The sequence below is a fragment of the Macaca fascicularis genome, chromosome X (assembly GCF_037993035.2).
Source record: "Macaca fascicularis isolate 582-1 chromosome X, T2T-MFA8v1.1".
Taxonomy (NCBI): Eukaryota; Metazoa; Chordata; class Mammalia; order Primates; family Cercopithecidae; genus Macaca; species Macaca fascicularis.
In genome coordinates this window covers 79,547,734-79,655,177 of record NC_088395.1, presented here as the reverse complement: position 1 = coordinate 79,655,177, position 107,444 = coordinate 79,547,734, and the positions used below count along the sequence as shown (strand labels likewise).

The following is a 107,444-nucleotide window of genomic DNA, read 5'->3' as shown; positions in this document are numbered from 1 at the left end:
AGACTGTTTCCAGTTGCCCAGAGGGTCATAAGTGGCAATGTCTGTAGGATCAAGCAGATCATGTAAATGAGTAGAGCAGGCCCGATGGGCTCTGGCCAAACTGACAGTGTGTGCTCTACGTAAGCGGGCAGCTGCTACTTGGCTCTAGGCAATTGTTGCCATGCAGGGATAGCGACTCATGGTGGCCAAATTGGCTGGGTTTTCAAGAGAAGATGGAATTCTAGATTTCTATATAAAATCACTCAACTTGTAAGCATTGGCTCGGGTTTCTTCTTTAAGCCCTATATCTGGGCCAAACCAAACTTCCATGAAGGACAGTTTTGCCCAATGGAAATGCCGGTTTTATTCTAGACCAATGTGAATTTTACAGTGGAGGAAACTGAGGCCACTCAGGACAAGAAGAATCAAACAGGGGAAATGAATTAGACTCAGACCCTATTTTTGAAGGACCCATGAAATATGAGGAAGCACCACTACCTTTTATTTATTTTGTGCTCACCGCACTAAGCACATACAGCCTCACGGCAACTTTGCAAGTTAAGCATTATTATTGCCATTTTGCCGATGAGGAAACACACTCAAAGAATGACAGTGACTTGCAAAAGTGGTTTGGGGGAAATTTTTAGCCAAAGATCAGCGAACTCTCCCTTGTCTTTACCAGGCCCTGAATCAGCTAATAGTTCGATTTTTTAATAAAGCATTGAATAAAAGGCTCAAAACTCAAAGCAACAAACATCAGTCAGAGGGTTTTTCCAAAATAGTCCCTTTATTTCTTACTCAAGGTAACAATATGTAGTAATCGATCAGCTCTTTATTACCTGCAGTGGTTTCCCAGTCCTCTGCTGATATTCTAAACGAATGAAGACCTGGAGACCCCCACCAGGCAGAAAGAAAGCTCAACTGGACATGCCTCGATATGGGCCCTTTTCCTTGCTATCAGCTCCCTCCTTTCTTCCCTCCCAGTACTTTACCCAAGACAATTGATTCGGATGACATCCAGTTACAACTTGTCCTTTCTTTTTTGAGACCCCGAGAAGTCAGGATTCTTATATTCTTGATCTGATGGCAGAGAAACAAACGTGCAAAGTCACTCAGACTTGGAGCAAGACTAGACTGAAGTCCATCTCATACCTTCCTTCCTTCCTTCCCTGATTTGTTACTCGAACAAATGATCCCCAAGCCCCTCCTTTCGTAGTGATGGATGAACAAGTCCACATATTTCTGGAGGAATGAAGCGGTGGTACCTGGAAGAGGACTAAGATCCTGCTATGAAATTGTGTCCTAGGCACACCACAGTCCCACAGTTGACTTGGGTAAAAGAGGAGGCATATTTTGGTTAAAGGATGTGGCATGAGAAGAGGGAGGAAAAACAGAAATAAAGTGATGGGCATCAGGGGAAGGAGTGAGGCCCTTTTCCCTGTGCCCTTTTATTTTCCTGATGCCCCCCCTCCGCCCATACACACACAGACTTTTTCAAAAGTCTCATGACGGTGTATTTTTGGCATCTAAGGACATCTTTGTGAATGTTAAATATCAAACCTTTTTCATGTTCTTCCCTTTGCTGTGTACTACCCCAGTTCATAGATTTAAAACATCACTGTATAGAGCACTGTGAGTTATGTCTTGACTCGTGTATGTCACGTAACAGCATTGGTTAGATCTGAGCATACCCATCACATCAGAGCTTCTGTAGAGTGGATCAATTTCAAACATTAGTGTGCAGGTACAGGTTTAGCAACTGGCTCTCAGGGGGAAGGAAGGTTGGGGGAAATGCCCTGGGTTGTTGCACTTGCTGAATGCAAGATATCAAAGTGATATCAGTGAATGCAGAGTTGGGAAGAGATATATTTTTACCATTCGGATACCATAAAGGTAAATAACCATGAGAACACAGATAACAGTACAAAGTAGAAAAATAATTAGGGATTGATTTTTTTTTAGCATATATTATGTTTGTTTTCAATATAATTGATCTGATTGTTAGTTTATATAATGTAGTTTTTAATAATGGCTGTATTTAACAACTGGCTCACGAAATTCTTGAAAATCTTATGGTTGGCTCTGATGTTCCGGTAAGAGCCAGCTCCAGCACTCTGCCACTTTCAACCCTTGCCCAGAAAGACGGCTTTTCCAAAGTAGGTTCCACTAACACTGCAGGGCCATAAAGGGCTGCTACTGCTGGTTTCTGGCCAAGAACAGCCTAAAATGTGTGGGAAAGTGCTATTTTTAAAGTTAAAAATGGAAAGATCTGGGACAGATATTGAGCGGAATTCCCATTTATGTGGGGATGTGCATTCTTGGAGGGGGCCAAAGTCGGGTAGAGGTGAGTGGTAGGGATCTCAGAATTAGCAAAACCCATCCATACAGGGTTATATTCAACAGATTTCTCTTTTCTATTTTGTCAACAGATTTCTTAAAGGCTAAAGAAACGGGGGCAACTGGTATTGCCTGGCCATTGGATCTGTATCTCTCTCTCTCTCTTTAGAGAGACTGACGTTCACTACACTCCCTCCTCCTGCTTAGATAAATGCTGCATAAGCTATTAACACATAAACTTCTCCACCTTGCCTTTTTAAAAAACTTAAAAACATATCCTTGAGGCCACTTGATCGCCAAGCTGAGAACAGTGTTATTTCAGTGAATGGATGTACTGACCACACTATTATGCATCTTGTGAAGCATTTAAAGTCACACATATAAGAAAAGTTTCTATAAATGCCACTTGTTCCCCATGTTGAGAACTGTGTTATTTCAGTGAGTAGATGCGGTAGCTACAATGTAATGCATGTACTGAAGTGGTTAAAGACACATGAATAAACAAAGTTACTAAAAGTGAAAAAGGAGAAATCCTTGAGGCCGGCGTGGTGGCTCACGCCTGTAATCCCAACATTTTGGGAGGCCGAGGCAGGTGGATCACTTGAGGTCAGGAGTTTGAGACCAGTCTGGCCAACATGGTTTAACACCCTGTCTCTACCAAAAATACAAAAATTAGTCAGGCGTGGTAGTGGGCGCCTGTAATCCCAGCTACTCAGGAGGCTGAGGCAGGAGAATTGCTCGAACCTGGGAGGCGGAGGCCGCAGCGAGCTAAGATCGCATCACTGCTCTCCAGCCTGGGCAACAGAGCGAGACTCCACCTCAGAAAATAAAGAAATCCTTGGGATCACTCCACAATCCTCCCTGGAGACATCCCTCACTCCTCTCAACAGCTAGAGGGTACCCCATTGTGTGGACCTACCATGGTGTGGTCAACTGGTCTTCTATTGATGGACACTCTGGTTGTTTCTATTCTTGCTATTATTTTATTTTATTTTTTCTTTTAGTAGAAACGGGGCTTCACCATGTTAGCCAGGCTGGTCTCAAACTCCTGACCTCAGGTGATCCACCCGCCTCGGCCTCCCAAAGTGCTGGGATTACAGGCGTGAGCCACCGCACCTGGCTCTTGCTATTATTTTAAATATGGCTGCAATGGATAGGCTCCTGACATAATCTTTAGCAATTTTTATATCACTACGTCTTTGGGATTGATCCCTAGATGTACCATTGCTGCTTAAAAGGTGAAAACACAGGGTGTCTTGCTCATTACTGTCAAATACCTCTTCAAGAAGGATGGACCGTTTGCCTTTTCCCCATCAATATCGGAGAGAGAAAGTTTTCCCAGCATCTCACCAGTAGTATTGCCAGATTTTTGAATTCGCCCATCTGATAGGAGATAAATGACATATTAGTGCATATGTTAACTTGCATTTCCCTTCATATGTGCAAGGTCGCACATCTTTTCCATATGGTTAAGAGAAATTCCTGTTTTCTTTATTCTTATGGACTTTTAGTTTACAGTTTTGGCCCAGTTAGTATAGGGGCCTTGGCATTTTCTTCTTTCCAAGAAAAGTTCTTTGTATCTTAGGGATATATTAGGACATTTACCTTTTCTTCTGATATAAGTCGTAAATCATTTATCCTGTTTGTCATGAATCGTTTTACCTCATTGATAGTGTTTTGTTTCATTGTTTGCCATGCAAAAGCAGTTTATGTTTCCTTAATAAACTTTATCAACATTTTGCCTTATACCTTTTGGGTTTTTAGACATAGCTAGGAAAGATTTCCCACTCTAAACGTAGAGAAGATTGTCTCCTGTCACACTGTAAACTCCGGTCCACTTGAAATGTATCGTAGTGTATGGTGTGAGGAAGAGATCCCATTTTTCCAATACCACTGGTTAAAAAGTTGCCCCATGGGAGTGATATCAGCATGACAGCAGTCAAGAAAGCTACAGGCCCTCCTTCCCTGATAGAGACATTAGGTTAACAACATTATATAAATCTAAGTACCTCTGTGAGAATTGTAGAGATCACTGGACAAGCTACGGCACATTGGCCCTTGTAAAACCAAGAAGGGATTCCAGTGACAAGGGTAGGAAAAATCCCAGCATTCAGCATACCCCTTGTGCCCCTCCCTCTACATGGTGTAGTGTGGAACACTAGGAAAAAAATAAAATCATGAATTCTGGGCCCCTCCCTTGGGATAAAAACAAGAGAGTGGACCGTGCATACAACGTTCTGGCTTGTTTGGGGGCTATTTGAGGGACTACTTTCTGTCTTGCCTGACTTGGGAGGCTGAAGCAACCCAAGATAGATTCTGGAAGCTCCTGAAAACGAAAGTGCACAGCAGGTAAGAGCTGCAGTTGTGTAGGTAGACGCCAGGGGCAACAAGACATTACAAAAGGTTTGAGAGGTCCTAGAACCTCCAGCCAATTGGCGAAGGTCTTCCTGTGCACAAAGCTGGTATGCAAAGACTGGGAGAGGTGATTGTTTCTTCAAATGCCCAAATCCCAACAAAAGATTTCAAGACATACAAATCAACTGGTGATGGCCCAGTCACTGGAGCAAAACAACACTCCAGGAGCCAGCCCTAAAGAAATGTGGACCTAAGAGCTGCCTTGTTGCAGGAAGTCAGGGACCCCGAACGGAGGGACCGGCTGAAGCCGCGGCAGAAGAACATAAATTGTGAAGATTTCATGGACATGTATTAGTTCCCCAAATTAATACTTTTGTAATTTCTTACACCTGTCTTTACTGTAATCTCTGAACATAAACTGTGAAGATTTCATGGACACTTATCACTTCCCCAATGAATATCCTTGTGATTTCCTATGCCTGTCTTTACTTTAATCTCTGAATCTCGTCATCTTCTTTGTAAATTGAGGAAGATGAATGTCGCCTCAGGACCCTGTGCTATTGTGTCAACTGCACAAATTGTTTGTAGAGCATGTGTGTTTGAATATGAAATCTGGGCATCTTAAAAAAAAGAGGCCGGGCGCGGTGGCTCAAGCCTGTAATCCCAGCACTTTGGGAGGCCGAGATGGGCGGATCACGAGGTCAGGAGATCGAGACCATCCTGGCTAACACGGTGAAACCCCGTCTCTACTAAAAAATACAAAAAACTAGCCAGGCGCGGTGGCCGGCGCCTGTAGTCCCAGCTACTCAGGAGGCTGAGGCAGGAGAATGGCGTGAACCCGGGAGGCGGAGCTTGCAGTGAGCTGAGATCCGGCCACTGCACTCCAGCCTGGGCGGCAGAGCGAGACTCCGTCTCAAAAAAAAAAAAACAAAAAACAAAAAAAAAAGAACAGGATAACGGCAATATTCAGGGAACAAGAGAGGTAACTTTGAACTGGCCACCAGTGAGCCGGACGGAACAGAGCTATATTCCTCCTCTTTCATAAGCAAATAGGAGAAATATTGCTGAATTCTTTTTCTCAGCAAGGAACATCCCTGAGAAAGAGAATGTGCCCTGAAGGTAGGCTTATAGATGGCCCCTTTTTAAGGCATCCCGTCTTTTATGGTCGAAGCCGAAGGGACGAAATAAGCCCTGGTCTCCGATAGTGCTCCCAGCCTTATTAGGATGAAAAAATTCCCACCTAATAAATTTTGGTCAGACAGGTTATCTGCTCTCAAACCCTGTTTCCTGATAAGATGTTATCAATGACAATGCGCGTCCGAAACTTCATTAGCAATTTTAATTTCACCTCATCCGGTGGTCCTGTGATCTCGCCCTGCCTCCATTTGCTTTGTGATATTTTATTACCTTGTGAAGTATGTGATGTCTGTGACCCACATCTTATTCGTGCACTCCCTCCCCTTTTGAAAATCGCTAATAAAAACTTGCTGGTTTTATGTTGCTGGGGAACATCACGGATCCTGCCAACATGTGATGTCTCCCCCGGACACCCAGCTTTAAATTTCTCTCTCTTGTGCTCTTTCCCTTTATTTCTCAACCCAGCCGAGACACTTAGGAAATAGAAAAAAACCCATATTAAACATTGGGAGCAGGTTCTCCCGATACTGCCTGACAAAGAATTTAAAGTAATTGTCATGAAGATGTTCAATGAGCTAAAATAGAACACAGAGAGACAACTAAATGAAACTGGGAAAATGAAGCATGAACAAAATGAGAATATTGACAAAGAAATTAACACTATAACAAAGAACCACGCAGATTCTAGAGATGAAAACATAATACAATAATTTAACTGCAAAATTCACTGGAGGTATTCAACAGACCACTTGATAAGGCAGAAGAATTATCAAGCTTGGAGGCAGGTCATTTGAAATCATCATGTCAGATGAGCAAAAGAATAAAAGAATGAAGAAAAGTGAAGATAGACTAGGGGACTTATGCGACACCATCAAGCAAACTAGTATATGCATTATGGTAATCTCAGTAGGAGAAGAGAGAAAGAGAGAGAGCTCATTCAAAGAAGTCATGGCTGAAAACTTCTTAAATCTGTGGGGAAAAAAAAAAAATTGACACACAGATCCAAGCAGCTCAAAAAAATCCCACCAAGGTTAAATCCAAAGAGAACCACACATTATACGCAAACTGCCTAAAGACAGATAAAGAGAGAATCTCAACAGCAGTAGGAGACATTTGGTCACATACAAGGCTACTTTCATAGTATTATAAATGGATTTCTGCGAAGAAACTTTGCAGACCAGAAGCAAGTAGGATGATATAATCAAAGTGTTGACATTAAAAAAAGATAAGAAGAAAGAAAGAAAGAAGCAAGCAAGGAAAAACAGGAAGGAAGGAAATGAGAAAGAAGAGAAGAGAAGAGAACAGAACAGAACAGAACAGAAAACAAAAGAAAAGGAAAGGAAAGGAAAGGAAAGGAAAGGGAAGGAAAGGAAAGGAAAGGAAAGGAAAGGAAAGGAAAGGAAAGGAAAGGAAAGGAAACGGAAGGAAAGGAAAGGAAAGGGAAGGAAAGGAAAGGAAAGGAAAGGAAAGGGAAGGAAAGGAAAGGAAAGGAAAGGAAAGGAAAGGAAAGGGAAGGAAAGGAAAGGAAAGGAAAGGGAAGGAAAGGAAAGGAAAGGAAAGGAAAGGAAAGGAAAGGGAAGGAAAGGAAAGGAAAGGGAAGGAAAGGAAAGGAAAGGAAAGGAAATTGCTGACTCAGCTGTGTGGATGCACGACATTGGATTCTCCTTAGGCTCTGTAAGTCGTGGCAGGCTTCATCAGTGCAATGTTCACAGGGTAATTCTTAAACTTTATAGAGGGTAGCAGGTATATCAGTTCTTTTTGATGCGAAAACATTCATGTTTCTGACTTTGAATTGACAGCTTTCAGGGGAAGCATAATGGTTAGCGTTGTCACTATCAAAACTCTAAAAAGAAAAACTGAGATCTTTTTAATCTTGGTTACAGCATTCACGGCATGAAACTTACTGCTACTCCATATGGGTGTCTTTGTTTGGTGGGTTTTTTTTTTCTTCTTCTTCTTCTTCTTCTTCTTCTTCTTCTTCTTCTTCTTCTTCTTCTTCTTCCTCTTTTTTCGCTTCTGAGGCTGAATATATATGTCTGGCTGAAGATTTGATGTAGTTCCGCCTTAAGCTGTGTGTCCTGTTAACAATAGGTACTGTACTGGGCTCCATGTGTCATTGGGGGTAGGACCTATATTTTAATACTGTTCCTAACATTTCATTTTACTAGCGAGAAATCTTTGATTTCATTTTATTTTTTGTAATTCTAGACACTAGATTATAGTTTAGCCATAACCGACGTTTTTAAAAAAGGGCTATATTTTCTTGCACAGTTGTTCAAAAAAGAGACAAGTTTCAGTCCTCAATGCTGTCTTTTGTTTTACAGGTACAAGTTTTCTAGCTCAGACAACTATGAAAAACTGTAGACTATTCGCGAGGTATTAACTCACAGACCCGCTGGGGGCAGGGGCTGTTTTCTAAGTTGTAGGCAGAGGGGGATTGGGATGGTACAGTATGCACAAACAGGTACTGAGCTGACAGACTGGAATTTTCTGTACTAAAATGTTACTTTGTATCAAAAGTTAAACAGACTTTAGTACAACAAATAAAGGTCGATTTCTGTAAAGAATAAAAGAAAGAAAACTGTCAACCCAGAACACTGACTCTGGCAAAACAGTTCTTTAAAAGTGAAGGAGAAATTATGACATTCCCAGATAAACCAAAGCTGAGGGAGTCATTACCGCTAGACATGCTCTGTAGGAGATGCTAAAGGGAGTCCTTCAAGTTAAAAGGAAAGGGCCATAGATGGCAACATAAAGCCTTACGAAAATAGGAATCTCTCCAGCCAAGGTAAATACATAGAAACATATAGTAACCTATAACATTGAAATTTTGGTGCAAGGAATTTAAATGACAAAAAAACATAAACCATAGCTATAAATCTATGTGAATGGGTATAAAATACACAAAGATGTAATTTGTGACTCAACAACATAAATGGGGATAGGGTGGGTATGGAGCTGTTGGACTGTTCAGCGGTGCAGCCTGGGGTTGGGGAGGGGTGCGGCAAGCACTCCCTTAGCCACCCCGGCTTGTGTCTCTACCTTAGTCCCCTGTCTCTGAGCCCAGCTCAGCACTAGGAGTTGCACAGGTAGTGCAGTCCTTGTGTCCTAGACTGCCTTTCAAGTTTAACCTAGGACCCTTTGTCCTGTGGTGGCAAGGCTTGCTGAGAAACTCAAGTTCTGACCGCTGGGATGGGCAATTCTCCTCTGGCTAGGGCTGGTCCAAATGCTGCCTCCATGCACCAGCACTGGCGGAGCCCAGCAAGGCTTTGCTCTCCGCTATGACAGGGTAGCACTGAGTTCAGTGTGAAGTCCCCCAGTCTCTGGCTCTCCCTCCCTCAAGTGTATAGGCTCTCCATCCCGGAACACCGATCCTGGCAAAACAGTTATTTAAAAGTGAAGGAGAACATGGCCTCTGCTGGGAGGGGTGGCATCTGCGAATCATGACCCTCTCTCTAACTCTCTTCAATGCCTCTTTCAGCTGTATAAAGTTAAAACCAGGCATTGTGATTGCTCACCTGATTTTTGGTTGTTGTGATCGTGCTTTTCTGTGTGCAGATAGTTGTTAAAATCTGGTGTTCCTGCAGGAAGTGTTGAGAGGGGAGGACGTCTGGGGCAGAGGGACGCGGGGGGGAGGGGGGGACGGGGGCAGGGCAGCGAACGGTGTAAGCTTCTATTCCGCCATCTTGCTCTACCCTGTGTAGCTTATTTGTGTCCCTCCTTTTCTCTCCTACTGCCTTACTTTGGTTCATTGATACTTTTCTAGTGATATGCTTTGAATCCCTTCTCATTTTCTTTGTGTATACTCTATAGATACGTTCTTTGCCATTACCACAGCAATTACATGAAACGTATTAAATTCATAGCATTCCATTTTACACAAATAACAATGAACTTAAATGGCATAGAAAAACTCTACCACTTTACAGCTCCATACCCACCCTATCCCCATTTATGTTGTTGAGTCACAAATTACATCTTTGTGTATTTTATACCCATTCACATAGATTTATAGCTATGGTTTATGTTTTTTTGTCATTTAAATTCCTTGCACCAAAATTTCAATGTTATAGGTTACTATATGTTTCTATGTATTTACCTTGGCTGGAGAGATTCCTATTTTCGTAAGGCTTTATGTTGCCATCTATGGCCCTTTCCTTTTAACTTGAAGGACTCCCTTTAGCATCTCCTACAGAGCATGTCTAGCGGTAATGACTCCCTCAGCTTTGGTTTATCTGGGAATGTCATAATTTCTCCTTCACTTTTAAAGAACTGTTTTGCCAGAGTCAGTGTTCTGGGTTGACAGTTTTCTTTCTTTTATTCTTTACAGAAATCGACCTTTATTTGTTGTACTAAAGTCTGTTTAACTTTTGATACAAAGTAACATTTTAGTACAGAAAATTCCAGTCTGTCAGCTCAGTACCTGTTTGTGCATACTGTACCATCCCAATCCCCCTCTGCCTACAACTTAGAAAACAGCCCCTGCCCCCAGTGGGTCTGTGAGTTAATACCTCGCGAATAGTCTACAGTTTTTCATAGTTGTCTGAGCTAGAAAACTTGTACCTGTAAAACAAAAGACAGCATTGAGGACTGAAACTTGTCTCTTTTTTGAACAACTGTGCAAGAAAATATAGCCCTTTTTAAAAAACGTCGGTTATGGCTAAACTATAATCTAGTGTCTAGAATTACAAAAAATAAAATGAAATCAAAGATTTCTCGCTAGTAAAATGAAATGTTAGGAACAGTATTAAAATATAGGTCCTACCCCCAATGACACATGGAGCCCAGTACAGTACCTATTGTTAACAGGACACACAGCTTAAGGCGGAACTACATCAAATCTTCAGCCAGACATACATATTCAGCCTCAGAAGCGAAAAAAGAAGAAGAAGAAGAAGAAGAAGAAGAAGAAGAAAACCCACCAAACAAAGACACCCATATGGAGTAGCAGTAAGTTTCATGCCGTGAATGCTGTAACCAAGATTAAAAAGATCTCAGTTTTTCTTTTTAGAGTTTTGATAGTGACAACGCTAACCATTATGCTTCCCCTGAAAGCTGTCAATTCAAAGTCAGAAACATGAATGTTTTCGCATCAAAAAGAACTGATATACCTGCTACCCTCTATAAAGTTTAAGAATTACCCTGTGAACATTGCACTGATGAAGCCTGCCACGACTTACAGAGCCTAAGGAGAATCCAATGTCGTGCATCCACACAGCTGAGTCAGCAATTTCCTTTCCTTTCCTTTCCTTTCCTTTCCTTTCCTTCCCTTTCCTTTCCTTTCCTTTCCTTTCCTTTTCTTTTGTTTTCTGTTCTGTTCTGTTCTGTTCTCTTCTCTTCTCTTCTTTCTCATTTCCTTCCTTCCTGTTTTTCCTTGCTTGCTTCTTTCTTTCTTTCTTCTTATCTTTTTTTAATGTCAACACTTTGATTATATCATCCTACTTGCTTCTGGTCTGCAAAGTTTCTTCGCAGAAATCCATTTATAATACTATGAAAGTAGCCTTGTATGTGACCAAATGTCTCCTACTGCTGTTGAGATTCTCTCTTTATCTGTCTTTAGGCAGTTTGCGTATAATGTGTGGTTCTCTTTGGATTTAACCTTGGTGGGATTTTTTTGAGCTGCTTGGATCTGTGTGTCAATTTTTTTTTTTTCCCCACAGATTTAAGAAGTTTTCAGCCATGACTTCTTTGAATGAGCTCTCTCTCTTTCTCTCTTCTCCTACTGAGATTACCATAATGCATATACTAGTTTGCTTGATGGTGTCGCATAAGTCCCCTAGTCTATCTTCACTTTTCTTCATTCTTTTATTCTTTTGCTCATCTGACATGATGATTTCAAATGACCTGCCTCCAAGCTTGATAATTCTTCTGCCTTATCAAGTGGTCTGTTGAATACCTCCAGTGAATTTTGCAGTTAAATTATTGTATTATGTTTTCATCTCTAGAATCTGCGTGGTTCTTTGTTATAGTGTTAATTTCTTTGTCAATATTCTCATTTTGTTCATGCTTCATTTTCCCAGTTTCATTTAGTTGTCTCTCTGTGTTCTATTTTAGCTCATTGAACATCTTCATGACAATTACTTTAAATTCTTTGTCAGGCAGTATCGGGAGAACCTGCTCCCAATGTTTAATATGGGTTTTTTTCTATTTCCTAAGTGTCTCGGCTGGGTTGAGAAATAAAGGGAAAGAGCACAAGAGAGAGAAATTTAAAGCTGGGTGTCCGGGGGAGACATCACATGTTGGCAGGATCCGTGATGTTCCCCAGCAACATAAAACCAGCAAGTTTTTATTAGCGATTTTCAAAAGGGGAGGGAGTGCACGAATAAGATGTGGGTCACAGACATCACATACTTCACAAGGTAATAAAATATCACAAAGCAAATGGAGGCAGGGCGAGATCACAGGACCACCGGATGAGGTGAAATTAAAATTGCTAATGAAGTTTCGGACGCGCATTGTCATTGATAACATCTTATCAGGAAACAGGGTTTGAGAGCAGATAACCTGTCTGACCAAAATTTATTAGGTGGGAATTTTTTCATCCTAATAAGGCTGGGAGCACTATCGGAGACCAGGGCTTATTTCGTCCCTTCGGCTTCGACCATAAAAGACGGGATGCCTTAAAAAGGGGCCATCTATAAGCCTACCTTCAGGGCACATTCTCTTTCTCAGGGATGTTCCTTGCTGAGAAAAAGAATTCAGCAATATTTCTCCTATTTGCTTATGAAAGAGGAGGAATATAGCTCTGTTCCGTCCGGCTCACTGGTGGCCAGTTCAAAGTTACCTCTCTTGTTCCCTGAATATTGCCGTTATCCTGTTCTTTGTTTTTTGTTTTTTGTTTTTTTTTTTTGAGACGGAGTCTCGCTCTGCCGCCCAGGCTGGAGTGCAGTGGCCGGATCTCAGCTCACTGCAAGCTCCGCCTCCCGGGTTCACGCCATTCTCCTGCCTCAGCCTCCTGAGTAGCTGGGACTACAGGCGCCGGCCACCGCGCCTGGCTAGTTTTTTGTATTTTTTAGTAGAGACGGGGTTTCACCGTGTTAGCCAGGATGGTCTCGATCTCCTGACCTCGTGATCCGCCCATCTCGGCCTCCCAAAGTGCTGGGATTACAGGCTTGAGCCACCGCGCCCGGCCTCTTTTTTTTAAGATGCCCAGATTTCATATTCAAACACACATGCTCTACAAACAATTTGTGCAGTTGACACAATAGCACAGGGTCCTGAGGCGACATTCATCTTCCTCAATTTACAAAGAAGATGACGAGATTCAGAGATTAAAGTAAAGACAGGCATAGGAAATCACAAGGATATTCATTGGGGAAGTGATAAGTGTCCATGAAATCTTCACAGTTTATGTTCAGAGATTACAGTAAAGACAGGTGTAAGAAATTACAAAAGTATTAATTTGGGGAACTAATACATGTCCATGAAATCTTCACAATTTATGTTCTTCTGCCGCGGCTTCAGCCGGTCCCTCCGTTCGGGGTCCCTGACTTCCTGCAACAAGGCAGCTCTTAGGTCCACATTTCTTTAGGGCTGGCTCCTGGAGTGTTGTTTTGCTCCAGTGACTGGGCCATCACCAGTTGATTTGTATGTCTTGAAATCTTTTGTTGGGATTTGGGCATTTGAAGAAACAATCACCTCTCCCAGTCTTTGCATACCAGCTTTGTGCACAGGAAGACCTTCGCCAATTGGCTGGAGGTTCTAGGACCTCTCAAACCTTTTGTAATGTCTTGTTGCCCCTGGCGTCTACCTACACAACTGCAGCTCTTACCTGCTGTGCACTTTCGTTTTCAGGAGCTTCCAGAATCTATCTTGGGTTGCTTCAGCCTCCCAAGTCAGGCAAGACAGAAAGTAGTCCCTCAAATAGCCCCCAAACAAGCCAGAACGTTGTATGCACGGTCCACTCTCTTGTTTTTATCCCAAGGGAGGGGCCCAGAATTCATGATTTTATTTTTTTCCTAGTGTTCCACACTACACCATGTAGAGGGAGGGGCACAAGGGGTATGCTGAATGCTGGGATTTTTCCTACCCTTGTCACTGGAATCCCTTCTTGGTTTTACAAGGGCCAATGTGCCGTAGCTTGTCCAGTGATCTCTACAATTCTCACAGAGGTACTTAGATTTATATAATGTTGTTAACCTAATGTCTCTATCAGGGAAGGAGGGCCTGTAGCTTTCTTGACTGCTGTCATGCTGATATCACTCCCATGGGGCAACTTTTTAACCAGTGGTATTGGAAAAATGGGATCTCTTCCTCACACCATACACTACGATACATTTCAAGTGGACCGGAGTTTACAGTGTGACAGGAGACAATCTTCTCTACGTTTAGAGTGGGAAATCTTTCCTAGCTATGTCTAAAAACCCAAAAGGTATAAGGCAAAATGTTGATAAAGTTTATTAAGGAAACATAAACTGCTTTTGCATGGCAAACAATGAAACAAAACACTATCAATGAGGTAAAACGATTCATGACAAACAGGATAAATGATTTACGACTTATATCAGAAGAAAAGGTAAATGTCCTAATATATCCCTAAGATACAAAGAACTTTTCTTGGAAAGAAGAAAATGCCAAGGCCCCTATACTAACTGGGCCAAAACTGTAAACTAAAAGTCCATAAGAATAAAGAAAACAGGAATTTCTCTTAACCATATGGAAAAGATGTGCGACCTTGCACATATGAAGGGAAATGCAAGTTAACATATGCACTAATATGTCATTTATCTCCTATCAGATGGGCGAATTCAAAAATCTGGCAATACTACTGGTGAGATGCTGGGAAAACTTTCTCTCTCCGATATTGATGGGGAAAAGGCAAACGGTCCATCCTTCTTGAAGAGGTATTTGACAGTAATGAGCAAGACACCCTGTGTTTTCACCTTTTAAGCAGCAATGGTACATCTAGGGATCAATCCCAAAGACGTAGTGATATAAAAATTGCTAAAGATTATGTCAGGAGCCTATCCATTGCAGCCATATTTAAAATAATAGCAAGAGCCAGGTGCGGTGGCTCACGCCTGTAATCCCAGCACTTTGGGAGGCCGAGGCGGGTGGATCACCTGAGGTCAGGAGTTTGAGACCAGCCTGGCTAACATGGTGAAGCCCCGTTTCTACTAAAAGAAAAAATAAAATAAAATAATAGCAAGAATAGAAACAACCAGAGTGTCCATCAATAGAAGACCAGTTGACCACACCATGGTAGGTCCACACAATGGGGTACCCTCTAGCTGTTGAGAGGAGTGAGGGATGTCTCCAGGGAGGATTGTGGAGTGATCCCAAGGATTTCTTTATTTTCTGAGGTGGAGTCTCGCTCTGTTGCCCAGGCTGGAGAGCAGTGATGCGATCTTAGCTCGCTGCGGCCTCCGCCTCCCAGGTTCGAGCAATTCTCCTGCCTCAGCCTCCTGAGTAGCTGGGATTACAGGCGCCCACTACCACGCCTGACTAATTTTTGTATTTTTGGTAGAGACAGGGTGTTAAACCATGTTGGCCAGACTGGTCTCAAACTCCTGACCTCAAGTGATCCACCTGCCTCGGCCTCCCAAAATGTTGGGATTACAGGCGTGAGCCACCACGCCGGCCTCAAGGATTTCTCCTTTTTCACTTTTAGTAACTTTGTTTATTCATGTGTCTTTAACCACTTCAGTACATGCATTACATTGTAGCTACCGCATCTACTCACTGAAATAACACAGTTCTCAACATGGGGAACAAGTGGCATTTATAGAAACTTTTCTTATATGTGTGACTTTAAATGCTTCACAAGATGCATAATAGTGTGGTCAGTACATCCATTCACTGAAATAACACTGTTCTCAGCTTGGCGATCAAGTGGCCTCAAGGATATGTTTTTAAGTTTTTTAAAAAGGCAAGGTGGAGAAGTTTATGTGTTAATAGCTTATGCAGCATTTATCTAAGCAGGAGGAGGGAGTGTAGTGAACGTCAGTCTCTCTAAAGAGAGAGAGAGAGATACAGATCCAATGGCCAGGCAATACCAGTTGCCCCCGTTTCTTTAGCCTTTAAGAAATCTGTTGACAAAATAGAAAAGAGAAATCTGTTGAATATAACCCTGTATGGATGGGTTTTGCTAATTCTGAGATCCCTACCACTCACCTCTACCCGACTTTGGCCCCCTCCAAGAATGCACATCCCCACATAAATGGGAATTCCGCTCAATATCTGTCCCAGATCTTTCCATTTTTAACTTTAAAAATAGCACTTTCCCACACATTTTAGGCTGTTCTTGGCCAGAAACCAGCAGTAGCAGCCCTTTATGGCCCTGCAGTGTTAGTGGAACCTACTTTGGAAAAGCCGTCTTTCTGGGCAAGGGTTGAAAGTGGCAGAGTGCTGGAGCTGGCTCTTACCGGAACATCAGAGCCAACCATAAGATTTTCAAGAATTTCGTGAGCCAGTTGTTAAATACAGCCATTATTAAAAACTACATTATATAAACTAACAATCAGATCAATTATATTGAAAACAAACATAATATATGCTAAAAAAAAATCAATCCCTAATTATTTTTCTACTTTGTACTGTTATCTGTGTTCTCATGGTTATTTACCTTTATGGTATCCGAATGGTAAAAATATATCTCTTCCCAACTCTGCATTCACTGATATCACTTTGATATCTTGCATTCAGCAAGTGCAACAACCCAGGGCATTTCCCCCAACCTTCCTTCCCCCTGAGAGCCAGTTGCTAAACCTGTACCTGCACACTAATGTTTGAAATTGATCCACTCTACAGAAGCTCTGATGTGATGGGTATGCTCAGATCTAACCAATGCTGTTACGTGACATACACGAGTCAAGACATAACTCACAGTGCTCTATACAGTGATGTTTTAAATCTATGAACTGGGGTAGTACACAGCAAAGGGAAGAACATGAAAAAGGTTTGATATTTAACATTCACAAAGATGTCCTTAGATGCCAAAAATACACCGTCATGAGACTTTTGAAAAAGTCTGTGTGTGTATGGGCGGAGGGGGGGCATCAGGAAAATAAAAGGGCACAGGGAAAAGGGCCTCACTCCTTCCCCTGATGCCCATCACTTTATTTCTGTTTTTCCTCCCTCTTCTCATGCCACATCCTTTAACCAAAATATGCCTCCTCTTTTACCCAAGTCAACTGTGGGACTGTGGTGTGCCTAGGACACAATTTCATAGCAGGATCTTAGTCCTCTTCCAGGTACCACCGCTTCATTCCTCCAGAAATATGTGGACTTGTTCATCCATCACTACGAAAGGAGGGGCTTGGGGATCATTTGTTCGAGTAACAAATCAGGGAAGGAAGGAAGGAAGGTATGAGATGGACTTCAGTCTAGTCTTGCTCCAAGTCTGAGTGACTTTGCACGTTTGTTTCTCTGCCATCAGATCAAGAATATAAGAATCCTGACTTCTCGGGGTCTCAAAAAAGAAAGGACAAGTTGTAACTGGATGTCATCCGAATCAATTGTCTTGGGTAAAGTACTGGGAGGGAAGAAAGGAGGGAGCTGATAGCAAGGAAAAGGGCCCATATCGAGGCATGTCCAGTTGAGCTTTCTTTCTGCCTGGTGGGGGTCTCCAGGTCTTCATTCGTTTAGAATATCAGCAGAGGACTGGGAAACCACTGCAGGTAATAAAGAGCTGATCGATTACTACATATTGTTACCTTGAGTAAGAAATAAAGGGACTATTTTGGAAAAACCCTCTGACTGATGTTTGTTGCTTTGAGTTTTGAGCCTTTTATTCAATGCTTTATTAAAAAATCGAACTATTAGCTGATTCAGGGCCTGGTAAAGACAAGGGAGAGTTCGCTGATCTTTGGCTAAAAATTTCCCCCAAACCACTTTTGCAAGTCACTGTCATTCTTTGAGTGTGTTTCCTCATCGGCAAAATGGCAATAATAATGCTTAACTTGCAAAGTTGCCGTGAGGCTGTATGTGCTTAGTGCGGTGAGCACAAAATAAATAAAAGGTAGTGGTGCTTCCTCATATTTCATGGGTCCTTCAAAAATAGGGTCTGAGTCTAATTCATTTCCCCTGTTTGATTCTTCTTGTCCTGAGTGGCCTCAGTTTCCTCCACTGTAAAATTCACATTGGTCTAGAATAAAACCGGCATTTCCATTGGGCAAAACTGTCCTTCATGGAAGTTTGGTTTGGCCCAGATATAGGGCTTAAAGAAGAAACCCGAGCCAATGCTTACAAGTTGAGTGATTTTATATAGAAATCTAGAATTCCATCTTCTCTTGAAAACCCAGCCAATTTGGCCACCATGAGTCGCTATCCCTGCATGGCAACAATTGCCTAGAGCCAAGTAGCAGCTGCCCGCTTACGTAGAGCACACACTGTCAGTTTGGCCAGAGCCCATCGGGCCTGCTCTACTCATTTACATGATCTGCTTGATCCTACAGACATTGCCACTTATGACCCTCTGGGCAACTGGAAACAGTCTATGCCAGGCAGAGGGTAGGTACTTAATTGCTCAATGAATAAATACCTTACTCTTTTTCCTCTACCATTTTCTTATCTAGCCATGTTAGGAAATCTCAGTTATCGGATAAGGTGATTCTCACTTGGAAACATGAATTGAACAAATCGGTTAGAGTCGGGATAGTCTGGGTTATACTGTGGTAACAAACAACCCGTATATCACAGTGCCTTATAACAACAAGGGTTTATTATTTGTTCACGTACATAAACCTAGACACAAAGTGAAAACATCTTCATGTTTCCACAAGCATGGGTACGCACATGAGTGCACAGGTATGTCAGCAATCACAAGACGAATAAAAACTCTGGCATATGAACCCACACAGAATCCCACTGAGAGACTGATCAACTTAGATTGCACAATCCTGTCTTTACGAAACAGAAAAAGGCCCCGGCATCCAAAAGAGTGAGGGACAGAGGTACAAGAATATCCACCTTCAGTCAAGGAATTGCCCCATATAATAAAAAGCTTATAAAACACCTGAAGGCTTAAAAAAAAAAAAAAAAAAAAAAAGATGTTAAGCGTTTTGGACATTAACCATTTTGCACATTCAGAAACTGGATACTAAATAGGCAGTGCTCTGTTGAGGCCTCCTCCCCTGGGTTCCTAGCTCAAGAGGGAGATGCATCCCAGATGTCCAATAGGCAGCGAGATGGAGCTGGCTGGCCTGGGGCGGAGAGAGGGGCTGGGAGGCTGGAATCCTTTATCTCCAGCAGGAGCTGTGGACAGAAAGGAAGGGTCCAGAGCCAGGTCACATCCACATCCCCTTCCAGATCTACTCGTTTTATGTGTCCCGCCCAACCAAAGATTTGTCACCTGGCCTGTTGCATAGACCTCTTCCTCTCTGATTTCCCCATCTCCCATCTCGCCTCCCCCAATCCTTCCATCAAAGCCACCACAAGTCTTTTTGTCAAGCTCGGGGTCTGTGAAATTCTTCTCCCTAGCTCAGAAAACGTTCCCTGGCTCCTCACTACCCACAGTTGCTGGTCCAGCCTCCTAAGCCTGACCTGTCAGACCTCTGTGATTGGTACCCTCTCCAGCCTCATCCCTTTCTGTTCCAGCAGTCCCTCCAGGGGTGTTTCTTCACTGACACACCATGCTCCATTCACCATTTTGATCTGGGAATGCCTAGCCTTCCCTCCCAGCCTCCCCAGTTGTTTATCCCCCTCGGAGCTCCTCCAGCCCCTCTTCTCTGGGCACATCGTTAAAATTTGACCACAAAACACAGCTTGCCAGGGCATCCAGGCTCCACTTCTAGACTGGATGCTCTCGGAAGGCAGAGACCAGACCTCCTTCCAGACCAAGCCCTTTATCACCTCTGTATGTCCTCCCCAGACCACAGTAGGCCACAGGGGGCTGAGCATAGACCCTGGGCTGAAAGTCTGAAAGTCAAGAGGGCCGGTTCTTCCACTTGATATGCTGCATGCATATCAGAGAGGGCAAGTCCCTGCCACTCTCAGGGCCTGAACTTCCTTCTTTCTTGACATCAGGGCACTGAACGCTTGCTGTTGCGCACAAAGCGCGATAAACCGAAGATTCAGTAAACAGCGCTCAACTACCATCTCGGGAGTCATACTGAGGAGCTTGGGTGCCTGGCCCCAAGGAGATTCAACTTACTGACTCTGATTTTTCAGCTAGAACCTGCTTACCACAACGACCCCCATTCCCCAGCTATTCCCACCCTGTGTTCTCCTTTCAGGGAGCAGGCTACCTGGTGGGTTGCAAGGCTGGTGCAGGGAGATGGAGTCAGGAGGGGCCTGGGCAGAGTTTCTCAGAGTCAGCAGAGCCTCAGCGGCCTCCAGTTTCCGCTGCCACTCTGAGTGGGCAGAAACCAAAGCCTGGTCAGAGACTTTGGGGACCTGCAAAGGAAAGTGCGTGAGAGAGTAGGCACTGGGAAACTACACCTCTTCCCAATACGACAAGTGCCCCTTCAGCCCCGTGTTCCCTCAACCTCCTCCCCCACCCCCACCAAGGCCTTCTGCTCTTCCCATCCACTAAACTCCATCCCTCCCAGGGTTCTGGACCCCACTGCTTTCCCAGGACCTGTGGCTGCAGTAGAAGAGGGTCAAGGGTGGCACAGGGCTGGAGGATCAGAGTTGAGCATCTAGAAACAAGGAAAGGAGAGGCCAGGGGATTAAATCCACTGGTGGACACATACTATCAGTAGACAGAAAGAGGGGCAGGATTTTGCAATATCTGGATGTGTGAATCCCAATGCCTGCTGGACCATTAGTCATTGCGGCTGGGGCAAGTCCCTTCTCCTGCTTGGCCAGGTTTCTTTTCCATACCTCTTTTTCCTGACAGGGACGCTTATTCCTACCAGCTCTTTCCTTCCCAGGGCAATGGTGAAAATCATGGGAAATTACAGGTGTCCGTGTTTTAATTTGCAAAGCACTTGGAGAGATGTGATTACCGTCCCTGTTCAGGGACTGGTTCTCACTTCCATATTGCCCAGTCCCCATGGGTCTTGAAGGACAAGCATGGCTCGTCTCCAGGAAGCTTTCTCTAATGGCCTCTGGACTTTGCCCTGGGCCTCTGTGGCCCTCACCAGCGTGGACCCCACCTTTCAGCAGGACCTTCTATCCCATCCACCTGTTTCATGTGGAATAACAACCCCCATTTGTTGAAGCCCTATTATGTGGCAGGCCTTGTGCCAGTTCTCTTTTCAATGCTATGGGTATAGAATATTGTCCTCAGTATATCCATAGGGAAATGGAGGTTCAGACACATAAAGTCACTTGTCCAAAGTCTCACAAATAGAAAATAGCAAAGCTAGGAGAGCCCTGTCCTCGCCCGTTAGTATTACATGCTGCCTTGTCCTCCTCCTTCTTCTCCTCCTCCTTCTCTTCCTCCTCCTCCTCCTCCTCCTCTTACTCCTCCCCCCCTCCACTTCCTCCTCCTCCTCCTCCTCCCGCTCTTCCCCTTCCATCTCCCATGGCATCAAGCACAAGGTTAGGCACACAAGACACAACCTGCTCCATGGTCCTCACTCTACTCACATGCTGGGCAGGGCAGGGGGCCTGTGGGGATCTCCAGAAGGAGAAACCAGTTGCTGCTCCAAGGTCACTGGAGTACGAGGCAGAGACAAAGATTCTGGGGCCTGGCCAAGCAGCAGAGCCCCTTGGGAGCTCCCCTGCAGGGGCAGAGAGCACAGGTTGCAGTCAGGTACCAGGCCGGCCATGGAGAGAGGAGGTGTGGACATCTTTTGGGATGAGGATAGGAGCCTAGAATGTCAGAGCTCTGAAGACCTTGAAGACCAGCCAGTCTTACCTTTCATTTTGCAACTGGGGAAATTGAGGCCCAGGGAGGAGAAGTGATTTTTCCCAAGGTCACATGGTGAGCTGGTGATAGGATTGGAGATGAAACCCATATCCTTGGGACACAGTGAAAGATGTCTGGACAGTGGCTGGGTGGGAGCCTGCCCGACTGGTCACCGACTCTCCTTACCTCCTCGGAGGCTGTGAAGATGTGGGTCTCGGGCTGCAGCATGTTGTTCTCCCTCCCAGCTGTGAAAGACCAGGAACAGCTTTGATGAGTCTTTCCCCCAACCCCACCCCACTTCACCCCACATCCAGTCTCAGGTCTCATCTCACCAAGGAGCTCTTCAGTTCCCTTGTCCCCCAGCTCTCTCCTTCCTGCAAACACTCGGTAGATAACATTGATGACATTTTGCACCTGGGCAAACTAAGGTCCGGGGAGCAACTTGCCCCAGGTCACACTGCAATTCTGTGACAGGACTGGTGACAGAACTACTCATGCTTCCTCCACCCAAACTCTGGCTCCCTCCCTGGCCAGAAACACTCACTGAGGACTCCTGCTCTGATGGTCAAATTCCTGACACGGATGGGAGCTTTGGGAGGGGCAGCCATACTCCTTATTGGTCCTTGAGCCAGGTGTCTCTTTGGCCGTGCCCGCTGCTCCCTCTTCAAGGCACTCACAGCAGGCAAGACCCTGAGGTGTTCTCTGAAGTAAAGGATTGCGGGGCTAAGGTTAGTCCCATTTAGAGAAGGTCTGGGCCCTCCCCATCTCAGACACCATACTCGTGAGAAGAGGGCACAATTGTGACACTCGCAGGCCTGGAAGAGGCAGAAATGCTTGTGGCCGCTGATTTGGGCAGTAATACCATGGTCGTGGCAGCGGTCACAGCAACCTATAGCTCTTCTGGGGCCAAGCTGAGTCCCCCATGGGGCTCCAGTCTCACGCTGTGCATTCAGGGTCAGAGGGGCAGCAGGGTGCAGCAGGTATTTATTTGGGATCCATGCTTCTAGGGTCAGGAGTGGAGGTCAGAATGGCCACATGATCCCCTACCCCCAGCGTACTTCCTCTGCCCTTGGAAAACCCTATCTGAGGTGGCTGAATGCTCCTTCTCCATCCTTCTCACCGCTGGAATCAGATTGCCTTCCCTCCCCTTCTTCTCCCACGGTTTTCACCAGCCTTCACTGCGACCTCCTTGCTCATGTTGCCTCCTTCACAGAAGCCCCAGTCACACATAGCCCCTTCCCGAGAAACTCTTGGCAAGGATCCCATACCCATTCAATGCAGTCATTATTCTCCTTGCTTACCATCACTTCACCACAGACCCCACTTTCAGGCATGTACATGCACTCCCGTGCCCTCTTCCACCATTACTACACCCCCTTCTTGTGTATCATCCTGCACTCTGCCAAACCCAGGTATTATTCCTGGCATCCACTTCAACAATTCTCTTCCGAACCTCCTGCATTCATTCACTCCCCACACAGGATTTTGTGCCCCCAGCACTCAATTCCATTGTCAGTCTCTTCTATGCCCTATATTCAATTTTCCCCTCACATTTCGTGCTGATTCATGCTGATTTTTTTTCTTGTACCCCACCTTACACTTAATTATTCCCTTGCTCCCCCTTTGAACTGATTTCCCTCTTGTATCCCATGAAATCGTATTGTTCTCCTGGATCCCTGGCCCTCTTTCAATTATTAATTTCATTCATCCCTTCATGCATCCCCTTGATTCTTCTTTTTTTTTTTTTTTTCTTTTTTCTTTTGAGACGGAGTTTCGCTCTTGTTACCCAGGCTGGAGTGCAATGGCGTGATCTCGGCTCACTGCAACCTCTGCCTCCCGGGTTCAAGTGATCCTCCTGCCTCATCCTCCCGAGTAGCTGGGATTACAGGTGCCTGCCACCACGCCTGGCTAATTTTTTGTAATTTTTAATAGAGACGGGGTTTCACCATGTTGGCCAGGCTGATCCACCCGCCTCGGCCTCCCAAGGTGCTGGGATTACAGGCATGAGCCACCGGGCCCGGCCGATTCTCTTGATTCTTCATTCAGCAGGTACCTGTTGAGCCTCCTATGAAGTGTCAGGTTCTGATCTAGCCAATAGGAAACTCCTCAGTGCAGTAGTGTTTCTCTTGGACTGACACACCTTTTCTGCTTTCATGCAAACCCACACATTCCCTCCACAGTCTCCCCCAACTCTTCCATATTCCTCTCCACACTTCAACAATTTTTCTGGAGCACACCATCTCCCCCCACCCCCACCCCACCCCACACCACACACACAGTCCCACCACCCTGGAGTGCACCACTTCCTCAGGAAGCCCAATCATCCACTCCCTCCCGGACCTCTGAATCAAAAGTAGTCCCATGAGCCCTGCCTCACTGGCCAAAGGCCGGGGCTCAGGGGGCTGGAGCAAGGGGTCCTCCCAAAAGGGATTCCGGGACAGCTGAGGGCGCGATGGGACATCAGGAGCAGATGGGAGTTCCCTGCTGAGGTAGCAGAGAGGGGAAGGTAGCAGAGTTGGGAATCTGGCTCAGGAGGGTGGGAGGAAATAAGAGGCGTGGAGAACGAGGGCCTAATTCTCATGTCAACCTGTGGTTGCCCCAGCCTCCAGCAAGTCAGAACCAGTCAGAGGGTCTGAGGGAAGATCCAGCTTCTGCTTCCCTTCCCGCCCTTGCCACAAAGGCCAGTGAGCTCTTGCGCTGCCTTCAACCTCCCGCCGCTGTGGCTGGCGACCAATGAACCTCGAGATCTCTTGAGGCTCACGTTCTGAGGTCACGCCCCCTTCACCTCCATGTAGCTTCTCCTGCTCCCTGTACTAGGTCAGTCAAGAAATCCTGAAGTGATCGTTGAGCTTTATACTCCCCAAGGCTTGTTTCCCAGATTGGTCTCCCTTTGGGTGTGAAATATTTTGTGTGCATGCATTTTTAACTCACGTACTTGGTATTTTGTAATTTACCTTTTAAAAATTCAGCATGTGATTAAAGATCGATCCATATTTCTGTGCCGCGGATTCCCAATCAGTGGTGACTTTGCAACCCCCAGGGAACGATGCTTGGAAACACTTTCGTCCGTATTTGTCTCTGTTTATGAACTCCCTGTAATGTTCCACAGATAAATGTGTCTATTCCTGTGCCACTACTAAATTGTCCTAAATTTTCTCACTTCATGATACATCTTGACATCGGCTAGGGCAAGTTCCTGCATGGTATTCATCATCTCCAAACACGTCTTTGCTATTCTTTGCCTTTTTGTCCCTCCGCATGAATTAGTGTGCAATGTCAAGTCTCCCCAGACTCAGTTGTAACAGATTTGGATTGCATTTTCACTGAATCTGTGGATCAGTTAGGGGAGAATCCACTATCTGCAGAATACTCAGCCTTCCTGTTCACCAACTTGGGATGTCTCCACTTACGTGGGCCCTTAATGTTTTAATCTTTCAGTTCAGTTTTTAGTTTTATCTTTTGTATATTTAGATCTTGCACATCATTCATTGTATTTATTCCAAGATACTGTAGATCGTTGCTGTGCTTACACTTGATGTCTGTTTAAAAGGACAATTTCTATTTGGATCTAATTTACAGAAACGACTTTAACTTTTAAAAACGTGACTTGATCTTAAAGTCAGTCAACATGCTAAACTCTGTAGTAGGCGTTCTGGGATTATCTGTGAGTTTATGCATAGTAGAAATAGAATTGAAGTTATGGGGTTTTTTTGTTTGCGATTTTTGTTTTTTGGTTGGTTGTTTGGTTGTGTTTTAACTGCGCTGGCTAGGAAATCTAGTACAAGATCTAATAGCGACAGCAAAATTGGGCTTCTTTGGGTTGTTCCGGATTTTAAAAGGAATGCTGCCAGCATTTCCATATTAGTATTGTTTCCTTGTGTTTTCCTTACCTTTTCCTTTCATTTCCTTTTCTTTCCTTTCCCTTCCCTTCCCTTCCCTTCCCTTCCTTTCTTCCCTTTCTTCCCTTTCCTCCTTCCTTCCTTCCTTTCTTCTTCCTGTCTCCCTACACCACGCCACCCCCACCCCCGCATGTCTTACGCCTTTTGTCCTTCTTCATAAATTAGCATGCAATTTCAAGTTTCCCAAAAATTCGGTTGTAACAGATTTGGATTGCATTTTCACTGAATCTGTGGATCAGTTATGGGAGAATCCACTATCTCTAGAGTACCTGGCCTAAGTAACTTCCAGGTTTTTTCCAAAACCTTCAGCAAAGTTTATCTTATAATCCAAACGGTTAAAAAGTCATAAATGTATATCTTAATGAGTTTTCTCTTTCTTTCTTTTCCTTTCTTTCTCTCTTTCTTATCCTTTCTCCCTTTCTCCCTTTCTCTCTCTCTCTCTCTCTCTCTCTCTCTCTCTCTCTCTCTCTCTTTCTCCTTCCTTCCTTCCTCCATTCTTTGGGTTGCTTTCTTTATTTGATTTGTAAACAAAGATGAAACAAAAAAGCAGCCCCTCACTCTGTCACTCAGGCTGCTGAAGTGCAGTGTCGGTGATCTTGGCTCACTGCAACCTCCACCTCCTGGGCTCAAGCAATCCTCCTGCCTCGGCCTCTCAAGTACCTGGGACTACAAGCACACGCCACCATCCCCAGCTAATTTTCGTATATTTGGTAGAGACTGGGGGTTTCGCCATGTTGCCCAGGCCATCGTGAACTCCTGGGCTCAAGCAGGCCGCCAGACAAAGGTGCAGAGATTACAGGTGTGAGCCATCAAGCCAGGCCTCTTAGTGAGTTTTCAAAAATTAAATATACGCATGCAATTAGTATCTAGAACAAACAACAAAATATATGAGCAATACATAAACCTCTCTCGGGTCCCCTTCCAGTTACAGCTTTGCTAATATCAAACCAGCTTTCCTCTCCCATAGTAAATGTAACTTAGCTATGGTGTATTAATTTTTTTGTATATGGTGCATTAGAGCAGTGGTCCTAAAACACTAGCTTGATTATCAAGCCCCAGAGGGCTTGATAAAACAAAGATTTCGGAGCTCCATATCTGTATTCTCAGATAACAAGGTCTGGGGTGGGACCCAGAGTTTGGTTGGCTTTGCTTTTTCTCTTTTCTTTTCTTTTCATTTTTCTTTTCTTTTCTTTGTCTTTTTTTTTTTTGACGGAGTTTCACTCTTGCTGCCCAGGCTTGAGTGCAATGATGCGATCTCGGCTCACTGCAACCTCTGCCACCCGGGTTCAAGGGATTCTCCTGCCTCAGCCTCCCGAGTAGCTGGAATTACAGGCAGTCACCACCACGCCCGGCTACTTTTGTATTTTCAGTAGAGATGGGGTTTCTCCATGTTGGTCAGGCTGGTCTTGAGCTCCTGACCTCAGGTGATCCACCAGCTTGGGCCTCCCAAAGTGCTGGGATTACAGGCGTGAGCCACCATGCCGGCTGAGTTTGCCTATCAAACAAGTTCCCTGATGATGCGAACACTGCTGGTAAGGGACCACATTTTGAGAGCGAAAGCACAAGAGAGGATAACATGAGGAACCTCCAAATATCCATCTCCCAACTGCAACCATTAAAGACTCATGGCCAATCACATTTCATACATATCCTCTCCCCTCCCCGTCCTCCAGATTTTTTTCAAGCAAATATCAGAAATCAAAAAAGTACAAAAATCATATGTGGATATCTTAACGTGTCTTATTTGATTTGTAAACATTTCAGTGCATAACTCTAAATATGAGGAATCTATTTTCCTCAACGTTTCATTTTGAAAATACACAAAGCTGAGGGGGTAATACAGTGAACAATCTTATGCCTAGATTCACATTATCTCATTGCTTTAGCTCTCAGTAATTTTTTTTTCTTGCTTAAACACGTAAGAGTTTCAAACACTTCAACCAGTTACTTCAGCATGCACCTCCTAAACACTACAATGTACTCCTATGAAACCACAGTGCCATTATCACATTGAAGAAATGTAACAATGAAGGGGTAACATCATCCAAGTTCACATACAGTTCATATTTAAATTTCACCAAATGTCCCCGTAATATCCTTTTGAAAGACTTTTTGGGGGATCAACAATCCAGTCAAGCATGGTACATTGCACACAGTTGTCATGTCTCTTTAGTGTCCTCTAATTGCAAACAGTACCCCAACCAATTTTTTAAACCTTCCATGACGATGACATTTTTTTCAGAGCTGAGGCCTGTTGTCATGTAAAGTGTCCCACAATACGGGCTGGTCTGATATTTGCCTCTTGTTTATATTTATGTTTGACACTTTGGGCACGAATATTAAGAAGGTGACGAGCAGTTCACGTTATATCACATCTGGAGGCTCCTAAGGCCAGTTTCTCTGGTTATCGGTGATGCGGTTTGTATTCTTCAGTTTTATCACTTAATTACGGTATTTTTCAGACAGAGTACTACATTGGGAAGGTACTTTTCTCCTGTTGTGGTTAATAAGTAGTCTGTCATGATATTTCGATGACATGCGGATATTCTGCTCTCCAACAAAATTTTACCTCTTGGCCTTGGTATTCATTCAGGGCTCTTGCCTGATTTGATTATTACTTTGTTGGTTAAAAAAAACGGTGATTTCTCTAATACTATAATTCATTTCTGCTTTTATGGATGGGCATTTTGATGTAAAAAAGCTCATCTCTCCCCCTCCCCCACCTCGTTGTTGTTGATGTTGCATTTGCTGTGGCAGAGAAAGAGTACAAGCTGTTTATTTGTTTTGTTGAAAGAAATGTGAAGAGAAAAAAGTGGACAATATTAAGACAAAGGTAAACAAATACATGATGAATTTGATAAGAATTTCCCCTCTAACAGTCTAATCAGATTGACAAAATTCATTGCCTGAAGTTAGAATTGATTGGTCAGCAATAGCAAAAAAAGCAGTTTATGATAATTATTAAGAGGATCTGAGGTTATGAATTTGGCCAACTAAAAAATGGCTTGGATCTTGTAGAACACACACACACACACACACACACAAACATTTTTGTGGAGACATCATAAAAAGGTATTGTTATTTCAGTTACATAACACATAATAGAAAATTATGAGTTATATACAATATTTTACAAAAGGCAGAAGGCCTTCACCTAAGTCGCCACTCAAATGTCCATGTAATACAAGACTTTTCTAACAGTATGGAAGAATAATTGATTCAAAGTGTAAAAAATTTCAACAACCTTCCTTTTAGCATTACATGAATCATGGGAAATTTCCTTTCCAAGAACTTTCCAATTTGCAAAGACATGTTCGTAGCATGATAAATGGAACTCATAGTATAGTTATTTGGGTATCATGTCTACCTCTCAGAAAGGAAACTGAGTTAATTGTGGAAGACATTGGAGAAACTCATTTGTATGAGGAAAGACAGGGATCTGGCTGTTAGTTCAAAACTCAGATTTTGTTGTGATTTAAATCAAGAGTCCAATGTTTCTTTTATTTCTTCTTTCCATTGTATGATTCATATTGAAAACATAAGGGCTTAGCTTCCTAAAGTCGACTATATGAAAAGTTTCACAACTATAGTTATTAAAGTCATTCAGTAAATATGCACAAACGCAGTGAATCATCACAGGCTTATTTTGTCAGTCTTTATTAAGTTGTGTATGTTTTACTGGTCTTCTTAAAGACCTCGGTCTTTATTTATTGATTTTCTCTGTTATTTTTCGGGTTTCCATTTCATTGATTATTTTACCTATCTTTCACATTTCCTTCCTTCTGCTTCTTTTGCTCCTCTTTTTCTAGTTTAGTGTAGTGACATCATAGATTACTGCTTTGATAATTTTTCATTTGTCTAATGGAAGCACTTAATGGCATAAACTTTCCTTTCAACAATGGTTTAGCTTTGCATCACAGATATTGACATGTCTTATAATCATTTCCTTTCAGTTCAATTCACTTTCTGAAGTCCTGGGAGACTCAGTCTTCAGTATTCTTTTTATTTAAATCGGCCAATAAAAATTGTATATATTTGTGGTGTACAGCATGATGTTTTGATAATAAGTATACACTGTGAAATGGCTAAATCAAGGTAATTATCATATGCATTACCTCACATACTTACCGTTTTTTGTGTGTGGTGAGAACACTTAAAAACTACTCTCAGCAAATTTCACGTATACGACATATTGTTATTAACTGTAGTCACCATGGTGAAGAAGAGATCTTTTGAAATTATTCCTCCTGCCTAGCTGAAATTTTGCACCCTTTGGTCAACATCTCCCCCACTCCCCCAAACTCCAGCCTCTGGTAACCACCATTCCACTCGCTACTTCTAAAAGATCGACTTTTTCACCTTCCACACATGGAAATGCCATGATTTCCTTCTTTTACATGGCAGAACGGTATTCCATGGTGTATATAGACCACATTTTCTTTATTCGTTAATCCGCTGATGAACACTTAGGTTCACTGTAAATTTTGGCTATTGTGAATAGTGATGCAGTGAAGATGGGAGTGCAGACACCTCTCTGACATGTTGATTTCATAGCCTTTGAATACAGTCCCAGAAGTGGGAAGGCTAGGTCATATGGTAGTTCTATTTTAACTTTATGAGGAACCTTCATACTGTTTTCCATAATGGCTCTCCTAATTTACATCTGGAAGATTTTCTCTTTAGCCCATGGATTCAGTGGCATCCTTCACATGGAGCGGTGGTGAAAATCCTGACATCATCCCAGCAGGGACAAAGAGGGGTGCCTCCTTACGGCCTGGTGGGGGTATATGTTGGAGATCTCCACATAATCCTGCTGATATGGTAGCGCGAAGGGGCTCTCGTCTCTGCCCATGGAAATGAATGTGGAAGTCCATGTCCCCCGCTAGATCTTTGCCGGCATGAGTGGGGCCACAGAGTTTTCCGAGGCGTTCAACTGGAGTAGAGCAGTTACTGTGAAAATATTTTCTGTCCTGTTGGGTTGCCTCTTTTCTGATCCTTAGGTTAGGAAGAACAGGCTTTTGTAGGTTTATTTCTTCGTTTCTTCGCTTGTTTTGTTTAGCTTTGTTTTGTTTTGCCTGTGCATTTTGGAATTCCCTAGTAGCTGGTTTCTTCGGCTCCAACTTTGGGATATATCAGGCAAAAACAAAACCCAAGGAACTCACCACCATATCGTTCTGAGGTCCTCAGTTGCTCTGCTTTCTCCTCTCCACTTTCAGCCTTATGTTTGTTTTATATATAGTGTCTCGAATTTTAAGTTGTACTTAGTGGGAAGAATAGGGAAATGTACAACTACACCACCTTCCCAGAAGCAGCAGTCTCTATAGATTTATTTTATTTAAAAAAGCAAATAATAATTATATATATTTATGGGGTAGAATATGATGTTTTGATATATGTATACAATGTGGAATGATTAAACGAAGCTAATTAGCATATCCGTCTCCTCACCTACCTATCATTCTTTTGTGGCGAGAACATTTACAATCTACTCTTTGAGCAGTTTCAAAATATGTAATACATTATTTTTAACTAGAAATGCTGTGCAATAGATCACTAAAGCTCCTTGCTCCTGTCTAACTGGAACTTTGTACCCTTTGACCAACATCTTCCCTTGCCATATCCCCCGCAAGCCCCGCCACCCCCAGCCTCTGGCAACCATCATTCTACTCTCTGCTTCTATTAGATCAACTTTGTAAGATTCCACATGAGTGAGATCATGTGGTATTTGTCTTCCTTTTTTTTCTTTTATATTTTAGTTGACACATAATAGTTGTGCATATTTATGAGGTACAGAGTGATATTTTGATACATCTATTCAACGTGTAATGACTACACCAGAGTAATTAGGGTATCCATCGCCTCAAACATTTATCATTCCTTTGCACTGGAAACATTCAAAATCCCCTCTTCCAGCTTTTTTTAAACATATACTATACCATACTGTTAACTGTATTCAACCTGCAGTGCTATAGAACACTTAAACTTATTCCTCCTATCGATCCGTAATGTAGTATCCATTAGCCAACCTCTCCCTATCCTCCCCTCCCCTCTGTACTTCCCAGCCTCTAGTAACCACAACTCTACTCTCTACTTCTATGAGCCCAATTTCCTTCAGCTTCCACATATGAGTGAGGATGTGTGGTATTTGTCTACCTGTGCCTGCCTTGTTTCACTTAACATAAAATCCTCCAGGTTCATTCATGTTGCCTCGAATGACAGGACTTCATTCTTTCTGGTAGCTGAATAATGTTCTATTGTGTATAGATACCACATTTTCTTTATCCATTCACGTCGATGGACACTTAGGATGATTCCGTACCTTAGCTATTGGGAATAGTGCTGCAACAAACATGGGAAAGCAAATCTTTCTTTGATACACCGACTTCCTTTCTTTTGGATAAATACCCAGTTGAGGGACTGTTGGATCATATGGTAGGTGTGTTTTCAGTTTTTTGAGAAACCTCCATACTGTTTTCCATGATGTCTGCACTAATTTACACTGGGACCAACAATGTGTAAGAACTCCCCTTTCGAACATCACACACCGGGGCCTATTATGGGGAGGGGGAAGAGGGGAGGGATGGCATTGGGAGTTATACCTGATGTAAATGACGAGTTGATGGGTGCTGATGAGTTGATGGGTGCAGCACACCAACGTGGCACAAGTATACATATGTAACAAACCTGCACGTTGTGCACATGTACCCTGGAACTTAAAGTATAAAAAAAAAAAAAAAAAAGAACTCCCCTTTCTTCACATCCTCGCCAAAACTTATCTTTTTGTCTTTTTCATAATGGCCATTCTAACTGGGGTGAGAGGATATCTCATGGTAGTTTGGACTTGCATTTTCCTGATGATTAGTGAGGTTGAGCAATTTTCCATAAACTTCTTGGTGACTTGTATGCCTTCTTTCGAGAAATGTCTATTCTGATCCTTTGCTCATTTTTAATAGTATTATTTAGGGGAGTTTTGCTGTTGAGTTCTTTGAAAGCCTAGTGTATTCTGGATATTAGTCTCTTATCGGACGATTAGTTTTTAAGTATTTTCTCCCATTCTACAGGTTGTCTCCTCACTCTATTGATTGTTTCCTTTGCTATACAGAAGCTTTTTGGTTTTATATGGTCCCATTTGCGTATTTTTGCTTTTGTTGTCTGTGCTTTTGTAGTCTTGCCCATAAAATATTTGCCCTACTAGAACAACGCCCTGAAGCTTCTCTCCTTTGTTATTTTTATAGTTTCAAGTTTTCCATTTAAGCCTTTAAGTTTCTATGACAATATCATGATGTCCTGGTTACTATAGCTTTATAGTATATTTTGAAGTCAGGCAGAGTGATGCCTCCAGCTTTGTTTGTTTGTTTGTTTGTTTCCCCCTCAGGATTTCTTTGTTTATTTGAGGTCTCTTGCGGTCCCATATGAATTTTAGGATTTTTTTTCTATTTCTGTAAAAAGTATCATTGGTATTTTGGGTGGGATTGCATTGAATCTGTAGATTGCTTTGGGTAATATGGTCATTTAAGCAATTTTCATTCTTCTAATCCATAAGCATGGAATGCCTTGCCATTATTTTGTGTCCTCTTCAATTGTTTTTGTCAGTGTCTTGAAGTTTTCATTGTGGTGATCTACCACATCCTTAGTTACATTTATTCCTAGATACTTTTTTTGTGGCTAGTGTAAATGGAGTGGCTTTTTTTTAAGTTTTACTTTAAGTTCGGAGATACGTGTGCAGAACGTGCAGGTTTGTTACATAAGTATACATGTGCCATGGTGATTTGCTGCGCCTATCAACCCGTCATCTAGGTTTTAAGCCCCGCATGCATTAGGTATTTGTCCTAATGCTCTCCCTCCCCTTTCCCCCCACTCCCCTCCAACAGGCCCTGGTGTGTGATGTTCCCCTCCTTTGTCCACGTGTTCTCATTGTTCAGCTCCCACCCATGAGTGAGAACATGCGGTGTTTGGTTTTCTGTTCCTGTGTTAGTTTGCTGAGAATGATGGCTTCCAGCTATGAACTCATTCTTTCTTATGGCTGCAGGGTTTGCTCTCTTGATTTCCTTTTCTACTAGTTCATTGTTGGTGCATAGAAACACTACTGATTTTCTTACGCAGATTTTGTATCCTGCAACTCTATTGAATTTGTTTACCAGTTCTAAAGAGTTTTCGGGGAGTCTTTAGGTTTTCGATCTATCCGATCAGGTCACCTGTGAAGGGGTGCAATTTGATGTCCTTTCTTTCCGTTTGGATGTCATTTATGTCTTCCTGGTGCCTAACTGCTCTGGGAGGACGTTCAGTACTATGTTAAATAGGAGCGGTGAGAGTGAGTATCCTTCTCTTGTTCCTGTTCTTAGAGAAAAGGCTTTCAGCTTTTCCCCATTCAGTATGATGTGGGTTAGTTACATATAGCCTTTTGTTATGTTGAGGTATGCTCCTTTTGTACCTAATTTGTTGAGAGTTTTTGTCATGAAGTGATGCTGCGATTTTGTCAAATGCTTTTTCTGCGTCTACTGAGCTGATCATACCATTTTTGATCTTTGTTCTGTTCATGAGACATATTATATGTATTGATTTGTGTGTGTTGAATCATCCTTGCATTTCTGGGATAGATCTCAATTGATCATCTTTTTGATGTGCTGTTGGATTCAGTTTGTTAGTATTTTGTTGAAGATTTTTGCACCTGTGTTCGTCAGGGATACTGGCCGGCAGTTTTCTCTTTCTCGTTGTGCCTTTGTCTGGTCTGGGCATCAGGGTAATGCTGGCCTTGTAGAATGAATTAGGAAGAATTCCCTCCTCTTCCCTCACCCCCTTCCCCTCCCTCTCCCCCACTCCTCCTGACCTCCCCCACTCCCACCGCCACAGAAACAGCCAGGCAGGCAATCTTGGGAAGCAGGGGCAAACACGGGGGCATGTGGTTCAGATGCACCTTGGTCTTGTGGCAATGGCAGTGGGGCCTGTGTTGGGCACATGAGCGAGCCTGGACTCTGCTATCTCCCGGTCCAGCAGACAGTAGGAGCTGCAGTCGCTTAGGGCACGACACAGAGCCTTGGGGGTGGGCACCTAGAGCCCTGTTTTGCTGCAGCTGCCCAACACACAGAAGCCTTTTGGGCTCCACACAGGTTCAAGCAGTGCCTCTGCATCTTCTCCCTGCGACTCTGCCTGCCAGTCCCTCAAAGGGAACTCCTGTGTCTACGATCTCAGAGGTCCGCAGCAGGAATGTGGGGTCCTAGGGTTCCTTCACTCACCCCTTCCTCGGGTCCAGTCTGTGTCCAGAGTCCAGTCGTGGCACCCGGCAATACCAAACAGGCAGTCCCGCTTCCTCCCTCTTCCACCACAGTGTCTTCCATTGCCCCTTTATTGAATTCCCATGTTTTCTCTCAAAAGATGTGTTTGAAGTGTGCAGATTTACTTAATATTTTGCTTCCTCTCTGAGGAAGAGGCACATCCCAGCTGCATTTGGTCAACCGTCTTTATTCTCAATCAAAATAAGCAATTCTGTCTGATAAAGCCACTGAAAAAATGCGAGAGAACACTAAGAAAAAAAGAAAGTATGTATGTTGAACAGATTTTTTTAATGGTATTTGAAAGACTCCCACACATATCAAGAATATTTAAGGAACTCTATCATATGCAAAATGCCAGATTTTGGATTGAAAAAATAATAATTCAGAAAATTCTCAGTCTTTAATTCTGGATTTTCCCCCAATTCCTAAGGTATATCCACCTCCATTGAGGTAATATTCGGAAAGGTATATTTCATCTTTAATAACCAAAAATGAGTATTCCTGTGAAAGCTGCTAAAATGACAATCAGGAGATTCAGTAAATGTGGCAAACTGGCCATTACGTGAATGCATTAATTTGAGGAGAATTGATCGTGTTGTCACCTAGCATCACTAAGCATATCAGGGAGAGTCGTGAACATGGAAGATCTCTCTCCCTGGCCACTTTATGTCCATGGAAACACAGGGGAAAAGCAGCTCACTGCTGGTCAGGTGAGGCAACTGGATTCCAAATCTCTTAATTTGGGTCACTAAAACAGACTGGGTATTTATGGCATTAAGAGGTTGCTCACAGGGAGATCTGGCAAGATGGCCAAATAGGAACAGCTCCGGTCTGCAGCTCCAAGCGAGATCGGCGCAGAAGGCGGCTGATTTCTGTATTTCCAACTGAAGTATCCAGTTCATCTCCTTGCTACTGGATGAACAGTGGGTGCAGCCCACAGAGGGCAAGCCGGAGCAGGGTGCGGTGTCGCCTCACCCGGGAAACACAAGGGGTCGGGGGATTTCCCTTTCCTAGCCAAGGGAAACTGTGATAGACTGTACCGGGAGGGACAGTACATTCCAGCCCAGATACTGCGCTTTTCCCATGGTCTTCACAACCAGCAGACCAGGAGATTCCCTCCAGTACCTGGCTCAGCGGATCTCACCCCCACAGAGCCCAGCAAGCTAAGATCCACTGGCTTGGAATTCTCAGTGCTAGCACAGCAGTCTGAGGTCGACCTGGGATGCTCGAGCTTGGTGCAGGGAGGAGCGTCCACCACTGCTGAGGCTTGAGTAGGCGGTTTTACCCTCACTGTGTAAACAAAGTCGCTTGGAAGTTCGAACTGGGCGGAGTCCACCGCAGCTCAGCAAGGACGACTGCCTCTCTAGATTCCTCCTCTCTGAGCAGGGCATCTCTGAAAAAGAGGCAGCATCCCCAGTCAGGGACTTTTAGATAAAACCCCCATCTCCCTGGGACAGAGCACCTGGAGGAAGGGGCGGCTGTAGGCACAGCTTCAGCAGACTTAAACGTCCCTGCCTGACAGCTCTGAAGAGAGCAGCAGTTCTTCCAGCACAGTGTTCGAGCTCTGATAAGGGAAGGACTGCCTCCTCAAGTGGGTCCCTGACCCCCATGTATCCTGACTGGGAGACACCTCCCAGTAGGGTCCAACAGACACCTCAGACAGGAGAGCTCTGGCTGGCATCTGGGGGGTGCCCCTCTGGAACGAACCTTCCAGAGAAAGGACCAGGCAGCAATCTTTGCTGTTCTGCAGCCTCTGCTGGTGATACCCAGGCAAACAGGGTCTGTAGTGGACCTCCAGCAAACTCCAGCAGACCTGCAGGAGAGGGGCCTGACTGTCAGAAGGAAGACTAACAAACAGAAAGGAATAGTACCAACATCAACAAAAAGGATGTCCACTCAGAGACCCCATCAGAAGGTCACCAACATCAAAGACCAAAGGTAGATAAATCTACGAAGATGGGGAGAAACCAGCACAAGAAGGCCGAAAATTCCAAAACCCAGAACGCCTCTTCTCCTCCAAAGGGCCACAACTCCTCACCAGCAAGGGAACAAAACTGGATGGAGAATGAGTTTGACTAATTGACAGAAGTAGGCTTCAGAAGGTGGGTAATAACAAACTCCTCCAAGCTAAAGGAGCATGTTCTAACCCAACGCAAGGAAGCTAAGCACCTTGAAAAGGGGTTTGACGAATTGCTAACTAGAATAACCAGTTTAAAGAAGAACGTAGATGACCTGACGGAGCTGAAATAAACAGCACGAAAACTTCGTGAAGCATACACAAGTATCAATAGCCAAATCAATCATGTGGAAGAAAGGATATCAGAGTTTGAAAATCATCTCAATGAAATAAAGTGAGAAGACAAGATTAGAGAAAAAAGAGTGAAAAGAAACAAACAAAGCCTCCAAGAAATATGGGACTATGTGAAAAGACCAAACCTACGTATGATTGGTGTACCTCAAGGTGACAGGGGGAATGGAATCAAGTTGGAAAACACTCTTCAGGATATTATCCAAGAGAACTTCCCCAACCTAGCAAGACAGGCCAACATTCAAATTTGGGAGATACAGAGAACACCACAAAGATATTCCTTGAGAAGAGCAACCCCAAGACACATAATCGTCACGTTCACCAAGGTTGAAATGAAGGAAAGAATGTTAAGGGCATCCAGAGAGAAAGGTCGGGTTACCGACAAAGGGAATCTCATCAGACTAACAGTGGATCTTTCTGCAGAAACCCTACAAGCCAGAAGAGAGTGGGGCTCAGTATTCAACATTCTTACAGAAAAGGATTTTCAGCCCAGAATTTCATATCCAGCCAAACCAAGCTTCGTATGTGAAGGAGAAATAAAATCCTTTACAGACAAGCAAATGCTGAGAGATTTGGTCACCACCAGGGCTGCCTTACAGGAGCTCCTGAGGAAAGCACCAAACAGGGAAAGGAACAAACGGTATCAGCCACTGCAAAAACATACCAAATTGTAAAGACCATCGACGCTATGAAGAAACTGCATCAACTAACAGGCAAAATAACCAGCTAGCATCATATTGACAGGATCAAATTCACACATAACAACATTAACCTTAAATGTAAATGGGCTAAGTGCCCCAATTAAAAGACACAGACTGGCAAGTTGGATAAAGAGTCAAGACCCATTGGTGTGCTGTATTCAGGAGACCCATCTCACGGGCAAAGGCACACATAGGCTTAAAATAAAGGGATGGAGGAAGATTTACCAAGCAAATGGAAAGCAAAGAAAAGCAGGGGTTGCCATCCTAGTCTCTGATGAAACAGACTTTAAACCAATGAGGATCAAGAGACAAAGAAGGGCATTACATAATGGTAAAGGGATCAATGCAACAAGAAGAGCTAACTATCCTAAATATGTATGCACCCAATACAGGAGCACCCAACCTCACAAGACCTAGAAGGAGACTTAGACTCCCACACAATAATAGTGAGTGAAGCAGACCTAATAGACATCTGCAGAACTCTCCACCCCAAATCAATGGAATATACATTCCTCTCAGCACCCCATCGCACTTATTCTAAAATTGACCACATAATTGGAAGTAAAACACTCCTCAGCTAATGCAAAAAAAAAAAAAAAAAAAAAAACCCAGGAAATAGTAACAAACTGCTTCTCAGACCACAGTGCAATCAAATTAGAACTCAGAATTAAGAAACTCACTCAAAACTGCACAACTACATGGAAACTGAACAACCTGTTCCTCAACGACTACTGGGTAAATAACGAAATGAAGGCAGAAATAAAGATGTTCTTGGAAACCAATGAGAACAAAGACACAATGTACCAGAATCTCTGGGACACATTTAAAGCACTGTGTAGAGGGAAATTCATAGCACTAAATGCCCGCAAGAGAAAGCAGGAAAGTTCTAAAATTGACACCCTACCATCACAATTAAAAGAACTAGAGAAGCAAGGGCAAACAAATTCAGAAGCTAGCAGAAGACAAGAAATAACCAAGATCAAAGCAGAACTGAAGGAGACAGAGACACAAAAAGCCCTTCAACAAATCAATGAATTCAGGAGCAGGTTTTTTGAAAAGATCCACAAAATAGGTAGACCACTAGCCAGACTAATAAAGAAGAAAAGAGAGAAGAATCAAATAGATGCAATAATAAATGATAAAGGGGACATCACCACCGATCCCACAGAAATACAAACTACCATCAGAGAATACTATAAATACCTCTACGCAAACAAACTAGAAAATCTCGAAGAAATCAAAAAATTCCTGGACACATACGCCCTCCCAAGGCTAAATCAGGAAGAAGTCAAATCCCTGAATAGACCCATAACGAGTTCTGAATTTGAGGCAGTAATTAATAGCCTACCAACAAAAACACGTCCAGGACCAGAAGGATTCACAGTCGAATTCTACCAGAGGTACAAAGAGGAGCTGGTACCATTCCTTCTGAAACTATTTCAAACAACAGAAAAAGAGGGAAACCTCCTTAACTCATTTCATGAGGCCAGCATCATCCTGATACCAAAACCTGGCAGAGACACGTACACACACACACACACACACACACACACACACACACACACACAAAGGAATTTTCAGGCCAACATCCCCGATGAAAATCGATGCGAAAATCCTCAAAAAAATACTGGCAAACCAAATACAGCAACACATCACAAAGCTTATCCATCACGATCAAGTCGGCTTCAACCCCGGGATGGAAGGCTGCTTCAACACACACAAATCAATAAACGTAATCCATCCCATAAACGGAACCAATGACAAAAGCCACAAGATTATCTCAACAGACGCAGAAAAGGTCTTTGACCAAATTCAACAGCCCTTCATGCTAAAAACTCTCAATAAACTAGGTATTGATGGAACGTCTCTCAAAATAATAAGAGTTATTTATGACAGACTCACAGCCAATATCATACTGAATGGGCGAAAACTGGAAGCATTCCCTTTGAAAACTGGCACAAGACAAGGATGCCCTCTCTCACCACTCCTATTCAACATAGTATTGGAAGATCTGGCCGGGGAAATCAGGCAAGAGAAAGAAATAAAGGGTATTCAGTTAGGAAAAGAGGAAGTCAAATTGTCTCTGTTTGCAGATGGCATCATTGTATATTTGGAAAACCCTATCGTCTCAGCCCAAAATCTCCTTAAGCTGATAAGCAACTTCAGCAAAATCTCAGGATATGAAATCAATGTGCAAAAATCACAAGCATTCTTATACACCAATAACAGACAGAGAGCCAAATCATGAGTGAACTCCCATTCACAATTGCTACTATGAGAATAAAATACCTAGGAATACAACTTTCAAGGGATGTGAAGGACCTCTTCAAGGAGAACTACAAACTGCTCAAGGAAATAAAAGAGGACACAGACAAATGGAAGAACATTCCATGCTCATGGATAGGAAGAATCAATATCGTGAAAATGGCCATGCTGCCCAAAGTAATTTACAGATTCAATGCTATCCCCATTGACTTTCTTCACAGAATTGGAAAAATCTATTTCAAATTTCATATGGAACCAAAAAAGAGGCTGCATAGCCAAGACAATCCTAAGCAAAAAGAACAAAGCTGGAGACAACAAGCTACCTGACTTCAATCTATATTACTAGGCTGTGGTAACAAAAATAGCATGGTACTGATAGCAAAACAGACATATAGACCAATGGAACAGCACAGAGTCTTTGAAAATAACACCACACATCTACAACCATCTGATCTTTGACAAACCTGACAAAAACGAGCAATGGAGAAAGGATTCCCTACTTAATAAATTGTGTTGGGAAAACTGGCTAGCCATATGCAGAAAGTTGAAACTGGATCCCTTCCTTACACCTTATACAAAAATTAACTCAAGATGGATTAAAAAGTTAAATGTAAGACCTAAAGCCATAAAAATCCTAGACGAAAACCTAGGCAGTACCATTCAGGACATAGGCATGGACAAAGATTTCATGATTAAAACAACAAAAGCAATGGCAAAAAAGCCAAAATTAACAAATGTGATCTAATTAAACTGAAGAGCTTCTGCACAGCAAAAGGAACTATCATCAGAGTTAACAGGCAACCCACAGAATGGGAGAAAATTTTTGCACTCTATCCATCTGACAAAGGGCTAATATCCAGGATCTACAAATTAGTTAAACAAATTTACAAGAAAAAAAAAACTCCATCAAAAAATGGGCAAAGGATATGAACAGACACTTCTCAAAAGAAGACCTTCATGCAGCCAGCAACCATATGAAAAAATGCTCATCATCACTGATCGTTAGAGAAATGCAAACCAAAACCACAGTGAGATACCATCTGACACCAGTCAGAATGGCAGTCATTAAAAAGTCGGGAAACATCAGATGCTGGAGAGGATGTGGAGAAATAGGAACGCTTTTACACTGTTGGTGGGAGTGTGAATTAGTTCAACCATTGTTGAAGACAGTGTGGCGGTTCCTCAAGGATTTAGAACTAGAAATAGCATTTGGCCCAGCAATGCCGTTACTGGGTGTACACCCAAAGGATTATAAATCATTCCACTATAAAGACACATGTACACGTATGTTTATTGCGGCACTGTTCACAATAGCAGAGACTTGGAAGCAACCCAAATGCCCATCAATGATAGACTGGATAAAGAAAATGTGGCCCATGTACACCATGGAATACTTTGCAGCCATAAAAAGAAGGGCGAGTTCACGTTCTTTGCAGGGACATGGATGAAGCTGGAAACCATCATTCTCAGCAAACTAACACAAGAACAGAAAACCAGACACCGCATGTTCTCACTCGTAAGTGGGAGTTGAACAATGAGAACACATGGACACAGGGAGGGGAACATCACACACCCCGTCCTGTCAGGGGGCGGGGGCTGGGGGAGGGATAGCATTAGGAGAAATACCTAATGTAGATGATGGGTTGATGCGTGCAGCAAACCACCATGGCACATGTATACCTACGTAACAAACGTGCACGTTCTGTACATGTACCTCAAAACTTACAGTATGATAAAAATAAAAATAAAAAAGACATTGCTCAATAGAAACTAAACCTAATATTTTTTGAAGCATTAGCTAGCTGCCGGATAGTGCACCACATGCTTTACATGTGTTGTCATCTTTATTTCCCACAATCCCTTTAGTCTTATCCTCAGTTTTGCAAGTTAGGAATCTGAGGTTGAGGGAAACTAAGTCATTTATCCATGGTCACGGCAAAGAAAGTGGCAGAGCCTGGATTCGGAGTAAAATTTGTCTGACTCTTAAACACTATACTGTCATTTGAAGGCTCTTGGCATCTTTCCAGACATATTGATCCAAGGCACCAGAATACTTTGAGAAGTCACGCCCTCAACAAACAGGTTGTGAGTAAGTTAGCAGCTTCAGTTCAAAGGGTTTCAGAGACAGGTTATTCTATGTAAACTCAAGTCTTAGGTTACCAACGGGATCCTTGATCAATGACCATGTGACATTTGTTTACATGCAGAGGTTGATTCAAAAGGAGAGGGATGGAGTTATATTTCCATGCTGTGGTGTAAAGAGCAGTCTCTTGGGTCCCTGCTGCTTTCTTCTCAAGGGCCTATTAATAACTGCCCAGGTGGTGGGCTGCATCAATATAAATCAAGCCATTTCAGTGGGAAATCCTAGGTTGGTGCTAAGGAGTTATTCAAAACCAAGCCCAGTTTTTGAAATAAATTTCAGTTTCTAGCTCTTCATATGGGAGATCTCTGCAGCACCTCATCTGCACTCTTACTCACCGAGGCTCCCAGCCACTTCTGAAGTGAGTAGGAATAAAACTAGTTGTGACAAGAGACACTAGCCAGGCTGCTGCCAAATATGCAGGTAAAGGCCTGGTTATATTTAAGACATGGTGGTCAAAAACAGCCCACATCCTTGATCCTCCATCCCTGCCCCCATTTTACTGAATTAAGTTATAATTTGGTGATCAGGTTCAGGCTTGGTGATCATAAGGTTTTAAATGTTTTGGTTAAATGGAATCTACTTGAGAATGACAACTTTGAGATGAAAGGTGGTAAGCTATACGTCTTTGCTTCTAGAGCTCCGGTTGTGGTCCCTTTCACATGGTCGGTAACCCATAAAGTGATTATTGAGAGATACGTAAGTTCCAAGCACAGAGGACCACCTAACAACAAACACCCTCATGGGCAGGTATAATGAAAAGTCGTTCAGAGAGTCAGCAAAATCAGCAATGCAAGGACCTCTAAAAATTCTCCCTTTCGTAAATGCAGTGAGAAAACTGGCAAAAATGGTCAAAATGAATGGTTTTGGAAACCTGCAAATTCACCTAAAGCTGAGGGGCAACTTGGGCATGTTTATTCAAGAAAAACAGCAGTATCTTTGCAGGAACAGTGAACCATGTGACATTTCAACTAGCCCTATCCTCATGGCCCTTTATGCAACTCCATGGTAGCCTTGAATACCAACAGCCTGCAATCATGGTGAAAACCAGCAGCCTGGCAGCCACCAGAAGGAAGAGAACAGGGTTGGAGCTCCTGCAAAACCGCATTCCCGAGAATTGTCATTATTTGATCTGTCTGGTAGTTCCCTGGAAGGCCCTACTTACATGGCTGTCTTTATTTGGAGTGACTCAGAGTGCGCCCAGTTTGAAATGCCTTTTTCCCTGGATGCATTTGTCAAAAATATTTGGAGGCAGTTGCTCAACACTGCAGCTGCCTCAGGCAATGTATAACACTTGGGGCACACAATAGGCTAACCAATACCTTAAAAGGAAATCTAGGTAATGAGGTGTCCATTGGAACTTTTAAAAGCGATTACCTATTCCTGGGAATCTAGAAGGCCAGACACTTGCCTATGACTATGACATGGTCTGCAAAGACCCAAAAGGTGCCTAAACAGCCAACTCTGGTTTACTTTGAGGCTCTGTGAAAGAGTTGTCGATTGCCTGGCTGCGAGTTGAAGGCATGTCCAACATATGCACAGAACCCCATGGCAATGACTGGGAAACTTAACTTTTCCAGGCATATAAAGATATCTCTGTCCAATCACCAGGTCACCACTAAGCCAACCAAGCAGGGCATTCAGGAACCACACATAACAGAGGATACGGACTTTACGGAAGTAGTTCAGAAAAGTCACTAAACAAACAAATGACAGCAGGATTAATAGCACCAAACAATAACAACAATACCTTGAAAGAAGGGAGAATCTGAATTTCAGAGCTGCCACGTTCTATTCCTTAAAGTGTCCAGTTTTCAACAAAAAACTTACGAGATGTGCAAAGAAACAGGAAAGTATGGAACACACAGAGAGAAGCCCAGACATTGGACTTACTAACAAAAGACTTCAAATCAGCTATTGTAAATATGTTCAAACAACTAAAGGAAGCCATGTGAAAAGAATTAAAGAGAAGTATGAGAATGATGTCTAACATAATTGGAACTCAAGAAAGAGAGAACATTTGAAACAATAACGGCCCAAACTCCCCAAGTTTGATTCAAATTATTAATGGACACAAATGAGAACCACAGAAACTCCAAAGAGGATGAATTCAAGAAAATCTTCACCGTGGCACATCTTAGTCAAACTGTTGAAAATCAAAGACAATGAGAGAATGTGGAAAGTGGCAAAGAAAAACAGCTCACCACATACAAGGGATCCCCAGTAAGATTAACAACTGAGTTCTTATCAGAAACCAAGGGGACCAAAAGGTAGTGACAAGTCACAGTCAAAGGGGTTAAGGAAAACAACAACAACAACAACAAACAGTTAACCAAGAATGTTCCATCCAGAAATACTATCCCTGAAAAATGATGAAGTAAAGCTGTCCCCTGATAAAGAAAAGCTGAGAGAATGTATCATCAGCAGACTTCCCTTACAAAAAGACATTAAAGGGAAATCTGGAAAAGACAGCAGACAGTAACTCAAATCCTGATGAACAAATAAGAACACCACTAAAGGTAACTACTACAGCATTGATAAAAGACTGTACGAATGTATTGTTGTTTGTAAATCTTCCCTTCTTTTACCTGATTTAAAGGGCAATTGTTGCATAAAGCAATCATTATAGAACTATCTAGATGGGCATTACAGGTATAAAGAAGTAATTTTATGACAATAGTAGCACAAAGGAGGAGAGACTCTTGAGCCTTTATAGGGTCACGGTTCTTGTATAATATTGAAATTAAGGTGGTATCAATCTGAACTAGATTCTTTTAAAATGTGAACTGTGGGGCAACCACTAAGAAAACAACTCAAAAATACAATAAAGAAACAACAGGGAAATGAATAGAGTATATGAGACAATATCTGTTTAGCAGAAAAGAATACCTCAGTGCAGGGACAGAGGAACATTAAGACGTGAGAAAGAAAACACAAGAAGTGGCAGGCATAAATTCTACCCCAACAGTAATTACATTAAGTTCAGTGTGAATAGACTGAACAATACGAATGTGTTTTAAAGCAGATATTGGCAGCATGCAGTAAACACATGATTGAACTAGATGCTGTCTACAAGATACACACTTCAGATTCAAAGGCACAAACAGAATGTAAAAGGATGAGAAAATAAATACACTGAAAACAGCAACCACAAGAGAGCTGGAGTAGTTTTGTCAACTCCAGAAAATACAGAGTTTAAAACACAAAATACGACTAGAGATAAAACATGAACATTTTACAATTATAAAAGTGTGAAGAGGAAGATATATAAATTATAAATATATTTGCACTGCACAACAGAACACCAAAATACCTGAAGTAAACACTGACAGTAATGAAAGGGGGAATAGATAATTCAGCAATCATTGTTTGAGACTTCAATACCTTGCTTTCGATAATGAGTAGAAAAGCTAGTCAGATTATCAACAAGGATATACTAGATTTGAAAAAGCAATAAATCAAATGGACCTAACAGACATTTATAGAACACTACACCCAACAACATCAGAATATATATTCCTCTCAAGTACACCTGAAACGTTCTCCAGGATAGACCATACGGTGGGCTATAAAACACCATTTGCTGAAATCAGGAAAGAAAGAGAAGACACTACTATCTACATTATGGAAATACAAAGGATTATAAAGAAATAATATGAACAATTGTATGCCAATAGATTTGATGGCTTAGATGAAATGGATGAATTTCTAGGTAGACATAAACCATGCAAACCGACTGGAGGAGAAATAGACAAGACAAATAGACTGATAAAAATGAAACAGAATGAAACAGTAATTAAAAAAAAAAAAAACTACCCAGAAAAAAAGATCAGGCTCAGATGGCTTCAATGCTTAATTCTACTAAATATGTAAATAAGAATTAATAGCAATTCTTCAATATGTCTTCCAAAAGAATAGAAGAGGAGGGAAAACTTCATAACTTAAAAGCCTGGCAACCAAATCATATATAGACTCAAAAGAAAATCTATGAATAGGAGAGAAAAAATCCCCAACAAAATATTAGCAAATCAAATCCAGCAACATAAAAAAAAATTTATACTCGGTGACCAAGTGGCATTTATCTCAGGCACATAAGGTTGCTTTAACAGCTACCCATCAATAAACAGATTTTATCATACGAACGGATAATCATTCAAAAAGCACGTGCTCATCTCAATTTATGCAGAAGAAGCATTTGAAAAAGTTCAACAGCCTGTCAAGAGAAATACACTTAAAAAAAAAAAAAACTGAGAATAGAAGGGAAATTTTCTCCAACTGATAAAGAGCACCTATGGAAACACCCACAGGTAACATCAGATTTAATGGCAGAAGACCGAATCTTTTACCCTTAATGTCTGAAACAGCACAAGGATGCCTGATGTAGCCACTACTACTCAACAATGTATTGAGGGTTGTGGCCATGGTAACTGGTTTTCAAAAAGATGGGAAATGAAGACATAAAACTACCTCTATTAGGATATGGCATCATCTTGTAATTATAGAATCTTAAGGAATCCACTAAAAGACTTTAAAGAGAATAACTGAATTTGGCAAGGTGAAGGAATACAATGTCAATACACAAAAATAATTTCTATTTCTACAGAGTAGCAAAAAGGACATTGAACACAAAATTAAGAAAACAATTCCATTTGCAATAGTATCAGAAATAATAAAATACATAGGAATAAACCTAACAGAAAGTGCAAAACTTATACTCTGCAAAACCACAAGCATCGTGGAAACAAACTAAAGGACTTAACATGTTGAAAGGCAAACAATAGTCGGAGACGTCAACATCCCATTTTGAGCGTTGAACAGATCATCCAGACAGAAACTCAACAAAGAAATATCGGACTTGCTCTGTATGATAGACCAAATGGACCTAATAGATATTTACAGAGCATTTCCTCCAACAGCTGTAGAATACACGTCCTTCTCCTCAGCACATGGATAAGTTCTCAAGGATATACCATATGTTAGGCCACAAGACAAGTCTTAAAACATTCAAAAAATTGAAATAATATCAAGTATCTTCTGTGGCCACAATGGAATAAAACTTGAAACCAATAACAAGAGAAATTTTGGGAACTACACAAAAATGTGCAATTTAAAGAATGTGTTCCTGAATGACCAGTGGGTCAATGAAAAAATTAAGAAGGAAATTGAAAAATGTCTTAAAACAAATGACAGTGGAAACACAAACTACCAAAACCTATGGGTTGCAGCAAAAGCAATACTAAGAGGGAAGCTTATAGTTATAAGCCCCTATATAAAAAAAGTAGAAAAACTTGCGATAAACAACCTAACAATGCATCTTAAGAAACTAGAAAAGCAAGAGCAAACCAAACTCAAAATTAGTAGAAGAAAAGAAATAATAAAGATCAGAGCAGAAATACCTAAAATCTAAACGAAGAAAACAATGCAAAACGTCCATGAGGCTGGGCGCGGTGGCTCACGCCTGTAAACCCAGCACATTGGGAGGCCGAGGCGGGCAGATCACGAGGTCAGGAAATCGAGACCACGGTGAAACCCCGTCTCTACTAAAAATACAAAAAATTAGCCGGGCTCGGTGGCGGGCGCCTGTAGTCCCAGCTACTCGGGAGACTGAGGCAGAAGCATGTCCTGAGCCCGGGAGGCGGAGCTTGCAGTGAGCCGAGATCACGCCACTGCACTCCAGCCTGGGCGACAGAGCGCGACTCCATCTCAAAAAAAAAAAAAAAAAAAAAAAAAAAAAAAAAAAAATCAATGAAATGAAAAGTTGGTTTTCTCAAAAGAAAAACCAAATGGACTCACTTTTAGCCAGAATAAATGAGAAATAAAAGAAAAGAACCAAATAAATGAAATCAGGGATGATAAGGGAGACATTACAACTGATAGTGCAGAAATTCAAAGGATCATTAGAGGCTACTGTGAGCAACTATACGCCTATAAATTTGAAAACCCTGAAGAAATGGATAAATTCCTACACACATACCACCTACAAAGATGGAACCACGAAGAAATTTAAAACCTGAACAGAACAATAACAAGTAATGAGACGGAAGCCGTAATCTAAAAGTCTTCCAGCAAAGTAAAGCCTGGTACCCAATGGCTTCACTGCCGAATTGCGCCAAACATTTAAAGAAGAACAAATACCAATCCTACTCAAACTATTTCAAAAGGCAGAGGAGGAGGGAATACTTCTGAACTCATTCTATGAGACCAGTGTTGTCCTGATACCAAGACCAGACAAAGACACACACACACACACACACACACACACACACGCAGAAAACTATAGGCCAATATCCCTGATGAACACCGATGCAAAAAATTCTCAACAAAATACTCACTCACAAACCGAATTCACCAACACATTAAAGAGACAATTAATCATGACCAAATGGGATTTATCCCAAAGATGGAAGGAGGATTCGACATATGCAAATCAGTCAATGTAATATATCATATCAACAGAACGAGGGACAAAAACATGATAATTTCAATGGATGCTCAGAAAGCATTTGATAAAATTCAACATCCCTTCATTATAAAAACTCTGAAGAAACTGAGTATAGAAGGAACATACCTCAGCATAATAAAAGTCATATATGACACACCCACAGCTAGGATCATACTGAATGGGCAAAAACTGAAAGGCTTTCCTCTAAGATCTGGAACAATGACAAGGACGCCCACATTCAACGCTGTTATTCAACATAGTACTGGAAGTTCTAGCTAGAGCAATCAGACAAGAGAAAGAAATAAAGGGGGTCAAAATTAGAGAGGACAAAGCCAAATTATCCTTGTTTGCTCCTTGTTTGAAGATGACATAATCTTATATTTGGAAAAACCTAAAGACCCCACCAAAAAACTATTAGCACTGATAAACGAATTCGGTAAAGTCCCAGGGTATAAAATCAACATACGAAAATCACTGCCAACTGTGAACAATCTGGAAAAGAAATCAATTAAGAAATCCCACTTACAATAGCTATCAATAAAATAAAATACCTAGGAATTAACAAAGGAAGTGAAAATTTCTACAAGGAACGCTGTAAAACACTGATGAAAGAAATTGAAGGGGATTGCAATAATATGAAAAGCTATTCCATGTTCATTGACTGGAAGAACTATTATTGTTAAAATATTCATACTATCCAAAACAATCTACAGATTGCCAAAAGAAGAGCAAAAGCCGTCCTGAGCAAAAAGAACAAAACTGGAGGAATCATATCACCTGGCTTCATATTATACTACAGAGCTATAGCAACCGAAAAGGCATGGTACTGGCATAAAAACAGACACATAGATCAATGGGACAGGATAGAGAACCCAGAAACAAATCCACACACCTACAGTGAACTCATTTTCCACAAAGGTGCCAAGAACATACACTAGGGTAAAGAGTATCTTCAATAAATGGGGCTGGGAAAACTGGATATTCATATGCAGAAGCATGAAACCGGACCTCTATCTTTCACCTTATACAAAAATCAAATTAAAATGGATTACAGACTTAAATCTAAGACTTCAAACTGTGAAAGTACTAAAAGAAAGCATTAGGGGAAACTCTCCAGTATATTGCACTGGGCAAAGATTTCTTGAGTAATACCCCCCACACACAGGCAACCAAAGCAAGAAAAAAAAATAGACCAGTGGGATCACATCAAGTTGAAAAGCTTCTGCCACAGCAAAGGAAACCATCAACAATGAAAAGAAAATAGAAAATAGAAAACCATGGGGACAAAATCAATGAAACTAGGAGTCTCAAGTGGAATCCTTTGTTCATCAACAAAGTAAAGAGACAAACCCACAGAATGGGAGAGAAAATATTTGCAAACTACCTGTCTGACAAGAGATTAATAACCGCAATACCTAAGGAGCTCAAACAACTCTATAGGGAAAAAATGTAATAATCCGATTAAAAAATAGTCAAAGGATCTAAATAGACACGTCTCAAAAGAAGACATACAAATGGCAAACAGACATATGGAAAGGTACTCAACATCATTGATCATCAGAGAAATGCAAACCAAAACTACAATGGGATAGGATAAACAGGACTTCATTAAAATTAAAAACTTTTTGCTGCAATTAATAAGACCATCAAGAATGTGAAAAAAGAAGCCCCAGAATGGGAGAAAGTATTTGCAAATCATATAACTTATAAGTGACTTGTATCTAGATTATAGAGATTAGTTTTAGAAATTAATAATAAAACATATAATCTCATTGAGAAATGGGCAAAAGATGTGAACAGCCATTTCTCTCCAAAAAATATACAGACAGAAGTAAATATAGGCAGAAGTAAAATGATACCACGTGGAAACTAGGATTGATCAAGAGGAATGAATGAAACCTATGGCTATATACAAAAGATAGCATTTCCCTCATTAAAAAAAAAATATATATATATATATATATATATATATAAATGACAACTGACAACTGATGGTTTATAACAAACTAACTTCAAAGCGGAATGATGTTTATAACATACATAAGTTATAGCAAATGTAGAAATAAAATGCGTAACAATAGCACTGCAAAAAAAGAGAAGAAAAATAAGGTATACTCTAGTGAGATTCAAACATTGTATGTGACATGGTATAGTATTACTTGAAGATAGAGTGTGATAAGTTGAGCAACCATTTAAATAAATTGAAATAAATATAGAGCTAATAAGACAGTAGTGAAGACAAACGGATTCCTAAAACGCCCAACGAAAAAGTGATGAGATGAAAAAAAACGGAGGAGAGGAGTAAAGAACAAATGGGAAAATAGAAAACAAACATCAAGTACATGGATTTAAACAAAATATATTGATGTCCATTAAATTTATTTTTATTTTTATTTTATTTATTCTATTTATTTTATTTTATTTTATTTTGTTTTGTTTTGTTTTGTTTGTTTTGTTTTGAGACGGAATCTCTCCCCGTTGCCAGGCTGGAGTGCAGTGGTGCAATCTCAGCTTACTGCAACCTCTGCTTCCTGGGTTCAAGCCAGCCTCCTGTCTCAGCCTCCCGAGTAGCTGGGACTACAGGCGCCCACGCCCGGCTAATTTTTTGTATTTTAGTAGAGACGGGGTTTCACCATGCTGGCCAGGATGGTCTCGATCTCCTCACCTCGTGATCTGCCCGCCTCGGCCTCCCAAAGTGCTGGAATTACAGGCATGAGCCACAGCACCTGGTCTAAATTTATTTTTTATCTCCAGGAACTAGGAAAAGAAGAACAAACTAACTCCAAAGTTAGCAGAAGGAATGAAATAATAAAAATTAGAGCAGAAACAAACAAAATAGAGAATAGAAGACCATAGGAAGATAATCAATGAAAGAGTTGGTTTTTTGAAAAGATAAACAAAATTAACAAGCCTTTAGCCAGACTAAATAAGAAGAAAAGAGAGAAGAATCAGGGAAATAAAATCAGACATGAAAGAAGAGACTTTACAATTGATGCCAGAAATATAAAAAGGACCATAAGAGACAACTGTGAACAATTACGCAGCAATAATTGGGTCAGTCCACAAGTGGATAAATTCATAGACACATACAACCAGCCATGCCTGCATCATTAAAAAACAGAAAATCTGTACAGTCCAATACAGAGTAAGGAGACTGAGTCAGTAATCAAAAACCTCCCATTAAAGAAAAGCTAAGGATCAGATGGCTTCCCTGGTGAATTCTACCAAACATTTAAAGAAAATTAACCCCAAACCTTCTCAAACGCTTCCCAAAGCTTGAAGAAGAGAGAATGCTTTCAAGTTTGTTCTATGAGGCCAGGGTCACCCTGATACCAAAGTGTGATGAAAACGCTTCAAGAAAAGGAAGCAGGAGGACAATATCTCTGATGAACATAGATGCAGAAATTCTCAACAAAATACGAGCAAACCAAACTCAGGAGCACATTAAAAGGATCGTTCACCATGACTAAGCAGGATTTATCCCTGGGAAGCAAGGATGGTTCAACTCATGCAAATTAATTAATGTGATGCACCACATTAAAAGGAAAATTACAATTGAGGCACTAATTAATAGCCTACTGACCAAAAAAAGCCCAGGACCAGACGGATTCACAGCCAAATTCTACCAGAGGTACAAAGAGGACCTGGTACTGTTCCTTCTGAAAGTACTTCCAACAGTAGAAAAAAGGGACTCCTCCCTAACTCATTTTATGAGGCCAGCATCATCCTGATTCCAAAACTTGGAAGAGACACAACAAATAAAGAAAATTTCAGGCCAATATCCCTGATGAACATCCATACACAAATTCTCAATAAAATACTGCCAAACCAAATACCGCAGCACATCAAAAAGCTTTTCCACCACGATCAAGTTGGCTTCATCCCCGGGATGCAAGGCTATTTCAACATACGCAAATCAGTAAACGTCATCCATCACATAGACAGAACCAATGACAAAAACCACATGCTTGTCTCAATACTCGCAGAAAAGACCTTCAATAAAACTCAACACCCCTTCGTGCTAAAAACTTTTGATAAACTAAGTATCGATGGAACGTATCTCAAAATAATAAGAACTATTTATGACAAACCTGGAAACATTTCCTTTGAAAACTGGCACAAGACAAGGATGCCCTCTCTCACCACTCTTATTCAACATAGAATTGGAAATTCTGGCCTGGACAATCAGGCAAGAGAAAGAAATAAAGGGAATTCAAATAAGAAGAGAGTAACTAAAATTGTCTCTGTTTGCAAAATACATGACAGTATATTTAGAAAACTCCAACGTCTCAGCCCCAAATCTCCTTCAGCTGATAAGCAACTTCGGCAGTCTCAGGATACAAACATCAATGTGGAAAAATCACAAGCATTCCTATACACCGATAATAGACAAGCAGAGGGCCAAATCATGAGTGAACTCCCGTTCACAATTGCTACAAAGAAAATAAAATACCTAGGAATACAACTCACAAGGAATGTGAAGGACCTCTTCGAGGAGAACTACAAACCACTGCTCAAGGAAATAAGAGAGGACACAAACAAATGGAAGAACATTTCATGCTCATGGATAGGAAGAATCAATGTCGTGAAAATGGCCATACTGCCCAAAGTAATTTATAGATCCAATACTATTCCCATCAAGACCATTGACTCTCTTCACAGAACTAGAAAAAAAAAAAAAAACTACTTTAATATGGGATCAAAGAAGACCCCGTATAGCAAAGACAATCCTAAGCAAGAAGAACAAAACTGGCAGCATCATGCTACCTGTCTTCGAACTATACTACAAGGCTACAGTAACCAAAACAGCATGGTACTGGTACCAAAACAGACATATAGACCAATGGAACAGAATAGAGACCGCAGAAATAACACCACACATCTACAACCATCTGATCTTCAAAAAACCTAACAAAAACAAGGGGAAAGGGTTTCCTATTAAATAAATGGTGCTGGGAAAACTGGCTAGCCATATGCAGAAAACAGAAACTGGACCCCTTCCTCACACCTCATATAAAAATTAACTCAAGATGGATTAAAGGCTTGAATGTAAAACCCAAAACCATCAAAACCCTAGAAGAAAACCTAGGCAATGCTATTCAGGACATAGGAATGGGCAAAGACTTCATGATGAAAACATCAAAAGCAACTGCAACAAAAATCAAAATTGGCAAATGGAATCTAATGAAACTAAAGAGCTTCTGCACAGCAAAAGAAACGATCATCAGAGTGAACAGGCAACCTACAGAATGGGAGAAAATTATTGCAACCTACCCATCTGACAAAAGGCTAATATCCAGAATTTACGGGGCACTTAAACAAATTTACAAGAAAAAAGCAAACACTCCCATCAAGAAGTGGACAAAGGATACAAACAGACACTTCTCAAAAGAAGACAGTTACGCCATCAACAAACATATGAAAAAAAGCTCAACATCACTCATCATCAGAGAAATGTAAATGAAAACCACAATGAGATACCAACTGATGCCAGTCAGAATGGCCATTTATTAAAATGTCAAGAAACAATAGATGCTGGTGAGGCTGTGGAGAAATGGGAACACTTTTACACGGTTGGTGGAATGTAAATTAGTTCAACCATTGTGGAAGACAGTGCGGTGATTCCTCAAGGATCTAGAACTAGAAATACCATTTGACCCAGCAATCCTGTTAATGGGTATATACCCAAAGGAATAGAAATCATTCTACTGTGAAGATACATGCACACGTATGTTTATTGCAGGCACTATTTACGATAGCAAAAACTTGGAACCAACCCAAATGCCCACCAATGATAAACTGGATGAAGAAAATGTGGTACATATACACCATGGAATACTATGCAGCCATAAAAAGGAATGGGATCATGTCCTTTGCAGGGACATGGATGCAGCTGGAAGCCATCATTCTCAGCAAACTATCACAGGAACAGAAAACCAAACACCATATGTTCTCACTCATAAGTGGGAGTTGAACAATGAGAACGCATGGACACAGAGAGGGGAACGACACACACCAGGACCTGTTGGGGGGTGGGGGATGAGGGGAGGCAACCTAGAGGATGGGTCAATGGGTGCAAGAAACCACCCATGCCACATGTGTACTTATGCAACAAACCCGCACGTTCTGCACATGTGTCCCGTTTATTTTTTTAGAGGAAATAAAGAAAAATAAAAATTAAAAAAAAAAAGAAAAGAAGACATTTGAAAGCTGAGGAAAAAATTTTAAGCACACTCTTCTAATAACTACATATAATTAATTGGTGGTCATCCCTAAAGACCTTGTTAAGGTTAAAAGAATGGTTATGTGGAGACTTTTTAAAATCAAATTTATAAATCATAAAGAAAACTTCAGTCTTCAATAGATTTACTGGTGAGCAGTATCATACATTTAAAGAAAACATAGTAGTAGTCCTAAAAGAACACATTTAGAAAATACAGGAGAGAACACTTTCCAATTCATTTTATGATGGCAGCATTACTTTTATTTAAAAAAAGATAGAAAAAAGATTCCAGAAGAAAAAAAAAAGTACTACAAACCAGTGATCCTAATGAACATAGATACAAAACTCCTTGAGGAAATTTTAGCAACTTGAATCCAATAATATATGAAAAAAGTAATCTATTGCCAAGCACTGTCTGTCCTAGGAATGTAAGGTCATTTTACCATTAAAAATCCGTGAATGTATTTCGCCATATTAATGGAACAAAAGCAAAGAACAGTTATTATCAAGATATATAACAGAAAAGTAATTTGATAACATGAAACACCCATTCATGACCAAAAAAACTCAAACCACTTGATAAGTACAGAAAGCAACGTCCTCAACCTAATAAAGTGCTCCTACAAAAAGCCTGCAGCTGGCACCATACCTAATGGTGAAATACTGAATGCTTCTCCCATAAGATTAAAAATAAGGCAAACTCTTACTATGTGTACACAATTGTACTTGAGGCCCCAGGTAGTGCAATGAGCCAAGGAAAATAAATAAAAGGCATACAGATTGAACAGGAAGGAATAAAAAAAAACTCTCCATTTACAAACAGCATGACAGTCTGTATACAAAATACTAAGGAACGCGGGGATAAACATCTCTTAGACCTAACAAGTCACATAACAAAGTTACAAGACAGAAACTCAACATACAAAAACCCACTGTCTTTTAACATCCTGGGAACAAATAATTGGAGATGACATTATTTAAAATGTCATTTATAGTTATAGCAAAATAAATGAGGTATCTATTGAGAATTTTAATGTAATATGTGAAAGACCTGTATGCAGACCACTATAAAATATTGGCGAGAGAAAGTGAAGACCTAAATAAACAGAGATATATAAATGTTCATTGATCAGAAGACTCAGGTTAAGATGTCAATTCTCAAGTAATTGATCTATAGGCTCGCCATAATCATCAATAAAGTGAAGAACTGTTTCTCAAAGTTATATATAAATGAAAATGACATAGAAGATCCAAAGCCATTTGGAAAAGAACAAACATGAAGGACTTACATCACCAAAGTTTCTGACTTAATGTGAAGACATGGTAATCATGACAGCCTGGTATAACCTTAAGAATTCACATAGGGATCACTGGATGAAATAGAAGAAGGGCTAGAAATAGACTTACATATATATAGTAAGTTGATTTTTAATAAAGGCTCAAAGATAATTAAATTAGCTGACAACTAATAGTGCTGGAAAAAGTAGATCTCTTTATGGAAGACCCAAAAAACTTCAACATCTCACCATTCATCCCAACATTATTCACACTTCTTGCAGGCATTAATTCAAAATAAATCCTAGATCCAAGTGTAAATTGCAAAATATTAAAACCTACAAACAACAGAAGAGAACATCTCTGTTGTGAGGCTAGGCAATGATATCTTAGGTAGGACACATGAAGCATGACTCACACTGGAAAAATGATCAATGGACTGCTATCAAAATTCTATTAAACATTACACTTTGGGTTCTCAAAAACCAGGGTTCCCTGTCTCTGTGAGGCACAGGTTTTCAGACTCCTGTACTGGAATCTTGTGACTGACTTTGACTTCTATTAAACCCTAGAACAGAAAACCAGGCCTACATATTTTCAGTTGCAAAAATTCACGGTATTGTCTTGGACTTCTACTTGTGATGCTCTCCCTTTTCTCTATTTCTTGACCAATTTCTTTTGTCCCTCCTTTCAGGCACGCCTCCTCTGGGAACTCTTCACTGACTCCGTTCCAATTCCCAAGACTGAGTGACTGCCCGCCTCCCCAGTCCTCCCATAGCCCCACGATCGTCTCTCCATCACTCCCTGTTACATTCATGCCTCTCTCAGTTTCTCCCTCACAGAAGAGCTTGAAGCAGAGCCTCATTCAGGGCACGGCCCATGATAGGTTCACAGAGATCAGCTCTGTAGCCTCAGGGTTATGTAAGAGATGCTTTCCTAAACAGCACTATTATTTCAAAAGCCAAATAAAAGACTCTGAGGCCACCTACTTCCACTTTCCCTTCAGGGTACTGTTTGCAGGGAGTTCCTGTGAAGTCAGCGGTGCAGACCCCACAGACCTGGTTAGTAAACAGGGGGCATAACTTGGCAGCATTGCTTGTAACCCAAATGTCAAAGCCTGATTTTGACATAGCAAAACTAGGCAACAGGGAACTTTCACCTCTGCTGTTGTACTTTCCTTTGTTTGTTTCTCTGATTTATCAGTTTGTTTTTGAGACAGAGTCTCCTTCTGTCTCCCAGGCTGGAGTGCAGCGGAGTGGTGCGATCATGGCTCGTTGCAGCCTCCGCCTCCTAGGCTCAAGCAATCCTCCCCCCTCAGCCTCCTGAGTAGCTGGGGCTACAGGTGTGTGCCACCATGCCAAGCTACTTTTGAAATGTTCTGTGGGGGCGGGGTCTCCCTATCCTGCCCAGGCTGCTTGGCTGTTCTACTTTCAAGTCACCCCAGGCCAGGCCCTTCACTTCTCACTCTCTCTCACATTTTCCAAGCCCTCCAGGCCCTAAACCACCTGATACGGACCGTTACACAGACATGGAGTCTCACACAAACCTCTGAAAAGAAAACTGCTGCTGATTTGGACTCTGAATACCATTACCCAGCTCACCCTCCTTGCTGTGACAACTCATTTGGACTCATACACCTGCCCAGGGCAACCATGTACATAATCCTGTGAATCAAAGGCAGGAGAGCACCCACATGGACACTCTGGTCTGTGGCATCCCCACCAAATCACGACTCACCACCAGCTCGAAGACCTCTGCTTTTTCCGCTCGGCAAGGAGAAACGTGGCTCGAGCCTGCTGAGAGGGCCAGGAAGAAGAAGCAAAATTGGAGGAGTGGGAGTAAGAGATACAGAAACAGGCGGAATGTGACATACCAGAAATGTATCTGCTGCTAGAGCACGAGGCTATAGGAGGGAGGGATGATGGGGCAGGGGTAGAGGGGCTGAATGGGGCGTGGAGGGGGCAGGCCCTCGGCCTCTTTGCACCCGGCAGAGTGATGAGCTTCGCCGGTGTCTTCATTGAAGTCCTGTTGGTCCCTACCGGCACATCACACACTCCTGGAAGCATGATCTTCACTCCCTTCCTTGCACATGATGACCTGGTGAGTCTGGCTTCCCTCCATTGTCCTGGAATGTCCCCAAGGAGGCTGGGCTTTAGTCTGTGCAGGTCAGTGCTGCATCCCCAAGCCATGGAAGAGGGCCAGAGATGCACACAACAGTTGCGTCACAGAAGCCAGGGATGGGAGGGACCGTTAGGATCTGGCTATTTAGTCTGTCTTTCAGAATGTGAAAGGGCCCCTAAAAGACCTTGAGGAATGGGTGGCTGTGTCTGACGCCACGGAGGACCCATCCAGTGGCACAGCCTTGCCCAGGGAACCTGCTCTTCCGTGAGGGTCTTGGAGGATCCGGTTCCAGAGGGCCCTGGCATGTTTCACCAAGTGCTTCAGGGGAGAGATCCTTCGGAGCCAGCCTCTGCTCCTCTCACTGCTCACCACCAAGCCCATCCGCCTCCCCTTCCTCTTCCACCAAGAGAACCTCAGGCCAAGCCAGAAATCCCCAGGGCTCCCGAGGGTCCACTTGTCACTCTGCTTTCCTCCCTAGGGGAGGATACTGGACACACGAAATCTGAGACCACTGGAGCCACAGACACAGAGCCATGAACGGTGCTCGCCCCAGTGTCCCAGTCACCGGGCCTGAAATAAATGCTGGCATGCTTGACTGTTTTTGCTTTGTGGCATTTGATGGAACTTTCAACACGTCGGGTGAACTGGGGGTGGTCAGCTTTGGCGGCCGTGGAGTTGTGGAGGGAGAGAGCTAGCATCTTCCTTAGCCCTGTTAGGCTGTCCGCCCTCCTCCTCTAGGCAGCGCTGCTTGTTACTAGGTCCTGGTGGCAATGGGCTGTGGCCAATCAATGGTGAGTTTTCCACAGCTCTCAGCTCTGACCCTGGCGGGGCACTTACATGCAGGAACGACGACGGAATAACATCTCACATGCAAGAATGAGGACGGAATAACATCTCTCTTCCCCCCAGCAATGCACATGGTCTTCATATCTGAGGAAAACTGGGCGGTGTTTATATTCGGAGATGAGAGGGTCATGTGGAGGAAGAATCTGTGGATCTCAGAAATGGCGTTAACCCCTATACTGACAAAGAGCTCCCAAGCCCCCCTACTCCACCACAAGACAGAGACTCCTTCCAACAGACGGCCTTGTCTGCAACTATGCATTCTTCCTTTCCATAAGATGAGGACTTTATTTTTTTTCTTTTGCCTTCCTAAGGTGACCTTGATATGTGTTGCAACATAGGATCAGCAGGAGAATTCTGAAAAGGGGGATTGCAGCATAATTGTCCCTGTTAACTAACAACCATGGAGGAGGCCCCGTTAAAAACTGCAACACCAGGAGTCGCCAAAGTAAATGGACAAGGATATTGGATGTGCTTTTTAGCATCAAGAAGCTTAACTGGGACACGGGAACACCAAAATTCTCTCTCCCCCTCCCCCATCTCATGGAGTCCTCTGTGCAAAGCCAAGGGAGAAATAAAAATGCTTTCATAGGGCCTGCTGGGTGAATTACTCACCCTCTGGTTCTTCAGAGGTCCAGGGCCTTTAAGCTCAAATGAAATCCAGATGGGATAAGGTTCAGGTAGGCGACAGCATTTGGAAGTCCCACAGCCCCTTTTCCTATATTCCCAGGGAACAGCCACAGTGAGACCCTTAAGTACTGAACAGATGAAGCTGCTAATTATGGAGTGATGGAATTCTTTAGATCCCATGTCTCTGCAGCTTTTTCGATGGCACAGGTACCACCTATCTCCCCACAATGCCTCTGTCCTCCTGAGCTGGGCCCTAACTCACTCAGTGGGCGAAGTTCAGCTCCATGTCGCTGCTTCTCCAAAAGGGGCTAGGACTTCACATCATTGGGTTTAGCCCTGTCCAAAAGCGGAGCAGCGTTCCACCTCCCTAGGGCTGGGGGCCTGTTGGGCGTTCGTTCCTTCATAGCTGCTGTCATAACCATGAGCTCAGTCATTGCACTGGGAAGGGAGTGTCAGGGAGAGTGTGCATGGGCATGCTTGTGCTTGTGTGTGTGTATTTAGGATGTGAATACTTGTTGAAACAAAAAATGATGTGGGGAAATCTGGTGGATAGGGCACAACTTGGCAGTCACACTTGAAACCCAAGTGGCAGAGATGGGATTTAAAGGCAGCCAGATTCAGCAACAAGGAGCCCTTCTCCCCAGCACCACACTCTGTCCAGGGCTCTCCAATCTGACCCTAACATTGTCCAAGTCTGCTTTGCCCAGAACCATATGCCCACTACCCACCAGATGCTGACTGACTCCCACACTCCTACCCATCATCTCCTGAAAGGAATACCTCCACTGCTGATTCGACCTCTAGTTGCCATCGTCCACCTCAGGCCCTCTTGGCTTGGATGGACCATGTGTACGTCTCTGCCTTCCTCATTGCGCAGACGGGTGGACTCTGCAGCCTCACAGCAGAAGATGCTTTCCTCTGCCAGTCCTGTATGCACAGGAGATTCAACTCATGTTGAAATTTCATCCCCAAGGTGGTGGTGCTGGGAGGTGAGGCTTAGTGTAAGGTTGTTGGTGTCATGAGGGCTCCACCTTTGTCCCCGTAGGTGTCTTGGTGCTCTCCTCACAGTAGTGTGTGAGTTCTTGCTCTGGCGAGACTAGATTAGTTCTCACAGGAATGGACAAAGTGCCCAAGAGAGTAGGTTGCTATACAGCCAGGATGTCCCTCGGGTTTCCTCTCATTGCGTGTGTCCGCTTCCCCCTTGGCCTTCCTTGCCACATTATGACACAGCACACAAGCCCTCACCTGAAGCTAGGGCCACGCCCTTCAACTTTCCAGCCTGCAGAACCATGAGCTAAATAAATTTTTTTTTTTTTATTTACAAATCGCACAGTCTCATGTATTCTGTTATAGCGACACAAAACAGATGCTGGTGCATCTCGGGAGGAGGCCCATTACCCATTGCATGATGAGCCATTTGAGCATACAGGGCAATCACATGCAGGAAGGGAAAAGACAGGTCAGCAATAGGGGAAGGCATGGGTCGTCAGCTTTACACCTTTGTTTCTGAAATATGACTGTCCCCGAGTTACGAGTTCTTTTCCTTTGCTTATACCTGCCCCCGACCCATGTTTACATCACCTGACAATCCCCGTGCCTGAGGGATGTCTCAGGTAGGTCAGTAAAGTGGACAGTGCCTCAGAAGAAGGTGTGGGGTCAGAAATTCCACTGCTCCAGGATCACCCAGCACTTCCGGTGAACAGAAGATCATTGGACTGTGTAAATGAGCCAGAGATTAAGCTTGTTTTTCTGCCCCACCCATTCTCAATCTCTCCGGTGCTACGTTCCCGTGAATCCTGGGCAACCTTACCGAGGTAGGAACATTTGTATTTAGCTCCACGAAATGTTACCCAGACTGCTGTGTTACAGGAGCATCACATGTTTTCGTTTTATCATTCCACCATCCGGATCAAGGTGAGTGGTGGGCTCACCATTCTGAGGTCGCATCGCCAGCACAAGAGGGAGCCAAGATACAGTCCCTGGTTGATCTGAGGCAAGGACCCTTCCATTACAGCAATGCAGTCTAAGAGCCACTGTCACCAACTAGAAATCTAGGGGCTCCTAATGGACTGTGAGTTACAGCCCATGCTCTTGGTGATGGGGACACTGTACTTGCAGTCCTACATGCAACAAAGCTAAAACATTCATGGAGTCAGGGTTCCCAGGTAACAGGGTGCCTGGAGGCAGTTCCCACCACACAGTGCCCAATCTCCTCCCACACTGCACCCACTGGGGAATTGTTTTGACTGGTAAAAATGACAGTGTGACTTAATGGGGAAAAAACTGCATCTGCTGTGCCCCTCCTCCAGTGCTCCCCATGGTCACCTGAGGTAATTCTACAGACCTCCAGAGTACTCCTGAGAACAGTCGGAAGACTGCTGGTCTCCTACAAAAGATGGAGCCTAATCATGGGCCTTCCAGACACATACTAATGAGTGATGGGACCTCACATTGGTCATATCGAATCACATTCATCTGTTTTATTTCCTGTAGGGGGAAAGCTGCATCTCCCCGGATCCCCCAGAGTGGTGCCCTCAGCATCACAGGGTGGGCAGCTCAGCCTTTAAGCCATCCCAAGGGAGAGCACCCGCTCCAAGACCACTCTCATAAAAGACCGATCCCTCCATCCTCCGTGCACTGATTACAAAGAGGGACTTGGCTTTCCTGGGACTCCAGCATGAGGAAGTGTAATGAGATCATGCCAGTGAGGGTCAACGTGGGCTTTGCTTGTTTCCGTGACCCTGCCAGTCATTTTATTCATTCACTGGCCATCTTTAGACACCCATAGTCTCAGTCCGAAAATAGATGGGCATAGGGAGAAAGCGTACCCAAAGAAGATGCACTCACTCACTCGTGGGTTTTAAAGTTTGTGGGGAAAATAAGTGGAAGAGGGTTTGGAGGGAAGTGGCATTATTTGAAAGAGGCTTTTCATAGGATAGACAGAATGGTGCTGTCTTAGGTTGGAGGTGGGCCTGGGGCAAGGTCCAGAGAGGGGCCAAGGATGACACCCAGGTTTCTGGTTTGAGTGACTTGTGGCCCTGGGGTACCGTTGACCAAAATCGGGACCACATGCAGAGGAGGAGAATTCAGCGAAAGGCTGAAGAAATCGGGTCTAGTCTTCGGTTCTGCTAAGATTCATACAGCTGATGGGTTGCTGAGAAGCTACGTTGAACATACTTGGCAATTACACAGGAAATAACCAGAATTCTAACCCATTCAGGAAATTTATACACATCCTGTTCTTGTTTCAGCTTGGTTTGCAGTTTTTTTACATACGCGATAACACATGTATGTTTTGGTGTATGGTGCAAAGGTGAGGCTCAAAACTGGTGGTGCTCGACCGTGTTGGGTAATATTTGTAGGCTGTCCCAGGCCCTAATGGGCCACTTAAGGGTGGACAAGACCTGTATTGCAGAGACATCATTAACCGTTGGCACACACCATGGAGCATAGATTAGGAGGCTTTGGCCTTGGTTCACTTATTCATCACTGTCCTCTGGGGATTGTGAGGGGAGGGTGAACCGCCTCCTCCCAGAGGTAGGAGCTAGACGTAACTTATTTGCTTGCTGTGAGAACTGGATGGGATACAACGTGTGGGGGCATGCCAGGCAAAACCTGGTCCCCAGTAACACTGACTTCCCATATCTACTGAGAGGACAGGAGCTATGGATTCTTTGGGTGGCATTTGTAACTCCACTGTGAATAGTATCATCGGTGGGCATTTAATGATTAGTAGTAATATTGATGACCATTTATCTCATAATACACAGTTCCGGTATGTTTTCTGCAATTGCCTGGATGAGTAATCTGTTGAACTTGCACCGTGCTCCTCATGTTCTTGTTTGTTTGTTTGTTTGTTTATTGTTGTGGGTACAGGGCGGGTGTATCTCACTTTCTAATATCTTCCAGGGCTGTTGGGAGTTTTCTCATTACTCCTCACAGCAGTCCTGGGTGGTTGAGAAGGACCGCTGCCATTACTCTTTGTGGGGGCAGGAAAGAAAGCGTCTCACAGAGGGGTTGTGAAGATTACATGGGATGCCCCCTCCACAGAGCAGCTGGTGTTGTACTGGGCCTAGAGGCAACATCCATCAGATTCCTTGAGGTCTGGCCCTTTGGGATAAGCTTTGGATGCCATTTGTCCCCAGATCATCATTCAGCAGCAGTCATTTGCATGATGATACTAGTAATAGCTGCTAAGCCTGAGAGTTTGCATTGATAAGAGCTATGGGCTGCTGAAATTATTGCTGGAGGTATATCTCACCCCCTTTCCTTTTATTCCAGCTGGGATCAAAGAACTCACCTTTCCCACACTTGCAACGGTGGCTCAGAACTATTATCTGGTTATTAGAGAAGTGGCCAGGAGACAGCCAGTTACTTAGACAAAGTCACAGTTAGTGGTGGGTCTTGTCCTGGCCCTTAGATCTCCCAACCCTCACTACAGTGTCCTGTCCAGCAGGCCCATTATTGTGCCCCTTCTTCTGCCATTCCTTGTCTTGTGGGCTTTGAAGTAGGCACTCTCCTCTGAGGACAAAAGAAGGCTTGCTCTGCTACATGCTGTGTTCCTTCTGTGTCTAGGAGGAGGCCAGTATGAATAGGGCTTTAACGTTGGCCTATAGCCTGCCATGGGCCCACGTCATTGTATAGCTTTCCAGTTAGGCGCACATAGGTTGGGATCTTGGATTAGAATCTAGGGACAAATCCCTGCATCTTTTCTTAGCCTGGCTTTCTGCATTTGAACACTGGGGTAAATAGGAGGAGTGAGGTCAGCAAGATGGCTGAACAGATGATCCCACAGTATCACTCTTCCTACAAAAGTATAACTACAAATTAATCCAAGACAAGAAAACCACCCTGATTTCACTAGAACTTGGGGGAGAAACAAGGAAACTTTCTGGGATGACAAAATTGAGAAAAGCCACAACCAGTAAGAGGAACAACAGTCACGTTAGACTGTGCCACCTCCTCCCCCAAACCAGCATAATGCTACTCACAGAGAATTTCTCTAGACCCACAATTTCTGAGGTGGGAGGAGGGAATTGGAGGTGGACATGTGACTTCCCCATCAGTCTGGGAATCTTCATGGGAAATCCCCTCCAGCCCTATGCCACGGGTACCCTTCAGAGTTCCGGAAGAGAGCTAAAACACCTGGGGTGAATTGGGAAGAGAAAGTGGGTGCACTGATCACAGCAACTCTGACGTGGATCTTCACAGCTGCTCTGTGCCACGATCAGTAGGCATGCCATTGCTGAGGAGACTGGCCAGAGCCATAGCACTGCTGGGGGCGCAACACACAGGAAGGCCCAAATCCCTGGCCAGATTTCCCACTAAGCCCATGTGATCACCTGGAGCCTTCCCTTGTCCTGGAAAGAACTAAAAGGTTGTCAATAATGGGCCAGTGTTCACTTAAGTCTTCCCCAGACCAAGAAATAGTGGCAGGGCAGCAACATAGCTCCAGTGGAGCATTTAAGTTCTGGTGCTCACAGTAAGTCTTTTCCAGACTGAAAGCAACAGCCGGCCAGGGATTAAGTTCCAATATTAAGTAGTAAAGGTTTAACACCACCAAGGAACAGCTGCAAAACCTGGAAGAGGTGGGCATCTCCTCAAACACACACACATCAACATAAAGAGACAAGGATTGTGAAAACTCACAAAATATGACATGCCAAAAGAGACCAACCAAACTCCAGTAACAGACCCAGTAAAACTGAACATCTATGGAATGTCTGACAGACAATTCAGAATAATCCTAAAGAAGTTTGGGGAAGTACATGACAATATGGATAACAAATTAAATAAAATTTGAATAACAATCCAGGAACAAAACAAAAAGTTTGACAAAGAAATAAAAACAATTAAAAAAAAAAAAAAAAACCAGAAGCCCTAAATAGAGAATACAGCAACTGAACTGAAAACCTCATTAGAAAGGTTTAACAGCAGAGTTGACCAAACAGAGGAAAGAATCTGCAAGCTCCAAGACAGAACATATATAGAGGAGGAAAAGGACAAAAGCATTTTAAAAGAGGGAAGAAGGCCTTTAAGAATTATAAGACATCATCAAGAAAATTAGGTTCTGCATAATAGAAATTGCTGAAGAAGACCAAAAAAATAAAAATAAAAATAAAAAAAAAACAAGGTCTAGAAAGCATATTTAGAAAAATAATGGCTGAAATTTCCCAAATCTGGAGAAAGATCATAGCATTCAGGTACAGGAAGCTCAGAGGTCACAAATAAAATTCAACCCAGAGACAAATTCCCCAAGGCACACCAAATTCAAATTATTTAAACAAATCAAAGGCAAAGAAAAATGCTCAAAGCATCAAGAGAAAAACAACAAAAACAACATATCACACTCAATGGATCACCAATACAGCTTTCAGTGGATTTCTCACCAGAGACCCTGCAGGCCAGGAAAGGGAGGAATGATACATTCAACGTGATGAAGGGGAAAAAACTGTCAGTCAAGAATATCGTATTTAGCAAAGCTATCCTTCCAAGAAAAAAGAAAGAAAAAGACTTCCTGAGACAAAAAGAAAAAACAGAAAAGAAAAAAGGTGAGAAAAATCATCAACACAACACCTGTCTTACAAGAAATGCTAGAAAAGAACACTAACATGTAACAAAAATATATATGAAGGTATAAAACTCGCGGGTAATAGTAAGAAAGCAGGCAAATTTACAATCCTGTAATATTGTCATCGCGGGTTGCCAAATACGTCTTAAGTATGAAATCTAAAAGACAAAACTGTTCAAAACAGTAATAACTACAACAATTGGTTAAGAGATAGGAATATAAAAAAGATGTAACTTAAAACATCAAAAAGTCAAAGTGTGGCTGGAGGGACGCGTTAAAGTGTAGAGTTTGTTTTCGTTCATTTTTCCTGTGATTAAAGTTCAACTGCTACCTGTTTAAAATAACCTGTTGTAATTATAAGACATATTTTGTACATCGCATCATGGTAACCACAAAGCAAAAACCTATAATAGGGACACTAAAATATAAAGAGCAAGGAATCAAAATTTACTACTAGAGAAAACCACATAATAGCAAAAGAAGACGGTAAGAGCAGAACAAAGGAAGAACAGATCTACAAAAATAAAAATAAAAACAAAACAGGTAACAAAATGGTAGTGTTAAACTTTTACCTGTCAATGATAAACTTGAATGTAAATGGACTAAGTTCTACAATTAAAAGACATAGAGTGGCTAAAAACACAAGCCCCAACTATATACTGTCTAAAAGAAACTCACTTCACCGACAAAGACACACACAGACTGAAACCAAAGGGTTGGAAACAGACATACCATGCAAATGGAACCCAAAACAGAGTGGGAGTACCTCTATTTAGATCAGATAAAATAGACTTAAAAAGAAAAAGTCAAAGAAGGCCATTGATATGATGTTAAACAGGTTAATAAAGCAAAAGGATATAACAATTGTAAATATATCTGTTTGTATATATATACATATGTTTTTTAACAATTGTATATATAGTAATATATATTACAAAATATATATTTTTAACTGTAATACATTTGTAATATATATTTAATTGTTAAATATATTTTTAACAACTGTAAATATATATTATAAATATAATAGTAAATATATATAGTAAATATATATAAAGTAAACATATATATATTGTAAAAATATATATATTTATAAATGTTGTAAATATATGCACCCAACACCAGGGCATCCAAATATGTAAAGTAAATATTAAAAGACCTAAAAGGAGAGATTGACCATGATACAATAATCGTGAGGGACTTTAATACCCCACTTTCAGCAGTGGACAGATCATCCAAACAGAAAATTAACGAAGAAATGTTGCCATTAAACTGCACTCTAGACCCCATGGACCTAACATATATTTACAGATCATTCCATCCAAAAGCCACAGAATACATACAGGAAATGCAGTTCTAAGAGGAAAGTTTATAACATAAATGCCTGTGTAACAGGAGTGGAAATATCTCAAATAAACAACCTAATATTATGCCCCAAGGAACTAGAAAAAGAACAAAAAAACCCAAAGTTAGCAGAAGAAAAGAAATAACAAAGATCAGGGCAGAAATAAACAAAATAGAGATTTTTTAAAAACAACTTAAAAATCAAAAAACAAAGAGTTAGCTTTTTAAAAGATAAAGAAATTGGCAAATCTTTAGCTAGACTAACTTAGGAAAACAGAGAGAAGACTCAAATAAAAATAGAGATAAAAAAAGGAAACATTACAACTGGCACAACAGCGGTGGAAATGATGATAAGAGACTATCATGAACAACCATCTGCCAAGAAATTCAAAATCTAGAAGAAAGAAGTAAGTTTCTGAACACATACAAGCTACCAAGATTGCATCACAAAGAAATAGAAAACCTGAACAGGAACAATAAGGAATAATAACATTGAAGCAGGAGTAAACACTCTCCCATCAAAGAAAAGTCCAGGACCTAATGGATTAGCTGGTGAATTCTACCAAGCATGTAAAGAACTGGTACCAATTCTTCTCAAAGGCTAAAAACAACAAAAAAAATGAAGAGGAGGGAATACTTTCAAAAACATTTTATGAGGCCAGCATTACTGTTATTCCAAAGCCAGACGAGGACATTACAAAACAAGAAAGCTAAAGACCAATATCCCTAATAAGCATGGATGCGAAAACCCTCAACCAAACACTAGCAACACATTAAAAATATCTTCCATCATGACCAAGTGGGATTCATACCAGGGATGCAAGGTTGGTTCAATATATGTGCAAAGTAATAAAAGTGATGCCTCACATCAATAGAACAAAGGACAAAATCCATACACTCATTTCAAGAGATGCTGAGAAGCATTCAAAAATTTCAACATCCCTTCGTGATAGAAACTCCCAGCAAAGTGGGCATAAAAGGAACATACCTCAACAAAATAAAGGCCACATATGATAAACCCAAAGCTAATATCATACTGAATAGGAAAAAGTTGGAAGCTTTTTCTCTCAGAAAGAAAAGAATGCTGACTTTCACTACTTAAATTCAACTTAGTGTTGGAAGTTCTAGCCAGACCAATTAGGCAAGAGGAAGAAATAAAGAGCACCTGTATTCGTCTGTTTTCACACTGTTGATAAAGACATACCCGAGACTGGTTAATTTAATTTTTTAAAAGGGGCTTAATGGACTATCAGTTGCACATGACTAGGGAGTCCTCACAATCACGATGGAAGGCAAAAGGCACATCATACACGTCGGCAGGCAAGAGAGAAAATGAGAGCTGAACGAACAGGGAAACACCTTATGAAACCATCAGATCTCATGAGACTTATTCACTACCACGAGAACAGCATGGGGGAAACCGCCCCCAAGATTTTATTATCTCCCACCAGGTCCCTCCCACAACACGTGGCAATTACGGGAGCAACAATTCAGGATGAGATTTGGGTGGGGACACAGCCAAAGCATATCAGCATCCAACCGGAAAGGAGGAAGTCAAATTGTTCCTGTTTGCAGATGACATGGTCTTATATAGGGAAAACCCTAAAGACTCCACCAAGTAACTATCAGAACTAATAAGTGAATCTGGTAAAGTTGCAGAATATAAAATCAGCATACAGGAATCAGTAGCATGTCTGTTTGCCAATAGCAAACTATCCGAAAAAGAAATCAAGAAAGTAATTCCATTTACAATAGCTACAAAAAACTAAAATAAAATAAAATCCCTAGCAATAAACTTAAGCAAGGAGATGAAAGATCTCTACAGTGAAAACTGTAGAACACTGATAAAAGAAATTGAAGCGGACAAAAATATATGGAAAGAGATCCCATATTCATGCACGAATTAACATTGTTACAATGTCCGTAGTAACCAAAGTGATCTCCATGTTCAACATTTGACATCCCTGTCAAAATACCAATGACAGTCTAGACAGAAAAAAAAAATCCTAGATTTGTATGGAGCCACAAAAGTTGCTCATAGCCAAACCAGTCACAAGCAGGAAGAACAAAGCTGGAGACAACACACTACCTGACCTCGAAATACACAAAAGCAACCAATACAACAGGACACTGACATAAAATCAGATACATAGACCAATAAAACGTTACAGGGAATCCAGATATAAATCCACGCATTAGCAGCCAACTGATTTTCTACATGGGAGCCAAGAACATACATGGAGGATAGGACAGTCTCCTCAATAGATGGTTCTGGACAAACTGTATGTTCACAATCAGAAGAAAGAAACCAGACCCCTATCTCTCACCATATACAAAAGTCAAATCAAAATGGCTTAAAGACTGCAATGTCAGACCTGAAACTCTGAAACTTCTAGAAGAAAACATAGGGGAAACATTTCACTAAATTGAACTGGGCAAGGATTTTTTTTTTTTCAGTAAGGCCTCGAAAGCATAGGCAACAAAAGCACAAATAGATCCAAAGGATTATATCAGACTATAAAACATCTGCACAGCAAAAGAAACGATCAGTCGAGTACAGAGACAGCTTACAGAAAGAGAGAAATAGTATTTTCAAACTATACGTCTGACAAGGGGTTAATATCCAGAATATATAAGGAGCCCAAACAATAGCAAAATTCATCATAATTCAATTAGAAATTGGGGGAAATGCCTGAATAGACTTTTCTCAAAAGAAGATGTGCAAATGGCTAACGGATATATGAAAACACTCAACATCACCAATCATCAGTGAAATACAAATCTAAACCACAATAGGATAGCACTTCGCCCCAGTTAGAATGGCTGTTATCAAAAAGACAAAAAGTAACAAATGCTGGAGAGGATGTTGAGAAAGAGGAACACTTATGCACTGTTGGTGGGAATGAAAATTACTACAGTCATTATGGACAACAGTGTGAAGATTTCTCAAAAAATTAAAAATAGAACTGCTGTGTGATTCAGCAATCTCATTACTCGGTATATAGTGAAAGAAAAGGAAATCATCACGTTGAAGAGACATCTGCACTCCTGTGTTCGTTGCAGCATTATTCACAATAGCCAAGATATGGAATCAACCTAAATGCCCATCTACAGATGAATGGATAAAGAAAAGTGTGGCTTGTATATACAATGGAATACTATCCAGCCATAAAACCAAATGAAATCCTGTCATTTGAGGCAACATCGATGAACCTGGAGGACATTATGTTAAGTGAAATAAGCCAGGCACAGAAAGACAAACACCACGTGACCTCACTCAGGTGTGGAATCTTGAAAAGTTGATTTCATGGAAGCAGAAACTAGAATAGTGGTTACCAGAAGCTGGGGAGGGAAGCGGGTGTGGGGCAATGGGAGGGGTTGGTAAAGGGTAAAAAGTTACGGGTTAGATGTAAAGAACGAGTTCTGGTGTTCTATTACACAGTAGAGCGAGTATAGAAAATACCAATGTAGTGTATACTTCAAGATTTTAAATCTAGAAGATTTTAAATGTTAACACTGCAAAGAGATGACAAATGTTTAAAGTGATGAATATGGTAATTGCCCTGACTTGATGATTATACAATGTATACAGGGATGGAAACATCACACGGTACCCCATAAATATGTACAATTATCTGTAAGTAATACATTTTTAAATCGTGAATGAAAAAAAAAGTTTAGGAGTGTACCTGAAACTCTTACAGGTGGAAAGCTCTGTAAGGGTAGAGCTCATTATCGTGCCGCCAGTCCTCATTGTGATCTTGGCGCATGGAACTATGGTGATTCTGTCCCCAGTGTGCAGAGTATCTCTGACACCTAACTCAATAAGTATTCATTAAATGTAAAGAAAACCAAGCAAACGAAAAGAAAACTGAGGTAAATACTAACAACCTCACCTGGTTGTGGCGAGGCCTGAATAAAGCAGCCTGTATGAACACCCCAAATGAAAAGTGTCCATACAAGAAGACACAGGAAATCAAATGCAAACAGAAGTGAGAGACTGGGAGCAAACATCTTCTTCAATTATAACAGACTAAATAATCGTATTTGCAATATACAGAGAGCTTTGATGAGACAACTCAAGAAACGCATGGGAGAACAAACAACAATAAAAAAGCTAACGAACAATCTGAGCAGGCCATTTATAGAAATACAAACGGCCACTATGAAGGGAAGAGGAGCTCCACATCACAAGTCATAATGGAATTAAGATAACAATGTGATTCCACTTTTCAAACTGCAACTTGAGAAACATTTAAAATTATAATGATACCAATCGGGTATCATATACTGAGGTTCTGACGCTGGTAGTGTGAATTGGCACAGATTCACGCTATGCACCAAATGTGCACTCCACATTTGGAGTGCCATTTGTCAGGGATTAAACGGTTTAAATATATTTACCCTATGGTGCATCCCCAAATTCTTTCTTCCTCCTGACACCAATCATAACTAGAAGTAGGGTGGGAAAACTGATGCTTCCTAGACCAGAGGCCTGGCGGCTCAGATGCCACTGTCTCAAGGCCCATCACAGGGTCCTAAAAGGGCTCTGTCAAGCCCTTGACAAACCCTTGGGCATCCTCAAGGCCAGGACCTTGGAAGGCTGCTGTAGGCTGAGCCTGAGCCTTGACTGAGCAGCCCGACTCAAAAATTACAGCTAAAAATCTCAGGGCTCTGTGAGACACAGTTTTCCACATCCATGCTTCCCTCAAGCGCCCTACGGTGGCTTCCACTAATGCACAGAAGAGAAACCTGGAGTTTGATTGTGGATCCCCAGCAATGCTGGGGTTCTGCTCACTGGGAATTTAGGAGTAGTTTCAGGGTTGTCTACTCACTGAGCTTCTTGACATGAAGATGGAGCTGGTGAGGGGAAAAATATAATTGGCAAGTACCCCGGTGTGAATTTCAGTAAACCTTAAAGATAACGATGCACAAATAGATCTTTCCTTTAGTCTTTAGGCTTATATAAGTAGAGTAATGTGAAAATCAGAAAACATCACTTGCAATTAGTCATTTAATCATCTATGTGAGAGTCACGTTGTGGGACTGGAAGCTGATTAGAGTGGGTTCAAGGCACACTTGGGAGAGAGGAAAAGGAAGCGATGATACTAGTCAATGAGGCAGCTCAGCACTTGAAGGAGTTTATGAGAATGTATCAACTGCTTGAAAAGAGCGTACTCATCTACAGGAGGAGAGGGTGAAGATCCAGGCCAAGGACAGGCGGATGGATTTTCACCAAGGGGACAGGCCTTGAACCAGAGGCCCAGCACAATGAAGAGTTCTGCTGGCCTCTGACAGTAAATCCTTTCAGACACCACATGTACATCGCACTTCTCAGAAAACATGAACTTCACTGGCATTCCTGCTGCTGCTGAGTCCTGATCTGACTGTATGGAGAAAGCCGCATTCCCCAGACTGGTGCGCTCAACTTTGCAAGGTGGGCAGCTCCAGTTTGTAGCCTTCTCAAGGAAGAGCAAACTCTTAAGGACCTGGTGAGCCTGATTTCCCTCCAGTGTGGCAGATAGTCAGCCCCAGGAGAGCTGGGATCTAGATTTCTAGAGTTCGTTGCTGTATCCCCAGTACCTGCAACTGATCCTGGTGTGCAGATAACAGGCCCTCGGCGAACACCTGATGAATGAAGGAAGCAATGTTAGTGCTGGCTAGAATGATTTTTCCCTATTTTCCTGAACAGGACTGGCTCAGCTGAAGACACTATGCCCTTGGTTTATTTTGCCAACAGCATAGAGGACCCATCCAGTGGCACAGGCTTGCCCAGGGAACCTGTTCTTCTGAGAGGGTGTTGGAGGAACTGGATCCAGGGAGCCCTGGCATGTTTCACCAAGTGCTTCAGGTGAGATCCCCTGCTTCTCTCACTGCTCACCGCCAAGCCCACCAAGAGAACCTCAGGCCAGGCCACAATCCCCAGGGCTCCCAAGGGTCCACTTGTCCCTCTGTCTTCCTCCCTAGGGGAGGTTACCGGACACTTGGAAGCTGAGACCACGGGGGCTGCAGACACAGAGCCGTGAACGGTGACTGAGCCCCTTCTGCTGCTTCATGACCCTGCTCACCCCAGTGGGCCTGAAATAAATACTGGCACACTTGACTCTTTTGGTGTTATATTTGATGTCCCTCTCTACATGAGGAATCGCCTCCTGTGATTTATGGTTTGCCTCTTTCGGTGGAGGTGGCAGGGAAGGGGGTCGTTGTGGAGAGAGAGTTAGGCACAGGGTACCTAGCTAAATGGGTTGCTGTCCTTGTGCCTTGGAGCAGTACTGCATGTCCCCCAGTCACTTTTGCAATAGCACAATGGTTGATGGACAGTAAACAGCTACTGGTTTCAAACACTTCATATAGGGTGGCTGATGTGCACTGACTGAGTGATAACCCTTGGGCCGGGGAGGAGGGCTGTAGGTTGAGGAACAAGGAGGTGAGGTCAGAAGGAAAGAAGATGTCGTAGAATGCACAGGAAAGGCTTCAGAGGCATTAAGTTATAATTTGAGCACAACAACCCCCACCCCAACCTTGGAGAGAGCCCCTCCAACACATGGCCTCATCCATCACCTCAGGTTGTTTATCTCTTATTATGATACCGTGTCTCTTTGTCAGCTGCCCCTGATATACATTGCAAGAAAATAGCAGCAGTAGGAAGAGCTGAGTCTGGTGGATGCTTCCCAGAACTAGAAAAAGCCCAGGCTTCTCTGGGATGGCTCTGCTCCTGGCTAAGGTTCTGCCGTGGGAGTCCAGCCACCTGCAGTCCCGATCCCCATGGCCTAATGGAACCACTGGGTTCCTAGGAAACTCACAAGTTCACCATGCCACCCCCTAGCTTGACACATTTGGCTCTGAGACTCATCGGGGAAATGTGGAGTGTTGGGGTCCTGAGAGCCCCACCTTCTCTTCTGTTTTCTACTTTTAGAGTATTGTACTACTGAAATATTTCAAACCTACAGAAAAACAGAGAGAAGAATAGAGCAGTCACCATCCCTACTTAAAAATGCTTTGCTATATGTGCTTCACATCTCTCTCTCTGCTTTTGAGTTAAATACATTATGGAGACACACAAATCATTCCCAATCTATACTCACTCCTCTCCTCCCTTAGAGTAGGTCCCCAATCTTAGGCATCTGAACACCTCTGGGTCTCCATGCAGCTTCAGAGCAGCTCCTTCTCTGGCATGGGTGCTCCTGCATTGCTTTAGAGATGCTTCTGTGATGCCTGCTGGAGAACATGGGGGGATTCTACCCAGAATCCCAACCCAGAGGGCAAAAGCAAGAACATCTCAGCAGCTTTCACAGATAACCCTGGACCCAGGCCTCTCCCACCTACACCCATGTTCTCCTGAGGTGCACCCTGTCTCAGTGGGAGAGCTGAGCTCTTCACCTCTCTTTTACCAGGAGAGGCCTGGAGCACCATCCTGGGTCCCAGTCCCACCCAAGTGATGGGTTTGTGCTTCAGTCACAGGGAGCAGGTCCATTTTCAGCTGCTGTGACATCTCACGGGCTCAGTGGCGGGGAGTAGCTGGTAGGGAGGGGGAGGAAGGCAAGGCCAGGCAGACTCGAGTCCTGGGTCTGCTGGAAGAGAGGTGGGATCAGATAGATGCAGGCCACATAGCACAGTCGAAGGTGGCCCATCAACCATTTGCTCCGTCAAGGCGGTTGATACCCAAAGGGACTCACTATACTGAGGTGGGTGCAGGAGCAGGTGTGGTGGGCAGCCTTCCAGAATGGCTTTCAAGGATCCCCCTTCCTGGCACCCATGCTCCTCCTATGGGATTCCCTCCCCTTCAGGGTGGGCTGGACCTAGTGACTTGCTTCTAACAAACAAAATTTGGCAAAGGTGATGGTGTGTCATTTCCATGCTTAGGCTGTAACAGGACTGTGACTTCTGACCTGCTGGCATTCATTCTCTCCCTCAGGCTCTTCTTGTATGCGTGCTTGCCCAGATGGAGAAGGCCAGCTGGCGAGGAGCTGATGGAAGCCTCTGGCCAACAGCCATAGAGGAACTGAGGCCCTCAGGCCAGCGACCCACTAAATCCTGCCAACAATCACATGAGTGAGCTTGGAAGTCTGTCTTTCCCCCAGTCGAGCCTACAGATGAGGAACTAGATCCTGCCAACAGCCACATGAGTGAGCTTGGAAGTCGATCCTTCCCCAGTCAGGCCTACAGATGAGACTGTTGTCCCTGGGCTGGCAGCCTTGTGAGAGACTGGGAAGTAGAGGATCCAGTTAAGCCATACCCGGATCCCTGATGTGCAGAACTCTCAGAGAAAAACTGCTTATCATTTTAACTTGAAAGGTTTGGGGTAGTTTTTCTATGCAGTAATCAATAACAATTAAGACAGCAGGAATATCTGGGGGCTAGGGACTGGGTGCAAGACACAGAAGGCTCAATTAAGGCTGGGAGGGGTTCTTGGGTGCCAGCTTGGGTGCCAGGGTGGTGCATGGTGCACCCATGTTTTAGTCAGACCTGGGGTCAAGTCCCAGCTTTTTCAGTAAATATCTGTGTGACCTTGGACAAGTATCTTGAAGTCTCCGGCCCCAGTTTAGAGCTCTGTAAAATTTGACTGACATTGAACTTCCAGGACCGTTGGAAAGATAAGTGCAGGCTTAAGTAATCCACACGAGAGAGTGTGTGATATGTTTTAGGCCCTCAGTAAGTGGCAGACATGAATAGTAATAGAGTTGACCTGGGACTCTGCATCCTCCTCTTGGGAGCTCCCGGGTGACTCCGGGTCATTCCAGTGCCAAGAAACAAAAACCAAAACCCAAAAACAGTGCAGGAAAAATATCTTCCTAGCAAGTAGGACAAAAGCATCTGTTCTCCAGGAAGAGAGGCCCAACAGAGTGGATACTTTTCCAAAAATTCTGGTGTGAGGGAGGCAGCCCCAGCAGGCTGCAGCTCATAGGCCATATCCCTTATGCAAAGGACCAAATGCTCTCCTCCCTCCCTCCCTAGATTCTTCTCTTCCTCCCTGCCCCCATTCATCCCTTCCTCCCTCTCTCCCTCTGTCACTCCCTTCCTCTCCCTCTCCTCACTTTCTCTCTCTCTCTACCTTCCCCTCTCACCGATGCCTGATTCCAATATCTTAACCCCACAACTCTGCCTCTTTGCACTCATTTGACCCCTACTAGAAACCCAGCCCTTCTTTATGTCATCCTGGTTTCATTCTAGATGAACCCATATCAATGTCCTCATTATGCACTGTTTGCCAGCTTCCCCAGCCACACAGGATGGTATCTGATCACTGGCTTCTAGGGGACAGCTTGGGTGGGCATCACTCTGACCTCACCATTGCACTTTAGAGTTGGTGTGTTTAGAAGGCCCAGTGTATGCACTGTAGAAAACTGCACAGGGACGGGAGCCCAGGACTCATCCTGGACCAGTAATGGAGGCTTCCTTCTATACCACCCAGATCCAAATGAGATGATTCTGTAAGAGCCCCTTTCTATCCAGGACATCGTCTCTCATCCCGCAGACTTTCCATCTGGACATCTCAACTCTGTTCCTCTCCTACAGCCTCGTCTTCCTCCACAGTATGGCTAAAATTTGCCTTCAGTACCCTCGAAAATGACTGTTAATTCTGCCCTGCCTCAGGGCCTTTGCATTATGGCTCTGCTCTGGAGCCACCATTTCCTTACTCAGCCTTTCACTTGTTCTTTTGATCTCTGATGTTCCTACCCTCAAAAAGAACACGTCCTTTTTCCCTTGGTAACATGTCTCCTCTCCACTAGGCCAGTCCCAAGCACAGTGTCCTCACTTGACTGTCTCACCATAGTAATACATTTTCTCTCTGTGTTACCTTGAGGAAGTTGCTATACCTTTCTGGGCTTCCATTTTCCTATCTATATGATGACATATTTGACTAACACACAAACATACTGTGTACCCTTCTCTATCATAGTATTTCTCGTGCTAGACTGCCCCCTCTGGCAGGTTAATTTGCACGACTGTCCTCATCTGGGCTCTCATCTCTGGAGCATGAGCTCTGCCTTGTTAGTCCTGGAACAGCCAGTACCTGGACACAGGGCTTTATCTACGGCATAGCACCAATAAATCTTTATTGAAGAAAACGAATCAATGAGCATGTGTCCACTAGAGCTTTGCTGTGCCTGGACTCTCCGATCTGCGATAAGGGTGAGAAGTATTCCTTTTATTTCCTCTAGCTTGGAGCCCAGAGCCTCCCGCTCAGCAGGGGCCAGATGTTTTCAATGTCTGGACTCAGAGCTGTCTTCCTGGAGGTGCTGAGGCCTTTTCTCCAGTCCAGAAATGAATCTGGGCTGGCTGAATATAGGTAGGGCAAGGGATATGAGACTGTGTGGGACACACATATGGATGAAGCTACCACTGCAGCTTAAAAGGCTCAGGCCCAGGGGACAAGATTTGAGGCCACCTTGTTCCCTCCTTCCCTTGGGCTCAGAGGGAGGACCCTTGGCTGCAATGATACCACCCTCCAACCAATCCGGTGGGTTACGAGGGGCCATAACTTGGAAAATAGCAGTCGAAGTCGAAACCCAAGTGGTCATAGTGGGATTTAATAGAGCAGGGCTTGGTGACAAGGGGACCTCACCTCTAGAACACACACACACACACACACACACACACACACACACACACACAGAGAGAGAGAGAGAGAGAGAGAGAGAGAGAGAGAGAGAGAACGCCAGCCTGGAGCCCCCTGTTCACCACCCATCAGAGGCTGATTCACACACCAAAACACCCTCACACATTATATCCTCAGAAGCACAACACTGCTGCTGATTGGGACCTGGCTGCCATGAACCTCCTCAGGCGGTTTGCTGTGATGACCCATTTGCACAGGCTGTTGATTTCTAGAACTTCTCAGGTTCAGGGGAAGACAGGTTTCATCTGTCAGTGTTAGTCACAGTGCCCTCACTTCACTGTTTCACCATAGTGATACATTTTCTCTCTGTGTTGAGCAAGGTGCTATACCTTTCAGAGCTTCCATTGCCCTATTGACATTCTGAAATCTTTGGCTAAATGATCTCCAAATTCTTGTTCTTCTCAGACATTTGGTGACCCTGTGGCTTAGGGGACTGTTACATTCACAGCTACCTGCTGTGTCAGCCAGTTGCCTAGTTGCAAGTGCCCTGGGGGCATGCATGACACCATTGGCATCTCACCCTGCCTAAAATGGCTTCTTTTCATATCCCAGAGCTACAGAATGGGTGGGCAGCTGACTAGAGTCTCCCAGGCTAGGTCCTTAGGAGACTACACACACACACACACACACACACACACACACACACACACACACATATCACTATCTTATGTCCCATGACAGACTTCAGAAACTCTAGGCCAGGGCCTAGACGCAACCCAGAAGATCCTCAAGGCCTGGACCTTGGAACTCAGGCTAGCCCCTGGTTGAGCACCCTCATTCTAGAGAACTGCAGCAGAGGAACTCGGGGTCTCCACTGGGACACACGTTTCTAATCCGGCACTGCTTCATGGTAGCCAATCTTGACTGCTACAAGTGCACAGAATAGAAACTGGGTCAGCTTATTTGCAGTTTCCAAAATCACCTCAGTGGCCTGGTGTTTGTGCTTCAAGCGCTGTTCCTCCTCTCCCTTTCCCTGTCTGAATGCTTTCCTCACACATTTCAGGCATCTAATCCTCTGGGAAACCTTCACTGACTCCATTAACATCCCCAAGGCTGAGTGGGTGTCCTGTCTGAGCCTCCTCATGGACCCCGAAACTTCCTCCTGTCACTCTCTGTTGTACTCTGTTGTGCCTTTCTCGGCCTCTCCCCAACCGGCCCACTGGAGGCGACATCTGAGTATGGGCTTGCAGACATGACCAGTCCTGGACCTTCACAGATTCTGTAAGGAAGGCTTTGTCTCAAAACCTTTCATATATCAACCACCAGATTAGCAAATATTTCAAGGGACAAATAACATCAAGAGAGACGGTGAAGGACAATGAACACTATCCTACACTGCTCCTGAGAAGAAATTGCTGTCACCTCTTTTCAGATCCATTCATCAATGGTTACTCAGTGTTGAAATATTTCTAGGGTTTTGTGCCAGAATTCCATTTCTGTGTATCTCTTCTAGGGCAACACATCCTCTGCGAACAAAGATATTGGAAAAACTTTTGAGAACTTTAAAAGCTGGGGAAAAATGTGAAGGTCGTTGTGTGTGAAAGTAGTTAAAGAATTATGGCATATCACTTAGAACACTGTGTAGAAGTTTAAAATGATGAGACAGTTCTCCATGAACTGACAGGAGAAGTTCACCCAGACTTGCTGTAAAATGCAAAAATCAAGTGCCACACAATACGTGCATCATGAGCCAGTATGTATCTTATGGCCCCATAAAAGACAAGCATAGGTTTCTATTAGTGCATGTATGTGTGCATTGATTGAGGAATTTTTGAGGAAACATATTAAACCATTACTGAGGGGTTGGTGATGGAGAGGGGTGGACAAGGGAGACTACCGTTTTATCTGTGTTGTTTTCGGACACAAGGATTATTTGCATAAATAAGACAATATTGTAAACAGGTGATATACCTGTACTTACTAGGTCTTTAATAAAAAGAAACTGTTATTGTTTGTAATCATAAGAATCACTTCCCCTCTTGCAGGAGCTTCTGCGAAACTCGCTTGCAAGTCAACAAAATTGTATTGAGATCCTCTCACGTACCCAGTGCTTTCACACATATAATTTACCTGTAATTTATCCAGTTCAATCTCGGGGCTGGCAAAATCCAGTTGACCCCTACTCCCTGTAACATCCACTCCAAATTTAAAATATCAACTTTTTCTTGAATCCCTACACACTTGTTTAATCTCAGCTGAGGGAGACATGGTATAAAGCTGGGGGCTGACATGGTAGCCTTTCTCGATATAAATCCCATCCATCTGCAGGGTGGTGTGGGGCGGGTCTTATCACCATCACTCATAGCCCCTCCCTGACTCTTTGCAGAACTCTGGGTCCATTCAAGGCAGTTGCACAGAGGCAGCTTATTTTCTCAAAGGAGATTCAGAAAGAAAAGGAAATGTTACTGGGCGGGACAACAGGGTTGTCCACCTCACCCGCCATCAGGCTTCGGGGACTGAGCAGCCTGGCCTCCTGGGCCAGCCCGGGTCTCATTTCTTTGAAAAATCACTAGGTTGGTATATTAGTCTTCTCGGGCTGCCATAACAAAATGTCACAGGCTGGGTGACTTAAACAACAGACATTTATTTTCTCACAGTTCTGCCAGCTGGGAAGGCCAAGATCAAGGTGCTAGCCGATTTGGTTTCTGCTGAAGGCTCTCCTCATGGTTTGCCTCCTCCTTGCTAAGACGTCACATGGCCTTTCCTGGGTGCATGCAGTGCAGAGAAGAGGAGACATCCCTGCTGCCCAAATGTCCCTGCAGAAGCACAGTTGTCACTACCTCGAGATATGACACGTACAATGAGCCCTGTGGCGTCTCTTCTCATAAGGACACTGATCCTGTCGGAGCAGGGCTCCACCCTTATGACCTCATTTAACCTTAATTGCCTCCTAAAGGCTCTAGCTCCAGATACAGTCCCATACACGGTCAGGGCTTCAATGTATTAATTGCAGAGTGGGGGAACGCAATTCAGTCCACAGCAGTTGGCAAGGTTTTTTGTTGCAGACCCTCACTTTCTGGCGTTTCTGATTCTCTGCTGTCCAAATGTCCCTGCAGAATCACAGATGTCACTACCTTGACACACTGACAGATACAACTGGCCCCGCATCCTGCCTAAAGCCACCTACTACCACATCCCAGGGTTACTAAGGAGGAGGTGAATTGGGTCTCCCAGCCCAGAGGCCCTGCTGATCGATGTCACCGCCTTAAGCGTCACCATAGATGTCAGAAACCCTGGACAAGGCCCTGGGTGCACCCTGGAATATCTTAAGAGGTCAGATCCTTGGGATGGTTCCCCAGGACTGATTCCGGCCCCTGAGAACTCTCACCCAAAAACTGCCTCAGAAGGGGCTCAGGGACTGCGTGGGGCAGTTTTTCTCGTCTTGTTCTGCCACCTGGTGGCAGTTGGCTGCGTCTACAAGGAGACAGGTGGAAGCTCCACAAAATCTGGGCCTTTCTTCCTGGGAATTTCCAGCACTTTGGAACAACCTTCCTACTTAGAAAACGACTTTCTTTATATGAGAATGAAAGTTGTGCTGGGAGATGACAGTGTAGTTATTTGGGTCTTCATTTCTATCCATTTTTAAGGTAACAATTTAAACCCAGCTTTTATCAAGCATTTAAACACAACTTGCTGGTTTGTTCATTCGAATCACATAGCTAGTCATATACAACTATAAGAAACACTACTTGCACTTGTTCATTGCTTCATGCTCAATTAACTCCTAAGTTTCAGTGGAGTGGTGTAGGAGAAAATCTAACTGGGGTAGATTGAAGGAGAGAAAGGGGAGATAGGACAGACAGTGAGACCTGCTCACTTCTTGGAGGAATTTCTAAGTATTTCACAACACTTGCCTGGAAATTCACAGGATTTTGTACACATCAGGGGGAATTATGTCTTTACATGAAAGCTAAGGGCTCTTTACCTCTGATTTGCACACGAATCCTATGAATCACAGGGCTGTCTGAAACCATTTGAACCCTCCTCTCTGCAGCATACTGTACAAGTGACCGCTCAGGCTGTGCTTCAACACCTCTAATGTTGATCATCCCATTACCTTACAAAGCCAGCGATGGCCTGGCTGTTGGCAAGGACATCTTCGTGTGAATCCCATTTGCAGCATCTGCGGTCATGTTAACCTCTTTCCCGGCTCCCTCCCCTGCCCTTGTCTCTCTGCAATTCTGGGTCCATCTAGAACTCTGGGGTGACACCCCAAGAGCAGATGTGATGGCTGAGGTCCAATCATAGGCTTTTGGTGGATATGTATTTGGGGGCAAACACACAATGCTGCATTTACCTCCACACTATGAAGATATAAAGAGCCTTCAATACACATCGATTACTCATAAATGTCTACGTCTTATGTATCAGGATCACTCTTACAATTTCATCTGTAAGGTTCAACTATTAAATGTGAGAAAAACAGTGCACAGTAATGTGACAATAGTGTCCACATGAATGAAGTAGGGTGACCAACCGTTCCAGTTTCCCTGGGACTGAGAGCTTTCCCAGGACAGGGGCCTTTAAGTTTTAAACCTGGAATGGTCCCACTCATGGCAAACTAGGACCATGGGCGACCTTGGCATGCAATGAATCATTCATTGCCAAATACAATGAACTACCTGTAGAAGACCTCTACACATCATGCTCTCTCGAGGAGGACCCTCGGGGCTGTTTTGCTCGGCAAGCAGAAACGTGACTCGAGCCTGCTGGGAGGGCCAGGAGGAAGAAACAAAGGAAAGAAAGATTGGAGGAGTGGGAGTAAGAAACACAGGAACAGACCGAATGTGACATACCAAAAATGTATCCCCTACTGGAGCACAAGGCTGTAGGAGGGAGGGACGATGAGGCAGGGGCAGAGGGGCTGAATGGGGTGTGGAGGGGGCAGGCCTTCGGCCTCTTTACACCCGGCAGAGTGATGAGCTTCGCCGATGTCTTCAATGAAGTCCTGCTGGTCCCTACCGGCACATCACACACTCCCGGAAGCATGATCTTCACTCCCTTCCTTCCACCTGCTGACCTGGTGAGTCTGGCTTCCCTCCATTGTTCTGGAATGTCCCCTAGGAGGCTGGGCTTTGGTCTGTGCAGGTCACTGCTGCATCCCCAGCCCCTGGAAGAGGGCCAGAGATGCACACAACAGTTATTGGATGGGGTGAAGGAAGCCAGGGATGGGAGGGACCGTTAGGATCTGGCTATTTATTCTGGCTTTTAGAATGTGAAAGGGCCACAAAAAGACGCTGAGGAATGGGTGGCTGCGTCTGATGCCACGGAGGACCCATCCAGTGGCACAGCCTTGCCCAGGGAACCTGCTCTTCTGCGAGGGTCTTGGAGGAGCCGGTTCCAGAGAGCCCTGGCATGTTTCACCAAGTGCTTCAGGCGAGAGCTCCTTCGGAGCCAACCCCTGCCTCTCTCAATGCTCACCACCAAGCCCATCCGCCTCCCCTTCCTCTTCCACCAAGAGAACCTCAGGCCAAGCCAGAAATCCCCAAGGCTCCCAAGGGTCTACTTGTCACTCTGCTTTCCTCCCTAGGGGAGGATACCAGACACTCAGAATCTGAGACCACCGAAGCCACAGACACAGAGCCGTGAACGGTGACCAAGCCCCTTCTGATGCTCCATGCCCCTAACTCGCCGCAGAGTCCCAGTCACCGGACCTGAAATAAATGCTGGCACGCTTGACTCTTTTTGCTTTGTGGCATTTGATGGAACTTTCAACACGTCGGGTGAACTGGGGGTGGTCAGCTTTGGCAGCGGTGGGGTTGTAGAGGGAGAGAGCTAGCATCTTCCTTAGGCTGTCCGCCCTCCTCCTCGAGGCAGCGCTGCTTGTTCCTGGGTCCTGGTGGCAATGGGCTGTGGCCAGTCAATGAATTTTCCACAGCTGGCGGCTCTGACCCTGGTGAGGCACTTACATGCAGGAATGAGGACGGATTAACATCTCACATGCAGGAATGAGGACGGAATAACATCTCTCTTTCCCCTAGCAATGCACACCATCTTCATAGCTGAGGAAAACTGGGCGGTGTTTACGGGCAGAGGTGGGAGGGTCATGTGGAGGAAGAATCTGTGGATCTCAGAAAAGGCGTTAACCCCTATACTGACAAAGAGTTCCCAGGCCCCCCTACGCCACCGCAAGACAGAGAGCCCTTCCAACAGACGGCCTCGTCTTCAACTACGCATTGTTCGTTTTCATAAGAGGAGGGCTTCATTTTTTTTTCTTTTGCCCTCCTAAGGTGACCTTGATATGTGCTGCAACATAGTATCAGCAGGAGAATTGTGCAAAGGGGGTTGCAGCATACTTCTTCCTTTAACCTGTTAGAAATTGCAACACAAGCAATCACCAAGGTCAATGGAGAGACGGCGGGCCTTTCAGACACACAGTAATGGGTGGGAGGCCCTCATAAGGGCCCACGTCAAATTACTTTGATCTGCTTACTTTCTGAATGAGGAGCTGAGTCCCACTGGTGCTCCCAGAGTGGGCTTCTCGGCTTTGCAGGCTGGGCAGCTCTAGTGTCTCAGCATGCCCAGGGGAGAGCAACACTCTCGAGGACCCACTCCCACAGGAGGCTGACCCATCCTCCCTGCTGGCACACTCTCTTGCTTCTCTCTCATTAAGACTGAAATAAATCTGGAAGTGTTTGGTGGTTTTATGGGTCAAGATCTTTTTACACCTCTTGAGAAAATTATTTAGTTGGGATAGGGTTGGCTGTTGGAGATGGAGAGGAGCTTAAGACATATATACGTATCTGGGCTCATGTATGTGGTTACAGTCATGGGACAGCATTGCTTGTTCCTAAGTACCTGTTAGGACTGTGGCCTATAGACAATGCTTTTTCCACAGGTATCTTGCTATGGCCTTGAGGAGGACAATTCAGTGTAACAACGCAGAAAAAGTATCATCTCTCCCTGCCCAAATGCATACACCCTTCATACCTGACAATGTTTATTGGCTTCAAATGGAGAGCAGGTGGCTTGGGATTTGGAGGAAAGGCCTCAGATTGAGGCTCCCACTATCCCCACCCCAAACTAAGACAGAGCCCTTCCAAAACCCTTTCCCCATTCACCTCAGATTGCATGTTTTCATATTATGATACCTCCACCCCCGCTGCACCACCCCACCACCACCACCACCACCTCCAGCCTTTCCTTGACGCCAGCAGAGGAATGTGAGTGAGGGGTTACAACGTAATATTATCTGGATCCTACGTATCCTAGGGTAGGCCCTGAGAGAACTGGTGCCAGGATCCCACGGTGTTTGTGACGAAGGGCACAAAAAGGCTGTGCAAGGCCAACGGGCAGGGATGTAAAACATGCACGTCAATCTCTAAGAACTGAAGATAATTTTAGGCTAGTTATTATGATCACTATACCCACCAGGACCATTCTAAGGCATGGAGAATACTGGTCCTTTGAAAACCACGCTGGTGCTGGCCACTGTAATTTTGGTAGGGTTTGGCCTTCATCAGATCCTTCCCTGCTCAGGAAACCTCCATAGCTTCCTGGGCCCCCCAAATCAGGTTAGAGCCATCAAGGCTCTTCCTGGCTTCGCTCCAGGCTAGTCTAGACTTATCTCTCACCCCGACAAACAGTTTTCCCTCGATATAAACAGGATAACTTATCCATTCTAACATCTAGGCCTTTGTTTCTTAAAACAACAACAACTAACTGTAGTCATATAACCCACTGAGCTCTGTCTCTCCCAGGCTTCAGGGGCGAACATCTGCTCAGTGGCTTCTGGGAATCAGCTCCGGTGAGGGCAACACTTACCCTCTTGCCCATCGCTCCTTACGGATGCTGAATATAAAGCACCTGCTGTGTGCACTGTGGAAACTGCACAGGGACAAGAGTCCAGGACAGCTTCTAGGCATGCCACAGGTGGAGTCTTTTCTCTGGCTCATCCAAGAGCCAAGAGCAGCTGCTTTCCAAAGAGTCACTTTCCACTACACGTTTATTTTATTATTATTATTATTTTTTCATCTCTCAGCCATGAAGTCCACCAACTGAGGATCATGGCTCCTGTACAGGTCCCCACCCCCAGATCCTCTCCCCAGTCTCCCGAAATTCTAACCTTCCAGTTCCACTGAAGAACATGGATTGCTCCCGACGCCCACAATACCCTGCCTCGGGGACACACTGCACTTACTACTCCTTCAGTGCTTCAGATCTCAGATGGCATCTCACTACAGGGTAGCCCTCCTTGTTCCCAGACATCCGCCACCCAGGGTTAAGTGTCTCACCTCTAGGCTCCCATACCACCTGGTCCTTATCCTCATCCCAGCAATTAATACATCAAACTGCCACATCTGGCTGATTTACTTACATGACAGCCCCATCTAGACTCTCAGATGTGGGGCAGAGGCTGAGTCTGGTGCATTCCTGTATCTGCAGCGCCCGGCACAGTGCCTCACATATAGTAGGTAGTCAGTAAATGTATGTTGAATAAATGAGTCGATGAGCAAGGTGTCTAATTCATTGAATTTTTATTTTTCCCTACATTCTGGAGAACTAGGCAAATACAAGCAGAGAGCGGTTGTAATTTTGTGCAACAGACACTGACCGGCTTTTTATTTTATCTTTTTATATTTGGAGGGGGGGGAAGGATTGTACTGGTAAAGTCTCTCAAACCTTCAAAGAACAGCTTATTCCAATGCTATAATAAGTTACAGGCATAAAATGAGATAGTCTCCCAATTTCTTTTATGAAACAGCAAATCTCTCCTGCTAAAACCGAAACAGAGAAAAATAAAACATTTGACCAATGTCATTCATAAACCTAGATGTTCAACTTAAGTACTCAATCAAGTGTCTATGGAACAAAGGATTTTGAAAAAATGCTTAAGGATGGCGTTTGTTTCAACTTTGATACAATTCTGCCATCATGTAGTTTTAACCAGTTTACTTCCTGTAAATTGATGGTCATTATAAAACAAGTTAATTAAGGCAAACAAAACTTTGCAATATGCAAATTGAAAGCTAAATCACTGAGAAACACAAATAGAACTGGAACACAGATACCATGGGCGGCAGGTTCTCCCTAACCCCACTCTACCCTTCGACTCTCGAAAAGTCGGGACCCCAGCGCCCACTGCTGTGGGGCCCTTTTGACTATCTACAGCAAAACAAAGTGAAGACTCAGCCTCAGCCTTCACTGCTGGCAGGAGGAGTCCCTGACGCTAGCCTGAGATTGCAACCACCCTGGCACTGTCCCGGGTACTGATAATTGCTCCAGCCATGGCTCTAGCCCTGGCACTGGCAACTGGCACTTGCATTGGTGCTGGTGCTGATGCTTGCTTCAGCCATGGCATAGGCCCTGGAACTGGAACTGGCACTAACACTGGCACTTGTCACGTCACCAACGGCAGCTGCCATCTCGGGCACGGGGTATCTCCTCCTCTTCTCTCAATGCCTCATTTACTGCCACGGAAAGGAACCGGGGTGGGTGTCCTTCACTTTGGTCACAAACTTCGGGACTTCCATCTGTCTTGTTTCCTTTGAGAGCCCCCACAAGAATACCTAGAGCGTGGGATTACTGTGGGACACCTATTTGTGCACCAGGTACTTCTGCTGCACACTAGCTTTGGTGATGAGCTTCACGGACTCCCCAAAGACGAAATGCTTTTTAGACGAAATGTGCCTCCAACACCCTCAACACCTCCCAGACCACCTCCTCGGGGACACAGCTGGCCTGCATGAAGATGGAGTCCAGAGTAATCATCAGGAGCCGGGTCTTTGGTGTGCCCTGGTCGCCTGTCAGGCCCCAAACCAGGGCAGGATCGATTTTTCTGATCAAGACATAGGAGTGCTCTGCTGAATCAAGTTCCTTCAGATAGAACCCAAAGCCTAACTCGGGGAGGTCAGAGGCTTCCTTGAAAATCTCAGGGAGGAAGCTCCTGTACCTTTTGATGACATACTTCAGCATGTCTGCCCTTTTGATCGCCACCGTCTTCCGGTTCTTAACCAGCAGGTACTGCACCAGCTCAGCTACTTTCTAGCTCACAGGGCCCCTGGGCATGCGCATCGGGGATGTTGGGGGCCCGCGGGGTACTGCGGGGGCGGGGGCGGGAGGCTGCGGGGGCGGCGGGGGCGCGGGGCGGGGCAGACAGTTGCCTAGGGGTTTCTGGGGTCTACAAAGGAACTTTCAGAAGCACCTGAGCAGGGGCTCCACGCCTCAGAAGAAGTGCTCCCAGGGCTCCGGGGAGCACTTGCTGTCCCCGCTGCAGGCGCCCCCATGGGGGTTTCTTAGGCAAGGAGGAGAGGAGGAGGCCACCGGGCCTCTGAGACCCGCAGGCCCTGGGTGTCACCTCTACCGCGGACGTTCTCACCTGCGGCTTTGGCTGGCCCAGGAAGCAGGAACTCTGGGAAGAGATGCGCGTCCACGGGCATTCGGCGGCCTGAGCGCTGTGTGCCAGGCCGCGAGGACAGTGACGTCGCCGCGGCTGCTGCGGCGGCTGCTGAGAAGACCCGGAGCCCCAGGGTCTTGAGTTGGAGACTGCCGCCCTCAGACCGGCAGGAGGAAGAGGAGGAAGCGGGAGGGGAGGGGGCTAAGCCTCCGCCGCCCGGGTCTTCCCGGAGCTGTGGGAATGGGCGGGCGCCGCCCCGAAGTGCCTCTTCTGGCAGAAAACAGTACCGCAGGCTAGAGCCTGAGGGATGCGGGGGCGCTGCTCCCAGAGGTGGGGCTGCTCATGTGAGGCTTGAAAGAGACCATAAGCCTAGAAGCCAGGCCCAGTGGAAGCGCTTAATGACTGTTACCTGTTGTGATGAATCCGATCATTCTGGATTATCTTCGTATCCCTCCTTCTCTCCTGTGGAGAATACTCCCTAAGAGCGTAGGCATTTCTGTCCAGCGGCTGCCTCTGCAGCTTCCTCTTCAGATCATCTACCTGAAGCTGCTTTGCTCAGTGCCTGGCCTAGAGTAACCACTTAGTGAGTTTTCCTTTGCGTTCGTTTCATTATTATAGCGTACATCGTATCTACATTGCTTGCACCGTGTGGTCATCGAGATGTGGAGGAAGGACCCGGGAAACAAGTGACCTCCATGGAGAACTGAAGATATGTTTCCTTTTCTTTATGATCAGTGGATCTGGGGTGCACAACATCACTTCTCTTGTGTATTATTTCTCTCCTACACAGTCTGGAAAGTTATTGTTAATTGCAATCTAACTTTCCAAACCACCATTCGCATAATGACATCCTCTTCTTACTTCTCTTACTCCCATGTCACTGCGCCTCATCCTTTCTCTACAGAGCGCGCTCCCATTTCAACTCTCATCTGAGATTTGGGGACCTTAAATGGACTCCTGCTTTGAGGTCAACCGCTAGGAAGCCTGCAAATAAATAGCAAGAAGACTCCTCCACTCCAGCAAGTGCGTTCTCTTATTGTATCATGTGGTACAACTTAGCATTCCTTTCTTTCATCCTAACCTTTCTAGACAGTAACCAGCACAGCCTCCTCACACATAACAAAATGGTCACGTTGTTGTTGTTGTTGTTGTTGTTGTTGTTACGGAGTCTCGCTCTTGTCACTCAGGCTGGAGTGCAGTGGTGCGATCTCGGCTCACTGCAACCTCCGCCTCCTGAGTTCAAGCTTCTCCTGCCTCAGCCTCCTGAGTAGCTAGGATTACAGGCGCCTGCCACCACGCCCGGCTAATATTTGCACTTTTAGTAGAGACGGGGTTTTGCCCTGTTGGCCAGGCTGGTCTTGAATGCCTGACCTCAAGCCCGCCTTCCTCAGCCTCCCAAAGTGCTGGGATTATGGTTGACCTTTTTTTTTTTTTTTTTTTTTTTTGACACGGAGTCTGGCTCTGTCGCCCAGGCTGGAGTGCAGTGGTGCAATCTCGGCTCACTGCAAGCTCTGCCTCCTGGGTTCACGCCATTCTCCTGCCTCAGCCTCCTGAGTAGCTGGGACGACAGGCGCCCGCCACCAGGCCTGGCTAATTTTTTGTATATTTAGTAGAGACAGGGTTTCGCCGTGTTAGCCAGGATGGTCTCGATCTCCTGACCTCGTGATCCGCCCTCCTCGGCCTCCCAAAGTGCTGGGATTACAGGCGTGAGCCACCGTGCCCGGCTTACGGTCGACTTTTATATAGCAATTGTTATACTTCGCAATAACATGTACTAAATTTCCATATAATGTCCACGCTTGCACTTCAAATTTCTTCCATTGATCTAAATTCTGTTGTTGCTAATTCTGCTGTAAAGATTTAGAAATTGTTTTTGTGTGAGTAGAACTAATTCCCCCCTCACTATTCTTTTACAAAATTTTTTCAAAATATTTTGGAAAATGTTGTCCTCTATAAGAACTTCAAAATCAAAGTTTTCAAGTTAAAAAAAATATCCCTGGCTTGAATTTTAACTAGAATTTCTTAGGACTTATAGTTTACTATGAGAATAAATAACATCTCACTAACACGAGAAGATGGAGGCTCCTCAGCCACAAAATATAGCATGTTCTTCATCTTCTTCCATTGATTCTGCTTTTTAATCAGAATACTTCAGTCACCTTTTAGTTTGCTTTATATAGCTTTTGCATAATTCTTACGTTTGTCTTTAAGTTTGGCAGTCTTTTTAGTTTCATTACTGCTATGAATTCTGTATTTCTCATTATATCTTCTAAGTACTTATTTCTGACATACAGGAAGCCTCCTGGTTTTGTATACTTTGGGGCATACGGCCATCTTAATATCACCTCTTTAATCAGAATGCTTTTTCAGTGGATTCTCGCACATTTTCTAGGTAGGCAATCACAGTCTCTGCATATTGTTAATACAATATTCATTTTCCCTTTTCTTATCACGCTGACTAGGACCGTGGTACCCTGTTAGCTAATAGCGGTGATATGAAGCTTTTTTGTTGTCGTTGTTCCCGCTCTTCATGGGAAGGACTCTGTTCATTTGGGGCTAAATATGTTGTTGGTTTCAGATACCGATTGTGACATTTATCAACTTATTGTCTGTCAGGTCCAAGTTACTCCTTCTTTGCCCTCCTTTGTCACACTAGAGGTGATCCTTGTGGATCTTTCTCCTATGCCAGCTAACAGAATGTTAGGCTCTGGCCATAGAGAGCACTGGGGGTGACTCTACAAATCCCAGCAGGAAAATTCGTCCCTCCTCCTAGTAGCAGTCTCCCGTTTGATGATATTCACTGAAGGAGATCAGAGACCAGTGCAGGCAAGCTCCAGCTGCACCTCCAGACCATGATCTCCCTACTATCAGTTGCCTCTGAACAGCTCCAGCCTTTGCATGCACCACCACCGCCCACCACCTTCCTGCCTTGGCGGTCTCTTCCACAGACCAGCAAAGGCCCACACTCTCTGGTAAGTTTCCACACCACTGGCAGGCTGCAAGTTCTTTTGGCAGCCACATCCTCTTCAAAGAGGTCTGATTCTCAGCTGGGGAGGGACGGTGAACTCTCCTACTCCTTTATTGCCTGCTATTCCTCATCCTAGAGGAATATTGCCTGCAATTCCTCATCCCAGTTGCTCTATTGCAACTGCTACTCCTGGACCCCTTAAAGTTCTCAAAGTTCTCTTTTATGCCTTTTAGTAGGTAACCTCCTTCTACCACTTAGCTATGTTTTGTATTCACTGTGCTCTGTCCAAATAACCTTCATGGTTTCTCTCTCTTGATTGGGCCCCGACTCACATACCACTTATCAACCTGGAGATGTTTCCCTGTAAACCAAACTTTTTAGCAGGCTTTCTTCTTCACCTTCACCGCAAACTCCTCCTCCCTCTCCTTCATTTTCTTCCTCTTATTCTTGTTTGCCAATGTACTTTAAATTGCATCAAACGTCTTGTCATTATCAATCAAATTATTCACATGGTTTTTCTTCCATAAGGGCTTTTTATATTTAAAGAAGCCTGGAAAATGCAGACAACAGAAACAAGAGATATGCATTAGAAATCATTGCAATGGGTGGGGTGCGGTAGCTCTTGCCTGTAATCCCGGCACTTTGGGAGGCTGAGGCACACGGATCACGAGGTCGGGAGATCGAGACCATCCTGGCCAACATGGTAAAACCCCGTCTCTACTAAAAATATAAAAATTAGCTGGGCGTGGTAGCGCGTGCCTGTAGTCCCAGCTACTCGGGAGGCAGAGGCAAGAGAATCGCTTGAACCTGGGAGGCAGAGGTTGCAGTGAGCTGAGATCGTGCCGCTGCACTCCAGCTTGGTGACAGAGCGAGACTGTGTCTCAAAAAAAAAAAAAAAAAAAAAAGAAAGAAAGAAAAAGAAAAAGAAATCATTGCAACGCACTGTAGTGGGAATTATACAAGTTTCTTTAAAACTGTAACTGGTGAGTCTTTGGCTGCAGACTCTCATTAAGATACTGTAAGTACTATAGAATCCTCTCTACATTGCCCACTGAACCCAACTGCTAGTTATGTGGAGGGTTTTAGCCTGTGAGGTGAAGAAGAGCTCTGTTCCCTGGATCGCTCCCCACTGTAGTATTTGCTCACAACTGCTCTCTGTTCTCCCCATGACCAATCACCCAACCTCACCAAAAAGCTATCCAATCCACTACTCTGTCCACAGACAGACCTGAGAGGGCCTCTGCAGGCCGAGGAAAGAGGAAAAGCCAAGGCCAAAATGCTTTACACTTTTGAAGAGGGACTGCCAGAGGATGACCCAAGCTGAGAGCAGTGTGCTTGCTAGGCATACTCAGACTTAGTGATGCATTCAAGCTTCCTTCTCCTCATGCTCTCTCTCTGCTTCTCTCTGCAGCAGCATAGGCCTATGCCCTGCCTCCCTTTACCACCCCACACACTGCCCACGCGAGCCTGCTCTAAAAAAGTAAAGAAAATGTAGAAAACGGGCAAAACATATGGACCTACTCCCCAGAGTCAGAAATTCAGATGGCCAATAAACCTGCATGTTGTGCACATGTATCCCAGAACTTAAAGTATAATAATAAAAAACAAACAAACAAACAAAATCTTCAGGTCGGGCACAATGGCTCACACCTGTAATCCCAGCACTTTGGGAGGCTGAGGCGGGCAGATCTCTTGAGGTCAGGAGTTTGAGACCAGCCTGGCCAACATGGTGACACCCTGCCTCGACTAAAAATACAAAAATTAGTCGGGCGTGATGGTGCACGCCTGTAATCCCAGCCACTTGGGAGGCTGAGGCAGGAGAATCGAAAAAAGAAAATTCTTTGATCCCACCGGCAATCAGGGAAATACTCAAAAAACAACAAAGAGATACAATTCTTTACCCAACATTCAGAAAATCCATTTTTAAGCAGATTAATACCAAATATGGCAGAACACCATTGTAAAGACTGTCAATTAGCTATACAATATTGAATGCATATACACTCAACAACAAAAATTCACTTATAGGTATTCATCCTTCGTATTGGTACCAAATAAAATAATGGACTCCCAGTTAAGCTTGAATTTCAGATCCACAGCAAACACTTTTTTAGTATAAGTGTGTCCTGTATGCAATATTTGAGACATTCTTATACTAAAACACTTACTAAATGCTAAGAAATTATTCATTGCTTATGGGAAATTCAAAGGTAACTGGGTTTCCTGTACTTTTATTTGCTAACTCTGGCGACCCTAATCCTAGAGAACCACCGAATCCTATGCACAAAGAGATGTGTGCAAGAATTGTCGTTGCTGTTTTGTATATAATGGTTACCAAAATTGAAAATGACAAAAATATTCATCAATAAGAGAATGCTTTTAAAAACTACACTGTGACTAACTACCATGTGTAAGTTGAATGATTAAGGAAGACGTACAGGTATGATGTGGAAAAACGTCTATTCTTGAGTTATAAAATGTTGAGGAACAATATATAGGATTGTAATTATTTAGTAACACAAAGCAAAACTCAATTATACATTTATATGGGTAAAAATACACTAGTGTAAATGCACAGAACAGGTCTAAAAGGCTACTCATCAACCTTTTAAGAGTATCACACACCGGGGCCTATCATGGGGAGGGAGGGATTGCATTGGGAGTTATACTTCATGTAAATGACGAGTTGATGGGTGCTGACGAGTTGATGGGTGCAGCACACCAACGTGGCACAAGTATACATATGTAACAAACCTGCACGTTATGCACATGTACCCTAGAACTTAAAGTATAATAATAATTTAAAAAATAAATTAAAAAAAAAAGAGTGTCACCTTTGGAGTGGGGCTTTTTATTTGGGGGTACTGAAGTATGTACTTTCTATCAAATGTCCATCATTGCAACACTGACTTGCAGTGCCAACAGATGTTACACTTATCAAATTCTCTACATGCAAAGGTCTGTCTCTGGGCTTTGTGATCTTTTCTGTTGACCTATTTATCTTGTCTTGAGCCAACACAACACTGTTCTAATTAGGATATCTTTATCATATGCATAATTTACATTATGGCAAGTTCCCCCTGAGTTCTTACTATCCAAAATTGCGTAAGAGTAGCTGCATGTCCTATTCTGTTACGTCCATAAGAATATTCTCAACTGGCAAGTTCAGTTTGACCTTGGTCAGGGAACAAGGATCACCCGTATAGTTCCATCCCAGCTCTGTTCATTGTAGCTTCCAAATATGTCTCAGGTTGTTGAGCTATGGGTTGTTCATATATGGCCAAATAATATGGCATGAGTAAGTCTTAATGTAAAATAATTATAGTAAATGTAATTGTGAATCTGCTAAACTCACCAATTAAAACTCACCTTGGGTTGGGTTTTTAAAATGAGAACCAAGAAACACGTTTACATCAAAAATAAATAAATAAATAAATAAATAAATAAAAATAAACAAAGATTGAGAACAAAAGTGCGGAAAACAATATAAAACAAAAAGAAAGTTGGGGTAGCAATTTTTTTTTGTTTTATTCCTTTTCTTATACTGGCAGCACTTTAAATTGGGAGTATAAATTACATACACAAAAATGCACAAATCCAAATGGTTAAGTATAGAGGTGGCTGATTTTCCTCCAATGCATTCAGTTTGATAACTGTCACACAGATCAGAATAGAGAGGACTTCAATCGCCCCAGAAAGTTCCCTTGTATTCCTTTGCAGTCAGTATTCACCCCTCCCTCCAGTGGCAACCCCTTTTCTGATTTCTATTACCGCAGATTAATTTTGCCTCTTCCGCAACTTTATGGAAACTGAACCACAGTGCTCATTTTTTTCAGGCTTCTTTTGCTCAACTTAACGTTTTTTGAGATTCATCCTTGTTGTTGTGTGTATTGACAGTTTGTTCCTTTTTATTGCTGAGTAGTATTCCATTGTACAAATACATCACAGTGTGTTTATTCTCCTATCGACAGTGGTACAGCCCGATGACCTGGCTAGATGTCAGGTCTGCTGCTCCTCTCCTTTTAAAGGTATCGGTGTCAAGACACTCCACACCAGAGCCAGCAATTATCTCAAGTATTTCAAAGGTGTGTTACTCACTCAGGGGTAAAGTGAGGGGCATCCCAGAGGAAGGGAGAGGGAGGCGTGGGGGAGGGAGTCGAGCACCTGGAAATATATACAGGAAAAGGAGCCCCCCTGTAGGAGTTTTTAATAGTGTCAGGGGAGGGGAAACGGACCAATTTCTGACAGCCCAGAGTGGAGGGGCGGGTGAGGAGCAAGTGGAGTGAGGAAGAGCAGCGTTAGCAATGTGCAGGTGAAGTTTCTAAGAGTAAGCTTAGCAGGCGGGAGTCATCTAGGAGACTGGCACATGCCACTCTCAAGTTTACCTGGAGGTTCCTTTATTATGTGGGGTATTATGTCCGCTTATGCTATGTGGGCATAGGAAAACAAATAGGACCACATGCATTTGGATAGTTGCCTGACCTGGAATCATGTGCCTAGTACCAGACCTGATACGTCAGCATCCCCTCAATCTGGACCTGGACAGCATAGAGGAAAACCCAAGGCCTTAAAACGATAACATGTGGTAAGGATGGCTTTATGGGTTTGTTTCATGAGCTTTGGGTCAGCAAATAAGAGGGGGCTCTGCTCGTGGGGGCAGAAAGCAGGCCTGGCATTGTGTGAGGTCTGGCCTTTGGGATGTAACTTGCCTGTTTACCATTCCTTTTGCTGTGCAGAAACTTTTTAGTTTAAGTCCCACCTATTTATCATTGTTTTTCTTGCATTTGCTTTTAAGTTCGTAGTCATGAAGTCTTTGCCTATGCCAATGTCTAGAAGGGTTTTTCTGATGTTATCTTCTAGAATTTTCATAGTTTCAGGTCTTAGATTTAAGTCCTTGATCCATCTTGAGTTGATTTTTGTATAAGGTGAGAGATGAGGATCCAGTTTCATTCTTCTACATGTGGCTTGTCAATTATCTCAGCACCATTTGTTGAACAGGGTGTCCTTTCCCCACCTTCAGTTTTTGTGTGCTTTGTCGAAGATCAGTTGGGTGTAAGTATGTGGCTTTATTTCTGGGTTCTATATTCTGATCCATTGGTCTGTGTGCCTACTTTTATACCAGTACCATGCTGTTTTGGTGACTATGGCCTTATAGTATGGTTTGAAGTCTGGCAATGTGATGCCTCCAGATTTGTCCTTTTTGCTTAGTCTTGCTTTGGCTGTGTGGGCTCTTTTTTGGTTCCATATGAATCTTAGGATTGTCTTTTCTAGTTCTGTGAAGAACTATGGTGGTATTTAAATGGAAATTGCATTGAATTTGTAGATTGCTTTCGGTAGTATGGTCATTTTCACAATGTTGATTCTACCCATCCATGAGCATGGGATGTGTTTCCATTTGTTTGTGTCATCTATAATTTCTTTCAGCAGTGCTTTGTAGTTTTCCTTGTAGAGGTCTTTCACCTCCTTGGTTAGGTATACTCCAAGTATTTTATTTTATTTTATTTTATTTATTTTTGCAGCTATTGTAAAAGGAGTTGAGTTCTTGATTTGATTCTCAGCTTGGTTGCTGTTGGTGTATAGCAGAGCTACTGATTTTTGTACATTAATTTTGTATCCTGAAAGTTTGCTGAATTCGTACTTCAGTTCCAGAAGCTTTTTTGGAGAAGTCTTTTGGGGTTTCCAGATATACAATCATATAATCAACAAACCGCGACAGTTTGACTCCCTCTTTACTGATTTTGATGCCTTTTATTTATTTCTCTTGTCTGATTGTTCTGGCTAGGACTTCCAGTTCTATGTTGAATAGAAGTGGTGAGAGTGTAGATAACCTATAGTTCTGAAACAGTTTTCCCTGCTACTAAGTGGTCGAGGAAGCCTAAATCTCAGTTTCTAGTGTCAGAGAGTCTGTTTGAGATCTTGGCGATTTGGGTGTCAGGGATCCTTATTGTCACCTATGGGCCTCTTTCGTTTAAAGGCTTTATTTTATGTTTGAATTTGATAGACAATGGCATCTCCTCAAATTATTCAAAAAAATTAAAGACGAGCGAATTCTCCCTAACTCATTCTATGAGGTTAGCATTACCCTGATACCACAACCAGACAAGGACACAACAAAAAAAGAAAACTACTGGCCGATATCCCTGATGAACTTAGATGCAAAAATCCTCAGCAAAATACTGGTAAGCCAAATCCAACAGCACATCAAAAAGAAAATACACCATGATCAAGTGGATTTATTCCAGTGATGTAAGGGTGGTTCAACATACAGAAATCGATAAACATGATGCATCACATCAACAGAATGAAGGACAGAAACCATGTGATCATCTCAATAGACACAGAAAAAACATTTGACAAAATTCAACTCCCTTTCATGATAAAATAAAACACTCTCAACAGAGTAGGCATAGGACAAAACCTTAAAATAATAAAGCCCGTATGCGACAAACTCATAGCTAACATTATACTAAATGGGGAAAAATTAAATGCCCTTCAACTAAGAATTAGAACAAGACAAGGATGCCCACTTTCACCACTTCTATTCAACACAGTACTAGAAGTCCTAGCCAGAGCCATCAGGCAAGAAACTGAAAAAAAAAAAAAAAAGTCTTTCAAACTGGAAAAAAGGAAGTCAAAATATCCTTCCTTCCAGACAACATAATCTTATATCTAGAAAAAACAGAAGACCCCACCAGAAAACCACTGGAACTAATCAAACACATTCAGTAAAGTTTCAGATACAAAATTGACATACAGAAATCAGTAGCGATTTCAGACACCAATTATGAAATAGCTGAACAAGAAATCAAAAAGGCAACTCAGAAAGCAATGGGGTTACAAGCATGAGCCACTGTGCCCAGCAGAGAATTCTTTATATATTCTTAACACAAATGTTTTATCAAATATATGCTTTGCAAATATTTTTTTCTCATTCTGTGGTTTGTCTTTTCACACTCTTAACCTGGGTCTTTCCAAGAGCAAAAGTTTTTAAATTTGACAAAGTCCAATTTATCAGTTTTTTTCTTTATGGTGTTTTTTCTTTCTTTATCCTTTTAGTGTCACATGTAAGAATTTTTTGCCTAATCTATTATCACGAAGGTTGTCTCCTATATTTTCTTTTTTATCCCTTTTACTGACATGGAATAATTTACATACAGGTGGGTGCATGTGAATGTTTTTTACATGCAAAGAATGTATAATGATCAAGGCCGAGTAACTGGAGTACCCATCACCTTGAGTGCTTATCATTTTATGTGTTGGTATCATTTGAACCCTTCTCTTCTAGTTACTTGGAAATGTACAAGGTATTGGTTTTAAGAACAGTTGCCTTAATTCACTATCCAAACATTAGAACTTAATTCTTCTAACTGTATGCTGGTATCCATAACCAACCTCTCTTCATACCCCCTTCCACCCTACCCAATCTCCCCAGTCTCTGGTGTCTATCAGTCTATTCTCTATGTCCTTAAAATGAACTTTTTTAGCTCCCATATACAAGTGAGAACACATGAAATTTGTCTTTCTGCACCTGGCTTATTTCACTTAACATGATGACTTCCAGTTCCATCCATGTTGCTGCAAATGACGTGATTTTATTTTTTTCTGTGGTCAGATAGTATTCTATTGTGTGTACATACCACATTTTCTTCATCCGTTCATCCACTGTTGGTCACTTAGATTGATTCCATATCTTGGCTATTGTGAATAGTGCTGCTATAAACATGTGAGTGCAGGTATTCCTTTGATATACTGATTTCTTTTCCTTTGGATAGATACCCAGCAGTGGGATTGCTGGGTTGTATGGTAGTTCTATTTTTCATATTTTGATCAGATCCTGCTGGTTGTTGCCTGGAAATTATTTACACAAACAGGGTTTCCAGCCAGGATTCAGCTGAACTTGTCACTGTACTGGACCTGAACCGTCAACTCAATAAGAGTGTGCATATCTGAGACCCCTTGTTGTCACTACCTGTTCAAGGCGTCATCTTACCCATGGCTGGTAGAAAGTTGATGTTGAATTAACCTTTGAATCTCCTCATTGTTGGGTTTAATGAATCCTTCTGTCATTGGGTTTATTTCGGTTTCCTAGGAATACAGTCCCTTGGGATTTGTTTGATTCACTGGTCAGATTTGTGTTGTTCCTTGGTGCAGTTGCTTTCTGGCCTTCTAAAGCTGCTCTTATGGTCTGTCTGCTTGTTTAGTATCTTAAGTGCCATTTGTCTGTAAAATGATTACTGAGTGGAGGAGGATAGGCATAAACTCGGTAAGTCTGTCTGCAAGCCAGTCCCTTGGACTGAGAAGCTCAGAAGATCTCCCAAGACCGTTTTTCTTCAAATCTATGTTGCCTCAGGTCACCATATCAAAACATTTTAAGGACCTTTTCCATAGTCTTGTGTTTGTGTCAGTTTGTCAAAACTGCTTTTTTCAATTTCACTAGCCCAGAATAGCTGGTATTGTCTGGCCCCTGATGGGTGATAACTGGCCTTGCACCAAATTCCACAGACACTAGGTTACAGAAGTGCCATCCTTATAGACTGTTGTTTCTTATGGGGTCATTCTGTCTTAAAACTGCATTTCTTCCAGGACAAACACCTGTTTCCTTCATGTTTTCTCATTGTAATGTTAGCATGTGTACTTGTCCCTAACTGACACAATTTCACAGGCGCCAATTTGAAAATTGCTATGGCCTTTTTTGGGACAATTTGACATGAGTTAGATTTTTCATTCGACAGGTACCCTAAAAACAAAACGTGAATCAATCTTCATGAGGAGATTGTTTTTCCTGGTTGCCTAAATGAGAGATCATTTTGTTTAATATAGGAGTCAGTCCCATCTTCATTTCCATCACTTGGATTAATGCATCCCAGCTCTTTATTCATATGGCTTGATAATAGTGTCTAGGGCTTGAGTCCTCAAAGCAGCCACACTGTCACTCTCTTTAGTGTGTGTGTTTATCAAAATGTTTCTCTATATCTAAACTTTGTTTTCTCTCCTCACAGGAAGCCTTATAAAATGGATATAAATCTTAAAACCTTGACATCTTTTACTTGCACTTAGAGGTATGGCCATAATAAAAGTAGAGTTTAAACAAAAAATGTTTCATGATATTTCTCACAAGTACAGAGATAAGTTGGCCATAAGGTTGAAGCATTCAATATTAGTTGAGGAATTTTAAGAATATTGCCAAGAAAGTTTCCAATGCATATCTACTGGCTGATGACACAATCCTGGCAAGGCTTTGCAGGCAAGACATGGAACAGAACCAAAACCTCAAGGCCTCTTTGAACACCTCCAAATGGATTTTCCACAAGTGCCTTCAGCATCGATCCATAAATATGTTCTGGTTATTGTTTTTCGTTCTTAAGGTGGGTGCACTGTCTTAGTTGAACAGTTATGGCTGTCGTGATTTTTAAAATTACTTTACATTCAAAAACTGGAGAATTCCAACTTATCCCTTCAGTAACATGGACACATATTTCACTAGAACTATTATTAAAGAATAATTTACTACCTTTTATTCAGAACTCCACTGTCCTTATCATCTGCAGGCTGCAGAAGAAATAAAGAGAGCTAACAGAATTCTCAATTTAGAATTTTCAAAGCTCTCAGGTATCCTTAAACTTCCAAGCACCGAACTATTTCCACTGGCCTTGATGACAATAAGATCAATCCTCCTCGGGCCCTGCAAGTTCTCTACTCCTGAGTTAATTATCAGACTGCCCCACACGTTTGGAAATTGCTTCCAGTCCTACTTTCTGCCACACTACAACGTGTCTGAATACAAGAGATCATATGATGCTTCCAGGTGTTTCACCAAGTACAAGCTTCATTTCTAAAACCCCACTTAAGTAGCTTCTGTAAGATCTGTAACTGGGAGATTTAGCCTTCTGGAAGTGACACAAAAGGAAAAGTGCCCTTGAACCTCAATGAAAAAGACCTTATTAGGCACTGCTAATAACTGACACAACAATAAAACAACACGGAATAGATCTAGGAATCATACCTGCCAATTAGAAAAAAATACACCATTTTGTCCCAACTACTGGAAGCCCATTCCATTAGGGAACCTCAAACTGAGGATTCTTAGAAATTCTTCAGAAGCAGCTGATTTCAAAAATGGACAGATTCCGTCCAAGACTATAGAATGAACCACCTACTTCGGAAGTGGACAACTTCTTCCCAAAACTGCAGGATCAGATTAATTTTCTGATTTTTTTCCAGCACGTTTTTCACTAGTCCTATGGCCTATTAGGCTGTGTCACCCTCTGGAACATTAACAAGATCTTTTTATCTTTTTTCTGCCCCCTCTATGGTTTTCTTCTACCACTTAAGAAAAAAGCAAAAATTCTTTTGTACTTTTTCCCAGACTCTAGCTATTGCTCTGAAGTTCACTGGTTCTAGGATTTATAATCCCTTGTTCTCCTTTCTGGCCAAAATTTAATAGCCATCACTTTAAACAGTTCAAAAGCTAGGGCCGGGCATGGTGGCTCATGCCTGTAATCCCAGCACTTTGGGAGGCTGAGTCAGGCAGATGTCTTGAGGGCAGGAGTTCGAGACCAGCCAGACCAACATGGTGAAACTCTGTCTCTACCAAAAGTACAAAAATAAGCCAGGTGTGGTGGCACCTGCCTGTATTCCCAGCTACTCACGAGGCAGAAGAATTGCTTAAACCTGGGAGATGGAGGTTGCAGTGAGCCAGGATCATGCCACTGCACACGAGTCTGGGTGACAGAGTGAGACTCTGTCTTAGAAAATAAATAAATAGATGCTGACTTAGGAAGATGGCCAAGTAGGAACAGCTTCGGTCTGCAGCTCCCAGCGAGATTGACACAGAAGATAGGTGATTCCTGCATTTCCAACTGAGGTACCTGGTTCATCTCATTGGCACTGGTTGAACAGTGGGTACAGCCCACGGAGGGTGAAGTGAAGCAGGGCGGGGCATCGCCTCGCCCAGGAAGCACAAGGGGTTGGGGTGTTTCCCTTTCCTAGCCAAGGGAAGCCATGACAGGCTGTAGCTGGAGAAACTGTACACTCCTGACCAAACACTGCACTTTTCCCACAGTCTCAGCAACCGGCAGATCAAGAGATACCCTCCCATGCCTGGCTAGGCAGGTCCCACGCCCACAGAGCCTTGCTCACTGCTAGCGCAGGAGTCTGAGATCAACCTACAATGCTGCAGCTTGACGGGGGGAAGGGCATCGGCCACTGCTGAGCCTCGAGTAGTTTATCCTGTAAACAAAGCGGCTGGGAAGCACGAACTGGGTGGAGCCCACTGCAGGTCAGCAAGGCCACTGACTTTATAGATTCCACCTCTGGGAGCAGGGCATATCTGAACAAAAGGCAGCAGACAGCTTCTGCAGAATTAAACATCCCTGTGGGACAGCTCTGAAGAGAGCACTGGTTCTATCAGCATGGCGTTTGAACTCCGAGAATGGACAAATTGCCTCCTCAAGCAGGTCCCTGACCCCTGTGTACCTCACTGGGAAACACCTCCCAGTAGTGGCTGACAGACACCTGAAACAGCAGCTGCCCCTCTAAAATGAAGCTTCCAGAGGAAGGATCAGGCATAATTTTTGCTGTTCTGCAGCTTCCGCTGGTGATACCCAGGCAAACAGGGTCTGGAGTGCACCTCCAGCAAACTCCAACAGACCTGCAGCTGAGGAGTCTGTTAGAAGGAAAAGTAACAAACAGAAAGGAATAGCATCAACATTAACAAAAAGGACATCCACACCAAGACCCCATCTGTAGGTCACCAACATCAAAGACCAAAGGTAGACAAAACCTCAAAGATGGGGAGAAACTAGAACAGAAAAGTTGTAAATTCCAAAAAACAGAGCGCCTCTTCTCCTCCAGAGGAGATCTCAGCTCCTCGCCAGCAACAGAACAAAACAGGATGGAGAATGAGTTTGACGAGTTGGCAGAAGTAGGCTTCAGAAGGTCAGTAATAACAAACTTCTCTGAGCTAAAGGCGCATGTTCTAACCCATCGCAAGGAAGCTAAAAACCTTGAAAAAATGTTAGACGAATGAATAACTAGAATAAACAGTGTAGAGAAGACCTTAAATGACCTGATGGAGCTGAAAACCATGGCACGAGAACTTTGTAATGCATTTACAAGCTTCAATAGGTGATTCTATCAAGTGGAAGAAAGGATATCAGTGATTGAAGATCAAATTATTGAAATAAAGTGAGAAGACGAGATTAGATAAGAAAGAGTGAAAACAAAAGAACAAAGCCTCCAAGAAATATGGGGCTATGTGAAAAAACCAAATATATATTTGAATGGTGTACCGGAAAGGGACAGGGAGAGTGGAACCAAGTTAGAAAACACTCTTCAGAATATTCTCCAGGAGAACTTCCCTAGCAAGGCAGGCCAACACTCAAATTCAGGAAATACAGAGAACACCACAAAGACACTCCTTGAGAAGAGTAACCCCAAGACACATAACTGTCAGACTCACCCAGGTTGAAATGAAGGAAAAAATGTTAAGGGCAACCAGAGAGAAAGGTCGGGCTACCTAAAAAGGGAAGCCCATCAGACCAACAGCTGCTCTCTCAGCAGAAACCCTACAAGCCAGAAGAGAGTGGGGGGCAATATTCAACTTTCTTAAAGAAAAGAATTTTCAACCCAGAATCTCACATCCAGCCAAATTAAGCTTCATACGTGAAGGATAAATAAAATATTTTACAGACAAGCAAACGCTGAGAGATTTTGTCACCACCAGGCCTGCCTTACAAGAGCTCCTGAAGGAAGCACTAAACACGAAAAGGAACAACCAGTACCAGCCACTGCAAAAACATACGAAATTGTAGAGACCATCGACACTACGAAGAAACTGCATCAATTAACGGACAACATAACCAGCTAACATTATAATGACAGGATCAAATTCACACATAACAATATTTACCTTCAGTGTAAATGTGCTAAATGCCCCAGTTAGCAGACACAGACTGGCAAATTGGATAAAGAGTCAAGACCCATCACCGTGCTGTATTCAGGAGACCCATCTCATGTGCAAAGATGCATATAGGCTCAAAATAAAGGGATGGAGGAAGATCTACCAAGCAAATGGAAAGCAAAAAAAAAAAAAGCAGGGGTTGCAATCTTAGTTTCTGATAAAACATACTTTAAAGCAACAAGATCAAAAGAGACAAGGCCATTCCATAATGGTAAAGGGATCAATTCAACAAGAAGCACTTACTATCCTAAATATATATGCACCCAATAGAGGAGCACCCAGATTCATAAAGCAAGTCATTAGAGACCTACAAAGAGACTTTGACTCCCACACAATAATAATGGGAGGCTTTAACACCCCACTGTCAATATGAGACAGCTCAAAGAGACAGAAGGTTAACAAGGATATCCAGGACTTGAACTCACTTCTGGACCAAGTGGACTTAATAGACATGTACCTAAGTCTCCACACCAAATCAACAGAATATACATTCTTCTCAGTTCCACATCGCACTTATTCTAAAATTGACCACATAATTGGGAGTAAAGCACTCCTCAGCAAATGTAAAAGAACAGAAATCACAACAAACTCTCTCTCAGAACACAGTGCAATCAAATTAGAACTCAGGATTAATAAACTCACTCAAAACCACACAACTACATAGAAACAGAACAACCTACTCCTGAATGACTACTGGGGGTAAAATAACAAGATGAAGGCAGAAATAAAAATGTTGTTTGAAACTAATGAGAATAAAACACAACGTACCAAAATCTCTGGGACACATTTAAAGCAGTTTGTAGAGGGAAATTTATAGAACTAAATGCCCACAAGAGAAAGGAGGAAAAATCTAAAATCGACACCCTAACATCACAGTTAAAAGACCTAGAGAAGCAAGAGCAAACAAATTCAAAAGCTGGCAGAAGGCAAGAAATAACTAAGATCAGAGCAGAACTGAAGGAGATAGAGACACAAAAAAAACCCATCAAAAAATCAATGAATCCAGGAGACGGTTTTTTGAAAAGATCAACAAACTAGATAGACTGCTAGCAAGATTAATAAAGAAGAAAAGAGAGAAGAATCAAATAGACACAATAGAAAATGATAAAGGGGATATCCCACAGATCCCAGAGAAATACAAACTACCATCAGAGAACACTATAGACAACTCTACGCAAATAAACTAGAAAATCTAGAAAAAATGGATAAATTCCTGGACACATACACACTCCCAAGACTAAACCAGGAAGCAGTTGAATCTCTGAATAGACCAACAACAGGTTCTGAAATTGAGGCAATAATTAATAGCCTACCAACCAAAAAAAAGTCCAGGACCAGACAGATTCACAGCCGAATTTTACCAGAGGTACAAGAGGAGCTGGTACCATTCCTTCTGAAACTATTCCAATCAATAGAAAAAGAAGGAATCCTCCCTAACACATTTTATGAGGCCAGCATCATCCTGATACCAAAGCCTGGTAGAGACACAACAAAAAAAGAGAATTTTAGGACAATATCCCTGATGAACATCGATGCGAAAATCCTCAATAAAATACTGGCAAATTGAATCCAGCAGCACATCAAAAAGCTTATCCACCATGATCAAGTCGGCTTCTTCCCTGGGATCCAAGAGGCTGGTTCAACATATGCAAATCAATAAATGTAATCCATCACATAAACAGAACCAACGACAAAAACCACATGATTACCTCAATAGATGCAGGAAACGTCTTTGACAAAATTCATCAGCCCTTCATGCTAAAAACTCTCAATGAACTAGGTATGATGGAACGTATCTCAAAATAATAAGAGCTATTTATGACAAACTCACAGCCAATATCATGCTGAATGGGCAAAAACTGGAAGCATTCCCTTTGAAAACCGGCACAAGACAAGGATGCTCTCTCTCATTACTCCTATTCAACATAATGTTGGAAGTCTGGCTAGGGCAATCAGGCAAGACAAAGAAATAAAGGTATTCCGTTAGAAAAGGAGGAAGTCAAATTGTCTCTGTTTGCAGATGACGTGATTGTATATTTAGAAAACCCCATCATCTCAGCCCAAAACCTCCTTAAGCTGATAAACAACTTCAGCAAAGTCTCAGGATACAAAATCAATGTGCAATAATCACAAGCATTCCTACACTCCAATAATAGACAGAGAGCTAAATCATGAGTGAACTCCCATTCACAATTACTACAAAGAGAATAAAATACCTAGGAATCCAACTTACAAGGGATGTGAAAGACCTTTTCAAGGAGAACTATAAACCACTGCTCAACAACATAAAAGAGGACACAAACAAATGGAAGAACATTCCATGCTCAAGGATAGGAAGAATCAATATCATGAAAATGGCCACACTGCCCAAGGTAATTTATAGATTCAATGCTATCCCCATCACGCTACCACTGATTTTCTTCACAAAATTAGAAAAAAATACATTAAAGTTCATATGGAACCAAAAAAAGATCCCACATAGCCAAGAAAATCCTAAGCAAAAAGAACAAAGCTGGAGGCATGACGCTACCTGACTTCAAACTATACTACAAGGTTACAGTAACCAAAACAGCATGGTCCTGGTATCAAAACAGATAAATAAACCAATGGAACAGAACAGAGGCCTCAAAAATAGCATCATACATCTACAGCCATCTAATCTTTTACAAACCTGACAAAAACAAGCAATGGGGAAAGGATAGCCTATTTAATAAATGGGCTGGGAAAACTGGCTAGCCATATGTAGAAAGCTGAAACTGGATGTCTTCCTTACACCTTATACAAAAATTAACTCAAGGTGGATTAAAGACTTAAATGTAAGACCTAGCACCGTAAAAACCCTAGAAGAAAATCCAGGCAATACCATTCAGAACATAGGCATGGGCAAACGTTTCAAGACTAAAACACCAAAAGTAATGGCAACAAAAGCCAAAACTGACAAATGGGATCTAATTTAACTAATGAGTTTCTGCACAGTGAA

At 43.1% G+C, this 107,444-nt stretch overlaps 1 protein-coding gene and 1 long non-coding RNA gene across 3 annotated transcripts; both read right to left on the bottom strand.

Annotated features, from left to right (window-relative positions):
- Positions 1-18,451: 18,451 nt before the first annotated feature.
- Positions 18,452-88,777, bottom strand: DMRTC1B (DMRT like family C1B). Of its 2 annotated transcripts, XM_065538817.2 has the most exons (7): positions 88,518-88,777; positions 22,089-22,246; positions 21,731-21,789; positions 21,283-21,416; positions 20,327-20,387; positions 19,995-20,142; positions 18,452-19,002 (listed from the first exon to the last, which is right to left on the bottom strand). In XM_065538817.2, exons 2-7 carry the CDS (start codon positions 22,150-22,152, stop codon positions 18,890-18,892), a joined length of 579 nt encoding a protein of 192 aa, XP_065394889.1. In that variant the 5' UTR covers positions 22,153-22,246; positions 88,518-88,777; the 3' UTR covers positions 18,452-18,889. The 2 variants fall into 2 exon arrangements, with proteins under 2 accessions (XP_065394889.1, XP_065394890.1); XM_065538818.2 differs by lacking the exon at positions 22,089-22,246.
- Positions 80,764-82,800, bottom strand: LOC135969343 (uncharacterized). Its single transcript, XR_010584526.1, has 2 exons — positions 81,528-82,800; positions 80,764-80,955 (listed from the first exon to the last, which is right to left on the bottom strand). It is a non-coding gene; the product is annotated as an uncharacterized lncRNA (long non-coding RNA).
- Positions 88,778-107,444: the final 18,667 nt, after the last annotated feature.

Excerpts from the sequence above, each read along its gene's own strand:
- DMRTC1B (XM_065538817.2), bottom strand. The coding sequence starts at position 22,152 with ATGGCTGCCCCTCCCAAAGCTCCCATCCGTGTCAGGAATTTGACCATC. Across the intron at positions 21,417-21,730 it reads TCTTCACAGCCTCCGAGGAG|GGGAGCTCCCAAGGGGCTCT; the intron begins GTAAGGAGAGTC and ends CTGCCCCTGCAG. Across the intron at positions 20,388-21,282 it reads CCCCCTGCCCTGCCCAGCAT|ATGCTCAACTCTGATCCTCC; the intron begins GTGAGTAGAGTG and ends CCTTGTTTCTAG.